Source organism: Xyrauchen texanus, chromosome 47 (assembly GCF_025860055.1).
Source record: "Xyrauchen texanus isolate HMW12.3.18 chromosome 47, RBS_HiC_50CHRs, whole genome shotgun sequence".
NCBI classification, from domain to species: Eukaryota; Metazoa; Chordata; class Actinopteri; order Cypriniformes; family Catostomidae; genus Xyrauchen; species Xyrauchen texanus.
In genome coordinates, this window is record NC_068322.1 from 11530859 (window position 1) to 11675037 (window position 144179).

General features: G+C 37.4%; 4 protein-coding genes across 4 annotated transcripts in view; 2 read left to right on the top strand and 2 right to left on the bottom strand.

The window, feature by feature from the left end:
- LOC127639151 (twinfilin-1-like) overlaps positions 1 to 10084 on the bottom strand; it is a 12142-nt gene extending 2058 nt beyond the window's left edge. The window contains exons 1-8 of the mRNA XM_052121026.1: positions 9963 to 10084; positions 9174 to 9251; positions 7865 to 8043; positions 6996 to 7091; positions 6067 to 6171; positions 3051 to 3176; positions 2636 to 2786; positions 1242 to 1363 (exon numbers count right to left, since the gene is read on the bottom strand). Of these exons, the coding sequence (XP_051976986.1) occupies positions 1242 to 1363; positions 2636 to 2786; positions 3051 to 3176; positions 6067 to 6171; positions 6996 to 7091; positions 7865 to 8043; positions 9174 to 9251; positions 9963 to 9987 (882 nt within the window). The 5' untranslated portion in view covers positions 9988 to 10084. The remainder of the gene's footprint in view (positions 1 to 1241; positions 1364 to 2635; positions 2787 to 3050; positions 3177 to 6066; positions 6172 to 6995; positions 7092 to 7864; positions 8044 to 9173; positions 9252 to 9962) is intronic.
- Positions 10085 to 31000: 20916 nt separating this feature from the next.
- On the bottom strand, positions 31001 to 83609 carry LOC127639021 (protein kinase C-binding protein NELL2-like). Its single transcript, XM_052120831.1, has 20 exons — positions 83278 to 83609; positions 82465 to 82593; positions 75970 to 76120; positions 75166 to 75339; positions 74080 to 74176; positions 73784 to 73856; positions 73334 to 73416; positions 72113 to 72241; positions 70600 to 70702; positions 69729 to 69820; positions 66890 to 66992; positions 66231 to 66365; positions 62160 to 62285; positions 55220 to 55342; positions 53588 to 53683; positions 38889 to 39029; positions 38557 to 38750; positions 38024 to 38200; positions 33495 to 33722; positions 31001 to 32646 (listed from the first exon to the last, which is right to left on the bottom strand). The coding sequence occupies exons 1-20, from the start codon at positions 83327 to 83329 to the stop codon at positions 32605 to 32607; spliced, it is 2448 nt and encodes an 815-aa protein (XP_051976791.1). The 5' UTR covers positions 83330 to 83609; the 3' UTR covers positions 31001 to 32604.
- Positions 83610 to 94473: 10864 nt separating this feature from the next.
- On the top strand, positions 94474 to 97510 carry prl2 (prolactin 2). The gene is made up of 5 exons (XM_052121170.1): positions 94474 to 94590; positions 94851 to 95029; positions 95569 to 95676; positions 96202 to 96381; positions 96833 to 97510. Exons 1-5 carry the CDS (start codon positions 94569 to 94571, stop codon positions 97022 to 97024), a joined length of 681 nt encoding a protein of 226 aa, XP_051977130.1. The 5' UTR covers positions 94474 to 94568; the 3' UTR covers positions 97025 to 97510.
- Positions 97511 to 104262: 6752 nt separating this feature from the next.
- On the top strand, positions 104263 to 119238 carry LOC127639297 (NUAK family SNF1-like kinase 1). Its single transcript, XM_052121234.1, has 7 exons — positions 104263 to 104986; positions 109630 to 109750; positions 112014 to 112165; positions 114476 to 114541; positions 114641 to 114760; positions 116106 to 116238; positions 116399 to 119238. The coding sequence occupies exons 1-7, from the start codon at positions 104738 to 104740 to the stop codon at positions 117436 to 117438; spliced, it is 1881 nt and encodes a 626-aa protein (XP_051977194.1). The 5' UTR covers positions 104263 to 104737; the 3' UTR covers positions 117439 to 119238.
- The last annotated feature ends 24941 nt before the right edge of the window (positions 119239 to 144179 follow it).

The window sequence follows — 144179 nt, forward strand, 5'->3', positions numbered from 1 at the left end:
CTTCCTTGTTCAGGCTCTTGTTATTTCTAGACTGGACTACTGCAATGCTCTTCTGGCAGGACTTCCTGCATGTACAGTCAAACCTTTGCAATTACCTTTGCAATTGATCCAGAACGTTGTGGTACGACATGTGTATGTCATGGCTCTCTTCATCGATCTGCACTGGTTGCCAATGGTTGCTGGCATCAAGTTGAAGTCATGGATGCTCACTTACAGAGCAACCACTGGCTTCGCACCACCCTATCTACACTCGCTCTTTCAAGTGCAATACATTTCTTCTATCTTCCTAAAAAACAAGCAAACTCTCAAATCATTCTTTTAATCACTGTCTTTCGCCTTTCTCACTACTAGTGCTTCACAGAGCAATTTGTAACTTTGTATTACAGCACTTTTCTTATTACTGCGTCATTAGGATGAATCGCTTCCATTGTATTCCTCATTTCTAAGTCGCTTTGGATAATAGTGTCTGCTAAATGAATAAATGTAAATGTACTATTATTTCTAAAAGGTAGAAAATAGTAATAATAATGAGTAGGTGTGTTCAAAATTTTGACTTGTACCATTAGCTTCATCCAAGTTATACATTTATTTTATATGCAAAATCTGAATATCACAAAAATTATTTGCAAATAAAGCTGCAAATCCCATGTGTTTAAGAGAACAAAATTGTCACTTCCGGTCCAACTGACACAAAATAGAAATGGAACTTATTGCCACTCAGGGTCTTTAATTAAATGTAATACATTGCTTGCGGTTTAGAGTACGCGGACAAAACACTCTCACGATCTTCATGTTTGCTAGCATTCAGCAGCAGATGCCTTGTATCTGCAAGCAAAAGCTTGTCAGACAGTTTCAGGAGGTTATAGTAGTCAATAATTTTGATGACAGGCTTTGTGTCCAACATTTCACAATAACCAAAGCAACATCTGAAATGCTATGCAATGATATTGATGATATTCTCTAAGCAAATTATGTATTCACATGGCTTGTGGAAGCAGTCACAATTTTTGGACGTTGTCAGACTTTTTTGATTCACTTCTATATTCCTATATATATTTTAAAGGGATATTTTCAAAATTGTATTTCCATTATTGTTAATCCGCATGCCTTTTATTAAATAAAACATTTATCCACCTCAAGCAAAAAAAAGAAAGAAAAAAAACTAAAACATTTTATTTGCGAGATCCCAAAATTTGCATAAAAATAGGCTGATAAAAACCCAGCTAATGATATAGGTTTACCTTTTTAGCGATTTCAATGCCTACATTTTTCTCCACTGTGTCAATAAGAGGATTTTTGCAGCTTGAGTACAGCATTCTCTCTTTGATGCTACAATTATAACCAGGCATTGAGTAGATGAACACTGCAAAAACACAAGCAAACACACACACAGACAAAAATTTATAAACCCATCAAAACCTATTTTAGACACTAAGGTCCTGATTTACTAAGAGTCCAAATAACAGGTTCTAATTTACTTGTGCAATCTATTGAATAGTGTGTGTGTGCATATTGCGGGTGATTTGCTAGAAGTAAATGTGCAGATGTGCAAATATGCTGGACACACTCCAAAAAGAGGCCTTTGTTTGTCACTTTGTCTCTTACAAAATAATACTATTATATATTTATTTAATATAATATGGCATTTATTCATAAATATATTTAGTTATAGTATTATTTAATATCATTATAAAAGCCCTGTTATTTAGTAAGTCTAAGAGAAGTTGATGAAAACAAGTGTGACACTCTTCTCTTTAACTCATAAATAACATGGAAAAAATGATAATATTATGTACACCTTAAGACTTCGCACCACTGTTGTATACTAAAATGAAATCTGAATTTCAAACCACAAATATCATGACCATGTTAAAGTTGAGACACGGAGGCTATGCAGGACAGAACCAGCACTCGCTGCTCGTTTTGCAGGAGCCTGGCACACTTGTTCGCGTATTGGTGCGCAACGGCCAGCCGACTTCAGTTGAGCACTGGATATAACCCAAATTTTTACCCTCAGAATAAAAAGTCTCCCATCATTTACTCACCCTCATGCCATTCCAGATGTGTATTATTTTCTTTCTTCTGCAGAACACAAACAAAGATTTTTAGAAGATTATATCAGCTCTGTAGGTCCATACAATGCAAGGGAATAGTGACCAAAACTTTTAAGCTATAAAAAGCACACAAAAGCAGCATAAAAGTAATCAATAAAACTCCAATGTTTTAATCCATGTCGTAGCGATTAATAAATGTTTGGGTGAGAACATAGCTAAATATAATTCCTATATAATATAACTTCGAGCTTCAAAGTTTTGGTCACCATTCACTTGCATTGTGTTGACCTACTGAGCTGAGATATTCTTCTGAAAATCTTTCAGAAGAAAGAAAGTCTTGAGGGTGAGTAAATGCTGAGGATTTTGGGTGAACTGTCCCTTTAAAATATTTTGCAATATTTCACCAGTTAGAAAATAAATGTTTAAAACATTCAATTACAAAATAAATTGACAATAAATCCTGCTGCATCTTTTATATATTACATCCTATATAAATATGTAAAATAGCCTAATAAAATTTAACCAAAATCACATTTGATATTTTAATTAATTACAATGAACATCTGACATGCCCCTCTTACCTGTGGACTCAAGGTAGTCTCCTTCATGGGAGTGTTTGTAGAGGAAAAAGTGATATCTCGGCGCATCTTTAGGGATCCTTTTCGGCAGGTCTCTCAATTCCGTAGGTGTTGTGCTGGACAACTTGATGGATTCTTTAGAAAAATCGATTTCCTGTTAAGGGAATGGACATAATCAATAACTCTCTTTGAATAACTACTATAGGTCTTTGTGTCACATGAAGTTAGGGGTTATATAGTTAGGGGTCAATCCAACAGGTTCTTAAATAAATATGGATTTATTGCCATGAGGCAATTCAGGTGAGTGCAATATCTGTATTGACTGTGAATAACAGAAAGCAAAGCATGAAAAGGATGGATAAGATGCTTTTGTATGGAGCTGTTGGGAGTGGTGGGTGAAGAGAAAAGCCTGATGTACCAGTTGAACGTAGTTAATCCTCTTCTCCCTGAACTGCTCCAGCGCGTGAACAGCTTCTCTCTGCATGGGGAATGCCACACCCTGAAGAGTCTGCTGCTTTGTGTAAACGTGGATGTCTGTCTGCAGCTGAAAATACACATTTAAAACACACAAGCCTTGAACAATATTTACACACTGACCTGTGGTCACTAATGCAGTCACGAAGGCTGTTAAATGATTAGGAATGAGTTGTGCAATCCCATCATTGAGTGTTTTAATTTATATACAATACTGCTGCATTTCATGTAAAAAAAAAAAAACATATTTAAGGGCATGTATAATGTCTAAAATTTCCAAATAAAACACAATTTTATATATATATATATATTATTTTTCAAATTTTCCAATATTCTGCATTTTACTTCTGCTGTTTTCATCCCTTCAAACTAATATCCATTTTATTAGTTGACAATCACCTAGTAAAAAACTAGGTTTTAAAAATGTACATAAACGACAGATTGTTAAGCTGTCACTGTTACTACCATATAAAATGTTATCATAGCTGTGAGGTTGGGGGGCAAATGTAACACAAAATTAAATTGCAAAATTATTTGTTTAAAATGCATAATTAAATCAAGTATCTAGCAAAATGAGTATCTAGATGAAGACTGATCAGATGAAAAACTATTCTGTAATATTACTACTGATTTGAGATACAGAGTAATAATATCATTATTTTTCAAGACTTACAATTGTGCAATTGTAACACCATGACCGCTTTTAATAAATTCAACATTCTGATCTATTCCTTTTCATGATAAGTCCATTAATGGTTACTTTTGCCACAAATAAATGGGTCTTATACAAAAATATGATGAAGATGAGAGGCCCTCTTTTGCACTGGCACACCACTTTCTGTGCGGCCCACACTGTGTCAACCTCATCCTGGATTTGAACCACTCAATACATGCAATCTCTCTTTCAGCAAATTAGTAAAGACGAAACATCACAAAGCTGCTTTCCTGTCCTCTCATACATGTAGATTAGTGTAAAATTATCTTCCTATGAGAATTGCAGCCAGCACTCTGATTGGTCAAGTTCAGCATCCTGTCATTCTGAAACAGCCAATGAACAATTTAAGAGTCACAGCACATTCCTTTATGGTTTGAGGGTTGCCAATTCATATACACTGCCCCCAGCATCTTTTTTTAATTGGTTCCAGGAGTTGGATAAAATGAGAGAGTGCATATGAGCTTTCCGGGGACTAAGCTTCTCTATTTTTAGTAGGTGTGTATGTCTGATGCCATGTTACATTACGTTTATGTTTTCAGCAGACATTTTCCAACAACAAATCATGTTAATACTGTTGGCTTTGACTTACAGGGGCAAAGGGAAATGGGCATGGTTATATGCGAGACCATAGACACACAGCCAAAGATACATTAAGAGGTACAGTATACAACAACTATGGCATCTATGCATGGTTGTCAGATAAATTTATCATATAAAAACATACAAATCTGTAAATATGACCAAGTGTATACTTGCATATAATAGTTTTTGATATCGCTATATATGAGCATACCACACCACAATTGTACAGAGCGGTTATCTGAGTTTCCATAGACTGTCAATTCGAACCAGTCTGGCAAATCTCTGTTGACTTCTCCCATCAACAAGGCATTTCCAGCCACACAACTGCTGCTCACAGGATGTTTTTTGTTTTTGGTACCATCTGGAGTGAATTCTATAGACTGTTGAGTGTGAAAATCCCAGGAGATCAGCAGTTACAGAAATACTTAAACCAGCCCGCCTTGCACCAACAATCATCCATGTGATTATCTAATCAGCCAATTGTGTGGCAGCAGTACAGTGTATAAAATCATGCAGATACGGGTCAGGAGCTTAAGTTAATGTTCACATCAACCATCAGAATGGGGAAAAATTTGATCTCAATGATTTTGAGTGTGGCATGATAGTTGGTACCAGATGGGCTGGTTTGAGTATTTCTGTAACTGCTGATCTCCTGGAATTTTCACACACAACAGTCTCTAAAATGTACTCAGAATGGTGCCAAAAACAAAAAACAACCAGTGAGCGGCAGCTCTGTGGACAGAAACACCTTGTTGATTAGAGAACCGAAAAAGTGTACGATAACTCAGATAACCGCTCTGTACAATTTTGGTGAGAAGAATAGCTATTCTGAGACGCGGGTTGGCACTGTATTGGTGGCACAAGGGGGACCTACACAATATTAGGCAGGTGATTTTAATGTTGTGGCTGATCGGTGTGTGTGTGTGTGTACAGTACTGTGCAAAAGTCTTAGGTACACAAGATTGTTTAACAAAAACATTTTTCTTAAGATGGTTATTTATATCTTTAGCTATAGTGTGTCACTAGGAAATATACATTTTAGACTCCCAGACATATCTTCTGCTAATAGAACAGAATAACACATAGCACTGCAACAGGTGGATTGGGCCAATCATGGAGACCCCCATTGAATATCGAGTCAGTCTGGAAGTACATGAAGAGAGAGAAGTAATTGAGACAGCCTAACTAGATAGAGGAACTGTGGTAAATTCTCCAAGAAGCTTGGAACATCCTATCTGCCAACAACCAAGAAAAATGGTGCCCAGGTGCCCCTATGATAACTGGTGCTGTTTTGAAGGCAAAGTAGGTCACACCAAATATTGATTTAGCTTCTTTTATGTTTACTAGACTTTGGATGAGGTTAATTGAAAAATGAAAATTAACTATGGCACTAGTTTTTGAAGAAATCCAAGTGCCTAAAACTTTTGCACAGTATAAAAATAAATAATATATATATATATATATATATATATATATATATATATATATATATATATATATATAATGTATACATACATATAATGTATATTTTGGCAAAAAAATATGGTTTTTGGTCACAAAAGCCTGACATGACTGTTCGACTGATGTGGTTTTTGCCTTATTTTAATAAAGTGCTTGCCTTACATGTATACCCATGTGGTGCTTATGTTGATGCTAAAATTACCTCATTGAGTTTGATTTGCCTTAGTTCCTCTTCTGCTGCTGTCAGGGGGAGAGGCGCTGACTGGGAGGTAAGGTACTTTTTATACCCGTTTAGAGAGACATCATCCTGGGCAGAGAGATTCATTAGTAGGGACTAGTGGTCCTCTGATATGTTTTTTATTTTTTATTTAGCTCTTATTTAACACTATATACATTTCAGACAAAACTTTGTAAAAAAAAAAAAAAAACATTCTAAAAAAATGATATTGTATTTTAAATGGTATATAGTAGTTTCTTCTGATTTCTGTTTAGTCATCACATTTTTGTAATTTATGTACACAAGAAGAAAAGGCTGATAGAATATGTGCTTTAGAGGTAAATATATGAGCGCTCCACATGATGCTGGATCTGCTGAAGTTGTGTGAGGTTGGTTTATTACATCTGTTTAAATGAGATATGCGCATATTTTCAGACGGTATATGATATTAGTTTTATTTATATTTGCCTTTTTATCATTAGACAAGACAGTTAAAAGTTACAGGGAACTGTTGAGGAGAGAGAGGGAGAATGAAACAGGTGAGCACTTTAACATTATGAGCTCAGACGCGTGTGCCGCGGTTCTGATATGCGGACTGTTTAAATAATCCTTTGTTGCACACCGGTCTATTATTGTAGTTAAACGATTGCATCTTACAATAAAATTAATCGTGACTGGTTGTTTACATGTCTCAGTCACTTCACATGCAAGCAGGTGATTTTCGGCAGCCTCAAGAAAAAAATTGTCCAAACAGGAAAATGTATCAGCCGATGTCGATAATTAAAAAAGTCTGAATATCAGCCGATTTATCGTCCTTGGCGATATATCGGTCGACCACTAGTAGGGACACATATGACAGTGATCTGTTCATAGAGGGATTTGCTTTTAAGAATGACATCAGATATCTGTTATACCTTTAGAGTGCCAAAAATCTCCTCTTTAATGTGGCCACCACCAAACTCTTTCTTCAGCGTAGCCCTCGTAGCAGCATATAACATCTTTTGTCGAACCTGGAAGGACAATGATGGGTCATTTAGAAAATATTTTATTTAAAAAAGAATGTGATGAGTGGTCTTGATAGAGCAGGCTTCTTGTTAAGGATTTTAAATTAGTTTAACAGTTTTGGTCTCGGTTTTTCTCTTTTTTTGGTCTCGGCAATTTATTCTGACTCAGTTCAGAATCAGTTATCCCTGATTCATTTTAGATACATTAACTTGTTATAACACAGTTACTATATCTAAGACCCGATGAAATTGCTTTCCAAGTGCAGTTTTCTTGACAACGCATTTCCTATTGAAATAAGAATTTGGGATGGGATATACTGCAGGACTTTCATTTTAAATAGCCAACAGTTTTTCATTACATCACAGCCATGAACTTTGAATTGTAACTTGCTAGATAGGTAAAGATGGTTTTAGGGGGAGGGACAAAAAAATAAATGTCAGTGTGGTTCAACAGGATAAAGTGAATTTTCTAAATTAGTATGTTACAAATGTGGATTAAAATCTTGATTTCTTAGGGTCTTTAATGACCATTTATATACCGCACTACAAATCCAGTGTTATTACAGCATATTTATAGACTGGTTAAATGTGGACAGGCTTAACTGGCAACCAGATCTAAAAGTAAACAGCTTTAATTCAGTTGTACTAGTATATATGGACTGGATGGATGTCATCTTGTGATTTCCAAAGGACTTGTATGAGTTGCAGGGGGACAACAGGATTCAAACCCACTCTAATTGCAGCGGTAAGACAGGTCTGATAGGTATAAAAGCACTCACTGGAGAGCGGTCTGGAGACCAGGCCAGAAAGATCCACTCATAACCCTGGTTATTGGTGGTGTCCAACCTGTAGAGAAGGTATGAGGGCATGTCATCCTCCACAAGAGGTAGAACATAGCTGTCCCATTCTTGGTCCCATTTCTTGGCAGCTCGTTTGCGTCCGCCAATAACTAGTTTCTCTACAGGAACCCAACAGAGGAAAGTGTGATATGTGATTGTCCTGTTACCATAGCTGGGTAATAATGCTCAACTATTCAGCAACATTTCAAATGTAATTTGTAGTGTAGTATTTTCAGTATGTTTAAAAAAACAAAAAAACCATAAGCTATTACAGCTCCTAAAAATGGTTGTGCTCCGATATGCAAATATACAGTGGTCCTGTAAAGTATTTAGACACTTAAGCCATACACAAACATGTACAAAAGACAATTTTTTGGCCTTTTTTAAAGCCATATAGAAACACAAATACCATTTTCAAACAAAACATTGACAAAAAGAAGTTTGTAATGTTTCAGATTATAACAAAATAGATATTGTTTAAAACTGACCTGAATTTATGCTGCCGCTAAAAATGATCTTAGGCTAAGTTAGCTAGTTAGTTAAGTTAGTGACTTAAAAGAATAGTTCAGGAAACTTCTCTCATCATTTACTCACCCTCATTACATCCAAAATGTGTATGACTTTCTTTCTTCTGCTGAACAGAAACAAAGATTTTTAGAAGAATATCTCATTCTCAGCTCTGTAGGTCCATACAATGAAAGTGAATGGTGACTAAAAATGTGAAGCTCCAAAAAGCACATAACTGCAGGATAAAAGTAATACATTGGTTTAATCCATGTCTTCTGAAGTGATCCAAATTAGTTTTGGATGAGATCAGACCAAAAAAACTCCTTTTTTACTCTAAATCTTGGCATTGCAGTCTCTAAGCACGATCATAATTTCAAACTTGATTACACTTCCTAACGCTAGACACACAAGCAAAGTGCTAGACACAGTAAGAAGTGTCATCAAGCTTGAAATCATGATCACCAAGGAGTCTACAGATATCAAGATTTATGGGGGAAAGGAGTTACATTTGATATACCTTTTATTATGCCTTTTTGGAGCTTCAAAATTTTGGTCACCATTCACTTGAATTGTATGGACCTACAGAGCTGAGAATTAGATATTCTTCTAAAAAACTTTGTTTGTGTTCAGCAGAAGAAAGAAAGTCATACACACCTGGGATGGCATGAGGGTGAATAAATGATGAGAGAATTTTCATTTGATCCCTTTTCTGAAGCCACTGTATGTAACACTGTCATCTCACCATTTTCAATCGCTACTTTGATCAGCCGATATTCACCATTCCGAGCCTTTGCAAAGATTTCTTTCACTTCCCCAGTAGCTGAGAACAGAAAGCACAGAGTGAAAATTGCAAGACAATGAGGCCATTTATTCTAGTCCAAGACAAAGTGGACCATCTCTGGACGAGTGAAGTAAAATGTGGCTGATGAATCAAATCTAAAGAGGCATTGTTAAGACAACAGACTGAAGTTTTGGAGACCTCAGTCAATTCCTCTTGTATGTTCTCTCAAAAATGATAGTGAAATCACAACACAAGCATAATTATGGATGTATAATCAAACCTTAAGCATGGTTGATTCTATGCATCCCATACTATTGTTGTCTTGGCAACGAAATGCCACTGCAGTTCAATCCGAATGTAAATAGTTGTGCATAACATAATGACTAGTAACACCTTCGAATTAAGGTGGCAGAATTATTACCAAAAGACCTTTGAGAGTCCTTATGAGTGCACAATCCTGAATGCAGTCTGATGAGAAAGTACACACTGCCAATCTGGCTTTATTTGCATGATCATATTAGAACAACAAAAGTAGAGCATACTTGACACAGATTCAGTGTCTGGCTCTGGTTTGTTTATAGCGCGCTTCCAATAAAACTCTTGAGGTAATTCAGTCTATAGCGACGACCACAACCGCTTTTCTGTATTTTAAAACAACCGTCAAATACAGAAATGTGCGTGACATCTATCATGCAATAACATCCGTCCGGCTTATTTGATTCGCTAATAAAAGATGGCAAAGGATTTTACCCTGGATGCCGGTTTGATGAGACATTCCGCTTGTTCCTCTGCTTCGGCAGGTTGGTTGATGATAGTAGTGAAAATACACGTAAGTCCGAGAAGTAACTACATTAATGTAAGATGACTATCACGTGACTCCTCCCATCGCGCGTCACGAGCGCTATGCAGAGTGCGTGTTTCTCTGATTCTTTTAGTTCACATGTAGCCTAAATAATGATATAAAATAACACATTTCTATGGCCTTTTGACCTCGTATTATTTTCTAGTTGTGCATCTCTGTTATACATGATTGTAAACAATATATTATCAAATATACTTCTTTATTTTGTCTTTAAACGACTACACTTTGATTACAAATGCGATCTTTTATATTATGCCCTTATGCATAGACTTTGTATTTATGTTAGTTCTGTAATTATTTTGTTTATGTTCTGTTTTATCAATTAAAAAAAGATTGTGTTTCTTGCTATAGCCCTACTCAATATCTCTCTCTCTCTCTCTTTCTCTCTCTCTCTCTCGCTCTCTCTCTCTCTCTCTCTCTCTCATATATATATATATATATATTGGGTCTTAGGGCAAAAATGTCACCAAAAAATGCACCCAAAATCCAAAATGTCAGGGCAAAAAATGCCTTTGTAATGTACCATCTGTTATAGTTCTTAATATTATATTACAGTCATAGTTAAACGTAGCATATTAATAAAAAAGTAGCCTGGAATAAAATATGAATTCATGTTGATTTAATTCTTAGAGCAAGAGGTTAAGAAGTGCCTTAAGAATAAGTATTAATTAATTGATTTCATTTGTTTTGTTTAGTTTTTCTCCCCTTTTCTCCCCAATTTGGAATGGCCAATTCCAACCCGCTCAAAGACCTTGTGGTGACGTAGTGACTCGACTCAATCCGGTGGCAGAGGATGAGTCTCAGTTGCCTCCGCGTCTGAGATGTCAATACGCTCATCTTATCACGTGGCTTCTTGAGCGTGTTACTGCGGAGACGTAGTGCATGTGGAGGCTTCACGCTGTTCTCTGTGGTATCCATGCACATCTCACCACGCGCCACACCGAGTGCGAGAACCACATTCTAGCGACTACGAAAAGGTTACCCCATGTGACTCTACCCTCCCTGGCAACCGGGCCAATTTGGTTGCTTAGGTGACCTGGCTGGAAACACTCAGCATGCACTGGATTCGAACTTGCTACTCCAGGGGTGGTAGTCAGCATCAATACTCACTGAGCTACTCCGATTTAATTAGTTTAATTAATTAGACAAAACAAGACGAGACTCAGCTTAAGTTTAATGGTTGTATCGATCGATCGATCGGTCTGTCTGTCTGTCTGTCTGTCTGTCTGTCTGTCTGTCTGTCTGTCTGTCTGTCTGTCTGTCTATCTATCTATCTATCTATCTATCTATCTATCTATCTATCTATCTATCTACACAGATTAGCCACAACATTTAAACCACCTGCCTAATATTGTGTAGGTCCCAGTGGTGTAATCGGGCCATATGCCCCTATACGCCGTATGCTTACCTTTTCCAGGGCTGTTTGCATACAACAACTTCTAAGGATCAATATTCGCGTATACCCTCGGTATACACACTTGTTTTGCTACTTCCGAAGTCCATAATCTACTGTTGTTAGTTTCAATTACTGTCAATATTTGTTGATTCTTTGTTGTAATTGGTACATTGCATAATCACTTGTAGTTTGCCATTCTCAACCCCTGACTATCATTGTCGACGCCAACATCGACTGAGTGCCAACTACATGCTGAAGCAATATCGGGTACAATTATTAACAAAATACTGAATGTGCCAAAAACAAAAAACATCCAGTAAGGGGCAGTTCTGTGGATGGAAATGCCTTGTTGATGAGAGTGGTCAACAGAGAATGGCCAGACTAGTTTGAGCTAACAGTCTACGGTAACTCAGTTAACCATGCTGTGAGAAGAATAGGGGTTGGCACGAGGGGGACCTACACAATATTAGGCAGGTGCTATTAATGTTGTGGCTGATAGTTGTATATAGAGTATACAGTATAATCATGCCTTGATATTAACTATGGTCCCGTTAAATCATACCCTCATATGTTTCATGCAGTCAGTGCTGAGTGAACCATGGCACTTTGTCTTTGGCTCTTGGGATAGACCTCGGGAGTGCTGGAATTTCTCGATTGCAGGGTGAGGCCACGAACATCCCACAGACATACTACTTTATATAAATATACTGCCAGACTCTAGTGTTGGTTCTTTTGCTCCATGTGTGTGTGTGTGTGTGTGTGTATGTATGTTTGGGTGTGTTAAATGAACCACAGACTCAGGAGGGAAGGGTGGCACTATAGAGCCATGTAAGGCCAACCCATGGTAAAAGCAGACTAAACATTCATGTGAATTAGAGGCTACTGGGCCACACACCCTATAGTGCCAAAGGCCTTAATCAAGATCCTCTGCAAGTCTTCCACATCCAATAATATTCTATTTAGAGAAGACATTTATATTAATACACTGACTTCTTTTATACACTGAAAACATTTGTTTTAATTAAATATATTTTGGATTCTATAAAAGAATGATTGACATTATTATATTCTTCCAGCATCAATTTCAATGACAGATAATTACTGAGATAAAACTTTGAAGTTCTTTAATCTATTAAGTCTGACCTGATAAAACAACAATGTATTGTATGGACGTACAGAGATAAGATATTCTTTCAGAAGTCTTTGTTTGTGTTCTGCAGAATAAAGAAAGTCATATTCAGATCTTTTGTTGGGAAACCTTATTCATATCTCCATATGGGCTGGGAGGGGAGGGGATAGTCATTGTGGATTGTGCAGCTCAGATAAACAGAATGTTATGTAAAGCACACACAGCACACAGCTGTGAAATGCAAAGTGCTAGGTGGACACATTCTTGAGTATTATCTCAAGTTTTTATTGGAATTATCACAAAATAAGCTGGGACAGTATAAAACATGACTAGTAATAACATTAGAAGCACAAACATTCAATTAAACATGAATCATAAACAGTCTTCTCAATGCTTGCATCACCTAACCTCTAGGTGGCGCTATTGTTCTATCAATTCCGCGAGCAAACGAGCCATCCCTCACATTTGTGAGGTTTTTTTTAATACTAAGCAATGTAAATCCAGGAAAGCAGCCTAATGTCTCAAGAGACAGTGATGCAGTACTAGTTTTCTGAGTTCCATCTTGCGGATATCAGTGTTTACCGTCTAATGTCATATGCTTGACAGAGGGTGTGAGTCTTTAATGTGATTTAAAACATCTCTGAAACAAAGTGACACGAAACAAACACAATGTTTGATTTAAGTGCACAGGACAAAGTTATCAAGCTGTCACGAGACACATACACAAAGGGAGGTACTCAGGCAGGTACAGTACATATATTATACTCCTGCCCACACAAAAAGTGCACAATATCGCCTGGCCTTCTGTAATGGGAAAATAAATAGACCTATCCAACGCTGCCATCAGGTGTTTGTCCAGAACTGAAAAGCCATATCAGGAAACATATAGAGGCTATAACTCACACTGTCTCATTTGTTGAGTGTATTTGTGGCTGCAAGAATGAAAATGTGTAGGCTTATGTATTTTTTGTTTGTTTGTGTGTTGTGTGTGTGTGTGTGTGTGTGTGTGTGTGTGTGTGTGTGTGTGTGTGTGTGTGTGTGTGTGTGGGAGGGAGATAGAGAAAGGTAGAGAAGAGATAGAGCCAGAAAAGATATTTCTATTTCTGAATATGATATTAGTGTACATAACAGCTTCTGTAATGGTGCATACTGGATGCCCACTCATAACCTGATATGGACTATGATGGCTTACACTATTAATGTTGTATTTAAGTGCAACATTATTGGAGGAAAATCACAGCAGGTCAGTTTGAACGCCTCAGTTATTCTCTTCTCCAAACAAAAATAGGATTAAACCCCAAACCAGAGGTTATGCTTGTGTATGAAAGATCCCCAGGAAAGTGCACAAGCAATGCAGAGTCATAAAATGGATGAATGCTTCCTCATTTTATCACCGTTGAAAGCGCACTTGCCTCCATCCGTCATCATCCTCAAAGTGAAGTGGCTTTGGCACTGCCTGGCTGGGTTATATCTCATATCCAGATGGACATTACCAACTTTTGGTGCTTAAAATTTCATGACCTTCAGCATGAGTTGGAGATTTATAGTCGCCGAACGTCATCCAGTGCAACACGAAAAGGGTTTATGGAAAACATCTTGAATTTAGAATTATAAAGTATGTTTTGATGCATTATATATAAAGACTTACTGAGACAAATATGATCTCTCAGTGACTTGTTCATCTGCCAAAGTGTGTTTATATGTGGTGTAATCAGGTGCTTCTCAACAGCGAAATCTCTTGTACCATCAGAAATTATATTTCCAAGTCATGACTTCGGTTCTTGACTTGCAGTTTAATCACACTAAAATCACGTTAACACGCATATTGTTTATGTCTTGATCCTATGCATTTGAAATAGTGTGTATTTTAATGTTTATGAACCGGCCACATTCAATTTCATTGTAAGTGCCTCAATGTAACCACGATTTTTGCTTCTTTTTTCTTTTTATAAACAAGGGATGAGTTGAAATTATTTTTGTGATAATCAATGTTATTCTACAAATGCTGTCGATTGAGCTTAAATTGTGTTATACCTAGAACATTCCTTTAAGGCTAATGCATTGATAGAGAATGACTCCATAAAGTCTGTGCTTTTGTAATCACCCCATTTCTCAGGTCACGAAAGGTGCAAGAAACATCACTCATGGGAGGGGGAGGAACATCCTCTGCACCATGAGGAAAGAGAGTTCTTTGACATGTTGAAATTACTAATTTATTATAGCAACAGCGCTGTAATCTCTCTAGACCCAATGGAAAACCTGCAGAGAAAAAACTGGAAAGAACAGAGGCATCCTTGCTTGTTTTCTTGAAGATCATCACACTCTTTTGTTCATTGTTCTCTTTGTGAAAAATTGGGTGTGGTGGGATGCAGGGAATTAGATGGTACTATGACAAGTCCCACCTTGACAGAACTCTCCATTAAAACACATCTCACATGTTATTTGCCTCTGTCTTTCAGCTAAATAATACTCTTGCTTCCCTCTCTTGCTCTTTGTATAACAAAGTGTTTCTCAACTGGTGGGTCTGTTCCGACAGGGATGCGAAAAAAAATAAATAAAAAAAATAAAGTGCAAATAATAAAATAAAATGGATCATATAATATTGCATATTTAGGATTGTTGTTGACTTTAAAGGTGTGCATACACACATCCAAATTATTAGCAAGCATCACTTGTATTGCTCATAATTAGGTTTAGAGATTTGAACAAACCACTAACCGCTGTTGAACACTGTTTGAGCTATGAACAGTAGTTCTATCTCAAATTGTGCGACTTGTTTATGAGAAATCACTTTTCAAAGTGATTGAACTTACAATATTGTTGTCTATTAGACAGACAAACAATAGATATTGAAAAAGGGATCCAAGCCATATCTAGTGAATACTTATCATAGAGACTTGGGTGTGGGCTCTTTTTACCTGGGCCAGTAAGCATAAGCAACCACCTAAAACACCCTAGCAACCTCATAGGAACATTGCTGAGACCACTGAGAACACTTCAGCTTCAACACATTGGCAACCACCCACAAAACCCTAACATCATAGGTCTTTTTGACAGACATGCTCTACTCGTATGTATGAATGTAGAAATCAAGTTGTATCTCATTATCAAAAAGCATTTTTCCTTACAGCTGACAGCCACATGTGAAAACAATCAACAGAGTACTAAAGAGGGGGCAGATGCTGTTAATAGTAATGGGCTGCCTTAATTATATATAAATGTATTTGACCATGAAAGTTCCAGTTAAACAGTTGAAAATGCTTCTCTCTGCATGAATAACCCTCAAAGATTCAATTAACACCACCTCAGCTTATGCACTGCCATTTATCAAGCACTGGTGCAGCGCAGCGTGTGTGTGTGTGTGTGTCTAGGGGAGTGGTGCAGAGGGATTTGTTTAGAATGATATATTGTGTGTGGGAGACAGTAAATGTATTACACTGAGAGGGGCATTAGAAACGGCAGCTTAGCCGGATTACTGTATGCTACTAGTTTAGTTCTTCCTTCCTCTCCTCCCGTTCATTATATTTTTCTCTTTATCATCCTCCAGTCAACCCCATTCACTCTTTCTCAAAACTCAGGATGAATTAATGGGGCTCAACCATGCTGCATTCTTGATCTAATGTTATACATAATAATGGGTTTACAGTAACAGTTTATTCATATTCTGAAGAAAATATGAGTGGTGCTTGCCTGAAACCAGAGTGTTCTGAGTGGTTGCTAGGACGTTGCTCTGAGGTTGCTAGTGTGTTGCGAATGTTGCAAAGTCCCTTTCAAAGCAAGTCAGTCCACTCGGGCAGACAGGGCAGCTATTTTCTATGTTAACAAGTGGCAAAAAAGTATAGCTCTTGTCTACTTCAATTGGGGAAAGACTGAACTCTCCAAACATTTCTTGGTCAAGAATCAGCAATAATAAAACAATATCAGGCTTGTTCTACTAATGTGCATGTGCTTTCTTGAGCTGACTGACTGCGATCAGTGATTCTGTATCCTTTTTACATCTGTTGGCCGTTCCAATTTTGCCCATTTATTTTAATACCAGTGGTACGTCCCTGCTAAACTGTCTCTGATGGTTGTTAGCACATTGCTATGCAGTTTCTAGAATGTTCTGGGTGGTTGCCAGGATGTTGCTATGAGGTTGTTTTGAATGGTTGTTAGCATATAGCTTTGTAGTTCCTAGAGTGTTCTGAGTTGTCAATAGGGAATTGCAATGAGGTTGCTAATGTGTTTTAAGTGGTTGTTCGCACATGGCCATGTTTTCCACATGGCAGTTTTTAGAGTGTTCTGTGTGGTTGCAAGTGCAGTGCTAGGTTGCTACTTACAGGCCCAAATCAAAAGAGCCCACTCCCAAGTCTATGTTATATCCTGGTGCCTGGTTATGGTTAAGGTTCCTCCATCACTGTCTATGGGATATTTCACCTGTTGAAAAAAATTCTAACCATAGTTATGAGCAATAGTAATAAAGATTCTTGCCTTAGTAAGCACTTATATCGCTTAGGGCCATAATTCTTCTGTCTCAGCTGATGCCTTACATCCTATACTTCCACTCACAACTCATTGAATCAGCTCAGCTTGTTTCTGAGCCATGCAGCAGGCCCATTGCGTATTCAAACCCAGACTTTCACAAAATCTGTCTGGAAATTAAAGCTTAATGAAGAGCCCAGGGGGTCTGGCTATCAGAGTGATGCATGGCAGCATCTGAACGGACACCTTCTCATGATGCTGTAGTGGGTGGGAGAGCAATCCGTTGAAAAACGATTAGGAACGTGACCCCTTCAGCTTGCTAATGACATTTCTACAAGCTAGTCCAGAGCTGTCCGCTGCTTTGCTGAAGGGAATATTAAGATTGTGCCTCTCACAGGAATGATGCAGGGATAAGAAGTGGTTATTATTTTAAGATGATTGCTACTAGCAACTGGTTGAAGCTCTTCAGTAACATACTGAGCATGAATTTAGAAAATATGTGAATCTAATACACTGCACAAGGGTGGTTGACATGAAATACTTTTGGGAAGTTGACACTTCAGAGGCCAGATTTTTAGGGCAGAAAACCCCCACAACCATTGTAAAATACTATCAATTCAACCAAACATTTTGAATGAGAAATTAATGTTTTACAGGTTCATGAAAACTGGTATTTTAGCATATTAATTTATAATTATTGCCTTGGTCACAAAATCAATTAAGTAACAGAACACGTACGTAAGGCTCCCAGGAGGAAATTATTTGTGATTTGTCCTTTTTGGCAAGCCACTTTCTCAGCCTGAGGGGGCTGGTGGTTGTAGAATCCAGGTGCAGACAGTAATTTAATGAAGAATGGTTCTCAGGGTCACTACGTTGTTTGTGGCCTCAGTGAAGACCGAAAGTGAAACTGCTTGTCTCTCATTGCTTTCATATGGCAATGATGCCTTGTGGGGTTCCTGTGTTGCAGCTGGTTTATCTATCCATAAACGGAGTCCAACAGGCCATTCAGTAGGTTTACAGTGAGCTACACTGACAATTATTGGATGCACAAAAGAACTGTGGATGAAATTATATTAATGTGCATTGCTGAAGGCAATTGTGAGCACAGACAGCATTTGTAAAATCAACCATGAAATCAGTGTAATTATTGTATTCAAAAATGAAAATGAAAACTAAATGAAAACATATTTGGAAAAACAAAAGTACAATACATAAAAATTCATTTTCATGACTTCAATATGTACTAAAATACAAAATGACAATGTTTTTTGTAACACATATTTTATAAATATATATATATATATATGTTATTACTGCGATGGACTGGCGACCTGTCCAGGGTGTCCCCCGCCTTTCGCCCAATGTTAGCTGGGATAGGCTCCAGCCCCCCGCGACCCTGTACACAGGATAAGCGGTTGACGATGGATGGATGGATGGATGGATATATGTTATTATCATTTCTTATGATGTGTTACATTCATATGAGCAGACAGAGAGGTTTGAAGTCTGGAGCAGAAGAAATAGAAATAAACCTTGTGTAAATTGTCAAATTTACATTAAGCTAAAATGCTATTTATAGCCATTTTACATGCAGAATCCAATTTTTTTATCAAGAAAATTCACATTGGATCATAATTTCTTTTTTTCTAGTAAGATCTTTGATATGAGGGCAAAAATCGTATTCTTCATAATAATTTTTATTTGGTTTCCTGTAAAAATATCCAAAAATCCTTAAAACAATTTGATTTATCTTGTTTTATATATATATATATATATATATATATATATATATATATATATATATATATTACAAAATTAGAACCCTATACAAACTAAATGAAAAGGACAAATTTAAAATAAAATGGAAATGCAAACTAAATATTTTTTTTTAAACTATAACAATCCTGTAGACTCTAAATATCTTACATCTTTTTCTAAGTATGAATCTGTTTCTGATTTGGAGACCCCCACAATGATACGATTATGTGTATGTTCAGAGTCTTTGACAGCTCTACTACTTCAGTACCGAAGTACTGCGTGGGCTCTCACCAGGTGTGTGGCGCTGAACAGATGCACACCACAGGTGGGCAGAATGTGTGAGTTGTTTGTGTATATTCATGAGTGTGCCAATGTGTGAATATGGGTCACACTGATGGTAGTCAGAGATGAGGAAGAGACCAGCAGGGGCATTCTGTTTGTATTTCACAAATGCTGCAACCTGAATGAACCTTTAATTATCACTACTGAACTAACATGACTAATGAGTTTCAGAGGGAGATCCAAGATTTGCCCACACTAGGACAAGACCTCAGTTTTTTGAGCGCCCTGTCCTCTGCGGAATAATCTACACTTTTTACAATTGGATGGACAAAAATTCTGATCACAAAGTCTATGTAAATTTTCTGCTAATGTATATATATATATATATGGATCTTAGCCAAATACACATACTACATTTTAAGAATTTGAAATGTCAGAATAATAGTGGAGAGAATGATTTATTTCAGCTTTTATTTCCTTCATAACATTCCCAGTGGGTCAGAAGTTTACATACACTTTGTAAGTATTTGGTAGCATTGCCTTTAAATTGTTTAACTTGGGTCAAACATTTTGGGAAGCCTTCCACAAGCTTCTCACAATAAGTTGCTGGAATTTTGGCCCATTCCTCCAGACAGAACTGGTGTAACTGAGTCAGGTTTGTAAAACTCCTTGCTCGCACATGCTTTTTCAGTTATGCCCACAAATGTTCTGTCAGATTGAGATCAGGGCTTTGTGATGGCTACTCCAATACTGCGACTTTGTTGTCCTTAAGTCATTTTGCCACAACTTTGGAGGTATGCTTGGGGTCATTGTCCATTTGGAATACCCATTTGTGACCGAGCTTTAACTTGCTGGCTGATTTCTTGTGATGCTGCTTCAATATATCCACATAATTTTCCTTCCTTGTGATGACATCTGTTTTGTGAAGTGCACCAGTCACTCCTGCAGCAAAGCACCCCATCCTTCATGATTGGGATGGTGTTCTTCGACTTGCAAGCCTCACCCTTTCTTCTCCAAACATAACAATGGTCATTATGGCCAAAGAGTTAAATTTTTATTATTTAAATTTTTCATTAGACCAGAGGAAATTTCTCCAAAAAGTAAGATCTTTGTCCCCATGTGCACTTGCAAACTGTAGTCTGGCATTTTTATGGCGGTTTCAGAGCAGTGGCTCTTCCTTGATGAGCAGCATTTCAGGTTATGTCGATATAGGAATCGTTTTACTGTGGATATAGATACTTGTCTACCTGTTTCCTCCAGCATCTTCACAAGGTCCTTTGCTGTTGTTCTGGGATTGATTTGCACTTTTCGCACCAAACTGCGTTCACATCTCTAGGAGACTGAATGCATCTCCTTCCTGAGCGGTATGATGGCTGAGTGGTACCATGGTGTTTATACTTGCTTACTATTGTTTGTACAGATGAATGTGGTTACTTCAGGTGTTTGGAAATTGTTCCCAAGGATGAACCAGACTTGTGGAGGTCCACAATTGTTTTTCTGAGGTCTTGGCTGATTTCTTTTGATTTTCTCATGATGTCAAGCAAAGAGGCACTGTTTGAAGGTAGACCTTAAAATACATCCACAGGTACACCTCCAATTCAGCACACCAGAAGCTATTTGGCTATTTGTCTAAAGGCTTGAAATCATTTTCTGGAATTTTCCAAGCTGCTTAAATGCAGTTAACTTAGTGTATGTACATTTCTGACCCACTGGAATTGTGATATAGTCAATTAAAAGTGAAATAATTGTTGTAAAAATGACTCATGTCATGCACAAAGTCCAAAACAACTTGCCAAATCTATAGTTTGTTAATATTACATCTGTGGAGTGGTTAAAAAATTGTTTTAATGACTTCAACCTAAGTGTATGTAAACTTCTGAATTCAACTTACAGGGCATTAGCCTAACCATATGCTTCAGCATACATCATCATAATACATGCTTAAATATGGCATTTTATGCATTTAATAAATGCTAAAATCACTCAAAACTTTTTATACATTTTTAACCAGCCTTTAAGGACATGTATAAAAGTTTAAAACAATACAATTCTCATTACACATGTTCACTTAATTGGAAAACACTCTGGGCTATAAATCATTAAAGTGATATCAGCACACAAGCGCAAGACAAGAAAGTGCCAGAAAGCAGATCTCGTAAAACTCCCATGGAGAAAATAAACAAACAATTTTATTATGAGTTTCCTTTGTACTGTAAATCCTAACTCAAACCTAAACCTTACCATAAAGTCGAAGCTCTTTCCCAAACCCTGAACCTAACCATTATTTAAATGAGCATAGATCGTATGAACAGGCCCAGATAAAATCTGAAAAAAGACTTTTTCACATTTTGTCGCTGATTATAGTGGAAAATCAGCATAACTATGTATAAAACACTGTAAAATGATCTAAACCAGTGGTTCCCAACCCTGTTCTTGGAGGTCCCCAACACTGCACATTTTTGAATATCTCCCTTATCTGACACAGCCAATTCAGGTCATAGAGTCTCTACTAACGAGCTAATGATTTGAATCAGGTGTGTTTGATTAGGGAGATATTCAAGATATGTAGTGTTGGGGGACCTCCAAGAACAGGGTTGGGAACCACTGATTCTACATAATTATGGTAGCAGGAAGCATAATCAAATTAGTCTACATTTTTAACAACTGAACACATAAAAACCCTGGGATGTGTTGAACTTTATGAATAATGCAAATTCAAATTTCAAATAGAGTTCTGCGGGCACAGATATTGTGTATCTTCTGAATATGACTAAACACACACAAACACATCTTTGATCATTTATAGGAGTTTATAGTGGTACAGAAAAGCATCGTGACCTATTCTGCAATATCCATAGTGATTTATTGGATCCAAAAATAATATTAAATTGCAATTGTGTTACAACAAAAACCTGCACACATGTGATAACGCAGAGTTGACCTCTTCCCTCTGTGGGTGGACAGGGTACAGGTTCTGGATTCTAGAGGCTCTCCGGCTACCATGGCTTTGACGGACGATGGGATCTTCAGGTCTAATGAGCTGTGTAGGAAGCAATGGAGAGGAGAATATTTCCTGCAGGGAGTCATCCAAAAACCATTTAACAAAAGGAAATATGCAGGAGGTCCAACAGAGAGGTGCTTTCATTTTCTCTTCTCTCTTTACCCTTTCCTCCCTCAATTTCCTGCCACAATTTGTGACTGCAAGGAAAGAAGATATAGGTATATAGAGAAAAACTGTTTCAATCTGTGAGAAGCAGACAGTGCTGGACCAGCATGAGGATTTATGTGTAGGCAGCAGTCAGTTTTTGATATTTTTGGATATGGAATATAATAACAAGCCATTGAAAAAACAGACAAGAGTGAATTTGTATCTGAAGTTGATAATTTAGCTTTTGTTGTCTGATTTTGAGTATTTGAGAGGAATGAGTAGTAACAATTAACACAAGTATTCAGTGCTGGCTTAAACATTTCCTACATTTATCAAGCTGTAAATTATCTCACTGAAAGGAAAGTCTAGTGGCAATATGTTAGCATGAAAGAAACAGGGAAGGGCAAGTTTCTTAAATAAATATTTCATAAATATTTCATCATTTACTCACCTATATGTCTTTCCAAACACAAAAAAACAATAAAAAGAACTATCCAGATTGAAAGCAGGTACGTACCATATTCAGACCTTTAACTTTCTCCAATAAACCCAAACTGTAACATACACACACATACATACACCCATCAACTGCATTCGTGTCTCTGGAGCTTTGGCTCTTCATCCATCTACTCTCAAGATGCTCTAGTTGAGATGCACTCAAGGGAAAGCAAGTGACCCAGATTCACTGGCCACTATCACCGAGACTTAAAATCAGACTCTCAGTGTGGCCCATATACAATGAACACAAGCCCATCTTCGAAGCAGATCTGATCAATGAAATATTATCATAACAACCAGGACAGGACTTACGCACGGACTAATCTGGGCTGCAGCATGGGCCCAGTGCTGCTGGGGGGCCCCCCAAATGTGCATGTGAGCAGTGCAGATTGAATGCTGATTGGAGTGGGAGCTTGATTTTGCCTGGAGGAAAGAGTGTTTTTTCTGAAAGTCAGAGTGTCAGACTTATTCTCTCGTTCAAAGAGCGCTCCATCACGAGCTCTAGGTATGCCAACCTAGTTGTATGTTTATAAGATCAAATTAAAAGAAAGAGAAATATTATTATAATTAAATATGAATTTAATAAAATAAATAAAGATAGCTTTGGTAAGACAGGCCTTTCTGTCATATAAATGTTCAAGTATTAAATTGCATGCACAGACTGCTTATTGTTTTAAATGTGGTCATTTAAAAAAATAAAAGAATATTCTTGGAAATAGAGTACAATGCCTTTCCGGTGATCAAAATATATGAATGCAATTTATTTTCCTGATAATTATCTGATCATATATTTTTACCCTAATAATTTTATACAGTAAAATTTATTTATCTTATTTTATCGATATCGATATTGTTTGATCGATTTCAGAATGATCTGAGCAGAGAAAGGAAATCCATTCCACTCACATACACTGCCAGAGACTATTTAGAAGAGACGGGCCACTTCTATTTAAATGAATGGGAGGTATTGGAATGGCCAACCAAGAATTTCTAGCACCCAACGGTCAACGGATGTAGAAAGGAAGTCTCGCCTTACAGGTAAAAGAGCCAATCACCTTTTAGATACAGACATATCAAGGGTTGAATTCCCTTTGTTGAATTCTGTGTTTGATTTACGCCAGATGTAATAGGAATCCTGTCTTCCAAACAGTTTCAATTTCGACTCATCAGTCCCCAGAACATTCTTCCAAAATTAGCCTTAATGTTCTTCTGGGTTAGCAGTGGTTTTTGTCTCGCCACTCGTCCATGGATGGCATTTTTGGCCAGTGTCTTTCTGATAGTGGAGTCATGAACGGAAACCTTTATTGATGCGAGAGATGCCTGCATTTCCTTGGATGTTGCCCTTGTCTGTTTTGTGACTTTCAGGATGAGTCGTCGCTGTACTCTTTAAGGAATTTTGGAAGGTCGACCACTTCTGGGAAGGTTCACTACTGTGCTAAGTTTTCTCCATTTGGAGATAATGGCTTTCACTGTGGTTCTTTGGAGTCTCAGAGCCTTTGAAATAGCTTTGTAACCCTTCCCAGACTGATGTATTTCAATCACATTTTTAATCAACAATTCTGGAATTTCTTTAGACCTTGGCATAGTGTGCTACTGGGTAAGACTTTTTAGCCAACTTCATGCTGCTAAAAAAGTTTGATTTAGTTGTTAATTTGATTGAGCAGGGCTGTCAGTAATCAGGTCTGGGTGTGTCTAGTCCAGCTGAAGCTATTATGAATGCAGTTTCATAGATTTGGCGATTTAATAACTAAGGGCAAATACTTGCTTATGACCCTTGCTGATGTCAGTAACACGAGCGATTCTGAAGAAAGACATTAAAATTGTCTTTTAAAGTCGATCGTCTTCTAACAGCTGCTAAAATCAGTGAAAAATGTATCATCGGAAGGTTATCTAGGATGCCTTAAGTTTTTCTGCAGAGCTCCATGTGGCAACACGTAAGTGGAATATTCTATTTAAACACCAAAATAGAAATATGAGAAAAATAACAGTGTCCTCTTGTTTTTGTGTCAAGTGCATATTTCTGCTGTCTCTGTGCATTAACTGCAGCATATGAATTTTAACATTAGAAAACTTACAAGTGCAAGAGACACAGACATGTAGTATTTGTTTTAACAGGCATAAAATTATATAATTTATTTTTAATAAAATAAAATAAACGTATTATGGGAACATATTTTATCTAATTAAAATCACTAGGATGATGGACTACTTTTTGCTTGGACAAACAGTCATTACATAAAAGACATAGATGTTCAATGTTCAAACAGACTGAGTGAGCGAGGTGAATTTCTCATTCTGTGTTCCAAACACACACACACACACACACACACACACACATGTTGTGTTTCCATGTTTTATGGGGACTTTCCATAGACATAATGGTTTTTATACTGTACAAACTTTATATTCTATCCCCTAAACCTAACCCTACCCCTAAACCTAACCATCACAGAAAACTTTCTGCATTTTTACATTTTCAAAAAACATAATTTAGTATGATTTATAAGCTGTTTTCCTCATGGGGACCGACAAAATGTCCCCACAAGGTCAAAAATTTCGGGTTTTACTATCCTTATGGGGACATTTGGTCCCCACAAAGTGATAAATACACGCTCACACATACACACACACACACACACACACCGAGAGGCTTTGACGGCAGTCATCATCACACTTAGCCTTGTTGATTGGCTCTCACTCATTCACACATCCACTCTCTGACACTTTCTCCCACTTATTTGCTTATTTTTCTCCTGATCCGCATCTCTCATTCCCCTCAAGAAGCTGACAAACTATCAGTCATGTGAAAACCGCAGAAAAAAATCCATCCTTGTGTTCACAAAGCAATTTAGGTTAAATGGGGCTTTTTTGGGACACAAACAGGTGCGTTTGGATCAATTTGCACTCTGCATTCATCTGTCAGTGAAAACATGAGGTGGAGATGACCTCAACATGGCAGAGCTCACAAATGCGTGCTAGATGCACAGTAGAATCAGATCAAAGTAAATAGAAGACGGAGAGAAAAATGAAGTGAATGAGAAGTGTTAGGGTCAGGGAGAAGATTTAGGAGGGAAGTTGAAGGAGAGGATCGAAAATGGGTGTAAGATAAAGAAGGGGGAGATGGGGAGGGAAGATAATGATGAGGCTGAGCTGTGTTGAGTTTGAAAATGCTCTGACAGTGTCCTTTTAAAACACCCTTTCTGCTGTCTTCAACAGAAAAGGAGAGAGAGAGAGAGAGAGAGAGAGAGAGAGAGAGAGAGAGCAGCCATCTGTCAGTACCTTACATTGCAGACTTCCAGCTATCTGATAGCACACAGAGAGAGAGAGAGAGAGAGAGAGAGAGAGAGAGAGAGAAAGAGAGAGAGCCTGACAACTCTGTGTAAAAAGCTGCATTGGAATTCACTGGGCAGAGACAGAATGCATGTAAGGGCAGGACAGAGTGCTGAATCCTGCTGATAATACAAGAAGGCTTTTTTAGCACAAATTATTCAAAAGTGGCCCTTTTATGAGAAAATTCACTTGCTTCACACACACACGTACACTCTGACTTTTTTTCCTTAGGGGGAAAATAAACATTTGCTGCTGGATAGTCTTTGTTCTCAGAATTTATTGGCATTTCAATAGATGCAATATGCTGGGCAGAGTCAATGGCATGCTGAAGCTTTTAGTTTCCATGCTGTTTCGAGTAGGGTTTGAGGAATGGCTAATTTATTTAGAAGATAACAACTTAAAATAAATATAATATAAAAGCAAAATCCATCACCTGATAGAAAGCATGACCCCAGCATCTACTAGCATTCTAATATATGGCTAAGAATTTGAGTTACTTTCTTGACTTTAGCCTGTAAAGTCTGTGAGTCATGAATTAATGATGAAATGAATGAATACATTTGAATAGCCTTCACTAATACTGAATTTCTATGTCTGAGCTTGAGTTTAAAGACTGCAAACTACATGCTAATGTATTAGCCTTTCAACTGATCAAATAGAAACATTCAATTCCATATGAGAGTGATGAGGTTTTTACAAGGTTTTAAAAAATGATTGGACAGATTTTGCATAGAATACATCCATATTTCATTCATCTTTCAACAAAACAGCACTCAAACTAGGTTAAGACAAGTTCAACTAACATGATTAAGAAAATGTGCAAATCTTACACATGCTAACCTGACTTCTGTATCTACACCAGCGTAAAAATGGCTAAAACACATTTGTAGTAGTCTTTATTATGTGAATTAGTTGGTATAGTTAAAAAAGGGCAAATCTAGTCATTTAAACTATCTCCATTCTTCTCTTCAACAGTCCAATGCACATTAAACTCAGTGCTATATCAATAAATACTAATAAAGTGCAACGATTTCACAAACATGACTGACGTTTTTTAACCTAGCAAAGCAATCAGTGCTACACATTTTGCTGTCTTTGCATGAGATTTACAAGGCTAAGAATATTATACTATTTTGGAATTAATTATACCAGATGTTCAACTAAAACGCTTAACTTTTCAGCTAAATCGAAGCAAAACCTGACATGCTGGGCCACCGTACACATTCAAGGTAAAGTCTAAGTTTTTAAGATGAAGTTATTTGTTAAACTTAAATTAATTTTGTTCTGTGCACCCCTTTTCTCTGCCTATCAAGTTATTTGAAGATATTGCTATTATGAGCAAGAATGTTTTAGAAAATCAATCAAGTGACAAGAATAACAAGAATAACTAAAATGTCTGAAATATGAGACTTTTCCTCATTTGCAAGTCACTTTGGATAAAAGTGTCTGATTAACAAGTGAATGTAAATGTAAATGTTATGCAATAATGTTTGATAGTTGATAGTTGATAATTACTAGCTGAGTTCAGCTAGTAATTGAAAAAGAATGTTCATATTTTGGTAGCACTTAACAATAAGTGATTGGTTATCGCTGAAAAGGATGTTGAATGACAACATACAGAATCCATCATCAAAGTCTTATTTCAGAGTCAGGTCACATATCTATCTGATTGTATATTTCTTTGAATAGCTCAGAGCAATGTTTTCTGTAATCATAAAAATACAAACAGACATCCTTGCTCATGATTCCCAAACCTGATTATCTTTTTCATTCTGTCTTTCCCAGAATAATCTAGAACAATCACAGCATTATAGCGATAGATCAGCTTGGTCTCCATAGACCTTGTGTATATGTGTCTGTTCATAAGAGTGAAGTATTTCAGAGTGTCTAGTTGAGCACTCAGCTTAGCAATGGAGAGGTGAACCATGGGACATCCAATCAGCTTACTACTCTACCCCATAACATCCTCATGACAACACCCAGGCAATAGGTGATAATGATTACTACGCCGTTCTTAATGATCACAACTGGGACTGAAAATATGCAGGCGCACATCTATTAGGGGCTCGTTAGAATCTCACCCATTATGGTCCTATAATTGGAAAACATTCTTTTCCACTGAATACAAAACTATGAATGAATAATGAAGCCTAAATTATTCTAGACATAAATTGAAAATAAATCTTCTTTTTTTTTTTGGCTCACACATGAAAAGTAGCATGTAGCCACAAGTGAAAGGATTTCATTTCATAGTGACAAGAGCTGTGGTTAAAATCTGCATTAAGTCCATTGAGTTTATTGCAAAGCGTTGTAAAGGAAAAAATTAAATAAAAAAGAGCCAGCTGAAAATATTCATGCAATTCAAGCGGGTTCATTACAGCATGAACACGCTTGATGGCACAGACATTAAAGGAAAGCGCTGGCCGTACAACTGCAGAACTTTCAAATTATATTACAAAAATCTTACAAAACCTTCTTCTGCATTACTCCAGTAGTCATGAATTTCACACATACAGTGCTTAGGTTGTTTTACTGTATGTCAGAGTAAAAGCATTTATCTGACTTCTATCTGGTTCAAAATGACTTTAAACTACTAGTGGAGTGCTGATGGCAATGATGTATCCATTAAAGAGCTAGTTCACCCAAATTGAAAATTCATTTGGAACAACATAAGGATTACAAACTTTTCATTTTTGGCTGAAAAATCCTTTTTAATCAAAAGTAAAATTCATTAAAAAAGTATCTGTTTCTCTCTGTGTAATAAAACTGCATCCTTGGAGTTCCTTCTATTGGTGTACAGATTAATAGTAATATGGCAGAGAGAATGTAACTCGCTACGCGTCTCGATCGCCACTGCTTTTTATTTCATTTGGCTTTGAAGTGATCTGAAAAGGTAGGGCTGAAGGAAAGAGGAGGGTGAGAAAGCAAGGAAGAGTAAGTGAAAGAGACAGAAATTTCACACAGTGCCTTCCTTCATTCAGAAAAGATCAAAGGTAACATGATTTCTTTTCTTCTCCGGGATCAGAGACTGTTAATGCATCTGCTGCTCTATAAAGTGCTGTCGGGCTAACATGAATGCGGCTGGTCAGAATATAACATCCCTCTGTAACCACATTGAACATTTCCCCCTGTCTATTTCTATATTGTTCTGTAAGTCCACAACAACCATCAATTTAAAAAGGCAAAGCAAATCTTTAACAAGTTCTTGAAAATTAGCATCTCTCTTTCTGTCTGTAATGGTTGTCTTTGATTTCACCTTGCTCGTAAAATACCTTTGAATTTAAAAGAGGCATTTGTCTATTAGCTTTGAGGTAATCTACGTATATGATAATGTACTCCGAAAAGTTTTTACAATTTACTTATTTGTAGATATCTTTCTCTTTTTGGAAAATGGACCAATGACTCATCTTACTCTCGTCACTTTTTTGTCCTACCAGATGCTCTATAGAATGAGAACGTCCCACCCCCTAATCCCACCTGCAACCGACTGGCAAATCATGGTTTATGACTGATGAAAACTAGAATCTGTTGGCTCTTTTAAAAAAGGGACAAGCCATTCAATACGTTATGTCCAAACTTACTGTTTAAAAAGGAAATACGTCAACACATGAAAGAAAACGGTGCCTGTCTATTTCTTGTGGTCTTTAAAATTGTGTATTTTTTCAGAGGCAAATCAACTATTACAACTTTATAGAGAAACTTTAGCCTCTTTCTAGAGTTCCTGGCAGCATGTCTGCTCATAGGCTCTGACGTAAGAGGAAACCTCATAGGAGCTCTCCGTGGTGCTGATATTTCCGCTGAAGTGGGGTGCTGCTCATATTGCACAGGATTACAGGCATTGAAATCAACACAAGCCTGCACGTGAAGTGTCCAACCACCAGACTGATTAAAGACAGGTCCAGTAGCATTGAAGAGAAATGGATGAAAATGACCAGGAAGGATCGATACTAATAAAAAAAAATAAAGTAAAAGGTGAAGTGTCTCATTTCTGTACCACTAGCATCAGCAAATAGAATTGCAAAAATCACAGCTGTGCTTACCGCTTTTGGAGAATCAACTTATGGCTCATTTATAGAGGTGAATACAGGTAAAGTGGGACACTTTCTGCTAATTTTTAATTGCAGTTGTTTTTAAAATATGATCCAAATGGCTTTATCAGTGTCATTCCATATTAGAACATAATGTTGTTTTTTTTGGTAATGGACGCATGCACACATAATGATAGATACATATGCTGTTACGTTATGTCACCTGTCTGTTCTTGTTTTGGGAATTGTTGCTGTGTTTTCTCTTTCTGATTCTTTGTCTTCACACATTGATACTGATTTGTAAATTGTATGCTTTGCCTTTCAGTTACCATTGGCTGTTTCAACAGTGCCGGCTTATACATCATAAATGCCTCTTTCGGCAGTGGCGAGTTGTTGCGGCTCCGGACCGGTCGCGCTTCACCACCCTCCCCACCAGCCATGTCCCACTTTACCAGTTGTCCTAGGTGTTGTTACCTGTATTCATCCTAATTCTCTTTTTATATAGAGCTGCATGGGGACAACAATTCTAGCATAGAAAAATGACACACCACCATTAAAATTGATGAATCAGGCTGATATTTCATGTTTTAAATCTATTGAGAACTGATTATACACACATAACTTAAAATGCAACAAATATCCTCAGGATCTAGGTCTGAGAAACATATTTTCAGAATATGCATAGAAAGTAAAATATTACTTTCAGAATTACTATGATTATTATTGTTTTTCCCCTCCACATATACAATAGTGCACTTTGAGCTCCATGGAACAGTAAATGCAACAGAACATGGTTAATGCATAACTTCTGATCTTGGCTAAAATGTTTTTAACATTTAAACTTTCTTCGGCATGTTAAATTAGTTCAAAAGACACCAATACATTTGGTTGTTTTTCAGTGGAAACCTTTTATTTCACATGACACAATAGCGTACCAAGCCATCGAAGAAAACAAAACATCAATTTGCAAAAGGTGCAACTTGAAACTTAAAAATAAAGAAACATTTTAAACAACGTGAGAATAACAAACACATTTAATAAACCATTCACAACATCAAGATCATATTTTCTCGGTAAGGGAGCTGAACATTCATCAATACTGAAAGAATGAAACACTGCACCTGGTAGTGCCTGTAGGAAATTTACAAATGAAGTTTAAGGGTTCTTTAACCAAGTCTGGAGTCTTCTGAACCCATTAAGCAGAAAACAAGGTGATCAACAATAAGTTAATCTTTATTTTCAATGTAGTTTCACCATCAAAACATGACAACTGAATGAAATTTGCTAAATGTTACCTCATATTGTGTCATGATTTCCAATGAAATTGTTGATGATTGATGCGGCAAGCGAATTTGCAACACTGCTCAAAGCTGAAATGATGCTGTCGTCTGTTGATTTACTTCTTTATATTTTGTTATGTGGCTGAAAAGAGTGCTTTAGGGACTGAGCTGTCTGTATATTGTTTATGGTATAGTACATATGGAGATTTGGTATAAAATGTTCTTCTGAGGGGATGAAACTGTACAGAGAGTGGAAAAAAGATTGAAAGAAAGAAAACAAAGAGAAAGAAACACTTGCAATAGATATTCTTCATAAGTATCTTTGTCTTTTTTTATTTACCTGATAAGCAAAACGGCATAACATTTTGAGGCCTTTTTCTTTCAGAGGAAGTATCTTAAATATAAGTGCATTCTGTCTTGTAGCACTGACAAATTTAGCACTTGTTTGAAATTCACTTAATTCATGATATATATTATCTGAAATAAAGTCTTAAAGGGATAGTTCACCCCAAAATGAAAATTCACTCATCATTTACTCACCCTCATGCCATCCCAGATGTGTATGACTTTCTTTCTGCAGAACAAAAATTATGATTTTTTAGAAGAATATTTCAGCTCTTTATGTCCTCTCAATGCAAGTGAATGGGTGCCAAAAAATTACATTCCAAAAAGCACATAAAGTCAACATAAATGTAATCCATATGACACCAGTGGTTATATGCATATCTTTAGAAGAGATATGATAGGTGTATATGAGAACAGATAAATATTTAAGTACATTTTTGGCTAGATATACTTCTCCCTGCCCAGTAGGGGGTGGTATGCATTAAGAATGTGAATCATCAAAAGCACAAGAAGAATGTGAAAGTGATCTGTTGTTTCACCCACACCTACCATATCGCTTCTGGAGACATTATGACATGTGATTTTTGAGCTTCACGTTTTGGTCACCATTCACTTGCATTGTATGGACCAAAAGAACTATAAGAGATATTCTTCACAAATTTTCATTTGTGTTCAGCAGAAGAAAGAAAGTCACACATCTGGGATGACATAAGGGTGAGTAAATGATGAGAGAATTTTAATTTTTGGGTGAACTATCCCTTTAATATCCTATGGAGTTTTGCTTCTCAGATATTTTACTGGTAAATAAGATACCCGTTAGCAATATGTTTTTGCAGTGTAGACAAAGCAGATCAGAATTTTGCCTTTGAATAGGACTAGAGGCACAGAGGATCCACAGAGCAACAGATGTGACCATTCTGTGAGTGTAGATAGAGATAGGGAGGGAAACAAAATAAATAAACAGACATTAGTCAAAAAAGAAGGGTAGCTACTCATACACTCACATATAATCCAAGCCATTTCTGAACAGTATGTATGTGTGTGTCAAGCATGGAAATAATCATCAATGCACCCTCTTACGCTCTCTGAATTCACATTTCAGCTCAAATTATGTAGATGACCTTGGCCAGCCACAGAACCTGTGCTTTATTAAGTAGATTAATTCTCCCCGCTCTCATCTCTTCTGACACTGAAAACCATTCTCTTCTACAGCATTCATTTCTCTTCATTGCTAATTGAAGCTTCAAACCTGCTAATCTCAGTGCATCCAGGACAATTTGCTGTGCCAATAGTCCGCAAGCTGTCCATATTTCCTAACTAAAAAGCTTGCATCACCAAATGGTGGTTTGTTTGTGCAAGATCTCAGACTGCAGGCTTTGTTTCATGAATACATTTATATGCACTGAAACAATCAAATCAAAGCGGTGTTTGGGCACATAACCAAAACCTTTGCCCTTGAATATTTTGGTATTTATATGTTTAAAAATATATTCTCCAGATGTCCATGAAACACGTTTAAGGGCCTTTGAAATCTGTGCTCATTTTGAATGAAAAAGTATATCAGTCTAAACAGGTTTTTCAATGGTTGATTCGCAAATAAATATTATTATTATTTGTATGACATGTTGTCCCCTCCTGTCCTGAATATGTGGTTAAAGTCTAAGTAATACAAGTAAACACTCAAATCTACAATAATACATACTTAAAGTGCTTTGTCTTGGTCAATTGAATGGTGTCCGTGGGTGGTTATGTAAGTGTGAAGTACCTTGCACTGGCAGAGGGAACACTCACTGCCGTGTTTGGTCCAAGCAGAGCCACTAAAGCGGGTGACTCCGTACTCATCCACGCAGGTCTTGGTGATGTCATTTTGGACAGTGTCGGACAGGCAGGGGTCCGTAACGCAGCGTGAACAGCACTCGCCCTCTGGAACCACTGTAAACTCACAGTCAGAGACCGCCGGACACGGTATGGACCAGCAGTCCACCTCTCCCCTCTGGAAAATTTTTTTTAAAATACACAAAAGCAAATGATACACTTTAAAAAAGAAAGTCATATGGGTTTGAAATGACATAATGCTGAATAAATGTTCATTTTTGGGTAAACTATCCCTTTAACATGCCGTAATTAACCTGTACAGTTACCTATCAATTGTGTTTGTACTGTATCTGTATGTTTGTGTGTTGTGCTCACTGATCCACAAAGATCCAGAGTGAAGGATCAATTTAACATATTGAGTTCTGTCTCCTTAAATGTTCTTGAAGACTTAATTTAATATCAGTTAGATAGCGGGTGATGTGTAAAAATATATATCAAGCTTTTTATTCTTTTTGGATGTTTTCCACAGATGCAAGGACGAACAGATGGGTTGCCTGGAAGTGTGGGAAGGTCATTCCAGGGAAATAGTGTAAGTACGACTGACAAACAAAAGAAACTAAGAGCTTTGGTGTGTTTTCAAAGTTCAAAAAAAGAAAATTGTCATTATTTACAAACCATTAGAAATGTCAAATCTTTGTGCTGTTATCATCACCAAATTAGACATTTTGAAGAAAGTTCACACCTCTTTACAATGAGAGTTGAGAGTGACCATGGCTGTTAAGCACTAAAAAGGACAAAAAGATACTATCAAAGCACCTTGAATGTAGTCCTGACTATATTCCAATTTGTCTGAAGCCATAATTTAGCTTTTTGTAGAAACAAAAGACTGAAATTTAAGTTGTTATTCACTGAACATCTTCCCCTTCATTGCAGCTCTCAAATGTCATTATCTAAAAAGATTATATTCTAAAACAGTATATTCTTTAAAAAAATAATTTAGCTTAATGATATGAAACAAAAGAGTTTGAGTAAATAATGACAGAATTTTCATTTTGGGAGAAAATATCCCTTTGAAGTTCAGGCTGCATCCTGTAACAGAGCAGGTTACATACAGTAGACCTTGATTATATGAATGCTGTCATTTTTTGCTGTGTCTCCTGGAGTGTTCTAGATTGTTCCGGAAACATCCTATGTTCCTGCACTCCTCATCATTTTGTATCCTATCTTAAAATAAAGCAATTTTTCCTCTCTTTTTCCGTGCCTCTCGCTCTTGAAGTTCTGTGTTTCTTCTACTTTACAGAAAACAAGAAAAAACTGATGAGAAGTAGGTTTTAAAGTGAAAAAGGACTTAAAAAAGCGCTGTCTGAAAGAGATTACGATAACATGTAATAAAACAATTGAATAGAAGCAAAACACACAAAGAGGATGTAGTGAAACTACAGGAATTTTACTATAGGCTTGTTGTGCACTGAATTGGTTTGATTATGTTCCAATATTAAAGATGGTTTAATGGACACAGACTACACCTTCAGGATTAAAAAGGACTTTCAATTGAAAGGACTTTATTGATCAATTAATCCAGATCTGGGCTTTAGCCTCAGCCAGGGAAACAAGCACTCAGTCTGTTACTAAGTTCACAACTGTCCAGAAGTCCAGAAGCAGAATTAATTTCATAGCTCACAAGTTTAGTAGTTTAAAACCTGAGGATAATGCTTTTTACTTTGTGTACTAAAAATGACAGGTTTTGGAGCCCTATTTGAGGCCACTGTCAGCTCACTGAGGGGAAAGGATTTGCACCAGAGAAAAAGATCATGTTAACTGGACTTTATAATTCAGTTCTTCTGCAAGTGCAAAAAGTTCCCACAAAATGAAAGAAAAATAGCTACTGGGGGCACTGAAACAGTGCACAGGAGGGATGAACTCAAGAGGGACTGAGTACTGCAATGTTCAAGTTTGGCACACGATTTCCTGACTGGATATTGTCCAAAGTTTTACTGTGGCCAGCAGAATCTCTGAAACAGATCACTGCACTAGAATGTGATACACAGAATGAAAGTGGAGTTTATACTGAGACTTAAGCATCTGTGAAATGAAAGTGGTTGTTAAAGAGGAGACATTCAACACTTCTGTTATAAATATGTTTTTTTCCTTCCCTTTAGTCCACTTAGTCAGTTTCTTGCACCAATAATAGTAATTCAGTTATACATGAACATTTCAACCCTTGTAAATTGTTTGGCTGTTTAGTTGCTATAGCATTAATTAACATATTTCTGTATGTACCTCTTTTATGATTAGGTAACCTCAAGTTCACTCTATCTTTCATGAGGATTGGACAAGTTGCAGAAAACTGAATATTTAATGGAGACCATGTACATATATTTCACATTGTTATGTTGTAGGCTTATGCTAAAATGCTTTAAAAAATTAATTTCTCATAAATCTACTCTTCATACCCCACATTGACAAAGCAAAAAACAGATTTATTTATAACTTTCAGTTTTTACAAGAAAAAAACTGAAATATCACATATGAAAAATACTTGACAAAAATATTCAGACCCTTTGGAATTTTGAAAAAAAGCACCTAAAGGACTCTCCGACTGTGAGAAACAAAATAATCTGGTCTGATGAAAAGAAGATTGAACTGTTTGGCCACAATTCCAAGCTTTATGTTTGTAGGAAACCAGGCACCACTCATAACCAGCGCAATACCATCCCAAAAGTGAAGCATGGTGGTGGTAGCATCATGCTGTGGGAGTGTTTTTCAGCGGCAGGGACTGGGGAACTGGTCAAAGTTGAAGGAAAGCTGAGAGCAGCAAAATACAGAGATATACTTAAGGAAAACCTGGTCCAGAGTGCTCAGGACCTCAGACTGGGACAAATGTTCACCTTCCAACAGGACAATGACCCTAAGCACACAGCTAAGACAATGCAAGCATGGCTTAGGGACAACTCTGTGAATGTCTTTGAGTGGCCCAGCCAGAGCCCGGATTTGAACCCAATTGAACATCTCTGAAAATTGTTGTCCACCAACAGTCCCCATCATACCTGACAGAGCTTGTGAGGATATGCAGAAATGAATGGCAGAAAGTCCCCAAATCCAGGTGTGCAGACCTTGTTACATCATACCCAAAAAGACTTGAGGCTGCAATCACTGCCAAAGTGCTTCAACAAAGTACTGAGTTAAGCGTCTGAATACTTTTGTCAATGAGATGTTTCAGTTTTTTCTTTTTAACACATTTGCAAACTTATCAAAAATCAGTTTTTTGCTTTGTCGATATGGGGTTTGTAGTGCAGATTGAAGTGAAAAAAAAAAAATATATATATATATACAATAATTTAAAGCATTTTAGCACAAGTCTGTAAAAAATTAAGGGGGTCTGAATACTTTCTAAACGCAATACATAATATAATGTATATATACATTATAGATATTTACACAGTTGAAGTCAGAAGTTTACATACACCTTAGCCAAATACATTTAAACTCAGTTTTTCACAACTCCTGACATTCAATCGTAGAACACATTCCCTTTATTAGGTCAGTTTGAATCACTACTTTATTTTAAGAATTTGAAATGTCATAATAATAGTGGAGAGAATGATTCATTTCAGCTTTTATTTCCTTCATAACATTCCCAGTGGGTCAGAAGTTTACATACACTTTGTTAGTATTTGGTAGCATTGCCTTTAAATTGTTTAACTTGGGTCAAACATTTTGGGAAGCCTTCCACAACATCTCACAATAAGTTGCTGGAATATTGTCTGATTCCTCCAGACAGAACTGGTCGCACATGCTTTTTCAGTTCTGCCCACAAATTTTCTATCGGATTGAGGTCAGGGCTTTGTGATGGCACAACTTTGGAGGTATACTTGGGGTCATTGTCCATTTGGAGACCGATTTGCAACCGAACTTTAACTTTATGGCTGATATCTTGAGATTTTGCTTCAATATATCTATGTCAATTAAAAGTGAAACAATCTGTCTGTAAACAATTGTTGGAAAAATGACTCATGTCATGCACAAAGTAGATGTCCTAAATGACTTGTCAAAACTATAGTTTGCCAATATTTAATCTGTGGAGTGGTTAAAAAAGGAGTTTTAATAACTTCAACCTAAGTTAATAACTTCAACCCAACTTCTGACTTCAACTGTATGTATGTATATATATATATATATATATATATATATATATATATATATATTTATTGTACAGTGGCAATATATAAATACAATTCCCTTGCCTTTAAAAATGAAAATAAATAAATAAAAAACACATAAATAAAAGACAGCACAGACTATTAGAATAGCATGACTCATGGCTTAGCACAATTTTTTTTTATTAGAGTGCTACTATTCACTATGCAGTAGCACACTCATTTGTCATTGTGTTTGCACCGACTGGGCAAAAACACCCAGATTTAGCTTCGCATTGTCATATTGCATTACCACAAATGTGGCCTTGCATGTTGCACTCACCATGCACTGGCACTGCTGGCAGTTCTCTACCCAGGTTTCTCCATTTCTGTAAGCTAACAGACCATTCTGGTGCAAACACTGGGAACTCAGGCGCGGATCACATTCAGGACAGCACAGCACGTCCACCGTGGGATTCTCACAATCACACACCATCCGTCTACACATCACCAGCCCTGTCTACAACAGGATATAGAGAGTGAGTAAAATGTGTGTAAAATACTGTATAGTTAAACCTGTTAAACAAATGCAATTTTCAATACACATTTCAAATCACATTTTCAATAATTGGTTCCAGACTTATGAATTGAATACATTTTTTTAATTTATTTTCCCTTTTGCCATTCATAATATATATAATTTTTTACTGTATTATTATTTCTGTGTATTTCTGTACTGTAATTAGTGTATAATATTTGTCAATGTTTTCCATTCTGATAATCATGCCAAAAAAGCTTTGTTGACTGAGTAAAAACCATTCCCCTTTTCAAACTTTACTGTATTCCCTATCAACCACTTAGGCTTGTCCAGCTCACCTGGCAAGAGCAGACCGAGCACCTGTCATCATCCAGAACCCAGATCTGCCCATTGTGTTTCACTTTTCCATCATGGGCACAGTCTCCTGTGCAGTTCTTGCCGTGTGGACACCGGCAGTCATATCCTCCGTCCACATTAAAGCACACGGTGTCATTAGCACAAGTGTGCCTCCCCAGCTCACATTCATCGATGTCTAACAACCAGAAAACAGAGAAAGAAACCAGTTTAACCAGTTGAATTCTGTTTAATTTCAGATTTGTGCGCTACAGAGCAACATTAAAAAATGTAGCTCTCATTATTTATTTATAAACACTCATAAAAGACAAGCTACCTTCACATGACTCTCCATTGGCTGAGAACCTTCCATTGTCATGGTAACCATCGCGGCACTCGCAGTGGTACCAGCCAGGTAGGTTGATGCAGGTGGCTCGACTGTCACACTCGACAAATCCATCTGAGCACTCATCAATGTCTAAAGAGGCAAGATAGAGACACAGGTAAGAAAACCAAAGACATTTATGAGAAAATGCATATGTTGCCAAATTGACTTGGACCCGCAGTTCTCAAACTCTTGATGAGCAATACCTAAATAATGTCAAGAATTGTCATTATGCCTGGTATTGGCCTGGGTAGCTCAGCGAGTATTGATGCTGACTACCACCCCTGGAGTCGTGAGTTCGAATTCAGGGTGTGCTATGTGAATCCAGCCAGGTCTCCTTAGCAACCGAAATTGGCCCGGTTGCTAGGGAACGTAGAGTCACATGGGGTAACCTCCTCGTGGTCACGATTAGTGGTTCTTGCTCTCAATGGGGCATGTGGTAAGTTGTGTGTGGATTGCAGAGAGTAGCATGAGCCAGATTGATGCTTAAAAGACATACAAGGGAGAAGATAATAGTAGTGTTACCATGCAAAATGTCAATTAAGTACTAGACTAGTACAACGCAATATGTTAATATGTTAATATGTTAACAATATGTTAATATGTCACAACCATTTAATTATAATTACAAAAAACGGCACGTAGTGCAATGCTCATGTTTTATTACGCTGAGCTGTACTGTGTTGCTTCCAAACCATTTTAAAATTCTTCAATGGATAAAAATATTCATATGCATATTTGAGTTCTGTCCTTGCAACAAACACAAAGGAAGTGACACAAAAAAGAGCTTTGCCATGGCCGTTAATGACATCTCAAAGGAGCGTACCCAACAGCTGTAGATAATGATGCTTTTCACAAACAATACATGGCCTTGGATTCTGATGTCATAAAGAGCTTTGCACAGCATCTCTCACAGAGCCAGCCAGTGACTGATAAACTTTAACCTTATACAACAGATTTACCAAACACTGTTTGGAGCGTTTTTCACCTTACCCATCTAATTAGACTTCAAGGGAGAATTTTGTGTTGTATTGTGTTTCAATGTCAAATTTACCATCTGGAATAAATGTAAGTCACAGCAATAAAATGTAAAATAGAAGTTGATGAATTCTGTGTTTGTGTATGTGCAAGAGAGAAATATATTGCATGTGCCTGTAGCCTTGAAAGTCTGTGAAAGAGCGCAGAATATGATAAACTGCTTTAACACTTGTGCTGTGTTTACATTTTTTTTAACTAATTTGGTGTTCCCGGTCAGCCTATAAAAATGCGTATAAATCTCTCATTATGCTATATTATCACAAAAATGACCAGCCATTGAAAATGAATGGGAGAGATCAAAAATAAGAGAAAAATTTAGTGTTCAGGAGCATGTTCATCATGATTATGTTCACATATATGTGCATGTGTGCTTGCAAACATTAAGGCCTCGGACCTGTGCACGTGCACACACACGCACACACGTGTGCTTACATACAAGCACAAACTCTTGAGTATTACATGCTTTCTTTTTCACAGAGGTGAACTTTATCCTACCCTGAACTGCATCCAACATCCATTCATCCATCCAACATTACCACACACACACACACTAATACACAAACTCACACACTAATACACAAACACACACACACACGCACACTAACACACACACACTTGTTTTTATATCATTGGGGAGCATATTATGGATTTTATACAGATCTAACGATCATTTCTATCCCCTAACTCTAACCCTACCTCTAAATCTAACCCTCACATCAACCTTTTTACGTTTTCAAAAAAACATCGTTTAGTATGTTTAATAAGCCATTTTCCTCATGGGAACCGCTGGCTGGGCCCTACAAGGTAGGTGATCTCAGGTTTTACTATCCTTGAGGGGACATTTGGACCCCACAATATAGTATAAACATGTACGTACACACACACACATTGGTGCAGCTATCGTTATGAGGACTCTTCATAGACATATTAATTTTTATACTGTACAAACTATATATTCTGTCCCCTAACCCTACCCCTACCCCTAAACCTAACCCTCACTTTTTTACATTTTCAATAAAACATAGTTTAGTATGTTTTTTAAGTGATTTGAATTATGGGGGCACTAGAAATGTCCTCATAAACCACATTTATAGCATAATACCCTTGTAAATACCAGTTTGTAACCTAAACAAAGTCCTTGTAAACCACTTAAACCTGCCCCCCCCCCCCCACACACACACACACATCAGAACTGTCTTTGCCCCACAGTGACCCCTCTCCAATATAATCTTTCTTTGATGATCTTGCTTTCATCAAGCATTGCATGTTTCAAATGCAGAGCACACATTTGCAAGGCACAAGCAAAAAGCTTTTGTCAGGACACAAAACCACCAGGTGTTCATTCATTTGGCTTGTTGTTGATTAGAAAATATTACAGAAATATTTGGAATTTTTGGTCCATGAAATGTTCTTTATATGACAGTGTTAATGTGTAATATAGGCTTAGGCCAGTTTTCTTTGTCACAATGGTCAGATTTGACAGGGAACACCACACATGTTACTTTGTGCCCCTTTTCAGAAAATAAAAGCATTTTAAAATTAAAGTCATGTTTCTTGTGATCTTCTCCATTAATTTTCAATGGCCGGTCATCTTTGACCAGGAACACAATAATTCTATTGATTCTATTGGAGAGGGGTCACTGTGGGACAAAGACCGTTTGCGTGGCGTGTGTGTGTGTGTGTGGTAATGTTGGATGGATAAATGGATGCATGATGCAGTTCAGAGTAAGGTAAAGTTCATCTTTGTGAAAATAAGCATATAATCCTCAAAATATTTAGTGTGTGTACGTGAGTATGTGTGTGTGTTCATGCATGTGTGTGTGTGTGTGTGTGTGTGTGTGTGAGTGAATGTGCACGTGCACAGATCCGAGGCCTTTAAGTTTGCAAGCACATATGCACATATGTGAACACGAACATGTAAGAAAGCATGTAATACTCAAAGTTTGTGTGTGTACGTGAGCATATGTGTGCATGTGTGTGTTATTGTGTGTGAGTGTGTGTGTGTGTGTGGTAATGTTGGATGGATAAATGGATGTTGGATGCAGTTCAGGATAAGATAAAGTTCACCTCTGTGAATAAGAAAGCATGTAATACTCAAAAGACCTTGTGTGTGTACGTCATACCTGTCAACATTCTTTTCCGGGAGTCTCCCGTATTTCACACCCATCTCCCGCCCCCCTCCCATTTAGTTATTTCTCCTGGAAAACCCCCGTAATTTGTATGGCCCAAACCTCGTTATATGAATAATCACATCAATATAGTATTCCAAGGTTGTCCAGTTGCCAGATCTTGTATGAAACGCATCCTACTCAGACAATCGACACATCATACAAATTTCAACCCAATTTGTGACCTCAACCTGCAACCTACAACCCAGTTGTGCTGTTGATATTTGCGCAGGTAGTAGACGCGGGAAGTTGAATCAAGCATCACTGGTAGATGGGAGGAGAAGACTAAGGTGGTGCACAGGAGAAAAAAAAATATATACATGTAAATTTAACAACAGCTGGACGGAAGAATTTTTCTCTTATTTTTGATCTCCACCATTCATTTTCAATGGCCAGGCATTGTTGACCGGGAACACCACAGTTGACACGTTGTGTCATTTTTATTCAAAATAAAAGCATTTCAAAACAAACTTCATGGTTAAAAATCAAAGTACACTAGTGTGATAAATAGTACAGAATGTTTTCATATTTTATATAATATTGCCAAAATTATCCACAAATATAATTTTTTTCAATCAAAAAGTGAGGTGCATAAGCTCAGATCTATGAGGCCTATGATCAATAAATTCACCTGTGCTAATTGAAAGAAAACAAGTTGGCAAAAAGATCTAATCCAATACTTTAGAGATTTATAATCAATTTTTTAGGCCGGTTATTTCTGACCGAGAACACTAAAAGTGCAACAAGGTGAATTATAAAATGATATATTTTTTGGGGGGAAGTGGTGATACACTATGTAAGCAAAGTCAGTAAGTTTAAGTCCAATGGGATAATATTAATTAGCATTTTCAGGCAAATGAAAATACTTTTCAGGTCACTTAAGGTTAAGGATCTCATGAATTAGGTTTCCAAGTGCTGCATGTTAGTATTGCATGAGCTGAGAAACCTTTAAAGCATTTCATAAGAAAAGTAATATCTGTGAATTTTTCATGTAAGCGTTTCAGATTTCTCAAGCATTCTTATATTTCTCCCTCCTCTGACTTTAGATTTCCACACTTTTGTAAGGATTTCACTGCCTAAACACCAAATCCCTCGTCCTTTATAATAGAGATAAGAAAAAAGATGAACAACCGTGAAAATAACACAAACAATGCTGAATAATACATAGATGTAGGCAGTGCTGATGACATTTATTCATTTTCTTCTTTAAGCACCACCACACACATGCGAGCACGCTCCACTCATCACCCTCAGAGGAATGGCTGGCATTTGTGCTGTCAGTAAGCAGTAGCAAGTATTGATTGACTGTGTATTCACAGGCAAACCCCCAAGGCTTACGCTGTCCTGCCATCCTGTCACTAATTTGTTAGGGAAAGTCACAAGTAGACAGGACAATACATAATCTCCATCTCATTTAGTCCTTCCTTATGCCCCAAACATTTGGGTTCCATAAAGGTGAAGTGCGTTTTTCAATACTTAAGTAGGCCTATATTCTCATTCCCCTACTTAATTTGCAGTCAGTGACAACTATAAGTAAGCCATTGATTTCCCTGAAAGATTTCAAACACTGTAGCTCTGTGGTGCTATTGAAACAACACAGCAACATTGGCTTAACTAATAGCCAAAGGTTTGTTTGAAAGATAGTCCCAATGAAAAACAGGGAAAGTGTTCGGGAAACCTGTTTAAAAACAATAATTATTTTTGCAAATCCATTTGGTGACATTAGTGGTGCAGAAATTATACACTTCACCTTTGAGTGGGTGCAAGCCAGTGGTGTAATCTAATTTCAATATTGTGGGGGCCAAATTTAATAATTCAAGAATCAACCATTTAAAAAACCCACATCATTAGACCACCAATCTAAGAGCGGTGGCCAGCACTTTTTCAGCCATACTGGTCCTGAAAGTATTTTCCCCATTCATTTTATTCCAAAGGGATTTCATAAAATTATTAATAAAAACATTCTTAATCATGAACCAAACCAACTACCTTCGAGGTTACAAACACAATTTGATTTGAAGTGCCTTAAGACTGTGTACTTAACATTTTTAGAGAGAATGAGAGAATCATGTACTAACCCATGAAGAATTGCATATTCAAATAAAAAATGATGAGACATTATAAAACTATTGATTTAAACTTGTTATATATACATATAGAATCAATATATTTCATGTATATTGCACATTATCGTATATTTACAAATATATAAGCAGTTTGAATGTGTAGGGACCTCGACTTTGTTGCATCATTTGCAGTGTGCCATGGAAGTTGGCGGTCACTGGTGGGCTCTTTTGCCGCGGTTTGTTTGGGATTTTCTGATTGGAGGGTTTCCCCATTCAGGATCACGGACAGTCTAGTTATTCATCTGAAATTCTGCTATTAAACAATGTTTTAAACATGAAGTTGAAATAACACAGATTGATGTCTTAATCAAAAGCTATCGATTAACAGTCTTGGAGTTCACGGTAGGTCTGTCTTTAAAGTTTACACGTTATCGTTATGAATTAATTCCCCTATGAGAAAAAAAAAATGAAAGGAATTTTTACTTTTCCTTTATTGTGGGAGACATGCTCCATCAATGTCTATGGTGGTTATGGCCCTTGTCTGAATATTGTGCTAAGATTTTATGAGAATGGTTTTATTTTTAGCAAAAAATAAATAAATTACTAAAAACAAATTAAGGTCAGGTTTCAGAACACAACAAATTTAGTACCTATCCGTCACGTTTGAAATTTTTTATCGGTAGGGACAAGGTCCAACCTGAACACATGCAATTAAAGAGCTAGAGAGGGTCAAGGTGCATAACACACTACAGAACAGAACGGACCCTTTACAAGTGAAAGTGCCAAGTATAACAGATTATCCAATCCCGTTTGAATGGACTAGAATAGTTATGGGTCCAGAGTGGAATCTTCAAGTCTATTTCATCAGGGACAATTCTTCAAACAGTAAATCATCAATCCTTTCAGTTCCTTCACATCCCGGCTGTTCCCACCCATGCTATCTCCTTCATCTGCCCCACACTCATTTTTTTTCTTCCCTTCATCGATCCCCTCCTTCCTCACCCTAATGAACAGATTCACAACTGCTGGGGAGCTCTGCACAGAGGGACTTTGAATGCATTTATGTGTGGGTGCATTTGTGCATGAAAGCCTGGTCCAAATTAATTCCCTAAAAAATCTGGCAGTTTTTTAACAGGAAGCTAAAAGGCACACTTTTTTAAAGTGAGAAGACAGATAGCATATCCTCAGAGTTTCCCCAATAGAGTGCAACAGAAGGGTTCCAGAACTGGAAATCCCATTCATTTTCTCCATAGAGAAATAGATTTTTAAAGATGACGTATAAACCATTCAAGACAAGACCTAACATAAAATCAGAAGTTGTTGAGCAATGATATATGCTTCTAGAAGCCTCAACTCCAGCAGAGCAGAATTTCCTGAGAACTACACTACCCATAATCCTGAAGAGAGATCCACCAATAAAAGAAGTCGCTTTACACTTACACTTCCATACACTCACTAATTACCTATCCACCTTATTTTTCAGCGAAACTAGGGCGCCGCCATAATCAAGCTTGAATGTGGACCACTTCTGGTATAAGCCACTTCCAGCTATTTTAGCTATACAAATATACTATATTGTGCTGCTTTATAATACAGGCTGGCAATAAACACTACCGGTCAAAAGTTTAGGGTCACTTAGTCATTCTTTATTATTATTATTATATTTCACATTTTAGGATTATAATTAAGTCATCAAACCAATGGAAGAACAGATATTGTACAATAGGAATTGAGTTGTGACAAAAAAATAAAAAATCCAAAATAAATCAAAACTGTGTTATATTTTAGCATCTTCACAGTAGTCACCTTTTGCCTAGAATTTGCATGTACTCTTGACATTTTCTCAACCAACTTCTTGAGGAATCATCCTGGGATGCTTTTTAAAGGCTGCTTGAGCATTCAGTGTCAGATCAAGTTTTGAAAAGTAACTGTGTGCCCTGACGATACAAAATGTATTAAATTGCAAATATTATTAGAGAGATTTTTCTTGGTATTAGACCTCCTTTGTTCTGGCTTTTGTGCGTGGACGTGTTTTTAAAATGTCAATTGGTATTATTAGTTGACTGCCACGTAATGTTTGATCTTACTCATTGTGAAACTGCTAATCTTAAAATGCATCTTGTTTCGTCTTGGCAAATGAATAAATACATTTTACTTTCCATTCTTGTCAGAGAGCATTCTCTCTTTCTTAGCAGTGTATAGTAAACAGACACACAGATCACACATTGAATGTCTGAATATTTTTCAATAAACTTTCAATATATTGTTTTTAAACTTAAAATCAATTACCTGGTCAATCGTTTTGAGGTTTATGGTAATATACAGTATATATATATATATATATATATATATATATATATATATATATATAGAAAAACAGTTTAATTTCCAATGTTTCATGGGATGTGTAGTTTATCACTTTATAAAAGAATGCACACAATAAAATAAAATCAAAGTACACATTCTTGTACCTTTTTCAGATTTTCATTTACTTTTTTGCTTTAAACCAAAGTTTGTAATGATGTGATTAATTTAGGAGGTGGCTGGTTTAATTTGATGCCTTTGTACTAAATGTGAGCAGTAACTGTTACGTTGTTACGTTGTATAAGAGTGCCTAGTTAGAGGAACAGATTAAGCCTAATTAAAAAAAATTAACATTTCTGTTTTGACAAGGCTTTTGAGCCTTAATCGAGGTCTGTGCTATAAAATAAGGGGAGACATTCAACAACTAAACACTAATTAGCTCCACCTCATTAAACATGATGAGAATCGCCTTGGAATACACAAACCCAATGAAGCAGATATAATCAAAGTGCTTAAATAAACAGAGATTTGTATGGGAGGATAGAGCCGGCAGCGGTTTTAAATCTCGTTAAATACACAACGTTACACTCCTCCCAGTGGGACTCTCTCACCAAAGATCTAAAGATATTCTCATTCAAATTTGATAGGGGGTAGGATTCAATTCTTCCTTTATATTATGAATAAATACTAATATAAGAATCCCATATAGGCTCAAAGGCAAAGTTATGGTGTTTGGTGACAGTGGCGAGGCAAGAAATCTCAAAGTGGGTGGACCTTGGTGACTATTTGTTTTTTCATTGTGAATATAATGAAGCGTACCCATTTCCACAGCCATTATGAGCGGTTACTCACTAGGTTTAAATGTTTTTTAATGTTAAATACACACTCAAAGAATGTCTTTAAAGAGCACATCTGTAAAGAGCATGTCAATATAAAAACAAAGCCCAATCCTGGACATTTAGGTCATTTAGAAATCCCGACCAGACGCTCTGTATATGTAGCTGTTGCGTAAGTGGTTTGTGATGGATGTTAAATACCCCGCAAACTAAACCGCAGAAATGCCATGCAATCTACAGAAACGTATTCTGCATTAAAGTGCAACTAAACCACACAATGTAAATGATCTGGGTGCTGAGTGGATCCGTTTACAGTCATGACTGTATTTCGCCCATTTCAGTTCACTTTAAATATATATATATATATATATATATATATATATATATATATATATATATATATATATATATTTAAAACAGCAATATGATGATTATCATGCATATGAGCTATTTGCAGTACATCAAAATGCAGTTTATTTTTATATGAAAGCTATTAGTATATTCCGGCCATTTTGACTGAGTGGACCAGCAGTCAATCTGGGTTGACCAATGCCACGCTGGCCCTTATGTGGCCTTGCCCCTGGTCTGGGAGACTGCACAAAAGCTGCAACCACTGTAGACAATGTGGGGGACAAATGTCAAACCTGAACACAATCAAGGAACCTGAGAGGATCAGGGTGCAAAATACACTGCAGAACAGAATGAAGTCTTCCCAATTTGGTGTGGACTAAAATAGTTATGTCTCCACAGTGGAATTCTCTACTCTCTTTTATCAGCGATGAATTGCCAAAACATTTAGATCAGTGGTCGACAGATGTAGGTTATTCAATGGTTGATTCTTAAAATTATTACATTTCATTTAATTGAATATGGTTATATCCTTACATTGTACTACATTTGCAAGGTAAAGCTTACTTATTTCTGTCCTCAAGACCTTGATTTTGCTACACACCAATCACATAAAGAATTAACAAGTAGCCTGCAGAAACATCATGTTCAAGAGGAAGGACCCCTGAGCCTGAGGGGTTTAACCCCTGAGGACCTAGTATAATTGGGTTTCCTTTATGAAAGAGCACATATGAATGATCTAAGCCAAATCAATGGATAATACATGGTGCCAGTCTTCTAAGAGGTAACAGCTAAAATATAAAAAGAAATGTAGACTCCCTAAAGCTTCCTTTTCAAAGCAATATAAAAAGAGAACATTTTTTTAAAGTGAAAATATTTCTATACCAGGGTATTTGATAGAGAAGATCATTCTCTGTTTCTGTGGTTCAGCCGATTACTCTCATTAAAGTGCACAATAACAATAAAAATACAAAGCTCTTATCAAATAATTTCTCTATTTTACCAGGAGTGTAATATCCCCTGAAATAAAGGATTGCTTTGGCTATACTGAACTTGTGGGTAGTTTTAACAAAGTTGGCCATATGTGTCGCCGTCATGCTGGCACAGAAAGAGAGAGAGGCTTACTGACAAAGACAGAGAGTTTAATAATGAAATTCCTTGAATGCAAGTGTAGCGGGACCGTCAGAGGAAAACTACCTCTACATATGCCAGACTACGCCACCCTGTTTGACCAGGGAAATATTAATACTGGTGAATTTAACCACCTACAAAAGGACACACAGGAACGTGGGTTTTTGAAAGGAGGGCCGGAGACGTGGATACAAAATAATACAAAAGCTTTATTTAAGTAATCAACGACAATCTTAAAAACAACATTAAGAAACTAGGTCAACATTCATCCTTCAACATTCACGACTTTTAAAGGAACCAAAAAGAAGACCGAGGCTTAACAATGGCAGGTACTCTATTTTAGGGAGCACAAGGCTCCTATAATCACTCTTACCACCCTGTGCACAGATGTCAACACACGCACTTCAATAAGGTCAAACATGAACGCACAGCACTCCGTGACAAAACCTCCACCACCGCACGTGAGGGCCTATTAGTAGCCTGCCCTGAAGCCTCGGCTCCTATAAAGAAAGCAAAGTTACCACACTGGTCTCAACATTGGACACTTAATAATTACAAAAAACAATAATAAACATTTAAATTAATAAACCAGAAATCAAGAAACAATAATACACTAATGGGGTTCACAATTGGTACCGAAGCTGGGTGTATGTTCACCTCACTGTCCCACTAACAACACCCGTAAAGCAAAACAGAGATAAAGCAAAAAACCCACTACAAGAAAACAAGCCAAATGAAAAACAACAGTCATAAAAAAGGAATAAACTGAAAATTAAAGGAAAATAAATATACCAAAAGCAATTAAAGTTAATCACAAACAAATTGAAGGACTAGTTGAAGAAAAGAACCCATCAATCACAAGCACAAATACTGGCGGGCAGGCGTCACACATACGTGTTGATGAGAAAGTTTGTCACAGGAGAGAGTATATGCAAAACACAAAACAGCAGTGTCAACAGTGTTGCCCCGCAGGCCTCGCAGAACAGTCTATTTCACCTAAAATGTAAACATAAAACATATAATTGCGGTATAAAAAGGAGCGCTGCACAATAGCGGTAGTTTCACGTACCTTCATTTCATACCCAGGCGCACATCCACATTACGCGCGCACACACAGAAGGTTACCACGTCACAGAAGGTTACCACATCAAAGCACGGGTCTGCGCGAGAGGCATGAAAGGGGGAAATAGCAGCCACCAACAGCCCACAGCAGCGAACTATTCTCACAACTACAAACCAAATAATTATTACAAAAGATCACGCATCTGTGTTTTAAATAGTTAGCCAAACAACACATACCTCCAAGCGGAAACAGATGAGAAAACCAGAAGGGGAGGTCCCCGGGCAATGACGCACCACACAATCGGCAATCACACAAACGGCAATCACACACGTAGGACTAGAGTTAGGGATGGGCGATACCAGTTATTTTCTTTTCGATCCGATACCAAGTACTTTGAAGACAAGTATCGCCGATTCCGATACCGATACCGATACTTTTATGAATTATTTATATGCCTTTACATTCAGCATACATATCGTTAAATGTACACTCCATCAGCTTTTTCCGGGAAGGGATTTGGTAACGTGAATCAAGAATCTTGACAAGAGCAATAAATCCTCTGTCTTCTACAACTGAGATTGGCTGGAGGTGCCTTGCAATCATCTCTCCTATGCCTCTTGTAATTTCTGATGCTCTCTGCGAGTCATCTATAAAATATAATACATATATTATGTTCTTAAAGCTGTGTTACAGGCATTAAGAATTTATAATGATAGTAAATCTCTCCCGTGTTACTTGACACAAACTATGTCATTTGTTTAATAAACTTTTTTTTTAAATGTTAAAAATAATATATAAATGATTTAACTCAAAATATCCACCAGATAGCCTATCAGGTAACAGAAATAGATATATATAATGAAAAAATGTTTAAAGCAAAATATCCAGTTTAATATTCTGCTCCAAATAAAATACTGTAATAGCTTCATATCTGAAACAGTATATATTGTACAAATAATAGCTATAAATAATGTGACTTTTTGTATTCAAATAACCTAACCACCACTTTATACCTGGATAACGTTTTTGACCTCTCTGAAAGCATTCTGCTAGTGAACTCTGCCTCGAGCTAGAAGATGTGGGTCGTGTCTGTGTTGACTCCTCTGCTCGTTTCAGCTGCACCTCGTCATGCTCTGTAGGGTGTTTTGCTTTCAGATGTTTGGTCAGATTTGTGGTATTACCACAGTGGCGTATGTTTTTTTACAAATGTCACACGAGGCTTCGTCAGTATTTACTGGAGTGAAATAGCTCCAAATAACACTTCTTTTCGTTCACTCATTGCAGTCATGCACTCGAACACCTGTCTGCGCTTAACTGACCGTGACGTTCTGCTTCATTAATTCCTAGTGATGATCGCCAGAGTGTTTATATGCATACTGCCTCTGGCGGTCAGTAGGAATTCACAGAACATGTACTAATTGTCGCAAGCGCGTCACAATTTGCTCTGGCCAACCTGTCAACAGCGCTATCGACAATTTGTGGACGCTCTGATGTATTTGAAATAGGCGGCTAAACAAACAGATAGTATCGATATTTTATTTGAGAATCGATCCTTTTGATACAAAGGCAGTATCGAAAATATCGATACTTAAGGATCGATCCGCCCATCCCTAACTAGAGTCCCCTTTTATACGGTAGCGCACAGTTCCAAATTGGATCCTCGATGACCCAAGCGCATTAATTTAATTAGAGACACAACAGTACGTACCAACAGTACGTACCACCACACAAGGAATAAGAGGTTTCACAGGGACTGAGAACAGTCTTTTCTTTTCCTCTCATGTTTGTTTGTGCAATGTTTATCCTCACTCTGCTTTTGTCATAATATTACATTCCCCCTCAGAGGAAAAAAGAACACATGGGGAAGAAACCACAAGGAATTACAGACACCTGAATGAACAAAACAAAGATTAACACACACAAAATGTCTCTCACACATATGAATGCAAAAAGAACATACCACAACACAGAGGCAAAAAGGCCTCTTCATATGCCAGTTACACAAATACAGGAGATCCATTAACAAATACAATGATAGTGGATCATTTAAATCATAACATCGAGATTTAAGGTTAAAATTTATATGAATCTATGGGGAAAAGTATAAACCGTATATTAGGTGCTGTGACTTAATGATGTAGCCTACAGTACACATAAGGACAAACTCCTTTATGTGTTAGCTCTCGCACACACACACACACACACACACACACACACACACACACACACACACACACACACACACACACACACACACACACACTTGTTGGGTTTCCATGTTTTCTGGGGACTTTCCATAGACATGGTTTTTATACTCTACAAACTTTATATTCTATCCCCTAACCCTACCTTTAAACCTAACCCTCACAGAAAACTTTCTGCATTTTTACATTTTCAAAAAACATTATTTAGTATGATTAGAGTTTTCCTCATGGCAACCAACAAACTGTCCCCACAATGTCAAAAACGTTGGGTTTTACTATCCTTATTGGGACATTTGGTCCTCACAAAGTGATAAAAAAGTGATACACGCATACACACATCCACATAACATAGCTGTGAATTTGTATGTCAGCCAGTGCTTCCTCCAAGAACAGTGAGTCAGGCAAACCACACCTCACTCTCTCTCATCTCTATCTCTCCACCAGCTGTCTCATTTAGTCCCCGTGTCTCCTAATTTCCTCTCTCTTCTGTCCTCTTTTTCTCTCTCCCTTCATCATGCCTCTGTCACTCATACATAGAAGTGAGGGGGTGCTGGACCGCTTTGTAAAATCCATCAGCAGATGGCCTGCTGGCTAATGTTGTGCAAAAGGTTCTGAGGTCTCTCCATCATACACACACACACACTGATCCCCAGAGCCATAAAAAGCTTCATGTCCATCTCTCATCTGCTGTTCCAGAGTTCATTGCACCCTCAGTGGCTTGCTTTTCAACACAAGTCTAATTCCTGTCTGCAACTCATTCAACAACTCTATACCAACTCAAGGGAGAACTCTAGGCATTACGTGACAAGTTTCCAGCATCAAGTTATTTTTCAGTCTGCACTAAAAATGAAACGCAGTACAAAGCAAAACAATCCAATCCATTTATTTGGATGTAAATGTGTTGTAAAACATATACAGTGTCCCCAAACGTATTTGGACAAATGTAGAAATGTCATTAAAGTAGATCCAAAATATGAAAACAGATTGTGGAAGAGATGTAATTTTAAGTATCAGTTGGCTCTTAAGCGATGTAAGAAAAATTTTGGCAATGGACATTAGTGTGGGGGGTAGTTGCCCCCCGTCACCCATCAAACTCTACACAAAATTCAAACTTCACAATACAACTAATTTTTCACATACCTGAATGCACAAGTTTGGATTATTCATAGATGCTATCCAGTAAACTTAAAGCAACTACACATATATACAGCATTCATGTAATAGTGCCAACTTGCACAATCCACCGGGTGGCCGAGAAAAGAACTTTGGGCATGAGATAAGTATCACACCCTGAAAACTATCAAAGATAAATCAGCTCTCCTCAATGGCTTCAGTAGCTCTCATGATTTTCTACAGCATAACATTTCTTTCAGTTGAGTCCAAGCAGTTTAATATGAAAACACTTGAGGTGTGACTGCACATTATTTAGAAATGCTGCACACTTGTTGCACCCTTATGGAAAATTTACAGAATCTGCCTGTATTGTGTCTTACCTGTCTCACATCTCTTTCCAGTGAAGCCCTGCTGACAGACACAGGTATCAGGAGCAATGCAGGAACCACCATTGAGACACTGGCCCTCACAGAGCGCTGCCCAAACACAAGATAAAGGGGTCAATACACATATTTCAGCAGGACTAAACCACATACTGTAAGAACAGATGCACCCTGGAATTGTATTCTTCTCAACTAGAACCCTGCAAACCATGGGTTGTGCTAGGAGTGGGCTTCCAAGGCCCCAAAAGGTTTTACCTTGTCTTGTTCATGTGTGGCAACTTTTGCCAATAAGACATTCGTTGAGCTGTAATTCTGTGCTACAATTCAGACATTCTCTCAAAAGCCAGACATTTGACTACTGGCAAAATGTCCAGCTGGTACACATTGTGTTACATTACACATCATTTATTCTGCAACAAAGTGACATTTTATTTAAATTTTGGCACAGCTTTCGTTGAGTAAACTTGTTATTCTTGGGTGTGTCTGAGGCTGAGGTTAGTGGGACCTTTTTAGTTTTAGTTCCAGTAATATTTAAAGATCTACTTAATAAAAATTACATTTAACAAGGACATCCAGTAACATTTATAATGGAGTATATCATAGGGCTCTACCAACTAATCGAGTACATAATAGACAATTACAGCTGTCTCAATTAAATAACAGAGCGTCTATTTGCACCCTGGTGTAAATAGTATAAGCCACACAGTGCAGCAATTTGCACCCCAATATTCCGGTGAAACCACAGAAATATACGACAAACTAAACAATAGATGTTGCTGCTGTGGTGTGGGGTGTAAGGACAGTGTGTGAATGTGTACTGTTGTCCTAGCGACCATTGTTCGAATCAGTGTTGTCCCTCTCTTTTTCCTATCTGATTTACTGTTTCCATTCTTAATATTTCCTTTAATACTACTTAAAATAAAAGATAAAAATGAACAGACATGTTGATTTCATTGCAGTGATTTGGTCACTGTGAATGTCAGGGAGTGCAGAGAAGAGTTTGATAAAGAGGAAGGGTATGTTGATCGCACTCCCACAGCATCTAATGATGCAAATAGCATCTGCCATTAAATAATCAGGAAAAGTGTCAATTACAGAATTCCACTGCGTCAAAATGATTTTCTATCAATAGCATTTTTTAAGTAGCATTTAAATATTGCAACCTATCACATATATGTCAGATTCTCACTTTTTGTGTATATTTAATTCATAATTTTAATTAAAAAATGTTTGAATTCTAATTAAAAAATTACTGCGTAGTGTAAATGTGAAGTTGAATATTTAGGCACGTTCTTGATTTAATGATGTACAAAAACAGCAATAAAGCAATTAAGGAATACAGTTCTCAGCTTGTTTTGGATGTGTAGCCTACATAAAGAATATGGCAAGCAGATACCCCACACAAAATAAGTATTTTAACATAAATTCTATAAATCAAAATGACTATATCAATGACAATAATGATTTTGTCATCATGTTCCAATCTTGTATAAAAAAAGATGGTCCCATATGCACCCACAGTGGTAAAAATCAATGTGTTCAACCAAAAACATACAATAGTGGGCATGGCCTTATTAAAAGCTAATACTTGTGTGAAATTTAGTCCGTAATGCAGGTGTTTGCACTTACCTTTGCAGAAAGTGCCGTTACCCACAAATCCTGGTTTACAGGTGCAGCTGTGTCCACCAACCATATTGAAACAAAGAGCATTCTCATCGCAGACATTCAATCCACGCACACACTCATCATGCTCTGAAAAAACAAGGAGTGTGAGTCAGTGTGTATGTTTTGCACACTTTCCAAAAACCTTTTGCAAGTTATGCACTTTCCATCCTCCTTTCTGCTGTTTCTTCTCTGAGGGAATACAACCCCATTTCAAAGATGAAAAGCTTGCAGGAGGAGGGAGAGAGAAAAAGAGACAGAGAGAAATAATAAAAGCGCTGAAAGGGGTTGGTGTCAGATGTGTCTGAGCATGGTGCTTGGGGAGTAACTGACACTATGTAGAGAAATATAATAAGCCAGTCTTTGCAGAAGGTTGTTTGCACATTTGAGAATGCACAATAATGGTTCAAATGATTATCATGATTATTTTACTTAACATTTTAATCAGGATTATTAATCACGATTATTCTGCCATTTGATGCTTTATTTATTTATTTATTATTGCAGGGCTGCATGATTTGGACAAAAACAATCATCTGTTGCCACATCTTAGATATCGATTCTAAAATAAAAAATCAAATGTTCTGTTTTTTCATTTTTACTGCAAATGTATATTGGCCCAAAATATCGGTTATGAATACTGTAATAATACAGTCCTCATCTGTGCGCATTGTCAGCGCAGGCGTCTGCCATTGACTGTACTAAAAGTATCACACAGCTGTCAAATTGCAAATGCATAGAATGCATTCGTACTCGCTCTTTGACAAAAGAATACATTTTGAAAGGCAACGCAGTCGACAGGGTGCGGTCCAATACTGAACGTGAAAACATTAAGTATAGCCAGGTCTGTATGATGGCCTCCAGATGACCTGATGCAACAAAAAGTCTTCACTCAGTCTGTCTGAAATGTCAATGAAATGAAGTCAATGAAAGGTCCTCTCTTGCAGAGCCTCTGTCATTAATATTTCTCTTTGGGGGAAAATGTTCCCAAAGCAGATGGGAACAGAGAGAATCTCAGAGAGAATTGTGAATTGCTACTTCAACAGAGGTGAAACATCAGTGATCCTCATTATACTGAGCAATCAAAACAGTGAAAGCTTGAGAGGGAGAGAGAGAGAGAGAGAGAGAGAGAGAGAGAGAGAGAGAGAGAGCGAGACATCTGTCACTGTAATAAACAACTGATTGATAACAGAGAGCAGAGAATTTATTTCTTTTTTGTTTATATTTTCTTTCCTAAAGCTGTTTATGAAAAGATGAAAAAGAGCGAAGACCCAAAGGAATACGAGTATGAAATTAAGGCTGATAAACAATTTGGTCCAATATCCATCTCCATTACTCCCTTGATGCCAGCTCTGTTTACCTCAATCAGTGCTATTACTGTCCTGCCAAGAGGAGTGTTTGACTGAGATGGATTGTTCAGAAGAGCTCTCATCTGCTCTTAAGTATTGGCTAATCTGCCCATAACAGCTAAAGGGACACCAATTATCCTCCTAATTAGTCATAATAAAAAAGCTTTTGTTCCTTCCTCTCACACCTATCCATTCACTTTCTTTCAGATCTGTGGGCTGGCAATGGGAGATCTGTCAGCTATACCGCCAGGTGAAACGTAGAAAATCTTAGCTCTCTCTAACGCAATGCTTCTAGGTATGACTTTAATTATGGGCACTTTGGGCCCTATGGACTTTTAGGAAGAAAAAACAACTTTTGACACTCTAAGTAGTTTATTTAATTTGTATTTGTCTAACTAAAAATAGTGCATACGTCACAGGATAATTCAGTCATTCTTGTCATTTTATGAACCACCATCTGAGCCAACAAATGTTATTTTTCACCACATATACTTTTCATAACTTTGGTGGATTATCTATATGCTGCCTTTATGTTCTTTTTTGGAACTCGAAAGTGTTGGATCCCATTAACTTGCATAATACAGATATAATACCTCATTTCTAATTCAAATTTTTTGTTTGTGTTCCGTAGAAAAAAAGAAAGTCATACGAATTTGAGAAGGCATAAGTGTGAGAAAGTTATGGCAAACTTTGCTTTAATAAAAATCAACCCCATGGTCATAAAAGTGCACATGGCATATAGAACACCCTTCGATCACTTCCACTTTCACTCTATTTCCTCCTCTGTGTCATCTCTTCTATCTCTCCATATCCCAATGATTACAGTTGTCTTTTTCTTCAGCACGTGTCACTTTCCATTTTCTCAAACTCTTCCTCCAGTGAACCAAAACGGCATAATCACCTTAAGTCATAAATCGTTACATACACTCATATCAAAACAAACTTTAAATCTCTAGTGTCTCATTAAAATCTCATTCAAAATGTTATTAAAACATCTAATTAAAATGCAGTTTAACTGACGAATGGTGTTGATTGACTGGATGCTCACTGAACATCTCCGGATGCATCACTAGACAATTCAAAGAACTTTCACTGATGAAGATCGGGTAAAAAATTTGAACCCTACTCTTCATTTATTTTTATTTTATTAAATAACAGAACAAACTCACGTGTGTTCCTATCAAAGATCCCACTTATCAAGCATTCATCTTGCCTATCCAGCTTGAATTTAAATAAGTGTAGAATTGATTTCATGATCAATGGTTTTGGAACTGATGGTTCCAAAATTTCTGTACAACGAAATAGAATGGTGAATAACAATTTAATTTTCAGTCTGTTCTCACACAAAGCATTCATATGGTTTCAGAAGACTTGGAATATAGCACATGAGTCACATGGATTACTGTCATGATTCCCATCCATTTTCATTGTCTGGAAGGAGGCAGCATAAACATTAATCAATACTTCTCCTTTTGTGTTCCATGGAAGAAAGAAAGTTATATGGGGGTTGGAATGACAAGGGCATAGGTAACAGATCTCTGAGCAGGAGGCAAACCAGTGTTTTAAAGAAACATTTACATGAACAGCTCTGGCCAGCATATAACAGCACATTAAAGATGATTGGAGACTAATATCCTTTAAGCTTTAAACATCCACTGACTGCTCAAGCGGAATTAATGATGTATTGCATGAGAGAGACAGAAGAGCCAAAAGAGAACCCCCAGTATGTGTCTTATTAACTCCATAACACCCTCCTAAATATTGACAATAATAAAAAACAAACTAATAACTATTACTGTATGTAACTGACAAAACAGCTTCACTACTACAAGGTTGCTCATTGCGAGTAAAGGATGTAATTAGTAAATATCAGTGAGCCAATCATGAAGGCAAGACAGAGTTTGATGAACAGATATGAAACCTGTATAGGATTAATTACTATAATTTTGGTCATTTCCATAACTTTTGATGGTTTAAATTACAATTAGATGAGCTGATTAAAAGTGAATAATGTCTATTCCTGTTATTAAAAAAAACTGCTTCAAATGAATTCAAATTTTAACAGATGTGACTGCAGCCTGCAGATTATCTCATAATAATCCCACCGGCAAAATATGCAATAACTCTCTGTGTGTGACTGCACACATGAATAATTGAAATTAATAATGTTTTGCTGGTGTTTGCAATCTGAAAGCAAACTCTCCTGGTAATTACAGAAACCAATATACAGCTTTCTTCCAATCAACATCAGAAACACAATTTTCTGTAATGGTCTCTGTGAGTCCATGGTCCAGTTTGTCATTACATGTTCTCTCTGTTTGGTTCAGGTGTCCCTGGTTCACGTAATCAGCGCTACCATGGAAGCCTTGATTGTTTCCATGGTAACGTTGATAATTCCAGCATGCTGCGAGTGAGCGGCACCTGATGGTCTTTAGTTCATGTTCTTGTGCTAAAAAAAGCTGGACACAGAATAATAAATAGAACAGAATGCAGGTGTCTTAAGATTTGTTTTTAAAAGTTGAAATGTTTTAACCTGAATTTAAGCATCTAAAATGGTGCTCCTGTGTGAGACACTATAAAAAATGGTGAGACATGACACACCGGTCAAATACACCGATCTAGCACATGTTTACCAAGAAAAACAATGTGAAAACATTGTAGCCTACACTTTGGAGGGATTTAAAAAACATAGCTCTCAGCCAGTCAACTAGAGCTACACAGCTATTAGCCAGTCAACAACAGAAACACAACTTTCAACAAATCAATAACAGGTTTGGTGCATTCAGACCAAAAAAGTTGACGAAGTTGACGTTTTTAACTGGAACATTATCTAAATTGTGGCACTGCTGCGTAAGATGCTAAAAAAACTGCGAGATGTGCAGCATCACGTCAAAGAAGCCCGTGTAGTGCATGCATACATAGAAAACTATGTAAAAAACAAACAAACAAAAAACAGTGGCCGGATACGCTGTAAACATTTTTAAAAAATACCTTGATCAATGTGATTAGCGCCTAACTCAGCTTTCAGCCATTCATCATCAGATTCAGCCAATCATCAAGAGGGAAGAGGCGATCAAAGACTAACTACTTTAAATTAATTTGATAACTGCAGCAAAGTAATTTTATCAAATAAAGGGCAACAGAACAGCAGGGCACAGCTTTAAATGAAAAGACATCTATCATCTTTACATTTTGAGGGAAAGACAAAACCCAGAGGAACAATGTCAACAATTACAAACAAAATCTGAACGCAATTAAGTTCAAATAATATCAAAGATTGTAATAAGATCAACTGGTAATTAACAGCAGAAACAAGACTTCAGAAAAAATTCATTTTACAATCAACCAAAGACTATAATCCTATCACCAGGCTACTTGCTCGAAAAACAAAACAATGAAAAGTAAGCAATGTGGTAACAGAACACGTATTCCATAGAGTACTTACACTTTCAATCTAGCCCTTTTCATTACAAAGTCTCAACCAAACACAGCACTCAGATGAACAGAGGTCATTACCTACTCAGAACCACTGCTAGAGAGGCCTGCTGCAGACTACTTAAAAAATAATAACAATAAATAATAAGAGTACAGCTGAGTAGCCTTGAGCACAAATGGCTTTCTGAGACTATCAGCAGATGCAATTCAAAGCAAATGCTTAAGTGTGGTTGGTGACACAATTTTCAACATAGTGATGACAGTACCTTCCAGCCTAGGTGCAGCTTTCCACAGGTGTATGTTTGTTTGAGACTGAACCCTTGCTTGTCACTTCCCTTGCAATTAATTCAACTTTCAAATAGGTCACAGAACTAAAGCTCTGTTTTTGCATAGCTGCAGCCCTGTGTTCCGTTTTGGGTCCATATGCTGCACTCTTGAAAATATTTAATTGCTTTGCTCAAGTTAAACATCAGGAGAGTCTACTGTAAGGCTGCTAGCACTGAGATGACTATGCGAGAACAAGTCATAAAAACTCTAACACAGAAGAACATCTCCACATGACAAAATACACCCTACTGAGCAAGGACCATACAACACAGTTCTCACACACATCTGCCCCTCGCTCTTAAATACCTGCCTTCTCGAAAAACTAAGGAATGACTTATCTTGTTCTGTAATGTAAAAGTTTTTTTGATCATACATGTTTGTAATCATACATATCATTCAAGAGGTATCAGTGTGACTGGTAACACCATCTCATTCCCTTTCAGCAAAGTCAAATCACAAGTAAGATTTAAGAACTTAATAAAATACTGCATTCGATCAGAGGTATAACCCCTGCCAGGTCTCTCAAAGAGAGTGTATCTCTGTATGCAGATTAGATGCATTCTTTGTAAACATCAAAAGACCTACTCAATCACAAGTTTCAAAGGTCCTTCAAACCCCTAAATGGTAAACCAAAACATCAATGGACAACATCAAACATACACATCTGAAATAACAATAGCATTGCTTGGTATTTAAAGAGAGATGACAAAGGAATCGGGGTTCTCTGTAGTCAGACGATCCCACAAATTGATGTGTGTAGTTTTAATATAGGGAAACTGTAAGCCAGATCTCCCATGCTATGCCACTGCATGTAGTTTTGTCAGGTATGTCTCTTGATTCTTATTTTTAGGAATGTTTGTTTATTCTGATCATTTGTGAAATTAGCTTTGATTTTAACATCTGTAACTTATGTTTTAAATCCTACCTGGCAAATAAATCATTTATATCATTACTGGATCTTTAATAGAGGAGGAAGCCATTTAAAGAATTTCAGTTAGAATATTGGAGCTTAAACCACTAAGGAGAACCAGGTACCTAGGAGAGCCGAGTAGGAGAAAAGTCATTTAAAGACTCTGTTTAATTACAGATCAAAAGGACAATAAAAAGAAGAGGATTCAGAGAAATCAATGACATAAAAATGTTTTATATAAAAAAGAATGATCAGAAAGTAATTAGAGCTTTAATCTAAATTAGAGGTCAACTTAAATTGGAGTCATATTAATATAAAATTGGAGTCAGATCAAATTAATGACAGAATTAATTCGTAAAGTGCAAATTAACAACTGTTTTGGTTCAGCGCTCAGAAAAGACAGAACAAAGGACAAACCTTTGAGGGGCAAACAATTATATTCTATTCAAAGGGTTCCACTCCGGACGATAGGTTTGTGAGTGAGCGTCTTTCGCCCTTTCCTGCGTTTTACACTACCGTCTGTCCTAGCATATCCTTTGCTATCTTTATTTGTTTCACTCTCTTTCTCTTTTATAGTCTCTTCCTCTGTTTTTCCTGTTAACTCATTCACTTATGAGTGTCCAATATCTAAACAGTTAATTATAAAATGGATCTTACACAATATCCTGATAATTTTGCTAGCTAAAATACATAATCTATGTTTGATGTTTTTTTTTTTCAATGTAAGACATCTGAAATGATGTTGAGACATTAGTCAGAATTGTCTGGATATTGTAAGAATTTAATATCATTATCATAAAGTTTTGATGCACTTTGTGCAGTGTATTAAAAAGAGGTGAAACCCCCCCTCCCCACAAAGGATTTTGATATATGAGTGTGTACTCACCTGTGCAGGAGTAATCATCAATACGAACATATCCGGTGTGACAAACACACATGAAGGATCCCAGTGTGTTCATACACAGTGTGTTCTCCCTGCAGTAGTGCTTCCCTTCTGCACATTCATCGATATCTGCAGCCATGAAAGAACACCAAATACACTATGGTTTGAATACAACTCAGATATCAAAACATTTGGGAAATACATTGCCAGATCCACCATTCACATTGCAGCTGCGACCCATTAACAGTGTTTGTCAAGAGTGTTGGAAGAGTCATTACATAATGAGCGTTCTGTTATTTGAACATGACTGTTAACACTGTTGCTGGAAACTGCTCAGACTGTAAAATAACAGGAACACCAACACCATCTTTGAGTGTTTTAATAAATATTTAAAACCACTGCCTACGACTGATATTCAGGTTCAGTTTGTTCATAGCTTGAGCTAAACTTGTTTTGCTTCCGCCAGAATGGTTTAGCAGCCTTGATAATAGAATGAAGACGGAGAAATATAGAACTGTACTGTGTATGTGCGTTCTCTATTCAGTTTTTAAACAACATTAGCAAACTATCAGAAAACACAGTGCACCTTTAAACCTTTTTACTTTTTCTTTCTATGTCTCTTTCCTCCACCGCCCTCATTCTCAGCCTCCAGCCTTTTCTTTTACACTTTTCAGAGTTGCACACGTGTCCTTCGGTCCTCCCACTCTCTTCTCCTCTAGAACACTTTATATAATCTTTCTCACATTTCTTAAATCCTCACCGCAGAAAAACATCCTCTTAATAATTATTTGTCTTGTTTTCAAGTAAAAAGACTCTTAAAACAACATAACTTTACTTTAGAAGGAAATTGTGATATTTTTTTAAGGCTTGAATTCAGAGGTTATTTATTGGAATAAGTTCACCTTTCTAACCCTGCTGGGGGGTGGGGGGTGTTGGGGGTCAATGGGTAAGACAATAAAAATATTTTTATTTATTTTCTTACACAATTTATTTTCTTACACAAGTAAATGCATTTAGTAAGGATATTTAGATATTTTATTGGAAAACAAGCCATTAATACTAATTAAAAATATATATTTTTGCTGGTGGTACTTTAGTCCACAGGTTTTTGATGCCAAGGAAATATTAAAAATATCCCTTGTGAGGGACCCCCTTCCAAATATATACTGTAAAAGCCACTACATATTTTCAAGTGTAAATATTTATACTGTGTGAGAAGCATTGTGAGTGTGATGTTATATAGTATAGTACAGAATTAAACTACTTAAAATCAAATTCTGTTAATACTGTTTTCTTTTGACATTTTATACCCCCTTTTTATTGGACACCTTAGCACCATGGGATTCCCCAGACCCAAGTTAAACACCCTTGCTTTAGCCAACTTCCCAAGACCATGCTTAAAAAAAAATAACTTTCCTCTGAACATATTTACAGTATACAGTAATTCCAATTGAAATTAATTTATTTCAGACAAATGAACAGCAGTTAGTTCACAAAGCCATTCTGATATTGTGTTTTCAATGAATACATATGACAGCATTACAGGGCAGCTGTAAACAAACATCAAAGCCATCAAGGCAATATATTCACTTTAACAGTAAACAGTGGTGAGAAATGTACTTTTATCTGTCCCTGTGCATCTGCCATGGAGGACTCAGAGCTCAAAATGAGGAGGCAAGTATTTACTCTTGTAATTGAAAATGTAATGCCTTTTTTCTGCTGCTTTTGTTCTAGAAAATAGAAATTCCCACATGAATTATTTAAAGTTATTATTTTTTCAGAATACTGGGATTATTCATATGGCTGAGTGCACTGCAAACTACCAACAACAACATTCCATGCAAACATGCTGAATTTCTCCAAGACACAATATTTCATATAGATGCCCGTTTCAGATGTTTATAGCTGATGTGTGCATTTTTTAAAAGACTTATTTCCAATCCTACATTAATGAGCAGAGACAGCTATGAGTAAGATATTTTTAGGTGATTTCCCTGAAAGGTGTAATGAATGATATGACTCCGATTTGATCTCACTGAAATCCTGTAGACATAAAGCTCTGATAGAATCTTGCTTCCACATTACTTCCACTCTGCTATTACCTCCAGACAGTAACGGAAGCTTTTACAGCATAAGCGGTGACAAAAAGTTCTCCTGAATGTCACCTCAAATTGAATATTGATTGTCTATGTCAGAGGCATGTGGCAACTAATTGCAGTGATAAAGGTGAGAGTCGTATTAAGAACAACTAGGCTGTTTACCTTCCACATCATAATTAAAACTTCAGTTGTCACCATTTTCTTTGCAGTTATTTCAATGTTTTCAATTCTGAAGCATTTAGATGACTGCCTTGACATCTAACAACATGCTCAGCACTATTATATGTTATACAGCACACATGGTAACCAAGGATACAGTCACAAAACTGTTTCATGTACAACAGTTTTTACAAAAAGGGTTCACATAAGCAGCAAAGTCTAAATGATGACTTGAAGTATATCATTTAATAACATGTTTATAAATGCTTTATAACTTAACAATACTTATAAATCCCATTACTAATGAAAAATTATTATAATAATAAAAAGTACCATGGTACTATTATTTTTTATTTTTTTGGGGGACATTTACCATAGTAATGTAATGCTTGTTTGGGCATGGTACCATGTTAATACCATGGTACTCTTTGAAGTACCTTGCCATATATGTAAATTTAATGGTACATGAATATGGTAGTCATTCAGAAGTGTGATATATATTAAGGTACCATGGTTTTACCATCTGATACCATCACTGTACCATGATACCACCACATACTTTGTAAATATTTGTACTGTCTTTCCAAAAATACAACACTGACAGAAAATAAAACCCATATAACCAAAAGAGAAGCCTTTGTTTGACAGAAGCACATTTACACGGAACACACACCACCACTAAGGTATAAAGCTAGTCTTGAAAAGAGATATCTAGCACACACTGGCTGGGCTGCTGTGTGTATTTAGACAAGGGTACCGCCTATTAAAGACAGCTATCTACAGGAATCCTTCATCACAGAGTGACCTCCAGGGTATACAATGCATTAATTATAGGCTTAAGGATAATAGCAGTCTTGAAATATTCATTTGATAAGCCACTGAAATCACCAGTTATACCGCTTTCATCTGCAACTCCTCCATTTGTGTTTGCAGCCTATTTAGAGGAGGAACTACACTGCAGGTTGTGAAAGCCATGTTATTTGATAATCGAAAACTGAAAATGAAAAGCATCAGAGAGTAAATCATAGGTAGGTCAGATAACAGGTGCCAGCAGGTGGAGAAACAGAAGGTTTACTAGAATTAGACTGGTTGGAAAACATACACTATCAGTCAAAAGTTTGGCTATGACTAAATTTATGTTTCTCATAATCTTAAAAACCTTTTTATATAAGGACTTATGCTAAAATACTTGGCACTAGTTTTGTAGACAAATATAGTTTGTGCCTGCAAATTAATTTCTTTACAAACAAAGATAAAAAAAAATAGGGCAGCTACTTTGAAGAATCAAAAATCTTAGATAGTTTTGATTTGTTTACATGTGTTGGTCACTACATTATTCCTCTGCTTTGATTTGTGATATTTCATAGTTTAGATGGTTTTACAATTATTATCATTCTTTCAGCTGCTCCCATTAGGGGTCACCACAGTGGACCATCTGTGATCTGCATATTTGACTTGGCACAGGTTTTATGGAGGATGCCCTTCCTGATGCAATCCCCAGTGGCTGGGGGACACTCACTCATACCTACGGGGCAATTAGAGTCTCCAATTCACTTAACCTGCATGTTTTTGGATCTGTGTGGGAAACCGGAGAACCCGGAGGAAACCTATGCAAACACGGTGAGAACATGCAAACACTACTCAGAATGGCCCAGTTGAGCTGGGACTCGAACACGGGACCTTCTTGATTTCACAATTATTTTAAAATAGGAAAAATGGCAATAATCAAGAAGTAGAAGGTGTGTGCAAATGTTTTATTTTATTTATAGTGTGGGTCTCTTTGGCAGGTTTGTCTATAGGGGTTTGAACACAATACCTTTGCAGTAAGCGCTGTCATCCCTGAGAGGATGGTATCCCACCTTGCAGCTGCAGCAAGCTCCAGCCTCTAGATTAATGCAGTCAGAGTTCTCTACGCAACTGCGGCTGTGACCCTCAGTGCAGAAATCGTGCCCTGACAGAGAACCATGAGAATTTAGAGTTGAAGTGCTCTACAAAATGCCCTAATGTGAATTCTAACAGACAAAACATACTTTAAAGACATCTTTTATTGGTTAGACAAACACACTTTTCTTCCCTGTATGGACACATTTGTATTGACAATGTCATGTAAATATTAAAGGGCTTAAGGTAGCCCTTTTTTACATTAGGTGACGGTCTGCAGTATTTACAGAGTGATTTACAAAATGTTAATACTTACAGCGTGGCTCCGTGTGTGAACTGTGAGAGGTGTGGTGTCCTCAGGATCACTATACCTTTTGATGTCCTTTTAAGTATCACTGTTAAACTGAGGTGTTTCATGTGTGCGGTTATGTGTGGCGGGTGCAAAAAGTAGATGAAAGCTGTCATGCACACACTTGGATTGGTGCTGTGCAAACACATGTTGTTGTGTGCAATGGACAAAGGTGACTGGCCTTAATGACTCCAACCACTGCAGAGGTCAGTTTAAGTGTGTGTGCATGTGTGTGTGTGTCGTACCTCTACACACTTTGCAGCAGCGGTCTGTGAGTGTGATCTGCTCTGACTCTGGGCAGTTCAGCTCTGGACAGGAGGCCATCTCAACTCTACGCATACTTTGATCCTGCAACACACAAACATGTATTTATTCCATTCACACTGAAAGTGAAATTCCACATTCTGCATCAAATTTGAACACATAACTTTCTGGCCCAGTTTACACTTGGTTGTTCCGATCACAAAAGGTCAGCCAAGACACATGTTTACACCTAGTAGCAATATGCAAATCAAATGCACCTTCTGTGAACACTTGTGATCGTATTTCAAAGGCACTGTCGCCATGGGAGTCACTTCGTTATAAAAAGTGGTGGAGAACATGTATACTGTTTTAATAAATATTCCGCTTCTAGATGATCAATTCAAGGGCTACAACAAATATTTTAAACAATTAATTTGATAACTTGATCCATTAACATTACACTGTACATCCTGATATTTTGTTAGTCAGTGAATCATCATATCTTAAGCAGATACTTAAGCAGAATGACTGGTTGGTCTCATGGTAAAGTTTTCTCCTCTAGTACAAGGAGTTTCAGGTTCTTATATGCCCTAGATTATTTTTTTTTATTTGATAAATGAATATTGCATCTGTACAGTGGATGTATATCATAAGTAGGGACACATCTGTTTGGATTTAAATAAATTACACATCTGAATGCACAAGAGAACATTGCTTCCCACTGTTGCTCAACACCTCTCATAACAGCTGCAACAAGCACTCATTATTAGTGTTCGACCGATATATTACAGAGGACGATAAATCGGCTGATATTCTGACTTGTTAAATTATTGGCCTATACATTTTCCAGTTTGGACGATTTGTTTCTTGAAGGTGCTGAGAATCGCCCGCTTGCATGTGAAGTGTCTGAGATATGTAAATGATAAGTCACGGTTAGTTTTGTTGTTACTTGCCATCGTGTTACTGCAATAATTGACCGGTGTGCATCACAGTGTCATTTCAATGGTCCGCATTTTAGAACCAAGGCACATGTGTTTGAACATGTTTCATTCTCCCTCTTTCTCCTCAATAGTTCCTTGTAACATTTAACTGTCTTATCTAATGATAAAAAGGCAAATATAAATAAAACTAATATCATATACTGTCTGCAAATCTGTGTAAATCTTGTTTAAACAGATGTAATAACCCAGACTCACATAACTTAAGCAGATCCAGTGTCCTGTGGAGCGCTCCTTTATTTACCTCTAACAGTCACTCCTCAGCAGTTCCCTGTCATCTTTAACTTTCTTTGGTAATAATAAAAGGCAAATAATAAAACTTGTATTATATAATGTTTGCAAATATGCAGATATCTCGTTTAAACATGTAATTCACAAACCTCACGAAAATCCAGTGTTTTTTTCCCTTTGAATGCTCATCTAATATCTTCCTCTGAAGCTCGTATTCTATCAGCCAGAATCAAAACTTCAGGATCAGGATCAAAAGTTGATTTGATTCAAAAATCATAATGGTCAGTCTGTGTCAATTCAACCAGGTAATCCAGGCTGTTTAAACTGCTAGGAGATTGTTGCTCGAACTGGATGCGCACGAACACGTGTGTGCAACTTCAAGGCTGCATCCGAAACCAGGAAAATGCTGCCGCGGTAGGATGTATAAAGAGGTAGGATGAATATAAGGTGCTTTTCAAACTATTCAGAGACCAGTTTCTTTAAGAGTTCCATTCATTCAAACAGATGTCAGTAAAGCCATTAACTGATTAGGCAGAAAGGCAAGTCAGCTGCCTAAATTTTCGGATGCAACCCAAGGTAAAAGCACTTCTCGTGTGCTACAAGTAAATGTATTATTCACTATGCACTGTATGTACAATTGGTTTGATGTGGTATTTTTGGAGAAAATGTGATTGCTAACATGGTTGCTGGACTTCTGTGTGTACTGTTATTTCCTCCTTCCAAATATATTAACAATTTCTTACTGTGCAAATAAATGACTACAATTTGATGACTAAACAGAAATCTGAAGAGACCGCAATCTACCATTTAAAATACAACATATTTTTTTTTTTGTGTGTGAAATTGAGTAAATATATTGCAAAACTTTTTTTGCAATTATGTTTGTTATTTATTATAATAAATTGTGTGATATATCCGCATTGTATCGGCCACCCTGCTCTCTGGATATCGGCATCAGCTTCGGCAATTAAAAACCCATATCGGTCGACCACTACTCATTATAACAAACTACAGTACTGGATCGCAACTTATAATAACACACACGACTGAAATGGAAACTCCAGCTTAAGATCTGAAGATGTCTTCTGTGTTAGACCTTACAAACTGTGTTAGACCTTACAAATTGAAGATGTCTTCTGTGTTAGACCTAACAAATTGTTTTTCAAAAGTGGTGGGGACAAAACTGGCAAAGGTAAAAAGTGGTAGGGACATGTCCCACCCATCCCACCAGTAAATGACAGCTATGAGTGACTGCGTCAGTAATAAAAGTGACTGCTTCAGTTTAAAAGCACAAGATAATTGATGCACCGGTCCTCCCAAATATATTAGAATTTTAACGGGACAGTTATTTTATTTAAAAGCCAAATGTAACCAGCAAAGTTTAAAATCCTTGTTAGTGTACAGTGGTTGATGGAGAAGTGTAGTTGGTAGACGCATCATGGCAGATCAGTGTTTACACAACAAATGTAATGTGGTCACATGCATTTCTAACTACCTAAAAATGTGGTTTGAGTGATCGGATCACAAAACATTTTGGAGCTCGTTCGTACATGTATTTAGAGCTTTCAATTTGAGATCGGATCACCTAAAACAGTTTTATGATGTTACTTACCCTGCACTCAAACAGCAGACAGTTTCCCTCAGAGTCGTGTATGCTTTTATGATCTCCTTCCACATAAACCCTTCCTCTGAACAGACAGACAGCTAAATAGAGAGATATATACACAGAAAAGAGACAAAATTAGACAAAAACCAAGATATTAAGAGGATAGAGACAGAGAAAGGATGTTTTATGGGGGGACAGACACGCAGAGAGAAAGACTAGTAAAGCATCAATCAGATCAGCATGTTAGATTAAGCCTACTAGAGCGCAGTGTTAAATAAAGCCCTGGTCATCAGTCAAACTGCTATTAGCTCCTGCATATTAGCCCTGCTCACTCAAACTCAACATGCTGCACACTGGCCTTGAATTATTAATGATACCAGGGAAAGTGTGTGACTGTGTGTGTTGACATTCGCATTTGTGGCAGCGGTAACCTAGCAACACAGGGATGTGGTCAGTTTGTCATCAAGACTGCAGTGTGATTATATAAAAGATTTTGATGGAAAGAAAGATAGCGGAAAGAGAATCGAGATGATGCAGATATAAGTGAGACTCTGAAATGTGAGACAAGGAGAGAATGATTGAATGGGGAGAGTGGCATTGTAAAATTTTGTATATGCATGCCTATAGGCACTTGGACTTATTTTGTGTGTGAGGTTTTGCCAAGGTTGTGGGGACCAATCAGTGCTTCCCATGAGGAAAATAGCTTTGTAAACGTATTAAATAATGTCTTAAGAAAAACATACAAATCCAGAAAGGTTTTTGTTATGGGTAGGTGTAGGGGTAGAGAACATATCTTTAGCTCACTATAAAAATAATAGACGTCAATGGTATGTTCCCACCATGATAGAAAAACAAACATATCTGTGTGGGTACTCACGCTGGCACTCTTTACAGCATGCTCCAGGCATGTAGACTGGAGCTGTATCACGGGGGCACTGGGGTGGTGGACATAAAATACTTTCACACTCCACTGTACCATTCTGCAAGTGAAACACACACACACACCATCACCATACAAACAAAGCTGCACAGAAATTCACATGCAAAATCATCTATCGTTAGATTTTAAATTTCACAAGTATTACTAACAAGTCAGATTGATTGGTTTCCTGAATAGTTATTACAAACATTATCAACCTTAAAATCTTTCCAACTTTAAAACTGCAATTCACTCAGTCTATGGGTCTGTTCCAAAACCTAGTGAGCATCCTCCAGAGGCAGCATTTTAAGGCATCATAGGCACGCTCCTGAATGTCACAGCTCATAGGCACACCTCCTCCAACCGCTGTCTGTCTCTTTGAGACCCTGGTCGCACATAGCCATGGACTTTGTAACTACCCCCCTCCCATGGCAACACAGTGGTTTTGACTGTGGTGAACCGGTTCTCAAATGTGGATCATTTCATTCCCCTCCCCAAATTACCCACAGCAAGGGAAACAGCGGCAGCAGTCATAAACCACGTCTTCCGCATTCATGGCCTCACGGTCGATGTAGTTTGTGCTTACGAATCTTCAATAGAGGATTCCTCACGAATCTGCTCCTGAATACCAAGATGAACACACAATTCCCGGATCTGTCCATTGTGCGTCCACGGCGTGCACGCATCCACAAACTTCTTCCCCGCTACTGTAGCCGATGCTGGGATCTTCATTCTTCATTAGCATAGCTACAGTTGATATTTATTGTTAAAAAAACGTCTCTTTGTCTCGCTCTCGATGTCTGACACCGATGTGACGCTAGGTATCTTAATTATGCTGCCTCTTAAGATATCTCATTTTGACCAAATTCTAAGGTAGCAATGTATTTATTCTTCCCTTGGTGAGCGATCCCAGAATGATCCCGTGATGAGCCCGGTGGAAATTAAAATCCAAGATGGCAGATGAATCAAGAGAAATTTAGATTATAAATTTAATTATAATCCATTCAATACTGAAATGTATCAATAAAACAGTTTAATATGAATATTGAATATTTTACACAAAATGTATATGTACCGTACGTATTTAGGCTCGTTAAAGGATCGTTTTCTCTCGCATCACCTGTAATGAAATCAGTTGCGAGTCGAGTGACCCATGTGCTGCACATGAGGAGACCTATTCGAATGATGCACGGAGCTGCCGCCTATGTAGAGTGTTCCAATCGTTCTTTTATAATGGCATCATTTCAGTAAGTATGCTGCCATAGAAGACAGCTGCCTATGTAGGCAGGAGACAGCAAAGCAACTCACAAATTTTGGAACATTATTGTATTTTAAAATTTTAATAGTCCCAAAACACTTTGAACTGCCTGTACGCTCAGAATTTGGAATGACATTTCTCATTTACTGTAGATGAATCTCCCAAAATGATCTTGTATCAGTGTTCAAGCTCCCTTCTAAGACGTGAGCTTACTGAGCATGTGCAGTTTCTGCATCCATCTATCCAGGCATCGTCCTCTCTGTATATCTCTCCGTATTGGTTGCAGGTCTTCTCACAGTAACAGCCATCCAAGTACTTCATCTTCTCTTCTGCAAGTGCCAACTACAGCATAATGAAGACATGGAGAACAAGAGAGGAGGAGATTGAATAATGAATTAATATGGAGGGATGATATACCAAAAAGAGCAATTAAAAAATGACAGAGGGGGAAAGTGGAGATTTAGGATAAAAACAGTATTTTGTGGTGGTCACCATTAAAAAGACCATACACCAGGAGTGATCACACTTCTGTGGAATGAGATCTACTTTTTCATTGTTATTGTAGCAAGATCTACCATACACAATATAAAAATAGTCGGTAGTGAAATGTGATGATTCTCTATACCAATTTTGATACCACAACAAATAATAATTCTTATTTTTTATAATGTTAACATTGTTTCATGTTGTGTCATTGTCTCAAATCATTATTAAAGACAAGTCAACAGTATGTAATCAACTAAGAACAAAGAAACAAAAGAATAAAAAATAAAGGCAATAAACAAAAATTCTAATTAGTAGCTTATTAAGTATTCAAGTAAACATTCAGAATGAAATTGAATGTGACATAAAATGACTAGCTACTAGTCTTCACTGTTTGATTATTTTCCATGAATACCTTTTAAAGCTACTAAATGTATCCATAAAAAAAGCAGTAAATGTTTTTTTTGTTTCTTGTTATTTTTGTTTGATTAATACAAATAAGTCTATTAGATTACAGTTCTACCCCAAGTCTGACATTTTGATACAAATCTGCTTTTTTGTCACACTGTTAAAATTCACTTTAGACATTACTGACCATATTTACATTAATACCTCACAAAGATGGACATTTTTGGCAGACTTTTGAAGTGTATTTGACCGTTTAGACGTACATCCACATTACCATGAGCACTCTCGGAGCACACACGGATGTAAAGTGCACACTGATAGGCCATCTGTCAGTCAAACAGAGCACGGCTACAGAAGCAGGGAAATAAAAAGTCCATCTTTAAAATTGTATTTCCCTTTTGACCTGTTATCTAGATTGACCAGTGGTTCTCTTTGACCAGTCGATCGACGTAATGAGCTCCCCTGCCACACACTCTGTGAACCACTGAAGCAAAGTCAACATAAGACAGGCCACACTAATCCACAAAACTTCTACAAATCTACCTTGTTTGATGTTTTGGCCAGAATATCTTGAAGCTCCATAATCTTCTGCACAAGGCCATGGAAATCGTTGCATGTTGGACAAGCTGCAAATGGGGTGAGAATTGATAAATGGCATTTTCAGACTGGCAAATAAACAAATTGTATAGTTAAATGTATAGTTTACTTAAAAGTGAAAATAATCTCATTATTTACTCAAACTTATGTGATTCAAACCCCTAGAACTTTCTTCCGTGGAACACAAAAAGAGATGTTAGGCAGGATGTTAAGTCAGTCACCATTCACTTTCATTGCATCTTTTTTCAATTCAATGAAAGTGAACGGTGACCGAGGCTGTCATTCAAACAAACAACTGCTTTTGAGTTCCACGGAGTAGGAGAAGTCATATGGGTTTGGAACAATGTAAGATATTTTTTTCAAGTTGTTGTGTGTCTAACAAGAAAATGCACTTACTACGGTTGAGATCTGGACACTGGACGATATATCCATGAGGTACGACCACCAACTGAACATCTTGCATCACACCCTGAGAAAAAGAGAGTAAAACAAAAAACAGAGAGTGGAAAAAAATAGAAACAAAGTTACAATTGTATTTCATTCAATCATGGATGACACTTTTGGCTTTATTAATTATTATGTAGGACCTTTCTAAGAGAGACTAGCCTTATTTCAGTCCACAGTCTGGCTTAATGATACAAGTTTAGAACTTTTATAGATTTTATGGTGCAGAGTGCAGAAATGTGCTGTACCCTGAAGAACCCATGGGCATCATTTCTTTGACCCAGACGGACATTTGTTTCTCTGGGAAAATCCATAGATGGCGTCTCCACAATTCTTTCATAAATTCTGACAACAGAGTACAAAAAAGGAGACAAAAAACCAGAGTAACTATTGGCAAGGTGAGGATAATATGTTTTGGGTACACATAGCCTATCCCTCTTGCACACTAACTAACAAGAATTTAGGCTGTCATTGTGACCTAACCAGGAGAAAGATCATAAATTGACAAGCAATAAAAATCTATTAAATGTGTATCTGAGTTTTTGTCTGTAATAATGTCAAGCACAAGAAACATTTTTCAATTGCTTGGATTTTATTTCTGTGACGTTGTGCTGAGTGGCCCCGTCCACCATAACATCTCAGTGGTCCACATCACTGTATATTAAACATCAAATTTAGGTAACACTTTATTTGTATGGTTCCAAATAGATATTTAACTGAATATAAGTGACTATTTAACTGAATATAAGTGACTATTTAACTGACTATAAGTGACTTACCAACTGGCTTGCTATAGCTAGTAAACCGTGTTTCAACAAAAATTCAGTAGACTATCAATAGCCTGTACAAAAGCAGCAAAATACCAGCTTATCGACTGACTATTGAGTATTTCAACAAAAATTCAGTAGAATTTCAGTAGCCTGTATATAGATCTTTATTAATTACCTTTTAATGAACTGATGTTCTCAACAATAATGTAAGTAGGTCATTAATAGAGATCAATATACATGCTACTGAAAGTCTACTGAATGTTTATTGAAACATTGTTTACTAGCTATAGCAAGCCAGTTGATAAGTTACTTATAGTCAGTTAAATATCTACTTGGGACCATCAAAATAAAGTGTTACCCAAATGTATTCTGATTGGCTGTGAATGTGTCACTCATTGCTGTTTAGGACACAGTGTTAATGGTAGCCAAATAAATTAGATGACTGCCAGAACATTCAACTTATTTATTACCTTCAATCAGATTAACTAACACACATAATTCACATTGACATATTAAAAAGCAGCAAATCCATTTATCTTAATGCTTTTTCCTCAAGCCATTTACCTGTTGCAGTCAATATGGAGCACCACCTGAGTTGCACTGAATGCAAAAGACACTTTGTGCCACTGTCCATCTGCAAGACTGTAGGGGAAGACCTCTCTTTGCTGCCGCTGGTCTGCAGTTTGAAACAAGAGACGGATCTCATTATGTAGACCACTGCTCTCTACCTCCAGAAACCTGTGGAGGAAGCCAAGAAAATTTTATTAATTTAAGAAAACACATAATCATGAAACAGTTGGTTGAGATGAAACCAGTTGTTGAAAACTAAGAACTCCAGGTAACAACTGCTGCCATAATGTATTTTGTTAACACTTATGTTCTCATGGATGAGGCATTTGGTTCAGCTGCCAAACTGTTGTTATTAAATTCTATAATGTGGCACAGTAGCAGCAGATAATGAAGATGAAATGAACGTGTGAGTTCTGAATAAACATGAAGAAGAGCAGTGATCCATGAGTCTCTTGGCACAGACTTTGAGTGCTGACCTTAAAATGCTATTAGAATCAATACTGAGTGTGTTCAAGAAATGTCAGTACACACCGCAATCTGAAAAGCTACAGATACTGTATCATCAGAGTAGATTTAATGTTCTCTCAGACTAAATATGCAGAAAAGAGAGATATTTCAAAGATAGATTTAAAAGACAGACAGACGGACAGATTTTTCAACTGGTAATGGTCATACTGACTTTAATTTGCTCTACACTCTTCATGAATATATTACTTTCCAAAATTGCATATTAACTTCTGTGGCCCTGCCTCGAGCACAACTGACTGCTAGTGTGACATCTAATTTTGGGTCAGATACCTCTGCTCCCCATAGTGGATGGACAGCAGCACTCCAGAGCTCAGTTTCTCCTGCTTGAGGGTCAGCAGAAGAGTGAACTCTGTTCTCCCTCTCAACTTCTTAAGGATTCGCTCTGCTGCCTTGAGGGAAGCCCTTGCATTCCTTGATGAGCCTGACAGTAAAAGTGACAGAAACATGAAGACAGAGAAAAGAGAGAGAACTGAAATGTTGTAAAAATTTTAGACAGACATTCAAATCAGAGCATGTTCCCTATCTAAAAGTGATACAAGAAATGATTCACCCCAAGAAATTTCTTACCCTCATGTTGTTTTCAAACCTAATTTATATCATTTTTTTTTCTTCTATGAAGCACAAAAGGAGATGTCAGGCAGAATGACAGTCTCCCTGTCATTCAGCCAACATGAACTTTCATTATATTGCAAAAAGATGCAATTTAAACAGATTTTAACTTAGACTTACATGCTGTCTAATAATTAATTTTTGTGTTCCACAGTAAGCAAAATCTCATATAGGTTTTGAACATAAGGGTGAGTAAATGATGACAGATGACAGGTGAACTATCCCTTTAAGGAACAGTAAAACAAGAGGAATCTTGACTGACATCTACATCTTTTAATATTACCCCGGCTATAAACAGAGAAGAGTTATGAGACAAATTAACCCAAGATAGATGGATGGTGTCAACAGCTGCAACTGTCCCTGTAGGACAGTTCTGGAACTAATGGAGTTAGTTTGAATAAATATTATTTTCCATCCAATTTCTAATTATGCTGCCAAAGAAAACCTTCAGAATCAACTGACAAATTCAAATCTGCATTTGAAGAGAAAAAAGACTCTTGCCTTTTAGAGTACATTTGTGAAATTTACAAAAGGGAAATTAGGTCCACTTAGGTTCAGCAATGCTATATTGCCTTAATATATGATCTTACAGGCTTTACATTAAAGGGAACACAGAACAAGTCACAGAGAAAAAAACAAAACAACCTTTGACCCATTCATCATTTTGTTGGTTTGGTAAAGCTCTAATATTTACCCCATCTGTTGCAAGATGACCAATCTCACAAATAAGGAAAACAAACTGTTTACTTCACTCATTATACTTGCGTCATAATCCAGTCTTAAGCATCATGCATACATCTTAACAACACAATCAATACCTTTTAATTAAACTTATTAATCATTTAGGCATGTGATTACAGTACTTTTTGCCTTACTGGTACTCTACCAAGCAATAGACCAAACAGAGGCAGAGAGACAGTAACATCATGTATGGAACTAACAAGGATGGCTATTTTGAGCCAAAGGTAGGGTGACCAGATTCCTGCTTGTGGAAAACGGGACAGCCCCCTCTCAGCAAAAATGAAATTGACGGATCCTTACCTAGGCGCAGATCAATGCGAAGTAGAGGGTGCATCCACCTCTGTTACTGTTGTTACCTTGTACTTTTCGCTGGCAGCAATTTTTCTCAGTGTGTGCTTGTTTTTCAATAGTTTATCATAAAATGCAGAGCAGTCCAGTTCAATATTAAGATGTACGAAATGCGTCGCCTTCATGTTACACTGTGTCAAGATTTGTTGCTGCATTCATTAATGACAACACACGCTCCATAGATGCAGATGTCACAGGCAGGCATAACACAAACTCCACGACCTTGACTAAGACTCTTGCTCTCCAGCTCAAGAAAAACGTCTGTCCATCTCTCAGACATGGCCATCTTGTGGTTCATGTTCCACTCAGGGATACGAAAAGTGACAATGTTCTTCATGCAAGCCCACTCATCAAAGAGTGTGGTTTCGTCAATCAATCTGAGAGCGGTGAATTGTTCGAGGCTACCCTGAATGTCTGTCCACACTGGGATGTCTCTCAGTAGGGCCCACTCTTCTGTGTTCTCCAATGAGCAGCTCCATTTTTGGAGGTAATCCAATGATGCTGAATAAAAGTTTCTCACTATACAAAAGAAATCATCCGCTCGCATGTCACCAGCTTCAACCAGGGCATCCAACTGCTTTTTAATGTCAGAGGATATGAATAAATTCATTCAGCCTGGCCAGCAAGACTTTTCACAGGTCATGAATGTGACCCATCCCACACATACACACACATGCCTATTTTGAATTTGGGGGACATTATTTATGACCCTGCTAAAGACTAACCCTAGCCAAAACCCTAACCCAACCCCTAAAATTGTTTTTGAATTATTAAAATAAAAAATAACAATTTGCTCTACTTAGGAATCATTTTTCCAAATGAGGAGATCCCCAGATGTGCCCAAAGGGATAATTTGTCAGGTTTAGCTCACTTCTGGGACAGATTTTGCACACACAGGCTAATGTTCTTCAGCTATCATCGGATAAACCTCAGGAGAGTTGTAAGCTGCAGCGGTGAGCCTATTGTATGCCAGGAATGAGGCGGAGTTTCACCACCTTCATTTATCAAACGCACTGTACAACAGTGATCTGAACCTAACCTGTGTAACCTCTTCTATCCACAGAGGAAACATCATGACCCCTTGATATGAAGCACTCTAGGATTGTTCACAAATATAAGCTTTAAAGGCTACTGCAAAACTGCAACAAAACATGTTAATTCTGACAGCTGCCTGATCAATTCTCATTGGACTGATACCTCCTCTCCGATATGCTTTCTGAATACCCTATGAGCCTTTCAGGGTTGGATTAATGTGCTGTAAATCAAAGTCTAGTCGCTCAATGGCAACATTTAAAGGTCAGAGGCCAGCTGAAGGCCACAGATGAATATCCACTACGAAATTATTTAAATCCAAGCATTGACTTCTTTAACCCATGTCCTTATGACCAAAACCTGTCATTTGTTTTCAGACACACACCTGATAAATGTTCTGTAAATGTTCTTTACAGAAATCAATTAAAGTTCCAGCGTATCAATTCTGCTCCATTAGTGGCACAAATGGCATTCCAGGCATTCTAGACAGGTTTTCCAAACAATCCATCCTTGCATTTGTTTAGACAAACTAGTTATACTGCCCAAATCCACCCCATTGTTTGGGCCAATATTGCTATGTTGGAACATTTGAACAAACAGAGCAATGTTTTGAAAGTGTAAACTTGGTATAAACATGTAAAACAAGTAGTTTTCTATCTCAGACATTTGTTTTACTTTCTCATTATCAGGCTACAAGGACACATGGTGTTTTTTACAGCATGGATCTGTAATCAATTCCCTAAATTATCAAACACAACAGACCAGCTATGCCCTAAGAGAGCCTACAGTAAATCTGATAACCGATAAACAAGAATTACCCTCCTGGGAGCAAGATTAACATAGAATGATAACACAACACAGTCACTATTCTGGGAGAATTTCAACTGAAAATTTTAAATACGTTTTTCTAATGACATTGAGTATCTATATTACCAAATCAATGGATGATATCAGCAATTTAAGTGCATGAAAAAAGCACTGTAATTGTTAATAAGCCAGATTAACCGTGACGCAAGCACTAAAATGTGTGTCCTAACCTAATGAAATTTTAAAAGCACACACACACACACACACACACACACACACACACACACACACACACACACACACACACACACACAATAAAAAAAAAAAAGAACTCTACAACTGATGAATTATTCATGGACCATTATAATGAAAAAATGAACAAGTGTCTCTAGTCCAATTAACATTGCATTAAACAAGAGACACAAGTCCATTATTTCCACAGAGCAGTAAGATTAAAACAGCGGCTCTGGTTTGAGGCAAGACTGCAGGCACATGTATTACTTTCATTGGTCTCTGCAGAGCTTGCAGAAAGGTGAAACTGTCTGTACAGTCATCATACTGCAGACACAAGGTCCAGACATGGAAGCTTAGCTGGGGAATGTAGGATGAGTGACGTAGAGTCGTTGTCTGAGCCAGGCAGCCTTAGTGCAGTGAAGAAACACTTAGCTGATGTCCCTTTTGGCTGCCGCATGCTCAAATAGCTGATGAATGAGCATGAATCTGATCCTGGCACATAAAAGTCCTGGTCAGCACCAGGCCTGAAGGATGAGGAACAGTCGGGCCAAACTTCTGACTTTTATTGTTTGGTTTTGCTCCACTCTATTCATTGGCCCATTGATTCATTCATCCAGTGCTAGATATTCAGGGAAACACAGTCACACTCACATACATGCACACATTCACTTATTGAAACTGAACTGTCTAGGGCTGGGCAGTATGACAGAATATAACATGCAATGGCAGAAATGTGTCAACTGATAGGGATTTGGCTGTACCATTTATACGGTGGTAGATACTGTATTTTTGTAAAAATATGTAATCTATGGAGTTATGCAAAAATACGGAGCTGGACATGTCCCAAACTATCAACAATCAGCAACTATTGTTGCTTACTAACGAGTCTAAAGTATACCTTTCATATTAGTTTTATTTGTTGAGTCTCCTGATTTAACTCAAGTGTTACATAACGTGAAGCTATTTTTTTCAAGTTCCAAATAAAAAGAAATATTAATTTAGACAATTATTTTTAATATTTGTAATAATATAGGAGTACATTGAATTTTTAAAGCATTACATTCACTGAATTATCCAAAAATAGGCATAACCATATGATTTATTGCAATTGAAATATTTTTTGTTCATTTTTCAGGTATAATAATTATAATGTAATTAACTGTAAACTGTTACTATGACATAAAATTGTTTAAAAATATTTTGACTTGAATCTGTCATCTTTCTCTCTCTTCTCCTTTTGTCCTCAATGTCATCGGACATTCAGAGGTGTCTCATCTGCATTCTGCAGATTATTATGACCTTGTCTCGAAGCCTGTCAGTTTGATCCCAATTTCACAGTCCCATTGGCATTTACTAGAGCGCCAATCAATGTTGAGGAGGTGCCACCAGCCCAAATTAGAACAAAACTGTTGTATCCACTGATATCAAATACCTCTGTTTATCCTAGAATGTCAGACCATGTGTCTATGTGCCAAATATGTGTGTGTCTTAAGTATGCCCATGCAGATACTTTATTCTGTATCTTGTATCTGTGTGTGTGTGTGTGTGTGTGTGTGTGTGTGTGTGTGTGTGTGTGTGTGTGTGTGTGTGTGTGTGTGTGTGTGTGTGTGTGTGTTTATCAGTAAACATTTACACAGACATACAAGGTATGCTGTATAATTGTATTCCCCCATGCAGAACTTTAATCTCTCATACACCATTCATCAGAACAGAACTGCAAACGCAGGCCAACAGTGCACATACTAAAATTTGTCATCATGATAGCTAGTTGAATTGGTGATGATAGCATAGTGCTTAAGTTATTGTAAACTACAAGCCTCATGGTGCAGTCCTAAGCTGCTGAAAAGTGGTCAAGCTAGAAAGGAGAGAATGACCATCACCTTTGTGAGCTTGAACAAGGCACTAAACCAAATTGCTTGGAGGAGGTTGTCAATCTGGATAAACAACAATTTATGAATCACAAAAGTGGCTAACGAGCCTATGATGTAGAAAGACCTGCTAAAATGGCCCTCCAATCAAATAGAACAGAATAGAAATAGAATTAAATGCATTACACTGGAATTCGAAAGACCAGGGCAAAAAGAACATTGTGTAGAGTAGACTAGAATTTGAAAGACCAGACCAAAAATAGAAGATTGAACTACACTATATTAGACAAAACAAGACTAGACTAAACTACACTAGAATAGGATTGAGCAGACTACAGAAGATAAGAGTAAAATAGACTAGACTAGAATAGAATATAATAGAACACATTAGAACAGATTAGAGTATGGTACAATAGAATAGAGTACAGTAGATTGGAATTTGAAAGACCAGACCAAAAAGAGAAGAATGGTATACACTATTCTAGCCAAAACAAGACTTGAGTAGACTAGGCTAGACTAGAACAGGGTTGAGTAGAGAAAATAAGAGGAGAATAGACAAAACAAGATTAGATTAGACTAGAATAGAATAGATTGACTGTGATCAACAGTCTATTACATAAAAAAAACCTTCAAAACCCTTAGAACATTTCATTTCAAAATTCACAAAGGAACTTTGGTAACTGTTCTATTTCTCATAACTCTAGAGCCCTAAACAGCATCATTCTGGCATTCACGGTGGAGCCAGATGTTATTCCCTTGTCTACTCACTGTCCTCATTAACTGCATCTCCTGAATGAAAATACAATACTTTGATGGGTAAGAACTTGCTACTCAACACAGGGGCCTTTAACTCCCGGGACAGATGCTTCACTGTTGGGTTGATCCATTTTTCATGAGAGATTAAGTGGGATCTGGAATTATGCCGTTCTAAACCAGCTGTCTGCTTGGCTGTTTCCTCCTGCCAGATGTTTACAATTGATTCCAATTTTTCTAAACTGATGAGGCTCACTGTGAATGCTTTTCTGTGGAAAGCTTCTCTGATGTCAGATCCACCCTGATTCTAAATCAAAAGGAAAGAACCTCTTTCATCAATTTGGTTGAGTATTTAAATTCCAGTAAGGCATACCTTCAAACAGATAAGCTCTGGTCTCATTGTGGAACCCCTGGACTTGAGAGACTCCGGCACTTGACTTAACAAGATCAAACTCTTGGAAGATGTCCACGTTTAATGCTGGGTCAACCCCAAATCCTGAAACTAAGGAACACAAACATGAGGAATAGCTTTCTGTAATATAAACAAAATGTAAACAAACACCAATTAAAAATACTAGGTCACGTTACATTACTCAGAGTTCTCAACTATGTTGACCAGTGAATTTCCATGGCTTTACAATGACCTTTGTGATTACTGAATAAGATGTTTAAAAATAATTGTGATTCTGACTATATTCGATTCACTAATTAATCATTCAGTCTGATTTGTTGACCGGTTTGACCAATTCATTGAAAAAAGAAAAAGCAATACCCAAAACTGAACATTGTTATGGTTTTTACTGTACAGAGCAGTAGCAAAAAAGTATATTCACTATAGAAATCTAAAGACTTTTCCCAGTCTGGTAAACATCATTTAAAAATTCCCTCTTATTTCCAGGTTTTAAATTACTAAGAATCCTGTAGTCTACATGACAATAATTAATTCCTAGCATCCCGACAAACATAATGGTATAATCTGCAATAAACACATTTATATGCAATACGTTTATAATTGTATAATCACAAAGTAGTCTGTTACTCAGTATTTCTTTGTAAACACACAGTTACTTGAACTATGATGTGACCATAAAACCCCACTCAGGAAAATATAAGCAGTGTAAACCAAGTTTGCTCACTACACTATTTTAAATTAAGTACTAAGAAGCCTGACAAATTATGAACTTACCATACAAAACTCCGACAGTACAAAGCAGAAAATAAAGTTTAAATAATCCCATTGTGAAGGTGGAGAGAGAAACGCCTATTCCATCATTCTCATGTGTTCTTCGTCGAGAGCGAGCGCGAGGTGCGCATCAGTGAAACGTCTCAAACAAACGCATCACTGAACCTTCATTTACTTCGCCAAAAACTTTCGCGAATAAAGACGGAGAAATAAAACAAGAATACAAACTCCATGTGGCGTTCTCTCGTGAATGAGCAGGAATGAGTGGGAAAGATGCTGGCGCGCGTATCCTCCTTAAAGAGCAGAAAGCGTGTGAGACAGTTCGCGCATATCTGCATCTGCTGAATCCCGCCACCTGCTGGTGATCACACGTACAGGAACAGCGCTCTCTCTCTCTCTCTCTCTCTCTCTCTCTCTCTCTCTCTCTCTCTCTCTCTCTCTCTCTCTCTCTCTCTCAGTTTCAATTTAAAAGTACTTTATTGGCATGATTGTGTTTACATACAATATTGCCAAAGCATTAATACACAAAACAGATAATGACAAGACAAATAATAATAATAAAATAGTAACAAATAACAATAAAGATAGAATTAAAATAAGGTGCTCTCTCTCTACTGTATATGATCAGTTCAGATTATATATCAGTTCAGAGATGGGCTAGTTGTCACTTTTAACCACAGTCCATATTTCTTATATATTGGAAGTCAATTTCTCGTATAGGCACTTAATGAACACTCATTGATCGCACTGTATGGGGTCAGTTGTCAAGGTGCAAAGTGTTAAAGGAATGTTCTGGGTTCAATACAAGTTAAGCTCAATCGACAGCATTTGTGGCATAATGTTGAGTACCACAAAAAAATATATTTTGATTCGTACCTCCTTTTCTTTTAAATTTTTTTTTTTTTAAATCTTGGTTCCAGTGAGGCACTTACAATGGAAGAGAATGGGTGCCAATGTTTTAACATTAAAATACTCAATGTCATCATTACAACCCTAAAACGATTTAAAAAACTTTACAACTCAAATAATACATAAGTTTTAACACAAGAATTAATGAAAGTGCTTTTATAAAATTATAAGCTTCGTATTTTTGTGTTTAAAACCCTCAAAAAATTGGCCACATTCACTTCCATTGTAAGAGTCTCACTGTAACCTCGATCTTTGCTTCTTCTTTTTTTTGTCAAATTGAGGCAACTGAGAACAATGTCATTCAGTGTCATTGTTTTGCCACACATGGATATGAGTATAATTTTTGACATTTAAACAAAAGCAAAGGGACGAGTAAAAATATATTTTTGTGGTTATCAGCATTATGCCACAAATGCTGTCGACTGAGCTTAACTTGTATTGAACCTGGAACATTCCTTTAATGACCTAAAATAACTCATGTAAATTAACAGAGATCAACTGATAAAATATTATTTTACTGAAGGCATATGGATAGGTTTTTGTTGCTCAGTGAACTAAAGTCAATACCCTTATAAAACGGAGAATGATGCATTGCAAGTTCAAGGTCAAAGAAGAAGTTCACCTGTGCCAGAATTAGAGATTGCAGGTCAAATCAAACAAGACATGCTTTTAGCAAGTATTATACAATGGGCTTTAACCTAAACACTGCTACCTTGATAAATGCAGCACAATGCTGTGTTAAAATGCTTGACTGTCTGAAAATATTACAGGTGCATCTGTTTTCTGTCCATGTGAAAGGGTTGCAACACTGCACGGGCAATTTTCAAGGTGGTTATGTGCATGAGTGTGCCTTCCACCACACAACAGAGATAGCTCATGCATTATTTATGAATCATTTGTATGGCAAATCAATAAATCTGATTACGTGATCCAACCATAACTTATAATGAAAAAGCTATAGGAATAAGCATATTTATGTAAAAACATACAAATCAGAAAACAGCTGGGAGAGAAAAAAGAGACAGAAAAACCTGCTTGCTGTCATTGGTTTCACTATGACAGCTCAAGGCATCACGGTTAGAAAGAAGGCAGTTTTAAAGGCAATGCACATGTAGATAGCTGTCCTCAATATCAGTTCTGGCACTACATAACAACACGTGTTCCTAACAACAGCCTGTCTGCATGACGAGCATTTTTATGGCCTTCGAGATAGGCAGTTGTTATGGGACTGCAGGCACAATACACAGTAAGTTTTAATTTTCTTAATACAGATAGAAGAATACAAGTCACATATAAGACTTCATTGGTTATATATTTGGTTCATATTTGCAGATTCACTCAAACACATAATATGCGATACGGAATGAGTGCCAAAGAAAAATTCTCATTTGTTGGTGGTGGATTACTTTTGTTATTCCTTCTAGTAGAGAATTGATTCCCATTGGGACAGGTGTTTACAACAGTGTAACCATATAATTGGGTATAGATAGCTAAATAAATTGTTTATGCATTAAGGAAATCGGAAATGTTCCTGTTCAGCAAATGCCATCTTAATAATATTGCACGTTGTTACATCTATGCAGTTCATAATAATATTAACATATTAAGGACATGCAAATCATGGTTCAGAAACAAAACCAATTATGAATCACTGGCAGCCTCAAGTTTCTCTCAGCACAGTAAACTACATGTTTTACATAATTTGAGAGTTTTACATGGCAACTACTGAGAGTCCCTTCTGTCGCCCAAGACATCTGGGATATGCTCCAGCACTATTCGCAACACTACATAGGACAAGCGGCAATAGAAGATGGGTGGATGGATGAACTATTGAGAGCTTGACATGTTCACTGTCCTGTCTGGGTTTTAATTAATCAACACAATACTATATCATCTTCACCAGCCACTAGGAATCAACTGCAAATCTCCTCATCCAAGAAGCCCACTCTCAACCCAAACAAGCACTCACTCCACTTCACTAAAGAATGACACTCTACAAACCTGTGAGAGGCACACATGAGGACTCTTATATAATGTACAAGTGCAAAAATGGGGGATGATCCATTTCAGGGTGAGTGTTACACTGGTATCACAGAGTGATGATGTTTGTCTCAAAGAGATTCATTTATCTTGCATACAAATCTCTGTGCTGTCTATTCCTCATTCTGTGTTAAGAGTCAGTATCTTGGTGCTTCACATGTCTGTGTGCTCTAGTGGCAACACTTTTAAGTAAACAAACACATTTTGAAATGTGACTGTTATAGTCTCTAGCCGATGCAGGAAGAAATAAAGTATATGTTTATGAAAGATTGCAAAGCAGTCTTAAAGAGTATAATGCAAAAGAACACTTTTTAAAAGTAGTAACCTGCAAATTTTATCTGCTAATTTTCCCTGATCTGACATTACAATTAGTTTGATTGCTGTAACCTAATGTTCAGGTTGATCAAGTGATGTTCAATAAATGTTTTGACTTGAAGCAAGTTAGAGTAGATGTTAACATATGAAGCATGTCTTTCAAATTGAACATTTGTTTTCAGTGTAGCTGAATTGTTTTATTTATTAAATTTTTACATATTGCAAACAATTATTAAAATGACCTTTATGATCACAATGCATATCATCTTATGCAAACACATTTTTTTTTAAGATATAACAAGTAAAATCCCATTTAAAAAGGACAAAAAAAAGGCAGAACAAAAACCATATAAGACATATATAACATGCTGACATCTAGTGGCTAAATACAAACAAGCGCACGTGCACAAGTTTTCTAAGTTATCTAAATGAGAACGTCAATGTACCATTGACTTCTATTGTTTACATATAAAGCTTATTATAATTACTTTAGACTTACCTTAAACCAAACCATACAGTATGTCTATATACAAACATTTAGCTTTTTTTTTTTTTAGAATATACAGTATATATATATATATATATATATATATATATATATATATATATATATATATATATATATATATATATATATATATATATATATCTGTGTGTGTGTACATGTATATATTTGTCAGCTAAACTTTGCAGAACAGTTTTAAACAGAGGTATCTTCTTTCTTTAAATATTCATTAAGCTCATAAAATCATGAAAAAACAATATATTGTAATAATTAAAAAAAAAACATTTGTGTCAATATTTATTTTTATAATGTTATCTGAAAACAATATGGTGGACATTTGCATTTCATTCCATTTTAATTCTACTTCATTGAATTCAAATTTTCAGAATTTAAATTCATAATTTGCTGCCTTAATTCAAATTTAGATTCAACTGGAATTGAAATGCATTCTCAACTAAATTCTAAATGGTTCACAGTCTTGATGGCAGTAAAGGTGAATGAAGAACTGCCCATGAAAGACCAAAATTATTCATACAGTATGTGCTCATGTGCGCAGCAATACAAATAAATAAATAAAATAAAACAAAAACCTGAGCTAAATATTTCTTATGAACGTCATTCCAAATGACCCCAACCCAAATCTTATGAATGCCCAACTATAATGAATGCTCTCTCTTAAACCTTTCCTGTACATGTTTGTTTACATCAATGCATCATATGACATCATATGACAGCGGTCAAAGGGCAATCTCAGTGCTGCCACAACATTAGCATGATTCAGCAAAGTGGCAGTTTAGGGCATGTATAACACTGCATGAACATGCAATCAAACGTGAAGACCTCTTTCACCCCATGTCATGCCATATTAACTAACTACTACAGTATGCTAATAAAGTACACGTTCTTCCTTTTCCACGTTCTTGCCCCTGCTTGCCCAGCTTGCCCCTGGGGGATAGATCTGCATTATCAACACAAAGCCCAGTCCACCTGAACCCGACTGAGCTGCTTGCATGCTGCCTGTCTGCTTCTACCATATCTAGCCTTCCAGATCACCCCAATTCAACTGTATACTTATGCAGCTTCCGAGCTCCATATGCAACTCAGCTGAACCAACTGTAAATATAACTCTCTGGCCTACTAATAGTGTCTTCAACATGGACCTTCCTAAAGGTAGTGTTCCCAAATAACTCTGAACTAAGTGTACACCAAGCTATACTGGACTCTCCACCCAAAACCTTTCTGGGTGATGAAATGTCAGAGAAACAAGGCCACATGGTTAACCAATTCCTGTGAGGCCAGGCAATTGAGAACAATGTCATTCAGTGTCATTGTTTTGCCACACATGGATATGAGTATAATTTTTGACATTTAAATCCATATTATAGTGGCTCCAAAATGTGTTTTAACACTTAAGCAAGTCTTAATTGCAATGTAATTTTCAGTATGAATGGCATTGCATTAGATAACAAAATATCAAACTAAGTGGCATGTAGTTTAGCACAAGCAAAATATTCAAGCAGAAAACTAAATATATTTTTTTTCTTCAAAAACGCCAATTGTTAGGTTTTAAATGATGCAATGTAAATGTAGAAATATACTATTCTGTTTTGTTCTATTCTATTCTATTATATTCTCAGCAAATCCTCCCCAAAAGGGTAGTTTTTGTGGTGAACAATTGGCATAAATTTCATTTCTGTTTATTGCATGGCCCATCTCTAACTGTCAAAGCAAGGAAAATTGGCTCCATTTTGATTGGATTGTGGCTGACCAACACAAACAGTTGCCAAGCAGCCATCAGATAAGCTGCTCAGACAACTGCCAGACACCTCAGAAAATAAGGTCCTAATCTTCCAACATATTGGAAAGGAATTCTCATTAGTACACGAGTGGTTTCTTAGCAACATTTCAAACCCATCCTAAAGTTTGACCTAAGAACAGAGATGAGAAGGATTATAAAAATTCCATTAAAAAAGACCTCTCAAAGCAGCATTAACTTACCATGTGGCAAAAGATGAAACAAAGAAGCCACAATGACAAATCTTTACACACAAACCTTTACTCCTAAACTTGACACCAACTGCAACAGATCCACTTCATGTTTGTTGACAGAACTGTTTACTGTATGTAAATTGAATCTTATTTAGACTCTATGCATTCAGAAGAATGGCAAAAATATTTTGGAAGTGGTTTGGAAAGTGAACAATGTAGAGGTAAAACTTCAAAGTCACTGATCTAACTGTGTACTTTAAAATATGCAAATTAGTTCCACACAGAGAAGGGAGAGTGAACCGCACTGTGTGCCCCCCTCTGATGTCAGAAGCCAATCATAATCCTGAAACAGGAAGACGCGAACTGGAATCTCCTCCTCACCAGAAAAATATGAATCTATCCTCCAAATGGCCACACATTTGTGCTGAGTCTCCACTCCAGGAGGAAATAAAAGTGACACTCCAAAATTCTGAGTTTTCAGCTCGCAAGTCAGGAGGCAATAACAGAATAACACTTCTGAAGACACTTCTGTGTCTCCAGAGAAACAGACCATCCAACATTCTGGGTCTCCACACCACAGAGAGAGAGAGAGTAGAAGATCTGGCGAGCAAACCTTCCCTTCATGTTTCGTGCATCTGCCTGTTCCAGATAAAGAAACTTGAGGCAAAATAAGTACAGTTTATCTGCATATTCCAGATTGCAAGAACCCTCTCAGTGCTTCTGGGAGATCAGACTTCTTCAGCTCTTTGTGTTCAAGGATGTGAAATGGAACAGTTCCTTCCCAGCTGTACATTACCCTGAACCACTAGGGGAAGATGTCGCCATTTGTGTATACTATCAGTTTTTGATTTTCTAATGTTTTTAGATGGCATAATCTGTGTATCAAATATTTAGCAAATAATCTTGGAGTTATTTGTTTAATTAGAAATAAGTTATTTGCCTTATTAATAAATTAATTAATGAACAGAGAAACAGCTATTTTTCTCCAAGTAAGATAATATTCATACTTTGCCATTGCTTCATCCATATCAGCCACTTGGATCTTTCCATCTTTTGCACTTTTATTTACCTATTCATTTACATCCTTCTTTAACATAATAGTACCATGTACTTTTTATTAGTTATACTTGTTTATCTTTATTTATGTATATATATATATATATATATATATATATATATATATATATATATATATATATATATATATATATTCATTTGTGCTGATGATGTGGAAGGGCTGTAAAGGGTTGGGCCAAATCTCACAAATCCTTCAGATTAATCAGATAAACAACTGCCCGAAGATTGAGGGAGGAACCATCTGATTTTAATACTCACACACACATACACACACCTTAAGTTACATGTGATGAAAAATCACCTCTTGTGTAAGGCCCGATTAATTTCATTTGGTGCCTGTGTGATTCTCACTAGATTTGAAATTAAACATTTGTATCAGCATTACATTTTTAACATTCTCATAATCATCATTGGTATGCCCACTAAAGGAGCGTTGCCTTTTCCACTATACGCTGCCAACTCTCTGTGTCCTAAGCTGGCTTTCAGGCGTTGAGGAGACCTAAATTGAGTGGGGCAAGATCAGATTTGATAACTCTTGTCCACATTGTTTTCAGTCTGCCCACAGGTCGTTTCCAGGTCTTTGGGTAACCATTTATGATGGTGCATAGTGCTCATTCATGGTCCTCTTTGGATGCCGATCGACCGACATGTCAAATATATTGTAGTCGTCTGCTATGGATCTTGACTAAAACTGACCCTTCTCCTGTGCATCTGAAGATCTCGTCATTTGTTGTACGCTTGAGAAAAGATATCTTCAATATCCTTCTCAAGCACCACTGGTGGAATGCGTTGAGTTTCCTGTTAAGTGTTGTAGTTAAGGACCATGTTTCTGCTCCGTAAGCAGGACTGTTAGAATGTAGACTCAATAGAGGCAAATTTTGTTTTGAAGTCGTATATCTGAGTGCCAGATGTTTCTTGTCAGTGATGTAAAACATTTACTGATTTGGACTTTGCCAACGATGTTGCCCTTCTTGCGAAGATGCAGGAACTCCTTGTCCTGTCCTTGGAGATTGTGGACGAGGAAGCACGCTAGCTGGGATTGAAGGTTTAACGTTCAGAGTATGAAAAAAAAGTTGTTTGCATTAAGCTACAGGTTTAACACACGTTTAGCTATTACAATAATTTTTCAGATATTAGCAACAGTATTCCCAAACCCACATCGGCACAGTATATATTAATTACATTTGTCATAGGCTTCAGCAGGACCCAGTTGCAATTACCGGTAGTCATGCTATTATTCATACTTACACATTGCATACATTCATGTTTATTTAACATCAATCATTTAGAGGAATGGAAGAGAAAGTGTAGGGGAGGATATCCCTCTTCTTAAAACAAGTAGAAACATCATTCAAGACGATGTATTTAAGCAGAAGTCAAGCAACCCGGATATGAGCCAGGCCAAAGCGTTTAGCACTTGTGTTTGAGGGCTTGTCCATAAGAGGTCAGAAAACAACATTGTGTAATTGCCTAGACATTTCTAAGAAATCGTTCTTACTTATTTGCACCACTGACATTTTCAAAGTACTTGATTTTAGATTGCTCCAATGTTAAAAGGTTTTGGAAAAATATATGCAATTTATATAAAGTACATTTAGTGACTATAGCAGAATACTTGAGAGTGCATTTGGGCATCTTAATGTGGGGTTATGGATGGAAATACCACTCTGCGGTGTACCTACTCAAACAGAAAAGGAAATGATTCAGAAAATATATTTTTTTTACTGGAACTTTTTCTTTTTGTGATTTTATCATTTTCTGTCCATCTGAACATCTGGGCATGCTCCAGAAGTGTACAAATTATGAATGACTGTCGATAGAAGTTGATTTTGAAAAGACTCATTCACCTATAGAGGAGACCAAGCCATTCGATTTATTGATTTTAATGTGTGCGCGTTCCCTTTCTGCGCTTTTGAATAAAGAAAATAAAGGTAAAATAAATTAAAATGCAATTGCTGTCCATGGTGCTGTATCATCTTGGCTGTGGTCGCATTTCGTGTTGTTTCAATATAAACAAAAAGCTGCCTCCATGAAAAGTAAAACATGCATATAAACTGTAAATGTATTCTGTGTGTATTTTAAGCTGTGTTATCAATTTAAATTAATATTTAAAATGTCATACAATGTGGTTTTTGGTTCTACAAAAATTTTGCAAATGTTTAGGCATTCACGCATGATGCAGTACACCAAGAATGGCTGAGATCTCACACCAAGGTAGAAGAGGTAGTCATAACACAACACCCTGACAAACCTCAGAGCTGTGAACATACAGAAACACAACTGATTCAATTAATTAGCTATATGAAATCAAGAGAAACACTGGAAACACAGGCGAGCAAATAAAGCCGGAAAGCATGCAGAGAATATGTGAACAATTTTGATTTCTTTTTTAAACAATGTTGCATTACATGAGTTCCATTGCAGAGCCCCGCTGGGTGTTTGGGTCCAATTGTTCCCCCACGTTTTTTTGCTGTGTGTGAACAGTGACTCATTACTTCTGTTCAACTCTCACGTGGAGCAGTTAATCAAGTCTGCCAAGCACAGAATGAGACCATCTCCACAGATCATCTAGCAGGCCAAATTGATTTCTTGCTCACAGTCTGAAATATATACCTAGATGTTCTTTGAACCCTAATAGATTTCAAAAACAGAAGTTTCTGCAGTCCAGCTAGTTAACTAGCTAATCAGCAGGACTACCTTGGTCAAACCAATGAGGTCTACAACACCTGGAGAGAGCTATTCTTATTGAGCTATTCACGTTAACAGCTGTTGTAAGATCCCTCAAAAGTATGTGATTTGAAATCTGGCATCTATTCTTATAAATACTCAATTCTGCATTAAACCCATTAACAACATGTACAATAAATAGTATGTTATATTATTATTCTAGCAAAAAAAATTTAAAACATCATATCTTGTCTTTTAGAGTATGTACGCTGAGATTTTCATTAAGCTACTTTACTGTACTTAAGTTAACAGACAAACAAATTTATGCTTATTTCTTCAATTATGCACCCCATCGATGGCAGAATTAATTTTCTTTCATACTTAACTTGTTGGTTTTGTTCCTGTTATCTCATCAAACACTAAGAATGTACAGAAACAGACTGCACTTTAAGTACAGGAACAAAAATATTTTTTGACCAGTTTGGAACACAGTCATCTTGAGTGGTCTATTCAGTCACCTCATCTCTATTACTTCTGTCAGCTTGTTCCTTGCACCTTATCATAAGGGAACATTTTGTCAGCATGCTATTTTTATCCTTCATTTAGAGGAACACTTATTTTGACAGTTTGTAAGTCATCCTGTCTGTGTTTGACCCAAATCCTCCTGGCTGACATCACAGTTGCATCGAGTCTAACGTCTACCTGTCAACTAGCCGTACATATTGTGCCCTGAGGGTAGGGTGGCGTACAGTTCTCATCACAGTGGCACTGAATGTCCAACCACACTTTCAAATAAATACACGTGTACAATAAAACAAATGTCTGAGGTCAAATGTCTGTTAGCGAGATCTCCACAGCTCAGCACATGCAATAAGACAAGCAGAATTCAAACACTAACACACAGGTTCTTACCCATGAGCACCTAATTTAAAGTAACAATTCTTTCATCATTTATGCAACATCATGTCGTTCCAAACCCCTTTGGGTTTCTTTTTTCATATGGAACACAAAGGGAGGAATTCATACTGCACTCTCACGATGTCTTACAATGAAAGTGGATTAGGGACCAGTGGCTGTCAAGATCCAAAGAGTAAAAAAGTACCATAAAAGTAGTCCATATGATTCATGCACTACATTCCAAGTCTGTTGAAGTCATTTGATACCTTTGTGTGTGGAACAAACAGAAATGTATTTTATTATTCACTAACAATTCTACCATTCTTTTTCATTGTATGGAAAAGAGTAGCTTGGACATTTTAGTAGCAAGAATGTCTTATGAGTTTCAAAAGACTGGAAAGTGAGTAAAAGATCACAGCATTTAATTTTGGGGTAAACTATCACTTTAATCGTAAAATGCTGGACAATAAGAATAAATTAAATAGTAACACACACATTAAGATTCATAACAATATCTATTAGAGTATTATGTGTCTTTCAATGTGTCTTTTTTTATTCTAGTGCATCACTAAACACGGTTTATTCATAATGCAGCCTCTGATGGGGAAAATGACAGGACAGTTAAAGGGTTAAAGGTAAACTATCGAAACATCACAAAATCTTAACAGGCAGCCTGCAGGGAGTGGAAGCATTAGTCATTATCCGATTGAAGGAATGGGCACAATGAACTATGACAATCATGGCATTACGCACGCATACTTTCATACCCGCCCCTTCCGTTCTATCTTTCTCTTTAATGGGCAGATTCAAACAGCAGCACCTATCGACCCCATCTGGACACTTTAAATAGCAGCCCGACCCCCTGCTTTTCCATAACCTATCCTCTCCTCTCAGCATGTCCAGGAGCCTGAAGCAAGGTATTTCTAAAAACTGACAGAGCATCTGATTCAAAGAGACTGGCTAGCTTTTCAAGTCCATGTAGTTGCCTGCACTTAAACTCTTCTTCGTCTCAATCTGTGGATGTACACTCATGTTTTTCCATGCCTGAGTATTGCCAAGGAACTTATGTATTTATCTAACCTTCTTCTTTATTTTTCTTTGCTCATCTATTCTCTCTCATCCTCCCTCCCTCTCTCCCTCTCTTTCTTTCTTTCTTTGGGTTTGTCTCTGCCGACAGTGGCTGTGCTGCTTGTGGCACTGCTGTGCCTGGATCCTCACGGCCATGTCAGCTCTGCACCCATCTGTGCACATGGGCCATCAGGATGCCACGTCCCGTCACTGGCAGATCTCTTCGACAGGGTCATTCAGCATTCTGCCAGAATGCACAGCCTATCCAATGATCTGCACTCAGAGTTTGTAAGTCACATCTGTCTCGTTTTCTCTCTGTCAGCTGCATATACTAAAGTTATTTTTCTAGTTCAATTGTCTATGTAAAGAGGTTGTAATATAACCATTGACAGCGATGTTATTGATATAATGAGGGACAGGTTTGATTTGTAGGTGAAACTGTGTAACCTTTAGTTTTTTAAACACTGCATTATATCTAAACCTGTAATACAAGCACAAATATCTGAGATAGATAGATAGATAGATAGATAGATAGATAGATAGATAGATAGATAGATAGATAGATAGATAGATAGATAGATAGATAGATAGATAGATAGATAGATAGATAGATAGATAGACATACTAAACTAAAACTAACAAAAAACAATAATAAGCATAACATTTTATCTTATTAAATAAATAAAACAAAATGAATTAAGAAATTGTGATGGATAATGACTTTAAAACAAAGTTAATTTATCTGCCGCTGAAGTGTGACATCAGCGTGTTCTTTTAACTTCAAAAGTATCTTTTGCTTTTCTCATCATCTTCTTTATTTTCTTAAGGAACAATATTTCCTGCCCAGCAAAAACCACATTGGAAAGATCTATCGCAAATGTCACACCTCTAACATACTTACTCCAACTGGCAAAGAGAATGCACAGAAACTAGCAGTGAGTCTAACATATTGTACTAATTGCATACATCTGGAAAAAAAAAACACAGTTTAATTTCATTTTGCTGTGTCTTTGCCTATGCCATGTCTCTTTCTCCGACCCTCATTTTCTGTCTCTATGCATATTTGTCTGGAATGTGATTCTGCATTGTGCTAAGACTTTGCTTAGACTGTTTGCTCTGTCTCTGAGCTCTGAAGTGCATTTATCACGCATCACGCATCTTATTGAGCAGTGTTCTCTGATTCAAATGCTGCCTTTACCTCTGTGCCCTTGAGCCAGGCACTTAACTGCAGCCTGCTCCAGTGGGACTGTCCCATCAGTTAGCATACTTCAAATCATATCCGCTAAATTAAGTAACCAAGCAACCGACTCCTCACACTCTAAAACCTGATTAGTTGATTTTATAGTTTCCAAGAGATGAATACCTGTACAAATTGAACATGTGTACGATGTCATTTTATAGCTCCAATTCATGCATAGCTGCTTACTATATGTCTGCTACCACTCTCCTTTGTGTCTCAGCGTGAAGAGTTGACGGAGGTGATTCTTAAATTGCTGGTGGCCTGGAAGGACCCCCTGTTCCAGCTGCACCAAAGCATGGCTCACCAGCAAGATTTCAACAGCTTCAGCAGTAACAAAGCCCTGGAGATGGGTGACATGGCTCTTGAGCTGAGGAAAGGGGTTGAGAAAGTAGCTGAAAAGGTAAAACTAAAGGGTGTATATATATATACAGTGTTTATACATATAGTATATATGTGCAGTATACACATTTCCCCAGAAGAACAGTGAAGCCTGACATCACCTCCATTGTGGGGACTGCAGAATGCTAGTCTCAGTCACCATTGACTTTTCTTGTATGGAAACCAGATGCATTGCAAGTGAATAGTGACTAAGACGACCATACTGCCTAACATCTGCTTCTATTTTATTAAGAAATTCATATGGGTTTGGAAACAACATTAGGGTTAGTCAGTGATGACAGGATTTTCATTCATGAGCAAACTGTCGCTTTAACACTCAGACAATATAGATTGTCAACCTTTCACTGAATTTTAATCGAATTAATAGATTTTCAGGCCCTAGTTCATACCCTGTTCATGGAAGGTGCCATAAACACTGTGATTCATTCATTCTTTCTCTCTCACCCTGTCAGATGAGGGTACTGGGCATGCTCGGCAACTCTGTGACAGGTCTGTCTTCACCTGAAGTCATGCTTCCTGTATCTGACAGTGGAGAGGCCATGAGTGACTACGAGCTCCTCTACTGCTTTCGCCGTGATTCGAACAAAGTCCAAAACTTTCTGAAGATCCTTAAGTGCAGAATCGTACCTGAGCATGACTGTTAGGGAAAAATCTGGGCCTTTTACCTACACTGATGGACAGCACAATGGACACATGCACTGATGATTTCCACTTTTCAAAGCATGTTTGATTCCATGCCATCAATTCATCAGACTTCATCAGATCCCAGTAAATTAACTTGAAAGCAATATTCAATAGGATACCCTTTTTTGCATCTTTTCATGCACTAATACTCATGCACAAACCAATTCATTACTGTAATTATCAAAATGAACATACTGTAGTATACACCAGGACTGGAGAACATTTGGTTTCACCTCCAACAGGAAATGACCTTCAAGTCAATTCATCCTTCAAATTTTATGTTAAATTATGTAAATTATATTAATGTACAAAGTGCTTTCTATTTGTATTCCTTAAATAATTTAAATGCCTCTTATTTATATTTGTATTATCTATTTCAGTTGCAAAGCAAAACTTAATTCCATTGAATGAACTAAAAAATAAATAAAATTATAATAAAAATGAATATTCTTCAGCAGAGAAGCAATGTTTACAGTTTTCATTAGGATTAAAAAATAATTATATTGGGGAACGTACTGTACATTTACTACACTACACAACATTACCTGAACATTAAACATCTGGAAATGATATCATTTTAAAATACAGGATTCTTTTGGGATAAAAAGTTATAGATGTTCTCTGAATACACGGTCATATTCAGCTGCTATTTGTTTTGGCATGAGGTTTATGACTTTTGCTTGAATAAACTGTGATTTTTGTGTTGTGTTAAATGCCAAGTATGCCCTGAAGGCTGATTCCTGATTTATTATCTTTTTAAATATCTTTATCTCGTTATTTTCATTTAACAGTACATTTGACATCATCAAAACACCATGTACAACCTATGTACTAATTGTGCTGAGCAAAAAATTCACTCAGGACAAATTTGGGCAGGGCTAAAACTACACATGCTTTTGTCTTATTCAATAATGTAATCTAGCCTTGACTATTCTGGATGGGAATATTGGATGTTTCTGTGCATGACCTCTGAATGCAATGGCAAGTTACTTTTCATACAATAGGACAGAAAGACCTCCAGTTAAGATAGAGTTCACCCTTAGCCGGGGGCCAGTTCTACTATCTGAACTTTACCATTTGACTAAACATGTGTCACAGTATCAGGTGTGCTGTCATTTATTAAGGGGGAAAAAGAAAAAGAAAAAGAAAAAGAAAAATGTGTTATTCACTACTCACAAGTCACTATGTAAAACATTTTAAAGATGCTTTAAAATCAAAATTAGATATTTGGCTGAACTTTATAGTTTGTTACTGTAGCTTTGAGGTCATCTGTATGATGTTTACACCTAAAACCTGACCAAATGAAATTACAGCAGATAAATGCACATAACATTTACAGTCTTTCCTTTCTGGCAAAATAGGCAAAAAGATATTGATGACTCATCTTGCACTCAGTGGCATATAAAAGGCCCTATTGAATGCTCTTTAGAATGTCCTCTCCTCCTATTACCATCTGCAACTGACTAATGCCTCTTACACACTACATGACTTTAAAAGACGTCGTATCGTGGTACCATTCAAATTACACAACTGTCTGTCTTGTCATGGAAGTCATAGAGTTTTCAGATTACACGAGGAATCGGCATCAGGGATAAACACATTACAATACATTTCACCCTGACAACTCTGCCTGGACAGCAAACTACGTTTCACAACAGAACACACGTGAGAAGTGATACGAGATAGGAAAAGAAATGCATGATCATATATTATGCATTTCAGAATATAAAGTGTATGTTTTTAATCATATATTTTATTGGTTACAATATGAAAATGTACCTCCTACTGAAAATTCTACCCATTTGCTTACCTGACTGTCCAAGAGAATTGGCAATTTCACTCCAATTCTTCTCTTTCTCCACCCGGTTGTCGTACAGTTCAGATAAAACATCAAATATGCACTGGTGCTCCTGCCAATGTTCCACATATTTTTCCTCCATTTCTTTGGTCCAATGAGACTTTCTTGATACCGCAGCCATGCTAGTTGATGTGCTGCTGCAGGTACACCAGGACTCCTCCCACTGAAACTGGTTTCTTGCTCTCTCATTTTGACAATGCTACTGTTGTATTCAGAAAAACATATTTCACATTGCGTGATTTGGAATCACAGACGGGTCCAGATATTTGACATTCTAGATATCTCCGATATGCTTTATGTTTTCGGGCTTTTGTCGGCAATCTCCACAAAATTGTCGGCGAGTGTAAATAGGGCCTAAAATCGTGTAGTGTAAACTCGGCATAATGTTGTGATGTAAACTAAAGCCTGATGACTATAATAAAAAATTCAAATAAATTAAATAATAGGTATGAACCCTTCAATACATTTTGCTTAAAGCTCCTAATATGAAGCATGTCAAACCAGAATAATATTAATAATAATATTAATAATAAAACACTCATCAAGCAATTTAATGGAGTCTTCAAAGTGAGACACAAGACTGCTGACACATGTTACAGATGTCATGACACAGATATGATGTAAGAGTGATGAGTGTATTACTACATAGGGCCTTGTGGAATAATCGTTTTAGTCCTCCTTCATTGAACCAAAGTTCATGAAGTCCATCTATCCATCCTTCCATTCATGTTTTCCCAAAGGGTTTGTGTTTATGTAAAAAAAATGTTTTTTAAATAAATAAGACAGTGTACTGAGTGAGTGTATTCGGTGCTGAGGTTGGCCTGTGCGTGTGTATTGAGCAACACACACTGGCTCCACTGGATGTCAGACCACACATGCTTCAGCCAGTCTGTTTAATTCAGTGATTCAAAGGTATGTGGGTCAGAGAGCAAAGCACAATATCTTTTAAAGGTGCACTCTGTAACGTTTTCCCATTATAAAAGTTTTTCATTTCAGAAATGAATTGTAATTTTGAAACATGTATAAAATCATGACCACTCACATGATATGAGGAATCTAGTCATATCAGATTCATTAACCTTATAAAAGTGTTTTTATTCTACATAGGGCAGGGGCCTAAATGTCTCCAACATTTAGATTCCAACAGCATTTACTTCGACTAAACTTTGAAATTGCTACACACAGTGTTCAATTGCTTTCTTATTGTGCACATAGTTGACATATTTGGGTTTATACTGTACCTCATTTGTCTAATTCTATTGAGCTTTGATGTGTTTTAACTTTTACACTTTCATCTCTAACAGTAAGCATACAACATGTCATAGATAATAGTTTGTATGTGCCATATACAATCACATACTAGAATGGTACTGTAGCAACTGTGTATATATATATTTGACTGACCATAGATTACATTCCCATTCATAGTACTGTCACAAAATAGAAATAATATGGTTAATACTAATATATTAGGTATTATATTATTTATATGAGTTAATATGCAGCTCTTCGGTTTTACAGATAAGGGAGGATGCAAAAAGTGACTGGATGGCATCATGTCAAATAAACAAAGTGATGCATCTCCAGGGTGTTTAACATCACCAAAATACTTCTTATGACAACACAAACCCAAAAATAAATTGCTTCCGAAATATAAAAAAATCACACTATTTACTAGTGTTGATCCTTTAGCAAACATGGACAAAAAATAAATAAAAAAAATAAAAACAAGGTGCAAATTACAGGTAAAACCTCCCTTTACTCACACAAATCAATTTAAAGTACACTGAACTCTAGCTGAAACCAATCTAGACTTCAAAGGAAAATCAAGAACAACATTGGCAATTGCTAATGTGTGTATCACGCCATGGGCAAGAGAGTAAATGACAGTATATTTAGCAACAATGACTGTCCTCTTCCTGTACGCCACAAGAAATATGAAATGCAGTTATGACTGTTGTTGCATGAGCTAATGAACTCAAAGACTTCTAAAGATCAAATCAGGACATTTTTTTGCATTAACATGCAGATTAATGGAATCTAAATTGATGAAACAATGCTTTTGCTGTTAACATAAATGTGCTAACCATTGAAGAACTTGATCGTAAGTTCTTCAATGGTAAACTTTTTATGTACAATCACAACGTGTATGTCAATGGGGGCAAGGAATTGTTTTAATCTATATTCCTATTCTATCCATTCATGAATCTATGTACAGTCAAAAGCAAATCTTGCATGCTAGCAATGTTGCCACTGGCTCTCTGACTTCAACTGCTTGTGAGTCCCAGCATGCTCAGCTCTCAGATTGACTGTGGTGGTTGACATATGCCGAGGCATCAGCCATCTCTTCTTATCTAAGGAGCTGCCTGTCAAAACACAGCCCAGTATTTTATAGGACAGCGATCTACTGCTGTGCCAGAGTAAACACAATGTATGCAATTTCCTAAAAAGTCTCTAAACATGTTAGAAGCCAGGTCTGGATCTCAAAGCTCTTTTTAGCCTTTATATTTTTTCTTTGATTAGCACTTATCAGTATTTTTTATCATAATGACACTGAGCAGAAATGTTGTATATCATAAAAAAAAGGATTTTCTTTGTCCCATGGCCCCCTCTAGAGACATATCAGAGGATTCAGTCAGTTTTCTGTAAATATATTGCCATGTATATAATATAATACTACTGTATATACGTCATACTGATACTCCGATATGACTAAAAACCGTTGAAACGATACACAATATGCAACTAGGAAGGTTTTAAAAAGTAGTATGCAATATTGCTGTTACATGCCCTCATCATATTGCATGTTTAATTCTTCGAGAGCTGTCCAGTAACACAGAAGGGTTATTTTGCATTTGTAATCCAATTTTGTGTAAAAATCTCTCCGATCAAAAAAAGCAGTGCCATCAAAACACTGGAAATCTGCTGGATATAAAAGCTCAAGTTGGGCACATTACATTTTATTAATCAGCACAAAGCATTAGCAAAGTACTGTACATGTTGGCAAATAGGTAATCCAGATATTCTATTCATACAGAAAATGTGCATAGACTACTATAAACAGTGTACATACTGCAGAAATAGCATGAGTAGTAGGATAGTATGATATTCCAAACATGCCTATTTCTGTGCCACTTTAAGTCCTCCATATGATGGCAGTACATCCCAGTTATCCCAGTATGCCTTTTCATCAGAGCTTTGCAAATGTAGTGCTACAGCTAGAAGGCACTGCTTAGCCATATTTTGCAACAGTCGAATGTTTGTGCAATGTTTGCTTGTTGTCCTGAGAGCATGACCAGTGTTAAGGATCACAACACAACAATAACAAACAGTAGACTGCAGAGGAAAAGGAACCAGACGAGGGTATGAGGGAGGATATGATGCCATGGCTTGTGGGTTTTAGGGAATATAAACCAGACGTGTATTTTAAAGGAATAGTTCAGCAAAAATGAAAATTCTCTCATGATTTACTCACCCTCGTGCCATCCCACACTGTAAAACATGATAGCCACATTAAGTTATGTTAATTTATTTCTTATCTTCAACTCCAATTGTCATGACAAGTTTTGGATATGAAACAAAAAGCTTTCACAAAACTGAACTTAAGTAATCCATTGCCTTGACTACTTGTGAGTTTTGTCTGGGTTTTCAATGTTCATTTAACTCATGTCTGTAAGTTATTAGTTGAAAAGTGGGAAGGGGAGGATAAGGAGGGGTGATACTGAGTGGGAAATATAGAGAAGTTGCCAACTTCTTGAGTGAGCTGGAGTAGCTGAATTTCTGTTGAGTAACACAAAGGCCACAAGGAGGTGAGTTAATATTTTTACATTTGTGTTTATAAAATGTAATAACGTTGCCACTTTCTTGCATGGTGAAAAGTTCAGCACATTGACCGTGTTCTGTGAATGTGACTGCACCAGTTCTGTAAAAAATTGAAGAAACCTGGATTTTATTTTGATGAGATGGATGTTTTTAAAACCAGAACTTATTAGAACATTGTTCTTGTTAAACTACATTTAATATTTTTTTAGCAGATAAGTTGTAAGTTCATTCAGTGTAAATAAGGATGTTTTTTTATTATTAGTCAACATGAGAAATACATTTAAGAAACAAATTAAAAACATTAGTGCTCTTAACTCAAAATGGCAATTGATATGAATAGTTTACGTTACCTTAACTTGAAAGTGTGAGTTGAAACAAAGGTTATCTTCAAGTTGAGTTTACTCATGTTTTAAGGCAGCAAGTGAACTTTCATTTCTAAGTTTAACCAACTTGAAATGTGTTACAGTGCCGTGTATGTGCATGACTTCTGCTGAACACACAGAAATACATTTAGAAAAATATCTCAGCTCTGTTGATCCATTCAATGAAAGTGAATGGTTGCCAGAATTTTGAAGCTCCAAAAAGCATATATAGGTAGTATAAAAGTATTTGTTACGACTCTAGTGGTTAAATATGTTCTGAAACAATATTATAGTGGTTATAAGTAGTTTTTACTATAAATTCTCCATCCTTTGCCCAGGTGGCGGCGATATGAACAAATAATATGAATTGTCAAAAGCAAAAGAAGAACAAAAGAAGATTGCCTTGCTGCATGTGCATGTGTTTGTTTATGTTTGTTTTATGTTGAGTTTCTCATTAAACTTTTTGTTCCCGCCTCCTCCTTGCCCAACTTTAACTGCTTTTTTAAGCTTGAAATTTCTGGCCACCACACACTTGCATTGTATGGACCTACAGAGCATAGACACTTCTCCAAAAAACTTTGTTTGTTTTCTGCAGAAGAAAGAAAGTTATACACATCTGGGATGGCATGAGGGTGAGAAAATAATGAGAGAATTTATATTTTTGGGTGAACAATACCTTTAATTGGAAAGCTCATAACAGCCTGCCCATTGGATTAAATTGAATCAATATGAGCATAATGTTTCTTAGAAAGCAGAACTTAGTAGCTCTGCAGAAGAGTTTGGATAAGTTATCACACACACACACACACACACACACACACACACACACACACTCACTCTCTCTCTCTCCTGTGTAAAATGATCATGCCAAAAAGTGCTTTGAGTGAAAGCATTATTAATATTGCGTTATGTTGCTGTTATATTGTTATATTTGTCATGCCAAAAAAGCACACTAAATCGAAACATAATTGAGAGAGAAAGATGCAAGGGAAAGCACTGTCCATACCTAACAAAAAATGCAATGAGAGAGAGAGAGAGAGAGAGAGAGAGAGAGAGAGAGAGAGAGAGAGAGAGAGAGAGAGGAGGGGGGCTTCTTCCAGGCTGCATTCTTTATGCCTGTATTCTTTACTCTGGAGAAAAGGGAAGAGGAGGGGAACAACATCACACCGGTAGTGGGACGGACATGTAAAGCATGGAGTCGGCTCGCGCGTTTCTGAGCTGCCAGAGGCGAGAAGAGCGCATCCCGACACACGCGCATGATGAATGATGCATCGCTCTCTATAGAATAGAACAGAGCGCAGATGTCTCGATGCGCGTTTTTAACAGCTGGAGTTCATTATAACTTGACACGGCGTCTAAAGAACACGGCGCTCCTACGCGAGACGCTGAAGAAACAGCGAGACGCGGCATAGCGGGCAAAGACGTCCGTCTTGCGGACGCAAAGACGCGTTCGGTGTGAACGGCCCCTTAGATGCATCGAATGCGAGGAATTACCCTCAAAATACAAACCCATTATTCCTGTAAAATAACGACCGGACAGTGAGTTCAGGATATTTGTGACTTTCTATTGTAGCTCGGTACAGACCTGAAGATTTATTGCGGCATTTCGAGGCGCGCAGTCCTAAGAAACTATGGAAACGGTTTCCACGCACGCGGAATCGTCCCAGTTAGGGAATTTTGGAGACGTTCAAGGTGAGCTGCTACCGGTGGACTCTCCGTCCGGGGAGATGCTGGCCTCTCTCGGTGTTCGGAGAGGATCCAGCGTGAAGAAACATCATCACAAGCACAACCTGAAGCACCGCTACGAACTGCAGGAGACGCTCGGAAGAGGCACATATGGTAAAGTGAAGAAAGCCATAGAGAGGCATACTGGACGAGTGGTGAGTTGACCCATCTTGCATAACTCCTTATTTAAATGCAATGCATATAGTTAGACTTATTGAGCAATTCTGATCTTCATTGTTGGAGTTTGTGTGGCTATGACTGATTTAGTCAATCTACTATATTAAAACATTCCTTTGAAACATGGTGAAAGTGGATGCACCTCTAATGACCTTCATTACATGCACAATTTCACTGGGCAAGTGGAGGCTTCCGTCCCTCAGTAACAGGGGTCAGCTAATCTAGGTCACTTATGCATGGTTAGAGCAGGTCAAAGGTTACAAAGCACAACAGGTATGTTCATGTTGCAAGGAGATATCGATCTGGACCTTGCACTAGCCACTAGCAAGAAATGCATGACGAAAGAGATAAACTTGGAAAAAACTAGGATAAATCACTTCAACTAGGTCAGCGCACTAATCCCAAGACAGACCTGCATCTTGAGTGGTGCAGTAATGGACCGAGTGGGTCAAATCTGTGCCCTGACGTCAACTGCTGCTCGAGTGCAGGACACGCTCAGAGTCCGAAAACATGGTTACCCAATAAAGAAACCACTCATTAGAGCTACCAGAAGACCAGCACAGGGCTTGACTAGACAGCATGGTGCAGTTGCCTGCTGTGTTAAAACATTTTGTTTTCAGTGTTGATGGCCAACAGTACATCTGAACATTACAGATAAACTGAAGTGTTTATATGGTGATGATTTTGGAAGCTGTAAGGAATGTTCCAGTTGTTTGGCATGTGAGAGCACAAGGCAAACAACTCTTGAGTGTGTTCTTTGCCTAACAGGTCATACACATTTGTAATGGAGCTTCTGTCATTTTCTTTGTAAACTGTCTTTGCTGAGTCTCTGGGGGAGAATAAGAACTGGTAGACATTGTGGACAGGGACAGATGACAAAGTATATACATAAACTCAAACACACACTCTTAACACATTCAACAGAGATGACAAATTCTAGAGTTGCAGTCCTGACTCCGTGAACACAGCTTTTCCTAAATGCATGGACTGTTGAATTCTCAAGAATGCATGACTTAATGCAGGGAAGAATTCATAACATTGTGGAGTGAATTAAATCGGAGTAATTATTCTTACATCAGTTCGCAAAAATGCCACTTTGCATGTGCTCTTTAATAATACTGTATATAATCTTAGCTCAAACACTTCACATCAAACACACTTTTTTAAATACAGAGGCATGTATACACTCGTTAACTTAAATATAATGGTCTTTTTACATTTAAACATTAAATTAAAAGGAGGGCTAAATAGGCCAACGAAAAAAATCCTTTTATTGAACTCCTTATTTTAGCATCTGATACATTTTGTAATATTAACTTAACTTCCTGTCTAGTTAGTTGATGTTGAGTTGTAACAATCTAGTTGTTTAGAATGACAATTTATTTAAATAAATTGATTCAATTGAAGTGTTTGATATAGAAGGACAGCACACTGATTGTTATATATGATTAGAAAGTCATACATGTATGCCCTCATGAAGGTAAATATTAGAAGGCAAATATTGCCCCTTAAAGAAATAGTTTACAAAAAATGCACATTTCTGTCATCATTTACTCACCCTCATGGTGTTATGACCTTAATTCTTATGTGGAACAAAAAAGGACCATTCACTATCATTGTATAAGGAAAAATTATACAATGAACGTGAATGGGGCTAATGTTCTACCCCATCTCCTTTTGTGTTCCATGAAATAAAGAAAGTCATATAGGTATGGATTGGAGCAACATGAGAGTAATGACAGAGTTTCCATTTTTTGCTAAACTATCCATTTTTAAGGAGCATTCTGAGCTCAATAGAAGTTTAGCTCAATCGACATCATTTGTGCTGATTACCACAAAAAAAGAAAAAAGAGCAAAAATCAAAGTTACAGTGAAACAATTACAGTGGAAGTGAATGCCACAAATGCTGTCGATTGAGCTTAACTTGTATGAAACCAGAAATATTCCTTTAATACGTTAATTTCTAGTACTGCATGTGACTGTATTATATTGCAGTGGATTTTCTATGACACATTTATTCCAAAAATGTTCCACGTGAGTGCTCCGATGAGTAAAGGTGCTCCCTAATCCCTTAAACAGTGGACAGGTAAAACAACACAGCTGTTGTGTGAGCCTCAGACAATGAGCTGGTCTATGTCTGTGAGACAATGAGAAGGCTTCAGTTTAGCCAGAGGTTAGAGAAGAGCAAAGCCAACAGCCAGCTGGCATAGGCATCAAACACAGGTTAGCTTAATGATCTGTAGCCATGGGCTGGTAACAATACCTCTCAGCTGTGTGGGTACTGAGTGCTTTCTTCAGCGAGGTTAAGGGATCACCTGACTGCCTGTCTGCTGCAATGCAATTTTAATGAGTTTATGCTTTCACTGTAATTAGGGTTAGAGAGGACAAGACACTGTCCCAAATTGAGGTCTTAAAGTGCTCTTAAACACAGCTGGCATGCAGGCAGGCACGCACGCACATACACACACACACACACACACACACACACACACAAACACACAAAAAACCATACATCATGCTAGTGACAAACTCCAGAGTGTAACTACAGTTATCATTTCCAGAGCAGCAATTTAAACACCTCTGTTTTTATCACAAGTTCTGTGCGATGGAGAGGGTTACTTAAATCACTGTTAAAGCTGTTACGTACTGCAGATGTTATAATTAATAATGTACATTCCCAAATATTCAGACATATTCCGGAGGAAAAATAACTTCCCAAAACAATAGATTGTATGCACACCCTGGTCGAATGTGGTCATTTTGCCCCTAAAAGGCTTGGGGTGGTAGATCGGTGCCTTAAACAAAACTGGTTGGACGGGAAGTCATCTCCGTCAGCACCACTTCCCCTTCTGTGTGCTTTATGAGTCATTGGAGGAACATGGACCACACACTTCCTGTAACTTTAATCCCTCCTTATGACCAAAAGATGAACAAGACGGAAATCTTTTCAGTGTCCTCAAGCACACATACATAGGATCAGACTTTAAAAATAAAGTTAAATACAATATGACTGCGAAATTACCATAATTAACTAATCGTGAAACCTTTACATGTACAACATGTTTTTGTGGTTGAGCATTGTAACCAATTAGACATGTCTGTTGTTTGTTTTCTTGTTTTTTTATGCTATTAATTTTAATAGTTTACCCAGAAATGAAAATGATCTCATCATTAACACACCCTCAGGCATCCCAGATGTTAATGACTTTCTTCTGTTGAACACAAACAAAGATTTTTAGAAGAATATCTCAGCTCTGTTGGTTCATTCAATGCAAGTGAGTGGTGGCCAGAACTTCGAAGCTCCAAAAAGCAAATAAATGCAGCATAAAAGTAATCCATTCGACTCCAGTGGTTTTAACCTGGTTTAATCTCCCAGCGTGAGTTCTATAATGCGCACTGTAATTAAAATAAATCTTCCCTCACACTTCACAGCAGAAGCACTAGAGGACAGATTATATCACAGCTGGTGCACTGAATGTAAGATGATATATTATCAAACATATAATGTTGTTTTTAGATGTTTATAATGATTGATTATGATAGAAGAGATGCGATCACGAATGCACTTGCTGGCAATGCACGCCACCATATTTTCATTGCAAAGCAGGATGGGATTTTGAGTTCGTATAGAAGCATACAAAAGGAGGAGCATAGAAGGTTCTAAAAACCTAGCCCTTCCACTCTCCCAGCACCGGAGGTGGTTGTGAGGGATGGAGTGGGAGAAGGCTTGAGTGGACTAAATAGTTCGTATATTCTTTGATGTCAGAAAACATGGCCGCAGCGCTGAATCTAAAAGTCCCTTTTGTTTTTACTATAAAACTCTTCTCAGCTTGTTTTAGATGTGTACCTACATACTGTATACCAAAAAAGTATTTTAATGTAAATTCTATTTATCTAAATAAATTATTTCTTGTGATATTGTAATTGCAAATATGATTTTGTCATTATCATGCAGCCCTAAATGCAGTTCCATTAGAAGTAAAAACCATTTTATCCACTAGGTAACAGCATGCTTAAATTCAGGACATTGAGATTGGGTAGTGAACACTGGCTCTGCCCTGTGACAGAGCTTGTTTGGGAATTTGAAAATAGGACATTTAAAAATAACTCCTATGATGTGCCTCCTCCCGAGAAAGCCATTCACCTTTACAGACAACCCAGTTTTGCTCAAGGTTAGAGGCACTCACTGAGAATCTAGACCATCATTTCCCTTAACTAAACAAGAAATAACCTTAAAAAAATCTCCAACTTTCAAAGGAACATATTCTTGAAATTGGAGTATTCCGATGCTTTCTTCTATATGATGTATGCTGTGTTCTTTTAAATGACTCTGAGCCTGGACGCTCCTGAAAGACAAAGAGCTTTTTAACCTTTGACCCATGCCTCAATCAATACTGCTCCATAAACCTGAGAAATTGAGCCACTGTGAAAGAACCAAGCATTCTAAAGCATGTGTAGCATCATAAAGTAGCCACAGAATACAAGTCATTACCATTATTTTGCAGAACAAATGGTGTGCTACACCCATTAGGTATTATGCAAGTACAAATGCATAAGCAATGCGAGGCATAGGGCAAATGGGTTTCAAATAGTTGATTTTAATTTGTGTATTGTTTGACAGGTAGCGATTAAATCCATCCGTAAGGAGAAAATTAAAGATGAACAGGACATGGTGCACATCCGTAGAGAGATCGAGATCATGTCTTGCCTCCGTCATCCACACATCATCTCTATATATGAAGGTAGGCCTGTACATGCTTGTGTTGACTCAGTAATTGTTCTCCACTCCTAGTCTTTTTTGAGAATTCAATGTCACTTGAAACACTTTTCACAGTCATTGAAAAAGTAACATCGCACCCCCTTCTTCTTTCACTGGGATAAAATGACTCCACCTCATCTATTCACAAACTCAGCCCAGTTTGGGATCTATGCTGTCTTTACAGATCAGAAGTCTTTAAAGCACTGTAACATTCTATACTCCATAGCATTTTGCGATTTGTAGTTTTATCATTAATAATCATGCAGTTTAATGACCTCACATCAATAAAGGAATAATTATACTTTTAAAAATTGATTCACACACTGCAGAAACATTTAAAATATCATTTTAAAATCAAAAATGAAAAAATATTTAAAGGTGCACTCAGTCATTTTTGAAGTATGTTGAAGTATAGCTAACACTGACACCTAGTGACCTGGATGCTGCATCATTCGAACACAGTCATTTTCAGTTACCAATGCTATTGTAGAAATTCACTATGTACAGTAAACCAGGATTAATTTAATCCACGAATGAAAGTGTCCAATAACAGGGCATTTACTGAGATTATGCGAGCTGTATTTAGCTTGTCATGTGATGCTAATATAGCTGCTCCCATGAGTCGCCCTTGCTCCATGTAGAATAAAAGAGCTTTTGCAATGTTACTGAACTCTTCATCTCACATGAGTGGTCATACATTTATATCAAAGTTTCAAAATTACTATTCTTTTCTTTATAAGTAAAACCTTTTAATTGGGGAAAATTTACTGAGTGCACCTTTAAAAACTAGTGAAGGCAAAAAGGTCTTTCAAAAATTATGATTTGTTATAGCATCTAAGATGTACACTTTGCCTTATACATTCATATAGATTTTAACCTAAAATCTTTGTTGATAAAAAAAAGCCCATAGACATTTTATGCGCCAACTACCCTTATGTGATTTGACTGCAACCCTAATAGCCCAAGGGTGCGGATGTTGATCAGGCAACAACCTTGTTGGGAGTATCAACCTTCTAATGGAGATAAAACAGATGCATGGAGCCAATACAGTCCTACAGCAATCAGCATGTTTGAAAAGTTCCAAGCATGTAGCTGTGCCTTGCTAGAATGTTAATCAAAAACACATTAAATTAGACGCCAAGCACAGCACGCCATGAGCAGGATTCTCAAAACAAAGACTTGACAAAGCAGCTTTATCTCCGCGTTGACAGAGGGAGACACTATGGCTGTGGACTCATGCCACGCTCACAGCTAGGGGTGATTAATACTGACCCTGGACCAGTCTGAGGGTTGGTGCTGAAACCGAGTGCACTCAGTCTCTTGTGTCTAATACGGATTAGTCGAGAGAGGTAATTACTCAGTGGTGGAAGAAACTGGCCTTGTAGGTGAACTTCGCTCATTTTTGAGGGCCATGTGGAGAGCTATTCCAACTACTGAAGTGTTGAGCAAACTCTATAGCTTAAGATATAGATAATATAGAGTTAAGAGTTGTGACCCAGACAATCACAACAGATGCTCGGATGTGTAAATACACATGTTATTGAAAGTGACACCAAGCTGAAGGAAACCCACCTGATCTGCGGGAATCTTTATTGCTCCACTGACCGGCTGCATGGCAACCAGCCTCTGGGCAGTAAACAATAAAGGATTCCTATGAGATGCTCATGCTGTGTCAGTAGAAGATGGAAGCGTTGAATGGAGGATCTGAATGGAACAACAGCTGAAAATAATACAAAGATTTGCTGATGTCCTACACTTTCCATTGAGATTTGCTAGATAAACATGATAGCTCTTAACATAAGAGTTACTACCGAGAATACTGGTCTGTGTTGTGCATTTTCCAAAACACTTATCCTTTTTCTTGGAACAAGAATGCTTACGTCACCATTCCTAGTCACATACTCCCATAATTTCTCTCTTCCTCTTTGCACTTAACACCTGTTAACACTTGGGTCTCACTAGCAATGACAGCTCCTAATCAACATGACCCTGAATGATGCCAGACTTGCTGGCAATTTGTCTCCTACATTCTGGTAATGTCCCAATCAGAGCCTGAGCAAAATATTTAAGTCAATGACAGAGCTATAGCTAGTGAGACATACATAATGGAAATTTGCTATTTTCACTTTCGATGTGCCCTACCTTTAAAACATTTCCATACATTATATTATAGCCAGAAGAGATCTGACAGCAAAATATGCTATAATGTTGAGAATTCTAAATTCTCTTTCTTCATCCATTCACAGTCTTTGAGAATAAAGACAAGATAGTGATCGTAATGGAATATGCCAGTAAGGGTGAGCTGTACGATTACATCAGTGAGCGCCGCAGACTCAGCGAGAGAGAGACGAGACACTTTTTCAGACAGATCGTCTCGGCTGTCCATTACTGCCACAAGGTGAGAGTCTACAAACATCACATCCAAAGCAATAGGGTGCAAAGACCTCATATCAGAAAGATGAAAACACTCAGATGTTAATGTAAAGAAGATGTTTTAATTGTTGTGTATGTCCCTTTTGAAAAAGAATTAATTAGCCTAAACTGATTTGCTAGTCTTAGCGGATCTTCCATCCTGGTTTTAGAGGGATTTTAGGCACTTTTAGCTGTGAGGCCAGCTTGCCCACCATGCAAACCAGCTGAGCACCAGCTTGCCAGGCTAGAAGACCATCTTAATCCAGCTTAGGATAGTTTGAGCTAGATAATTTTTTTCAGCAAGTCTTTGTACCTTTTTGATAACTTTAGATCAACATATATTTAGACAAAGTATATACTAACTGTATGACAGATAGATTTTTTGGTAACACTTTACAATAAGTTTCCATTTGTTAACATTACTTAATGCATTAGATGTCATGAACAAACAATTAACAATATCATTTATTAATCTTTGCTAATGTTTGTTAATAAAAATACAATTATTAATTGTTAGTTCATGATAGTTCATAGTGCATTAACTAATGTTAACTAATACAACCTTTGATTTGTGTATGTTGAAAGTAACATTAACTAAGATTAATAAATGCTTAATAAGTATTGTTCATTGTTAATTCATGTTAACTAATGTTGTTAACTGATGTTATCAAATGGAACCTTATTATAAAGTGTTACTGATTTTTCAAACAAGGTTATATTCTAAATGTGCAGAAAAATGTTGTCTTTTGGAATTTGGGGAGCTGAAGTTATGGGTTTTTAACATTTGAAATGGTTAAAACGGGGCCATTGTTAACCCTGGGTAAATAGAAGCCTGGGTTATTCTATTTGGTGTTTCACACGCTTTCACCCATACTTTAGCCTGGGTTAATAATTAATCCTGGGTTTTCATGTTCCAAGGTTTCACACTGTACATACGGAAACCATGGGTTAACGTTCTCCTGTATCATAACCCTGGGTTAATAGCAGGGCTAACCTCCTTTAAAAATTATAATAGTGAATAACTCCATTAAATGTGGGATTTAAAAAGTTGATAATCCTGTGTTCACCCCAGTGTGAAAATCCCTATACATTGTTTTTGCATTATTCCTGCTGAAAAGACTAGCAAACCAGCTAAGTTTTACTGATGAACAGCATGGCAATGCTGGTCCACCTACTAGACCTGCACCAAACCTGCATGAACCATCTTGAACCACATGCAAATTCATTCATTAATCCCCTTTTCTCCCCAATTTGGCACCGTGCGTCCCATTGAGAGCGAGAACCACATTATAGCAATCACAATGAGGTTAACCTAATGCGACTCTACCTACCCGAGCAACCGGGCCAATTGTTGCTTAGGATGCCTGACAGGAGTCACTCAGCACACCCTGGATTTTAATTTGCGACTCTCCATGATTAATGACCAGAGGACTTGCCATGATATGAGGGAAATAAACGACATTTCCAAGAATGTCTTGATATTAAAGGTTTTGGATCAAGGGAACAGCGGTGTTCTTCTGTCTTATTTCCAAATGCCTCCCAATCTCACGTTTTCCCAGTTTCCAAACATGATACTCAAATTGACAGATCACATTGATCCAACCCTGTTTAATTTAATTGTTTTCTCTTTTATTTCACATTTAAGATCTTTTATGCAACAAGAACATATTTTTATGGTTTTACAGAGATTAAGTGTAGGATTATAACAGGAGATGCTGTTCCTTGATCAGCACATTAGGTCAGCCTGTACCCGGAGTCGTGTCAGCTGGAAAGCTGGAAGTCCTGGGAGAATTCAGGCTGGGCTTGACCTTTGTTTCTATACAGCTGGGCTGATGATGTCATCACCTCAGCTGAGGGATTCCAACACAGCCCTTCAGATCAAGGCAGGCCAAGAGGTCACCATGACAACATTTGAGGAGATACAGTAGGCTGTGTTGTGGAACATGGCTGCTTGTTTAAACTAGTCATTAGTTGATCAAAGCAGATAGGCCAATTGGCCATACCAGCTTAAGGTGGTAAATGTTTTTTTTTTTCAAAACATGTTGCCTGGTTTAATAGTCAATGACCAGCTTGGATCAACTAATAAGTTTAGACTAGCTTATGACCATCTTAGACCAGTAAGAAACCAGCAACCATGTTCCAAAACATAGCTACCAGCTTAAGCTGGACTCTTCAGGAGGAATAGGAGCAGTTCACAATTATTCCATTAGAGAATGGAGGTATGGTTATGTAATGCCTAACAGAGTGAAGTCAATATAAGAGATCTTAAAATAATGGTTCTGAATTTATTTTACAGAACGGAGTTGTTCACAGAGATCTCAAGCTGGAAAACATTCTCCTGGATGACAATGGTAACATCAAGGTAAAATATACAATTTCTCCAATGATCATTTTAGATATCTGGAAAACACCTCAAAGTGTTGGCCTGTTCTGATTCAATGTTTTTTTTTTATATGTCTAGATAGCCGATTTTGGTTTGTCCAACATTTACCACAAGGACAAACTGCTTCAAACGTTCTGTGGAAGCCCACTGTATGCCTCTCCAGAGATTGTAAATGGAAGACCGTATCGAGGTCCAGAGGTAAATAAAATTGAGTTTGAGCTAATAATCTGTTATCTGATCCCAGTAGACTTCATAATTTCTACCCATTTTAAAGGCTTTAAAATAGCTCTTAAAATGTGGGCTGGGGATCACAATCCCAGATATCCTGTCTCAAAAGGTAACAAACGACAAAATATAGATAACAGATAACAAAGAAACAAAAGGTATTTCCACTGATTTTTGAGCAAGGTGAGCCCCCCACCCTGATTCCACTTCCCAAATGAACTCAATACACTCCCTACACATCATTTTACAGTGCACAGTCAGCCAGCATACCAACATCCACTACAATACTATGAGAAACAATAGACTCATGGAATGAGGACTAATCTCCAAACTATTTTCAGAATTTTAAGTATTCTTCTAGCCCCTACATTATTAATGTTCCATCATCAAGTAGCCAAACACTAAGCCCATCTGGAGCACAAGAATATCTCAAAATTCCCATACTTTCCAGATTTTACAAACCGATGTGATCACACACACAACTCTACAAGCCTCTGGACATTCAATCATATTCATACAGACACTATGATCCCCCTGGTCCCTAAATCATCCTTACATAACTGCACCCCCCAATCCATGGGAAAGGCAGCATTCTCCTTCTTGCTGGTCAGAGATCAGTGGAACAGTGCCAACAATCACAGAGCCTCTCACATCTCCTCAAGGTCAGGCAGGTCTGGAGTTTGGGGAGTGGAAATTTCCTGTGCTGTAATCAGCCATTGTTCCCCTTGATACCTCCTCATTCCTGACCAGCACCCCTGGCTAATCAGTAGAAGTGTAGTAGGGATCAAGGAGAAGAAATTATTTAACAATGAGTAGGAATTATGAGTGGAGTTATTCAAGCAGATATAAGTTAGATTAGCTATTGTTCTCATACATTTTAGGTGGCTTGATTAAATGTTCATAAATATAGGTGGGGTTAACTTTATGGCTCATGCAGGAAAATAAAATAACACAACCTTTTAATCTTTTGCTGAATGATGACCATTTGTCTTGTTAGCACGTGTTTGACTTGTACAAAGAAGACCAGCCTTTGAAGCTTGTTAATACACTCAAAACTAGTTACAGTGCTTACTAGGCAGCGCTTTATTGATATTCCTAGTACATTCTGGTTAGTGTTTGTTCTAAACCCTTAACTCGATGTATTACAATTCTGCAATTGATTAAACCTGGACCACTTATGGTATGCCATTCTAGTAATGAAAATATAGTAAATCTGCTAATTGAAAATGGTTACAAAAACCAGTTCAAACTGGTGTAAGATGCCAAATGTCTTTATCTCCCATTGGAGCAATTAAACAGTGTGGTGTTGTGTTCACAGGTTGACAGCTGGGCGCTGGGTGTTCTCCTCTACACTCTTGTGTACGGAACAATGCCCTTCGATGGAGGAGATCACCACAGACTTATTCGCCAGATCAGCAGTGGAGAGTACAGGGAACCGCCGCAGTCATCAGGTGTGTATGTCGTCTCTTATATACTGTGTATGTTTCATGTCAAATTATCCATATATACAAAGTTGTCACAGGGGGCATATTGGGACTGTGCCTGGTTTAAGCCCTCATGTCTCCAAGACACACGTGTGCTAACTAATTTTAAATCTCCCCATCTTTCCAGACGCTCGTGGTCTGATCCGCTGGATGTTGATGGTTAATCCAGAGCGTAGGGCCACAGTCGAGGACATTGCAAATCACTGGTGGGTGAACTGGGGATGGAAGACCAGCGTGTGTGACTGCCAAACCCAAAGGGAAAACAGTTCGCCAATGCTGGCCCGCTTCATTGACTGGCAGAACCGCACTGACGTCCAAACTGGCAAAGCCCAGCGCCCGGATTCTGGTAATAAAACGAATGTTACTAATATAAGCTTGGCTCCAGCCTGGCGCCTGAGAAAGTCCATGAAGGAAAACGATGGAGGGATTTGGAGTGTTGCAGATGAGAAGCCGGGCCTCAAAAGACCAAAGAGTATCCTGAAGACTCGGGCGACCAGTGGAGACCAGCGGTCTCAGAGTTTGTGCGAGGTAGAGCTCAGACGGTCCATTTACTACCAAGACTCCGAGTGTGGTTCCAGTCCTGAGCGAGAAGACACACTCGGTGGCTCGCCAGCAAAAATTGTCTCCATGTTACCTAAGAAAGGCATTCTAAAAAACAACCAGCAGCGCGAGTCAGGGTATTACTCCTCGCCAGAGCGAAGCAAGTCCTCTGAACTGCTAGGGGGAGCCACTGTGCAGCCTCCATCAAACATCTCACCCCCAAAATGGACAATAGGGAGGAAAGGTATACTCAAGCGGAATGGAAAATATTCTACACAAAGTTCCACACCTGCTGTGGGACTCCATGGGGAGGTCCCGGTAGACTCAAGTCTCTCAAAAAGCCAAAGCAGACCCTCCAGCATAGTCTATGAGGAGACGGTACTCTCCAGCAGGGGGTTGGACTGGCCACCCACCTCTTCGAAACCCAACATCCGGGGATCCCACTCAGCAGAAGACTTGCTTCAGATGGCTGGGTACAGGGGCCTTCAAACCATTCCAGGCAACAAGGGCGCCTGCAGCCCTCCTGGTTCCCCTGGAGACAATGGCAGCTTTTCCTTGCTAGGCGATCTGAATGATGTCACCCAGGTATATCAAAAAGCCCTGGACATCAGTAGCAAGCTGAGCTAGACTTGGGCATAGAAGATGCAACAAAGGACAGGTATTGCTTCCATTGGCCACTCTGCATAATGATCATTTAATTATATAGAAGGGGATTGTTACATTGTGAGACTAGGGGAAGAGACTGGAAGAGTGAATTATTCTCATCTTGTCGACCCATCAAAAGTGCTGCTGGGGAATGTTTACAGTTCGAGAAAGTAGGACATTTCAAGTCTCCATTCACCAACTCATGTTGATGAGCAGTTCTCATGATATTCTCGTTTCAAACTCGACAATCGAGGCGGGAACAACGCAAGCACTTTAAAGGCAGATGTTCTCTGTGATGCAGCACAAAATATACATGACAGCTGGGACCATGTTATTTAAATTATTTATTTGTAATTTACATTGAGACAATTTGAAAATGCCAATGCCATTTTATAGACACTGTTGGAAGAGCCGTTGTCATTTGAACAGATCATACATTATAAATAGGTCAGATAAAGACAGTTACAATATCTGTATCATGTATGACCGTTTTAAAATACCAGTGATTTCAGAGAAATACATTCTCAAAAGATAACAAAATAATGTAGACGGTACAGAAAACCACACAAACCAAATATCATGATCCCAGAGTTTCTTTTTAACTGACTCGGCTGAGACAAAGAGCCAATCTAATGTTAACGCATACTATCTATTGTTTGATCATGAACAGTGGAACACATTTACATGAATGGTCAATGGCAAAGATTGTATCAGTGTTATGACAGGTGAGCTTTTTCAAACACTCTCCATCTCTAAAGCGTGCACATGTGGGCAATTATATGAGCTCCCTGAAGTGTGAACGTGTGGAAGAACAAGCTTTAACCTATGGTGTAATACTGGCCCAGAAATAAACCATGTTTCAACAACTGATGCCATATATCAAAAGAAAAAGAGACCAAACTATTCTTTTTAAGAGGTGGGGTGTTAAAAGGCACATATACTGAAGGCAACAGAATATGAAAATAAAGCTTTAGAATGTTTTTTTAATAAGAATCGAAAGGTCATGTTAAGAACTGTAAAATCTTTAGGATATATCTAATATTGTGCAATTGCTATATGTTTAACATGCATTGACAAGCTGAGATAAACTGAAGATACTATGCCATAATATTTCTTTTTTTTTTTTACGTTACATTGTTGTGTTTGTGCCTCTAGTTTAATTGATGACAGAGATTTTGGCTTCATTTCAAAAACATTGGCTTCATGGGGCATTATTACTGTGAGTTATGCGTTAACTATAATAGGCTAGCTTTAAACTTAAGGATGTGCTTAATATTAAAATCTTCAATAATATGTAAAAGGCATTTCTGCCAAGCGAAGAATCAATGTGGCTTTTTTATGAAGTACCTTGTAACACGTATATACACACAATTAACTGGAAAAATAATGTGTTTGTCCTATAGGATATATGTTATATAGACCATGGAGAAAACTTGACTGGATATATTACTACATATTTAAATTTTGTTATTTAATGTGTCTTGTATAATAAACTGTACATTGACTTGGCTATTTGTTCAACTGTTTTTGTTTGTGTGTGTATTTTAAATTTGATGTTACAATTGTCTTGATTTGTGCCTTCTTTGACATGAGACTGTCCATGTTATTCTCAGTTCAAACTATTTGCAGTATTGTGTTAAGAGTTTTTTTTATTTTTTATTTTAAATCAAATGGAAAAGAAGTGTCTCTATATCGGAGTTAGGTGGTGTATTAAACTGTGTTGGATGTGCTCAGTGCAAAACGCTGTCACTTCTTCTAATAAATGTCTCAATTTAAATGCCACCTGTGTGTTTGTGAGTTCATCACCACTAATTACATTATATGTAGAACTCAATATACTCATAAAAATTATAGACAAGAAAATCTGTCACCCTAAAATCCAACTGTTCCTGCATCAGACAAAATAAAAGGGGGAATAAAATGTTTATGTGGCTTTTAAGTGACTCAACGGACAAATATAACCCTGAATCACATTGAGGATCTTTTGTGAATATACAGAAGGCTGGGCTTGTATTGCGGTTTGATTCACTTGTACTCTCAGTTTAGACTGTGGTTTGTTGACCTTGTCATGTCAGGCAACGTACATTTGGTTTTGTTTGTTCCTAAGCCTGCATGATCACAACACAATGCAAGCACATATTTCACACAGTAATGCATTTCCTTCTCATATGACTTTTTCCAAAACAGCAGCGTAAAGGAAGATAAGCATTAAATGAAACAAGAAGTATGGGGGAATGTGTTTATTTTGTATTTAAGAATGGCTGAAAAGGAGCCGTTGACATGAAATATGCAGTTAATGCCGTGTCCTGTGGTGGTGTGGCGGTTGATTTGTTGCTCCGGGCGGGGAGTTTGCCCAGAACGGAACCATATTTTATCACATTAACTACAGACATGTTCCACAAAGTTTGAAAAACAAAAAGTGATCAAATACATTTTTGTCTTAATTTTGAACAGTAGGTTATAACGGGGCTAAAGGCTCTGTGGGTTAAAAGGCTCCATTGATTTTATTTTCTCCCAAAACACTAAATTGCTTTAGTGTTTTACCCCAAGTCTCCCTCACCACATTTTTTTTAAACTGAATGTTAATCGAAAAAAACATCTGTTATTATTTCTTTTCACACAAATTATGTTGCTCTATTCATATATATATATATATATATATATATATATATATATATATATATATATATATATATACACACACACACATACACAGTATATTACCTTGATACACTTTGTGACCAGAAAAAAAAAAATTTCTAATGGTGCATTTAGCCCAGTTGTACCGTATATATCTACTGTTTCATTATTTAAACATTGGAGTGTTAATGCTAAACCAAATTGGTCACTGATTTTTTTCTATCTAATGCAATATGAGCAGTATTGCATTACAATTACAATGCAATTCATACATTTGTAAGTCTGTCCAAAGTGTCCAAATACATTTTGGGGCCACTGTACAGTATATACATTTTAAACTAAAATCTTGATACAAAAATATTATGTCAACCAACCAAACAAAGCACATTTGACTCCAGGTTTCTAGTTGTGTGTAACAGGAGGAATAACAGAGTTCAGTTGATAGTTCGTGGAGGATTTGCGGGTAGGAAAGCAAGCACAAGACTGTGTTTAAAATCATGGGCTGGTCAGAAAGAACACAGGCCTATCTCTTCATATGGCAGGAAAAATAATGACAGCAGCAAGCCAAAGTGGGCAGTGAGTGTGTGTGTGTGTGTGTGTGTGTGTGTGAGTGCGTGTGTGTGTGTGTGCGTGCGTGCGTGTGCGTGCACGCGTGTGATTGTTTAAAAGGACAGTTGCCCTCATGAATAGTTTGAAACTCATTATTTACATCTTAATGTCTCCTGTCTGTGACTAAGTAGGTGTGTGTGTTTCTGATTGTGGGTACATACAAGAATCTGTGAAAAATCGTCCTTGTCTGCACCTCCTTTAAACACAAACACATAACCCATAAACTTCAACTAATTTTAGCTCAGCATCTGCCCACAGTATGCATGTATGCATGAACTGCTGTGAAAGTCTAGGCTACTAGTCTCTTAGGAATGTCTGGCCTTTGCACAGCAACCACTACAGAGCCACAGAAAAAAGAAGGAAAGGTAGAAAAAAAGAGGGCTGAAAAGACAAAAAAAGGTGAGAGTGCTTTCAGTTAGACTGCTCAAAACCTCACCAAAACCATGGCTGCATACAAAGGATAAATTGCTTTAAAGTGACTTGTGTCACTTTATGGGTGAAGAGTGACGAGGTGGAGGTTAGGAAAATTGGACAGACCCAGGCCCGCAGCAGAACCCCTACATGTTTTTGTGAAAAATGGCCACTTAACACTGGTTAGATCAAATGAAGACTAATCTTGATAATAAAAGTTGATCTAGTGTTTGGAATCCCCCTTAAGACATTCAGTGGTTTATCCTAAATCTTTACTCTGGACGTAATAAACAAGATTTGACTGGCTCATGTGGAGCACTACACAGCATGGCACAGACCACAAATGTTCTAATTTGTAACGTATTCTTTTAATTTGACTCACTATGGAGAATGTCAAACATCTTATAAGGCCAGACAGACCTTACATTCTATATAACAGTTGTAATAAAACATAGTGTGTGCCATTACTGTAGCATCGCCAACTTAGTAACAGGTACAGTATGATTTGGATGAAATGATACAGATTAGGGTGACATAAATACATCTGAGTATTTGATACTACACACCAGTTTTCGTGTTCATGTGTCCTTATGCGGCAGATTTAAGGCCGAAACATACCTGACACATTTCACTACGCAACAACCTGTGAAATCGAGCTTGCATAGCAAGGTGCGCCTGCGTTCACGTACTTGCCTGAAGTATGTTTGGGCCTTAAGGGTACTTGGCTGCAGCCTCATTAGGCTGGATATATCGGCTGCCACATCATCAAGCACCATTGAAGGCCACATCAAATGTGAGAACACTTGGAAGAGTGTCATTTCGCAGCCTTCTTTGCCATATTTTAGAGGATGCATTGGGTGTATCCTTTGTGGCCTTCAATCACCCACAATCCCTTGCTCATGTCCCAAATAATAAAAAAAAAGATGGTGGAAAATGAATTGCGTGGCTGCAGAGGTGGAAACCTTTATGACGCTGCTTACTTTTTTCTTTCTCTCTTAACTAATTAACTAGTAATTTAGTCAATACAACAAATTAGAAGATACAAAGCACAAAAAAGATTATTTGGTTTTGTTTGTTTTTAGATATTCCAAGAGATGACTTAAATCAATATTTAAAACATAAAAATCCAATATTTAAAAACAAATCATTTTCATACACTTTTCAAACTCAGATTTGTTTTCAGTGTCTCTTATTGATTGTGCGATCATGATTATGTTCAAATATTTTTAATAAGGTGTATTTTTTAATTTTGCCTCTTAGTGAATAATACACACTTGACCATCCGAGAGGATCATACAGTATGCCTTATTTACCAAAAAATCCAAAGCCCGAGAACTCATGGAGTTTGAAGGGAATATTAAAAGTGCAGAGGTAGAGCTGAAGTGCAGAATGTCATCTGATGGCCTCTGGACGGAATCTGGGATAAAGCAGGGAAGCTTTTGGCTAGATATATAAAAGCAGAGAGAGTCTTTTTCTACCATTCCCTCAGTGAAATCTTCTGGTGGTGAAATTTTTACCTCTGCCATTGATATGAATAATGCCTTTAAAGAGTTCTATCTTGATCTTTATAGTTCCAAGTCTTCGTCTACTTATGAAGATATTAGAAAATTTGTTGAACAATTAGAACTCCCTAAATTGACGAATTTTCTTGATTCTGAGATAAACTTGGAGGAGCTCGACGAGGTAATTAAGGTCTTACCTCCAGGCATGACTCTGGGGCCAGATGGTTTTGCTGCTGAACTTTTTAGATCTTATGCTACAGAATTGGCTCCACTTTTGTTAGAAGTTTATACGGAATCATTAAAGGAAATGGAAAGCTTCCACCATGCATGACACAAGCCCGGATCAGTCTGATTCATAAAAAGGACAAAGATCCAAGTGAGTGTAAAATTTACCATCCAATTTCCCTGATCCAGCTAGATGTAAACATTTTTTCAAAAAATGTGGCTAACCGATTAAGTTATGACATCTCTTTATTCAGGGGTTTACTCAGGGCTGTAGTTCTTCTGATAACATTAGGCGATTCATCAATATCACATGGTCAGTAGTGTATGATAAGTCTCTGGTCGCTGCCATCTCACTTGAACCAAAAAGGCTTCGATATGGTAGAATGGGATTATCTTTTTAAGACTTTGGAAAGGTATGGGTTCGGGGGTACAGTCATTGTTTGGATTAAGTTTCTTTATAGACACCCTGTAGCAGTGTTACAAACAAATTGATTAATTTCAGATTATTTGACTCTGAATAGGGCCACTCTGCAAGGTTGCCCTCTTTCCCCATTATTGTTGTGTCTTGCCCTGGAACCATTAGCAGCCGCAATAAGAAGGAAGCGATGATTTTCCAGGGGTGATGGTGGTTGGTGTGGCGCATAATATTCTGCTTTACAAAGATGCTATATTATTATTTGTCTCTGACTCTACTAGATCTATGCCTTGCCTCCACAGAATTATGAATTCCTTTTCCAAGTTCTCAGGAAACAAAGCTTAATCCGAAGCTTTGGCTCTGACAGCGTATTGTCCAGTAACGTCCTTCCAGCCGGGCGCCATCCAGTGGCCCAAACAGGGCATTAAGTATGATTTAGTTATGAGTTAATTTTGACCCTTTAATTAAAAGGTTTTCAAGTGATGTGGACAGGTGGGCTTCATTACATTTATCGATGAATGAGAAGATTAATGTTATTAAAGTGAACTGTATTCCAAAATTCAACAACCTGCTACAGTGACTCCTTATAGAAGGTGGGCTAGGCCTTCTCAAGATTTTGTCTTATTATGCTTTAGGTCTCAGGCATTTGGCTCAGTGGTCACAAGAGCCCCTCCCTGGTTTTCTATTGAACAGGAGTCCTTGCCCCTATTTCACCATTGCAAAGACTCTCTATCAAACTAACCGGAGAAGTTAAGTCTCACCCCGTTATTTCACATTTGCACGAGAGCGGCCAGAGTATTTAATTCAGACATTTATTTTAGTTTTGCCTCAAGCATATGGCTGAACCCCAAATTATGTATCAATAAGTCCCCTCTCTGTTGGTCAGAGTGGATTGTTGGGGGGGGGGGGGTTCCCACACTCAGCGATCTGTATGAGAGTGGAGTGTTGAGATCTTTTGAGAATTTTGGTAATCATTTTGGGATTCCCAGATCTCAGTTTTATAGGTATTTACAGCTACGCCACATGCTCTGTATGGATTTTGGGAGTAGCACACACCACTTTAAGGCAGCAGATGCTTTGGGAGAGGTGATTACTGCTTTTGGAAAAGTATCAGTGTATTACTCCCTTCTAAGAGTCTAGGGGATGGAGTTTTAACTTCTATCAAGAGATTATGGAAGAAATATCTGAATTTGGTATTGGAGGAAGGAGTGTGGACAAGGATTATAAAAAATGTCAAGTCTGCATCTAGAGATGCAAGGGTTTGCCTTATGCAATTTAAGATTTTACATAGATTCTACTGAACCCCCTCTAGATTATATAGGCTTGGTCTTAAATACACACCGCCTGCTGGCATTGGTTGGGGATTGGGAGTGTGGGGGGAGGGGGGGGTAGTAATAGATTCATATTCATATTACTGTAGATCTTGTGCCAAAATGTATGCTTTTAAATCTAATCTTTTCTCCCTTGCCTACTGTATAAGCGCATGTAGCAGCTACTACATTATGTTTATTGTTTTATATTTTGTCTGTTTTTGTATGATGTTTGTATTATGCTGTATTTGGAGTTGTTTAGATTTTCTTGTGTAGAGCACAAGATGGTCAACATGGTCAACATGTATTGTTTTTAAATGTGCTGTAAGAATTCATTTGATTGATTGATTGATTAATTGATTATACACTTAGACTTATTATTTACAAATATTAATATTTCCTCATCACAAATAACAATTGTATATATGAAGTATTAATGTTTCCTTCTAGCAATTTCATATTTTGTAAATACAACTTGTCAATTTCTACTACAGTAGCCAAAAGCTAAATATTTCACCTGCTATAACATTTTGAGTCACTTTGACTCAAACACATTTTGAGTTTTATGCGCTATATACTGAAGGAAATTATATTAATAATTATTATGTTTCTGTACTCCAAACCATTGCTGAGATATAACCATACAAATGATGATTGATAAAATAATTTGAATGCTTTCCTTTTTACATGAGTGCACTACACTCAAAATGTGTTTCTGGGACAAAGTGATTCACACTGATAGGTCGCATAAAACTTCACCAGGCACCAGGGACAAATTGGCCTGTGTCACTCCATGTGGCAGCAATGGCCTGAAGAAAATGTCCAAGAAGAGGAAAGAAAGGGAATTTGTACACTTCTGCTCTTTAATTGTTCTCTTATTTGTGTGAAAACTTGTTGATGATTACTTTTGTGTGTGTGGTCCAACATAACAGACTAAATACAAATAGGATGTTAGGGTATCGCTTTCTCTGTCCTGGTGAAGCTCTGAGGATTGAAAAACACAAGAAAAAGACCTTTTCCTCTCATTCAGAGAGAGTTCTCAACCCATCTGGTTTTGATTAAAAACAACCCCCTTTTGTTCTCTCGAGGAATTGTCTTGGATCACTGCAGCAAGATCAAAGATAGATTTCCCTTTTTGCTGAATTAGGATCAGCTTACTGTTCTAACACAAACCTAAACCAATGAAACAGAAAGACATGGCCAAACTTTTCCAGAACAGCACAAAAAGGTGACATTTACCAACATACCTGAAAAAAGTCTGGACAAACTGGTGGGATAGCTGGTGTCCCAGTTTGACCAATGGATCCCAAAACCAGCCAACAGACTAACCTGACCAGGCTGCTATCAGCTAAAACATCTTAGGATGTTTTTTTAAAAAGGCACCAACCCCTTTATTTTTATCTTCATGAGCCATGTCCTCTTAGGTGAGATGAACCAAGAGGAGACAGTATAAGTGCTTCCATCCTCTCTGCTAACCCAAAATCCACCTCGCCCTCGGTCTGCTTTCACACCAGTATCAAAACACTCCAACTATTTTCCCTCAAGTTCCTTTCATTCTTTATTCAGTGCCTGATTGGTCTTTCCTCCTGGAAGACCGTTAACATTCTGTAGATGTTTTAATTGGGGAAAGGAAAGAAAATCTGGGCTGAGTTCAACTAATCTTATCTTATCTCATCTTCAAAATGTAAAGCGGGGGTGACAGATGCTGGCACAGTGTCCATTCTTTCAGTCTGAAAGTTGTGTAAGTATTGTCAGCTGAACAATACAGTCCTGATATCAAAGGTCCTGATCTCTGACATTCAGTTGTTATGACTGCTGAAAATGTTTCTATAGGTGTAGGTTGTACATGTTGTACTATCTCACATTACCATATCTTAAAGCTCACACACTTTCCCATGCAGCCTAATGAACCCCTAACACAGAAAGAGACAGCATGTTTGTCTAGGGGAGACCAGGTCTTGTCACAAGGGCTATTTCTCAGAAACGTTAAGGTTTTGAGACAAAAATCGAAATCTTTCAAACTGCACTTTGAACTCTTTCCTCAAAACTAAAATTCCAATATCATCTAATATTTGCTGTACTGGAGCTGCTGGGTAAACAAGTGAATATAATCAAACCACACTGGCATACTGTATATTCAGGCAAAGGTCAACTATATAATGAAGGTAGATTTTAACTGAAAGGTCAAGCTATGTTCTAAAGAAAAAAGTTATTTTCATAAATGTCAGGTTGGGGAAAGTTGTAAGTATTGTATGTTGTGATTTTATAAAACAAATAAAATACATTATTTATAATTTTTAGTGGCTTAATTTACTCCATATACTGTAGTGTGACAAAATGCCCAGCTACTTGGGTCAACCTGTTAAAGTTGCTGTGTGTAACTTTTTGGTGTTAAAATATTTTCTTGCACAACCATTTGTATGTTTTTTTCCTGAAAACTGTAAAAACTGTCTCTGTTAGGGATGGGCTCGAGTACTCGAGGACTCGGGTACTCTGATGTGGCATCAATGATCGATCAGGAAAACGATGATTGATAGTGACCACGCATTGTGACTTTTCACTTAACTCAAAATCCAGTGACAATTACCTGACAACTAAACACAAACGTGTCAAAGAAGGTGTTTAATTTTAATGTTGAGATTGATTACGTTGTGACTTTGAGGGGTTTATTGATTATCAGAGACTTCTCATGGCAAACAAACTGATACGAAGCTGCCATGCTATCGTTACAATAATCAAAAGAGAATGTAATTAACCATGTTTTGAAAACCTGTCTCTGCAAAATGTTTGCTAAACACGATTTATCATTATTTAAATGTAAGAAATTTGACTCGCTAATGTATATTATTTAATAAAAGTGATTGATTGTCACTGATTAAACCTCTCTGCCCTGCGTAACGTAACACACCTGCATCTCGACGAAATTAATGAAGATTTCCGCTCAAGTTTCCAAGTTAGATATCTGATATAAAGTGTCATTCCGTTGCACTTTCCTCAGTTGAAAGGTGGAAACTCAGACTCTCCAAGTTGAATGGAACGCTTCATGAATCACAGCAACATCAATACAGAGCATCGCGGCTTTCCTCACAAGAGCGGACATTTGGGGACACAAAGATACAAACACACTTACACATAAACACCAGGCGCGTGTGGCAGTGTACAGCAGTTGAGTGTTTCAAACCGCTAGACAGAGCACAGTTAAATGAAAAACATGCAGCATCTTCAAAACTGAACTGCAACTTAACATGCATATTAAAATGCAATGGTTATGGCATCTCCTGTAATTTGAAAATAGACGGTTCAGACAGTCACTAAAAAAACTGCATTTACTAAGATTACTAAGGTAACCTGAAGGATGAACAGACAGATGCACGTTGTGCACATTCTTTCAGAGTTGGGCAGCGAATCTTCACATAATCACAAAATATGATGCATTATATTTTGATTATGCAATCTATTTGTACATTTCATAACATAATTTTATAACAGCCTATAATAATGAAGAGATGATACACTGAAACCTCAAGACGCAATGCAGCAGCCATAAACATTTGTCAAACATGTTATTACATATACAGTTATAAACATGTAATTGCCCCTTGAGTACTCAACAAGTACTTGAGTAATTAGTCAGAGTACTCGAGTAGACCAAATGACCAAATGACCAAAATGCCCATCTCTAATGCGCACATTTCAGCTTTAAATTAATGGTGTCTTTTTCCTGCATTGGCAATAAAATATATATATTGTTTTTAGCCAAGACTATGAGGTATGTGCCCATACAGAAATTGACTTTGAAAAATAAATCTACCTTGAAAAATATTCACACTAGCCCAACTAGCCCTGGTCTCCCCAGAGTATCTTCTGTATGTGGTGTAGAGAAAACTGCCAGAGAGATATACTATATACCTGAATGAAGCACATTCACTATGTACAGAATTAATTTGACCATGAGATTGAGTGTAAGATTATGCAAGCATTTAAGTCATTAGATTTTTTTAAAGATTAGACTGAAATAAAGCCTGGTTTGGATTTTTAGGTGAAATACTCCACATCCAGTATATACCATGTGTTGAAAAGTCTCATTTTAAATGCATGCTGACTCTGAGTAAAACTGCACTGGCTGAATAGATATGCGTAATCTATTGCAACATACAGCATGATGACTGAAATTAGTTGGCACTGTGTGTGAAAATTATAATCATCACAAATAACTGTGCTTGCATAGAATATTTGTTGTCAAACTGGTCAAATCAGGTTAATTTAAATCCAAATAGCTGCAAAATATGTGCTTCAAAACAGCACAACCGCACCTCAAATTTCAGCCAGTCAAAATCAAATCAAGGCAAATGTTATAAACAAAGGACGTTATGGTAATTTGGAGACCCTGTAGACCCTGAAGCAGTCAGAGAGATCATACATTTTGTAATCAGATGAATTTAGTTTACTAGGCTAAATGCAATCTAAAACTCTGTGAATTAAAAAAAAAGTGGGATTAAACCCATTAAACCAGTATTCATCATCAAATCATTCTACAATTATTTAATGCTTAGATACAGGATACTTTTTTATTTACATCCATTACAAGAATTACATTGTGTTCAGCTGCTTTGTTGGATTTGTCCAACATGGTCACACGTGAAGTTAGCATGTTGTTTCCAAGGGTTTCAGTACCCTGGGATCAGTACCCTGACAAGCAGCATCTCCCATCAGACATTTTTGCATTAATTTCAGCATGTTAACATACACTTGTGGCTTGAACAGAAGCGCATTGCGTCAGCAGGGCGGGAGGCCCAGTTTGGATCCCGCAGCGAAACCAGAAAGTAGTCACATTCGCATAATCAGTGATGAACATGATTTGGAGGTTTGAATGTTTTCCCCTGGCATTACATTTTTATACCACTGATGGTTAGGTTTAGGGATTGTGTTGGGGGGTACGGTTTATAAAATAAGCATTTCTCTTCACTGTATCAGGCTTCATCCTGCACAGCTGAAAACATATCGCTTTACAACTTGTTTTTGGCACCCCTCCTTGGAAACATTTTACAGAAAGAATCTAGCTTGCATGTGCCCATGTGCCCAACAACATGTGAGTGGTGCTTGCCCATGCAAAACTCACCACCATGATGCTAGGGTGTCCTGGGTGGTTGAAGGGACATTGCTATACAGTTACTTAGGTGTTCAAAGTGGGCTTTTTTTAATCATATTTCTATGCAGTTGCTAGGGTGTTCTTAGTGGGTTTGGCAGGCTCAAGTCCAAAGAGTCCACCCCCAAGTGTCTATTATATACTAGAACATGCTGAAAAGTTATTTTATTTTATTTTATTTGTCGTTTAAATCATTTGCCATGTAGAAATCTTACATCCATTCACTCTTGTCTAAGCAGGTACCAGCAAAATTGTTCATTTTATAAATAGAATAATTGAAATGCAAGAATGGATATTCATTCATTTCTATATTCTTAATCAAGGTGCATACCAAGTTTGAAGCCATTTCCAAGGAGTAATCTAGAAAGGAAAGAGTTTGTCCTCAGGTTCCTGATCACGAGCATATTCATTAATTTACATTCATTCTCTAATAACACCAAAAAAAAAAAAAGCAACCATTGGATACTGAACCCAAGCAAGTGTGAAAGATTTAGAATTTCAAGCAGGTCTAAGGACACACAGAAGAGAGGGAAATTTCAAGATGTTTAAAGACCGCTCAGGATATATGGGATTTGAATTAGGATTCCCAAACCAATAAACTGCCCTGCAGCGATCAGAGAAAACGGCCATTCCAGACATTCCTCTGCAACTAATCAGTGAGTCAGTCTAATAACCTACTGTCTGAAATCAGTGAGATGCAGAAGGAGAGGATGAGATTAAGTCTCAAAGAATCAACACTCTTCTGTACACCCTCTTCAGGTCCTAATCTGGCTCTCCAGATTCTTATAAAAGGCTGTTTGCTTCTGCATGACTGGCCAACTTGGGATACATGTGATACATGCCACTAAAATTGGAAAATCTGCAACCAAAGCTGTTAAACAGGAAAAGATCTGAAACCAAAGACCAGGGTTGACAAGGTTTTAATGGCATTTATCTGTTTGTTTTCTGACCTTCAATCCAGAGTTGATAATCCAGATTTTCACACAACCTCATTTAACCCCAGGAATTCATTTAATTCTGCACATTATGCAGTGATGACCATTTTAAACAGCAGTATGATTAATTATTCACAAAACAACTAAAAACTAGGAACACAACTAATGATCCTTTGCACTGGTCAAGGGTGAAAGGTTATCAGGTGAACACAACCAAGAAATCTCCTAAACAACATTATATTTGTTTTAGGAATAGGAAAGGATATGAGTGTGAGCATGGGAACATGGATAATTATCTTGTGCCAAAATTAAATGGAAAACAAATAATACCCTTTGTTTTCATGTATGCACTTTCATCTCCGGTTTCTATATCATTGTTTTTTATTATTTTATCTTCTGACAATCATGCCTGCATAACCACAATTCTACAAGCAAGGCGAAAGTCAAAGCTTTGGAATGCGGTTGTTCTACATGTGCTATTTTTATTCCACCGTTATGCTAACACTTCCACAATCTGTGTGTCAGGATATACACGAGGACAACAAGGTAAATAGGATTCAGAAAGCTTTAATAGTTGAATGGCAGGTGAGCATCAGATGAAACGGACAGATGCAGGATATGATTTGCAGAGGAATGATCGTGGGATGAAATGTTGTAGAGATCTGCTTGGATATAGCAAGGATGTGCCAACCGGGAAACACAGGGAAGGATCACAGGAGAATCGGGGAGAATCCAGGAGGGAACATGGGGTCTAGGGAAAGAAGCAGCCGGTAAGTCCTTTTGCTGGAATACTGTGGAGTCACACTGGAACTGATGAGTATACGAATCTGGGAATCACAGAGAGAGAGAGAGAGAGTTAGCAGGTCGGTTCCTAGTTCAAGGTTCGACGGAGACTGGATGAGAAGTGTGCTCTTTTGTAGTGCTCAGTGGTGCTGGATTAGATGACAGGTGCAGGTGGTTAATACTCAGGTGATTGTGATCCCTGTGCAGTGGGTGTGAATGAACCTGATTGATCCCTGGCACTGTGCCCACTAAAAGCTAAATAGCTGTTTTGCACACAAATGCACAGACAGGTAAAAATTTAAGCATCATGGAGTACATGGCCAAATGTGCAAAACCACTTCGTATTAAAATAAATATTTTAAGAGTTTTAAAGAAAATAATGAATTATTTCAATAAATTATTGAATAAATTATATATATATATATATATATATATATATATATATGGTATATTATTCATTTATTTTCTCCCCTTTTTCTCCCTAATATGGAATGCCCAATTCCCAATACGCGCTTCCCAAAGTCCTCCTGGTGGCATAGTGACTGAGATGCCTCCGCATCTGAGACCGCCAATCTCTGCATCTTATCACGTGGCTTGTTGAGCGTGTTACCATGGAGACACAACATGTGTGGAGGCTTCACACTATTCACTGCTGCATCCACGCACATCTCACCACGTGTCTCACCTAGAGCAAGAACCACATTTTAGTGACCACGAGGAGGTTACCCCATGTGACTCGCCAATTTGGTTGCTTAGGAGACCTGGCTGGAGTCACTCAACACACTGGTAATTCAATATATTAACAAGAGCAGCACCGTGTTGATAATAGGTTCAAACTGGGAAGGAAACCGTATGAGCACTCTCACAAAAGAGAATTAGTTTACAACAAAGTGAAATGATGTCTCAACACAACAGAAATTAGCAACAACACAACACAGTTAAATTAAAGAAATATTCTGTGTTCAAATCAAGTTAAGCTCAATTAACAGGATTTGTGGCATAAAGTTGATTACCACCAAAAATTATTTGAACTGTTCCCCCATTATCTTAATTATTATTTTTTTTTAAACAATTTGATGTAACAGCAAGGCACTTCATATGGAAGTAAATGGGGCCATATTTTGGAGGGTTCAAAAGGCAGAAATGTGATGCTTAAAATAAAAAAAAGCACTTATATTAACTCTTATAAAGTCATTTTCTTCATTGTTTTTACGATCGTTTTAGGGGTTTCAGCATTGTGTTGTAATGGTAATGAAGTTGTAAAACTGGATATAACTTTACACACAGAAATGTTAGCAGTAGTGATTTGATCACACTAAAATCAAGTAAACATGCATTTTGTGAACGCCTTGGGGTCATGACATTCCTTTTTTTATTATTTTAATATGTTCCTTGAGGTTCACTTATAATATTAGTTTACGCTTTTCAATGTGTTTAAACAGGTACAGATTTTATATTTTAAACAATATGTGTAATTATTGTATACCTGTCCTATATTGCTCATACATAAAGTTTAAGATTTGCACCAGCCGAGGGAGTGGTTGTGGTGGAACATGCGTGAGTGTGATTATTGGGACTGACAACCACATTTCAATGTGTTTAAACAATAAAGTGTGAGATATGACCTATTAAGGTAAATTTCTAATAAACAAAAACAAATAATTATTGTTATTGTACATGTAAATATGCAACTATTTATTTGCAATTATGTATTTGGTAAATGTGCAAATATTGACTCATAAAGGCTGAGGAAAGGGTGTGCTTCATTATACTCATGATGAAATTAGGCACAAATTGAGGTCCACCCTGTTTCACCAAGTTCTACTCAATTGGAGATTTCTGGCCTGGCCCTGGTTTGTGCCCCTCACAAAATAATGACCCTTAGACGCCACAGACAATGACCTCTTAAATGTCAACAAATGTATTCCTCATGATATGACCCTGTAAAGGGATTAATGGAAAGGAGGCGGCGAGAACCGGCTTGACAATATAAATAATAGTTTATTTTAAAACTGAAACAAAATGACAAACACACAAAGTTGTTGGACAGCTGTCCGTAAATCTCTCTCTCGCACTGCCATCTTCAGTCATCCTTTATCGCTCTCGAAGGTTAATTAGCTTGATTAGTGGCAGGTGTGTAGCATCATGACCCGGACCCATCCTCTGCCCTGCCACATTTCTCCCTCGTTCTCTCAGGCTGGGGAGCCCCTGGCATGACGTACAATCCATCCCCCCCCCCCTTCCCCCAAAAATGTGGCACCTACACAGCATAACAGCGATCGTGCCAAACAAAACATTTAAAAAAAGAGAGGGAAATGGCCAATACGGAGCAGCAGTGGGAGAGAGAGTGGAGAGAAAGAGGAAGAAAAAAAACCTTACATGCCGCTTCTCCGATACTCCACAGCTTGGTCATCGGCCACTCCTCCACCCTCTAATGTACGACATCCACACCTCCCCGGGTGGATCGGAGGAAGTCTTCCGGCCCCTGGCGGATGGAACGCCCCACCGCGTGCTCGGGAAACACAAGGGTTCTCCCCCGCCCCTGGAAGCGGTTCTCCCACTCCAGGCGGTCTGCCAGGAGCCCCTCCCCGCTCACGGTCGGCGGTCTTAGACCCCGCCCCGTTTCAGCTGCTGGTAGGGGTCTCCTCTGCCCCTGGCAGTGGCCCTGACCACTCCAGGCAGTCGGTTAGGAGCCCCTTCTCCCTTCACGGTTGGCAGCCGTACCTCCACTCTCAGGTGGCCGGGCTACTCCGTCCCCCGGCAGATGGCCGCGGCTGCTCCGTTTGGGTGGATGGTAGTGGCTAGGATCCAGTATAAAGGGATTAATGGAAAGGAGGAAGCAAGAACCGACTTGACAATATAAATAATAGTTTAATATAAAACTGAACCAAAAAGACAAACACACAAAGGTGTCGGACAGCTGTCCAAAAATCTCTGCCATCGCACTGCCATCTTCGGTCGGCCTTTATCCCTCTCGAGGGCTAATTAGCCCTCCACCCTTGCAACAGACCCCTTCAAAATGTTCACCCTCATTCACCATTGTGAGTGCCTTACTGTAAGCACAATTTTTGCTATTTTTTAAAGGAAATATATAGTACCTAATGTCAGTGACAGATTGTTGAAAGATCCAACTGGAGTCAGATCTGAGATTAAACTTATGAGTTATAAGCATCCATTCATATGTTCACATGTAGACTGTGCCATTGCTGATAAGCAGAGAGGGCAATAAGGGGGTTATTGCTCTTTAAGGCAATTCATGCCATACAAGAATGACTGTTTTTAAGCAGTTTACCTAATGATGTCATATGATTTGTCATGAGAAGACCAACATTGTTGAGCCATGCTGAGAGTTTTATGAAAAACAAACATTCAAATGAACATAAAAAGAAAGCATATTGAAAATGTAATTTTCTCTGAAAATAAATGCCGTCAACTTTGAGAGATACCAGCAAATTTCATAAATAGCTAAAGTAAATAAAAAGAAAAATGTTTAAAGAAGAAGCAAGAATATCAACATTACAACTTATGTGAGGTATTTATACACATTTATACAATATGAAAACATTGGGCCTAACATTACAGCAATGCATGGGAGTCCAAAGCTAGATGTAAATCAGTTTTTTAGGAAGGTTCTTACAATTAGGTCATCAAATATTCACAGGTTACCCTCTATTGGCTGCTTGATGTTCATGCAGGATGGTGAAAGGATGTTTGATGAAACACAGAACCAGCAAAGTCCTATTTGTAACATAATAAATTATTAAGGAAACAGGAGTTTTAAGAGAAGTGCGCAGAGAGTGGATTGTTTGTTTTTGTTAGTTAAGAGCTAAAATGTTTTTGGACCAAGAGCAGTTTGCCACCTGATCTTGTGTAATAATGAGAGATTGTTCAGGTTGAACAGAGAGAAAGCTGGTGTGTGTGTGTGTGTGTGTGTGTGTGTGTGTGTGTGTGTGTGTGTGTGTGTGTGTGTGTGTGTGTGTGTGTGTGATTTGCAAACAGCAAAGAAAAAATCCTCTCTCATTCCATGTGCATTTCCACAATTTTAATATCTACAAACCCCTCGTGGTTGTTGGAAATGTTTTCAGCTGGATTCCGAGAAATGTGAACATAGAAATGTGATGATGTGAGTTTGGACTTTGCCTGTTGGTATTTAATAGTTGGCATGAAGTATTAGTTATGCACTACTGTCAGTAAGTATACAACTGTTTGACACTTTCTATTTTGGTCAACGTGTGTGTGTGTGTGTGTGTGTGTGTGTGTGTGTGTGTGTGTGTGTGTGTGTGTGTGTGTGTGTGTGTGTGTGTGTGCGTGTATTTATCACTTTGTGGGGACCAAATGTCCCCATAAGGATAGTAAAACCCGAAATTTTTGACCTTGTGGGGACATTTTGTCGGTCCCCATGAGGAAAACAGCTTATAAATCATACTAAATTATGTTTTTTGAAAATGTAAAAATGCAGAAAGTTTTCTGTGAGGGTTAGGTTTAGGGGTAGGATTAGGTTTAGGGGATAGAATATAAAGTTTGTACAGTATAAAAACCATTATGTCTATGGAAAGTCCCCATAAAACATGGAAACACAACAAGTGTGTGTGTGTGTGTGTGTGTGTGTGTGTGTGTGTGTGTGTGTGTGTGTGTGTGTGTGTGTGTGTGTGTGTGTGTGTGTAAAGGTATACTTGAGATGGCCAAAAATGTAAAAATGTCTCAGCAAATCTAGTGAAATGTCGAAAACTGACTTTTGAAGACAGCTGAAGTAGATCTCAATTTTCAAGTTTGTGTTCGAGTTACATTAGATTTAGGGGAAGTCAATTAAATTATCTCAGTATGAAATCTATTGCACATATGAGAGGTCCTCACTAATACAGCTCAAAGGTCTGAAGTTTTTGGCCTATGCCCCTCTTCCATCCCTCAGTAAACTTGCATCACATTAATCAAATGTAACTAATACCGCATGGCATTTTAAATAGCTGTAATCACTTCCAGGTATGCATACACTTGTGCACTCACCCATTCTTGCATTCTCAAAAGCCTTGCCAAAGCTCTTTGCTTGTACTCATTGCATTACCAATTCTCAGTTTGTGAGGAGTAACCTCAGTTCTCTGCTATGGTTGAAGGGAAGTACATTTATGTAGACACCACAGTTTGAATCACAAACTCATTTGGAAAAGGAAGAAAGAACAAAAGAATCAAAATGACAACCAGGCTTCAAAACAACCAATTCTACAAACAGCCTTTCCTTTTAACACTCAAGCTTGAAATTCAGTGGGATTCAAACCCTTAGTCCACTTGTAAAAACATATGATTTTATTAGCGTAACAATCTGAGTGAAAAATGAACATGCATTTCTGAATTTCAAAGTATTTAGTATGTCTACTTTTTCTTTGATGACAGCATGCACTCAAGCTAGCATGAACTAAATACGCTTGTGCAAAACCTGATGATCCATGTTATCCAGCATGATTTTAGAATGTTCCAAAGAGCACCTTGTGTGCTTCAATGAAAGCATGGAAATGTGTTCTTTTGTACAAAGGAGTTATCATGATCAATGTCAAAAATCTGATTAGTGACCTAGATATAGTGCAGAAACGTAAATATTTCATATTCAGTTTACATCATAACGTTTCTTTGTTTTAATGTGTTCTAAAAAAAAATTATTTCCAGAATTAAATCAGGTTTTAAATCCCAGCTTTTCAATGTGGAGAATGTGGATATTTTTGAACTCAGGCCTCTGCTAGTGCAGTTTACTCTGGTCCGTCCTCATTCACAAAGCCTCACGTGAGGGACTGATATGATCTATCTATGTCTCAGAGCAGAACTCAAGGTCACATCCAGGGTTTTCCCCTCATTAGAGCCACTGAAGGGCTCCATTCAAAGTACCCGTGTCACGCTGAGAGTGAGCCCGGCTAGGCTTTAATTGGGTCTGTGTTAAGATTTAATGAACTGTGAGCTCTGGGTCCTCCCACATGCACATTTCATGGTCAGACTGGGTCAGAAGTAGAACTTGTTTGTGGGCCTTCAGATGGGAATGTATGTGTTGGGGAAATAACCTGTAGGTTAAGCTAAGAATATGGAAAATCTTGTAATGGAGCTATTGCAAAGAAACTGAAATAGACAGTTCTGGCTCTAAAATCTGAGTAGACGAGCAACTTTCAAAGTCATTAAAATAGTTGATATATGCATATCTGTGACCACACACCAATTTAATTCTACAATAATGCATTAGGTTGCTACTGTACAGGTAATTGTAAACAACCTACATTTAGGATAATTAATTGCATTACTTGATCGAATAATTGTTAGTTGTGAAATTAAAATTTTGGTCTTTCACTAACGGTCCAAAATGAATCAAGGAATACAAAGAAAAGGGTGGAACTGATCAGGATATGACCCAAGCCAAACTAATATTTCACCTGCACACTAGCACTCCGTATTGCTGCTGGCACCGTTTTTTTCTAAGCAAGTTTTATACAAGCAATAATTTTAATGCTGAAATATGTAACTTTTTCTGTGTTAAAATACCTATCCCAGTTTAATATACAAAGACAACTACGATTAAGCCATTCATATGTTAATTTTCTCAGAAACTGTAAGCACTGTCTTTCTGTGGTGCTTTTAAAATGGCTGTTTGTTTGAGCGACCCACTTATACCCGCCCCAACAACATTACTCAACCAATGGCGTGAGTTGGAGACTGTCTCTTTGTTTGACCAATGGAAAACGGGGGACATGTTCAGAAACCTGTTTTGAAAACATTGTTTATTTTTGTTTTGCACTAGTGGCACAGGAGTAACATACCACAGCTTTAAAGAGTCATATCACATGATATGGTGTGATAATCACATAACTGCAGATGTACTTGAAAAAAATACTTATTTTCAACAAACAACACTTATCAGTTAATATTACCTTGCCATTCACCTTCAGTGAGTCAGCCATTTGGGAATCACTAGGCTCTAACCTAAGCACCCCCCACCTCATCTTTGACTCACTTGTTTTTTACAGGCAGATTGGTATGTCAGGTATGTCTCTGTCCGGCACACCCACCACACCCAGAGAGAAGAGAAAAACCACAAGCCAGGACAAGCATAATATTTTAGTGTGCAAGATACCGTGATACTATCTCCTCACGTTCACCCAAACCCATAGAAAGGAAAATGACAACCCTGCTAAAAACAACAACAATAAAAACCCTAACAGAGACACTAGTGGTTTTAATGGTTAAAATCGAAATGGTTTTGGTTTTAATGGAAACTACAATGGTCACTGTGTCCAATTAATGTCTCAATTGTTTCCTCTAGACAACAGTGAGATAAATGGAGTCTCCTGCGACTTAGATTTTTCTCCCAAGACCCCAGTGATCTCACATTTGTCTCCTCTTGAGTTTCAGAAGAGATCTCAGCAATGTCTCCAACTGTTAAGATTTGCCAAGTTACCAAAATCTAACATCAGAAGTCAAAAATTTCAATTCTAATCAAATTCTTCCAAGACACACTTATCTGAGCTATGCTATACAGTACACATCATTTTATATAGTGCTAAACTTTTTAGAAGAATCCTCATAAACAAAGTTGATACGACAATGAAACATCCTGTAACTAAGAACTCTTATTAATAAGGTCTTATTAACTATAAAAGTATCCTGAGCTATGGAAAAGACTGGGAAAATTCCCTTGAGGGGAACTAGGGATGAAGGAATTAGGAGGCTGATTTCAGGACAACCAATTTGCAGGTCTCAGTGACTGTTGGAGGTCACAACTTTGAGGTATCAGGTATGCTCAGGTATCAGCTGAATGAAATGAATAACATCTATTTGTGTGCGTTAGTGAGAGGGAAGGCGTATATGTGTTACTGAGAAGTAGACAGCGAGAATAATGTGTGCGAATGGCCCATGTGAAAGAGATTGTCTGTCTAGGTAGCCAGAGAGCAGAAAACTTCAGGCTAAGCAGGAAAACCTGAGACTGCATTTGGATCCATATGAAAAGTGTGTCACTGGTCCATCACCTGCTGTCTGTTCCCCAAATGCCATAAGGCCAGGAACGATGCTCATCTATACAGTGTGAAAGAGATCACATTACTGCTACTATCAGCAATGTAATGCCAATGTCTCAGGCCAGAACTAAACACAGGGCTAAGGAAACAAGATAAGGCCATGACCATGCCAAACTTTACGTAAAATTAAAGATAGATGCAAAGAAAATCACACCAAATGAAACTACACATTTTTATTTTCTTAAGAAAATGTGAGTGGTGCTTAAAGTTCGGTTACCCAACATCCAACCCCCCCGAAGGGACCTGACTATCTGGCAGGTTTCAGGCCGGTTTGTGGTAAGTTTTTTATGTATGACTTCAGGTTTGGGTCGCGTTAATAATTAATGAAAAAATATATATATATTATGAATATTTTGATATTATAATATGTCAATTTAAAATAATATGGGCTACATTTATTTATTATTTACTATATTTTTTTATTTTAAAATGACTTTTAAAAAATGTTTTGCGCATGCACTTTCTCACGGACGAAGAGAAGAGTTTAGGCTAATTTTACCATTCGTTATGTCGTTGCTAAGGTACTCTGTGTGGTTACTAGGTTGATGCTTGGTGGTTTGTTTACAAGCCCAGCCCAATTAAAAAAAGCCCACCTCCAAGTATCTATGATGTTTTCATCCCTAGATATGTATGTGTATGGGATTTGTGTTGCCTGTTTTATTGTTTGCCAAGCAAAAACCATATATCCAGTTGTTTAGAGAAAATATTTCACATCTCTGTAGCACAAACTGTGCAGGTTGATTTATTTAGAAAAATCCCTAATTTAGTAATACTAATATTTGCCTTAGCAAACACAAAACAGATCTGATGAACGAAGCAATAATAGAGATGTGATGGTGAAAATGGTAACCTAGCAATTCAAGATCTGTGTTGTTTATTAAAATGCTGATGGTTTGATTCCATGGTTGTTAAGGAGTGAAAATAAGCAATTAGAAGATTGCTGACATCAAAATCCTCCTCAATTCCCACTATACAGTAATCTAAGTCACTTAAACTCAACTTGTGACTGTCTACCAAACTTTAGCCTAACATAAGGAACATCATGTGCAATTAATACAACATAAAACAGTAAAGTATTTTTTAAGATCAAAATAAACAGAAATGTGACTTTCTTAAAGGATGATTAAAGTTGATGTCATAAAGCCTATTGTGGTTAAACACTGGATTAAGGTAAATTAAGGAAACCAGAAAATAATACCTTGCGCAAGCCAACAGAGAACAAACTATTGATCATTAACGTTTGAAGATAATGAGCAAATGAATTCCCAGCAGATTCCTCATTCCATCATTCCTATTCATAAGGAATTATTCATGGAATATACCACCACATATAAAGGTATAATGATTGTGTGACCATACTTTTAAGACCACATTTTGTGAGAATGCTCATACCGCAACAATTAATCATAAATATTAACCTTTTTATAGATATATAAAGAAAGAAAATCATTCTTTGGTAGTTTTGATGAATGTTTGAAAAGTGAACAAGACGTTAAATTAAGCAACATGAGAAACTGTGACACATACACACATGTAGGTTAATGACTGATGTGCGTGTCAGAGTCACTCCCAGACTGTCTGTACTGTGTGATTGTGTGACTGTGCATGTGTATGTTGAGAAAGACAGTGAGATCTTTTCTTCTAAGGTGAGCGTCTCTCCATGGGTGGCATTCAGAGAGAAGGTTAAAACCAGGAAAGGGGTGGGGATTGTTAAAAAGAGAAAGAAGTGTAGTTTATTTATGAGTGCTGATGGTAAGAATCTCTTCTCAGAAAACCACACTCTTGCTCAACCATTTTCAGACATGAAGTGAAATCCATTCGAAAGTGAGTTTAAAGGAATAGTTCACCCAAAAATGAAAATATGCTGATAATTTACTCACACTCAGGCCATCCAAGATGTGACAGAGTTTCTTTCTTCATCAAAACAGAATTTAAGATTTTTAGGATTTCATTTCAGGCCTCCTTTAGACAATGCAAGTGAATGTACTAAATTTTTTGAGGGTCCAAAATGCATATTTAGGGTGCATCAAAATAATCCACATGACTCCGGTCGACAAATAATGTTCATTGTCACGCCTCGCTCAGCGCTCCGCTCCTCATCACCCAATTTCACACTCACTGCACCTGCACTCAATTCGGACACCAGTACATGTTATTTTCGCACTCATGCGGACTGCGCCACAGTTCCAATGCAAACAAATTAATTACAGGTAGTCTCGGGTCAGTACCACGGTCTGCTCCCCAGTCTGCAAAACAGCTTTCATATTACCAATTTTCATCCAAACCGTGCTCTGTTTCGGATTAAACTGCCATTGTGAACGCCTTTTCCCACATTGCCCTTCAAGGGCTAAAAAACGCTATTTGGAATTCACGTTTAGTCTGGACAGAGACTAATATAACAACTATGTAGCCTATACTTACTGTACAAAGATAAACAGCTCGTGGTCACAAATTCACACACACACTGACTGGGTTGAGTTTGTACAGGTGGCTAAAAAGGCAGCTGCTCGAAGTGACTGATCGCTTGTACCAAACTAAAACTTTAAAAAGTGCTGGAGGTCAGATGTTGCTCACATAACTCATTGCCGCTCTGGGAACATATTCATTAATGGTTATCAATTACATGATCCTGAAGTGAGTTGGTCAGACAGACAAACAAAAATGGAAACCAGAATAATTGCAGGCTTACTAGTATGTGTGAGAAAAGTTCCTTTCCAAAATACATTCTCACAGTCTCTCCTTGGTGGCTTAATGCCTTCAGAAATGAATTCAGTGCATTTGCTTTTAAAGACCTGCTTGGAATCAAATTTGGGGAATTTTCTCTCTGATTTAAAGCCAGTGTATATGCTAGTGTACTCCTAAAAATTGTTAAATGCATTAACAAATTACAGTCTTTCTCTTCCACTAATATGGACACAAAAACTTTAATGACTCTTCTTGCACTACACAGATTTTTGTTTAATCAAATGTTCTCCAGAATGAGAAAATCCCTCCCACTAATACAACTTGCCACTGACTACCAAGCAAATCATAGTTCATGCCTATGACTTAACTAAAGAATATTGAGTATAAAAAAGGAACAAGTTGTTCAATATGCTCAAATGTCCTGTTTAAAAGTCCCTCTAAAGTCACTGATTTAACCCCTAAAAACTTTTATTGTTTCATCAAAATTAATCTGCACTTGTTAAGCAATTAAATGGGGTATTTAAAGCCCTGACCCACTTATTATGCAAGACATATTCAGTTCAAAAGTACAGCAGCCCTGACAATTAGTTTTTGGTGTCATTGTGAGTTTAGAAGGCATTGCATGGAGATAGCATAAAAGTAATAAAAGCTGGGGGATAATTAGATTTTACATAACATAAATCTAATTTCAGCTCTCTGGAATCCCAGGCCTCATTCAGATAGGTGGGAGGCTTTCTGGCACTTTTAAAATAAATAAAGAATGTCTCCTAGGCCGTTGGTTCTTGGGAATGTGCAGACACACAGTGTCTGACAAACAAATACAAAAGTATTTGAACACTTAAGCCACATTTAAAAATGTATGAATGTCATTGGATTAGTAAACAAAATATCAAACAAATTGGTGTTTATTTAACTGAACTATAGTACAATCATTATTTACAAGCAGATTTTAAATTAAAACAGTAAATATACTGCTAAAAATATGTAGAAACAAATTACATGTAGACACTTTGGATGATGGTAGTATTAGTGTCATGAACCCCTTTCGTTCAGCACCAATTTTCTCACCTCAGACTGAAAATATTGTAGCTTGGGCAGTTCTAATAAGAAATAATCAAGCATGTGATCTGTCATAATGAGCCTTTATACTCCAAATTATCACATTGATATATATTTTTAAAAATCAACAGGAAAAACAAAAAAGAAACTCAAAGAAACCCTAATCTCACCCAGGGTAACTAAAAATAAACCATTTTTTATAACAACACATAATTAACATTAAACTTTAACATAACTTTTAAATATGAATTAATTACATCCCAAACAGTCCCCAAAACCTGCACAGGCCTACTTTATTAATTACAAACACAACAGCCAATAGCAAGTCCCCAAGCATAAATAACAACAGATGTTGTATTAGGTAAAAATGTGGGCAGTTAGTGAAGGTATGGCAGGACGGGATGGGGTCAAGAGATACTTCTAAAACACACACACAACAGATATTGCTGAACATCACATTATAAGTGGAGATGAAAATAAAAGAGTTTTGGGGAACTCTGCTGTATATCAGTCATGGGACAAATGTGTGAAGAGTGAAAATAACAGAACAGTTTAAAAATCTGCAAAAATATTTTGATGTTTTGTTTGAACTTTTGAGAAATATAAGTTAAACTGCATTGACAGTATTTGTGGCATAATGTTGATTACCACTACCCACAGCTGTGGCAAGACTGGGAACTGAGAGTTGATACGGGCAGGCAGCTAAAGTTTTCAAGGCATGTGGATCCAACAAGACTAAGACCAGACATGATTCTGCTATCGGAGTCAAAAGACGAAAGAAGGTGCCAGGCCCGGTGTAACCCCACAGTGCCCGGAACCTCCAGGTGACCCAAGCATCTCATGCACACAGATCATCAGAACATCATCGGGTCAAGTGGCCCCAAGAAAGCAAGGAGTGTGAGTGGCTCAGTTTCTATGAAGACGCTGACATGGTCCTGAAAGCTATTGTCTCCAGACA

Excerpts from the sequence above, each read along its gene's own strand:
- LOC127639021 (XM_052120831.1), bottom strand. The coding sequence starts at position 83,329 with ATGGGATTATTTAAACTTTATTTTCTGCTTTGTACTGTCGGAGTTTTG. Across the intron at positions 73,857-74,079 it reads ATGCCCATGGGTTCTTCAGG|GGTGTGATGCAAGATGTTCA; the intron begins GTACAGCACATT and ends TCTTTTTCTCAG. Across the intron at positions 73,417-73,783 it reads GTGTCCAGATCTCAACCGTA|CTTGTCCAACATGCAACGAT; the intron begins GTAAGTGCATTT and ends CCCCATTTGCAG.
- prl2 (XM_052121170.1), top strand. The coding sequence starts at position 94,569 with ATGTCCAGGAGCCTGAAGCAAG. Across the intron at positions 95,030-95,568 it reads ATGATCTGCACTCAGAGTTT|GAACAATATTTCCTGCCCAG; the intron begins GTAAGTCACATC and ends TATTTTCTTAAG. Across the intron at positions 96,382-96,832 it reads TTGAGAAAGTAGCTGAAAAG|ATGAGGGTACTGGGCATGCT; the intron begins GTAAAACTAAAG and ends TCACCCTGTCAG.
- LOC127639297 (XM_052121234.1), top strand. The coding sequence starts at position 104,738 with ATGGAAACGGTTTCCACGCACGCGGAATCGTCCCAGTTAGGGAATTTT. Across the intron at positions 114,761-116,105 it reads GACCGTATCGAGGTCCAGAG|GTTGACAGCTGGGCGCTGGG; the intron begins GTAAATAAAATT and ends TTGTGTTCACAG. Across the intron at positions 116,239-116,398 it reads GGAACCGCCGCAGTCATCAG|ACGCTCGTGGTCTGATCCGC; the intron begins GTGTGTATGTCG and ends CCATCTTTCCAG.